Source organism: Nycticebus coucang, chromosome 11 (genome assembly GCF_027406575.1).
Source record: "Nycticebus coucang isolate mNycCou1 chromosome 11, mNycCou1.pri, whole genome shotgun sequence".
Lineage (NCBI taxonomy): Eukaryota > Metazoa > Chordata > Mammalia > Primates > Lorisidae > Nycticebus > Nycticebus coucang.
In genome coordinates, this window is record NC_069790.1 from 90,638,949 (window position 1) to 90,783,127 (window position 144,179).

The 144,179-nt window shown below is 34.7% G+C and overlaps 1 non-coding gene and 2 pseudogenes across 2 annotated transcripts; all 3 read right to left on the reverse strand.

Annotated features, from left to right (window-relative positions):
- Nucleotides 1-45,486: 45,486 nt before the first annotated feature.
- Nucleotides 45,487-45,593, reverse strand: LOC128560496 (U6 spliceosomal RNA). Its single transcript, XR_008372994.1, has one exon. It is a non-coding gene; the product is annotated as a U6 spliceosomal RNA (small nuclear RNA).
- A 10,728-nt stretch (nt 45,594-56,321) lies between these two features.
- On the reverse strand, nt 56,322-90,564 carry LOC128598354 (ubiquitin domain-containing protein UBFD1-like; annotated as a pseudogene).
- A 26,160-nt stretch (nt 90,565-116,724) lies between these two features.
- Nucleotides 116,725-119,937, reverse strand: LOC128598355 (60 kDa heat shock protein, mitochondrial-like; annotated as a pseudogene). Its single transcript, XR_008383617.1, has 2 exons — nt 119,899-119,937; nt 116,725-118,406 (listed from the first exon to the last, which is right to left on the reverse strand). The product of XR_008383617.1 is annotated as a 60 kDa heat shock protein, mitochondrial-like (transcript).
- Nucleotides 119,938-144,179: the final 24,242 nt, after the last annotated feature.

The following is a 144,179-nucleotide window of genomic DNA, read 5'->3' on the forward strand; positions in this document are numbered from 1 at the left end:
ATTATAGCAGTAACATCTGTCAAGTTAAAAAAAAATGTTGAAAATTTTATGGTAGGTAATAAAACAAACTACCAATATACTAACTATTGTTAGATGTTAATCAATTACTACGTTCCTATATATCCCAAATGAGATTTGAGAAAAATAATTATAAATAAATGTTAAGAACTCTAATTTAGTGTTTTATTTCTTCCTCTCATAGCAGATGAATTTAAAGCAGTAAAATGTGTGAACTATTTGAGAAATGATTGTAAGTTTTATGTGTCAAAATGCAATAAACCAAGAAGTAAACCAAAATCATAAAATAAAGCCAAATAAGAAACAGAACAAAAATCCCGCTAATCCCCCTAATCCCCCACATCTTTAGCACAAAAAGAATGCAGCCTGGGAAAACATCTCACAGATAAAAGGAAAAACAGTTGGGTCTTTCCTATCTCTTGGAGAAGGCAGGGGACAGGGGGTGGATGAGTGTCAAAATCAATACTTTTTGGTTATTTCAAATAAGAAGATAAATTTGTTCCCATTTACTCCATGATGGCTTAAGCAGAAGTCAAGGAACTCTCTCTAACCTCATTTTGTTATGTACTCTTCTGTGGTCTCTTATTAAGTCTAGTAAGTTTTCACTTGATCCTACTAGTTTTGTATGGGGGCAAGACATGATTGCAAGAGGGACTTTACCTAACAATTGCAATCAGTGTAACCTGGCTTATTGTACCCTCAATGAATCCCCAACAATAAAAAATATGTATATATATTAATTGAGTTAATTATTTTTAAAAAATACCTCATTATCAAGACTAAAACTTCTAAACTAACGTTGGATGATAATTGTGACTTTTTTGTTTTTTATTGAAATTTATTGTAGTACAGTGATTCTTAACCTATTTTAGTCATTGATCTTCCTATAAAGGTGATTAACCTTATGAACACTTTGCTTGAAATATATCCATATGCAACTAAAAACCTGTGCTTCAGTATTTCATTATTAAATATGTTGATATTGGCAGGGAGGGTGAATCACTCCTGTAATCCTAGGACTCTGGGAGGCCGAGATAGGTGGATTGCCTGAGTTCATGGGTTCGAGACCAACCTGAGCAAGAGCAAGGTCTCGTCTCTAAAAATAGCTGGGCATTGTGGTGGGCGCTACTTGGGAGCCCGAGGCAAGAGAATTGCTTGAGTTGAAGAGTTTGAGGTTGCTATGAACTATGACACCACGGCTTTCTACTGAGGGTGACAAAGTGAGACTCTGTCTCAAAAAAAAAAAAGGTTGACATTGATTATTTAAGCTATATCTTTTAATTTACATTTGAGAAACATCTTTTTCTGTAACCTCAATGTGACTTCGAGTGCCATTGACTTATGTTTGAAGAAGCTTTCTCAGAGTCCATAGGAAGGGATGTTCCTTTAAAACCCCCCAAAGTGATTAGAAAGCTAATCATGTAGGAGGCAGGCCCTGAAGGCAGAGTCTGGCTGTCTCTGGAATGTCCTGGAAGGGACCTTGGAAGTGGAAAATAAGATAAGTTAATGTGCATCTCAGTTACAGGTTGCACCTGCTTAACACAGATGAACTGCTAAATAAGTTTTTGTGGTTACTCTGTATGGTTTCTTTGTACTCTTATCGTATAGACCATTTGCTGCCAACTGGTTTTATTATTAGAATGTGTACATGTTTGTAGGTGTAGAACTTAGTATTGTTAAGAGTATATAAGCTTACAAGAAATAAAGTTAAGGGCTGCATGCCTGAGCGAGCTGAAGTCCTCTGCTTCTCCATGATTCTGACTGCTGGACTTATCTCTGGGGCTCCGGCCCGAACCACTTATAGTAATATTTTTCAGATTAAGAAAAAATATTAAGTTGCATAAAATATCCCTAAGAATCTATGTAAATGCTTATTTTTTGTTGTTATATAGTCTTTATATCTCAAAAAGTTTCTAGCTCAGACAAATAAGATTACTAGTCCACAAAATGTGAGAAAAATCAATGAGTATATTTTTAAGCTGCTATATTTGTGGTGATTTGTTGTGCAACAATATAAAATTAACACACACTTTTTCAGAAGAGTGGGAAACAGATTTTGTTAAAAATTAATGAAGAAAACTTGTAGTTATAGTTACACTAACCAGAATTTTTACACTTTGTTAGTGAGTAGGGAAAATGTCAGTCCTCAGTCCTGACAGTTAAGAAAATTATGTCATGATTCCAACATGGATCCTGAAATTCCTTCTGTGCTTGTATGAAAAAGTGTCAGGGCAACCCTTTCTCGTCTGGAGTCTTCACATGGCAAAACCAGAATGCTTGCACTAAGAACTGCAGATAAAATATGGCTTCACTCTCTACTACCAACCAAATCGTGTGCTGTCAACTTGAGGTGAAGAACAGTTAGGGCGCTTATAGAAGCCCATCTTAGCTGAGAGTTGGACAAACGGTACATAAAATCTTAGTGTTGTTTCTTATACTGAAGTGGAATAAAGAGATAGGTAAATGACTTGCCTGGTTACTGAAATTTCCTTTTCTGTATTTTAAAGAACCCAGGTATAGGCAAGTCTGAGCAGAATGATGATCTCTGATTTTATTCAGGGATGACGTAATAGTCTTCTTACTTTTGTTGTATTCTCAAAATGAGAACCCTACTTGACTCAATTTTACTACTGTATGTATGACTCACCAGGATTATACAAAATGGCAATATTTGCAATTATGTACATTTTTATGTTCAAGCAGTGTCATTTTTGCCCTCAAAGAAAATTAACTTGTGCTAGAAATAAACAAAAAAACTAACTTTATGCTAGAAATAAACAAAAAACAAGACATAAATTAGAAAAAAGTAATAGTAATTTTGTTAAGTCTGATAGGATAACATAAATTATATAATAACACAGAATATTATAATATGGCCAGCACAGTCCTGTAAAGTAATATGGAAACTGGAAATTTGCCTGAATGTGATCATATAGATTATGATAGATGTAGATCTATGAAAAAATGAAAAGCTAATAAGATATATTACACAAAAGTTTAGGGGAGAGAAAAAAGAGGTCATTGTATTTGTTGGAAAGCTGAACATATTTATAATATGATGGCATCTGAATATGAGTCATGGCATTTAGAGAGCTTTGGATGTTGGCAGCCAAGTCAGACAAGTGACCACAATGCCATTATTCCCAAAATATGTGGGAAAGAGAGACATGCATTGTCCTGCTTGTCTTTATGCTGAACATATTAATTGGGACTAGAAAAGGGGATGGGATTTGAATAGAATTAAACTATGTATCAGTTACAGCTCATCCTGAGAGATGGTATCAACGACATTGAAAAGTTAAGCCCAAGGAAAGAGCATGGGGAGGCATTTATCAAGGAGAGTGTAAAAGAAAAGACAGGGAGGTTATTTAAAAAAAAGTGACTGGGAGATTGGTGTTCCTAGAGATGCCAGCACAGGCACTCCCTGGGTTGTGAATGAAATAGGTACTATAGGATGGTTCTAGTGTTGAATTTGCATGTAAGTTGGAACAGGTATATTTACCTGTAATAGCCTCCATTTGTAAGTGTGAGTTGTACATAAGTTGGATATTTGTAATTTGGGGACCGCCTGCACCATTTCTAAGTATCTAAAAGATAGGGGCATACATACATTCAGAAGAAAAAGTCTCAGTTTTCTCAAATATAATCTCAAATTCAGGTATCTTTCTTTTCAAAGTATTTTATAAAACTAAATTAAACTTAATTCTTGCTATTTTATATTCTGGGAATCATGATGTGACAAAGGGTGTCCTTAAATGACAGTATCCTCCCCCTAAATATCTCTATTATAAGTAATAAATCTTATATATGGCATGTTAATAGAAAGCAGAAATAATGAGAGGCAACAAAGAACAGAAGCACCTACCATATGATGGAATGAAGTCTTCTGTAAACTCCAGCAGTTATTTAAAATGGTATAATATCTACATGTACCACAGAATCTTCTGGCTAAATAAAGCAGTGGTATGCAGTATTCTTTGCCTTATGTTTCACAGATCACATTTTTAAAAATTAGTCTAACTTTGATTTCTATGTCCACAACTACCGGTGTGTTTATTCATTTTGTTCTTTTTGACTTGAAGTATGATTAGTATACGGTAAACTGCATTCCTCTAAAGTATAAAATTGATATGTTTGGGCACAAACACATGTATATTAATATACATTAATATAGATAGTTCCGTCCATGCACCCATGAAACTATCGCTCTAAGTAATATAATGAACATACTCAGCAATGCCAAAAATTTCCTTGTGCACTTTTATAACTCTCTTCAGCCTATCTGCTCCTTCCCCAAATAATCACTGATTTTCTTTCTGTCATTATAGATTGTTTGTATTTTGTAAAATTTTCTATAGGGAAAATTATTTAGTTCATGTTCTTTTTATCTTACCTCTTTCACTCAGCATAATTACTTTGAAAAATCATCACTCTCTTTATTTCTGAGTAGTGTTCTGTTGTGTGTATTGTGGGATACAGAGGACATGTGTTGTGTTTCTTCAGAGTTGAGACATTATAAATAAGTTTTGCTGAGCACTTGGGAAACTTTGGGAAATTAATTTACAACTGCATAAGTAGTGAGAGCTCCCAAGAGATTTACCTAACTTTGAAAGTACCTTTTAAACTTTATGAGAAAATGAGGCTTAGGACCTTGAATATATTTCTAGGTCATAAAAGACAGAGATACTGGCCTCTTTGGCCTTTGGAAAGATGCATTTTTATTCCAAATAATTGCAGTGAGAATCACAATCTTTTCCATTTCTGATGAGCAAATGCTTTCATCTTTTGGTTCAGAGGGTAGAGGAGAGCAGCTGCCTCTTCCTTTTGTATAGAAGCAGGAAAAATCCATTCAAACCAACCCTCACCAATGGAGGTCTAAACACTGGCATAAAGAGATTATTGTACCTGGCTTCCATCACAGCACTACAGGAATTAGAATGGGGCAATAGGTAGGGATACAATTGTTATTATGGAAATAAAAATAATAACTATTCTGTCTCTGATCCCTAACACCAAATATACTCATTTAGGATAAAATTAAGAAGGATGAATATTAAAAACCCCACATGTGTATACAAGAGTTAGTGTGGGTCTATTTCTAGGCAGTTCATTCTATTCTCTTGATATATTTTTCTATTTCTACTCCAATTCCACATTATTTTATTATAAATTTATAAAATATCTTAAATCAGATAATATTAGCCCTCTGTGTTTGGTATATTTTGACATTCTTTTGGTTATTTTGTTTCATGGTATTTCCATTTGAATTTGGAAATTAGTTTGTTAATTTCTCCTAGAAAGTCTGCTGGATTTTAATTTGAAATGCATCAAATATATTAGGTAATTGACATATCAGAATATTGAGACTTGTAAGCTATAAAGTGGTATATTTATTCATTTATATATTGTTTCTTTAACTTCTCTCATAGACTATTTTGTAGTTCCAAAATTTAGGGATTTTTACATCTATTATCAGACCGAGTATTCGTATTTTTGGATGCTACTTTAATTGCATTAAAACATCAATTTCTGACACATTTCATTGCCAGTATATAGGATGTAATGATTTTGTGTATTTATCTTTTATCTTGTATTATTGCTAAAGTCATTAAGTATATATTTTGTAGGACCCATTCAAATACAGGATGGATGACTATTTCTTGTATTCTGCATGTCTTTATTTAAAGTCACATTTTCATGTGGTATCATTTATCTTCTTCCTGGATAATTTGCTTTAATATTCTGTATAGTACAAGTGTGTTGAAGATAAATTTATTAAGCTAGTATATTTCTAATAATAATGCCCTTTACTTCAAAGGTATATTTACTAGACTTTGAATTCTAGGTTTAAAGATTTTTTTTTCATTCAGTACTTTAAAGGAGTTGCTTTACTGTCTTTTTGTATTATTTTCTGCCGAGAAATCTGCTGTCTTCCTAATGTTTATTCACCTGTAGGGCATGTGCTTAGGCTTTTCTGAATACTTTTAATTTTGTTTTACCACTAAATATGGCAATTTAATTAGAATTTATCTTGATTTAGTTTTCTTTATGATTCCTGAACTTGACAGGTCTTGCATTTCTTGAATCTATGATTTTATGGTTTTCATCAAATTTAGAAATAAATTTCCCATTGTTTTATGAAATACTTGTGATGCATTCTTCCCCCATCTCCTTAATGTATGTTACATGTACATAGGGCACCTTAAAATTATTCTACAGCATACTGTTGCTTGATAAATTTTGAAGTTATTCTTTCAGTTTTATTTGTTGTAGTTTCTACAGTTCACTGTATCTTCAAGTTCACTATTTTTTTTCCCTGTAATGATTGACTTGTCTTTAATTTAATTCCATGTATTGGATATCTTGTATATTGTAGTTTTTACTACAATTTATATCTAGGATTTCTGTCTGGGGTTTTATTTGTTTGTTTGGTTTTTAGACAGAATCTCTCTTTTGACCTGGGTAGAGAGCCATAGCATCATTATATTTCATAGCAGTATGAACACTTGGGTTCAAGAGGTCCTCTTATGTGGTCTCCCAAGTAGCTGGGACTACAGGCATGCAACCACCTCTTCTAGCTAGTTTTTTTCTATTTCAAATAGAGATGGAGTCTCACTCTTGCTCAGACTGGCCTCCAACTCCTGAGCTCAAGCAATGCTCCTGCCTGGGCCTCCCAGAGTGCTAGGAGTGCAGGAGTGAGCCTCCAGGCCTGGCTCTGGGTCTTTTTTTGTTTTATCTCTCATGACTTTCCTTAAATTTTTGACCTGTATTCTCTACTGTTCTCTATAATTTTCTATAATTATTCTCTATAATTCTTATGTCAATGTTCTTTTCTGTGATTCTAATATTTGTATAAGTTCTTATTTGTTCTTAATGAATTGACCTATTTTTCTTCATTTTGGGCCATATTGTCTTGCTTTTCTGACATACCTGGTGGTATTTTATTGAATGTCAGACATAGTAGATTTTCCATTTTGGAAGCTCGATATTTTCCAGATATTTTTGAATATCTTCGCATGCCTGTAACTTTCCTTGAGTTTTTTCTGGGACTCATTTAGTTTCTGGAAAGCTCAGTTACCCCTCTCCCTTCTTGCTTTTACCTTTCCTTGAATGGCACCACAGCCGTACTCAGACTGTAGCTAATTATTTCCCAGCACCGAGACAATATCCTTTGTCATTTACCTAATACCCTGTGGCTTAAGAGGCTTTACAATCTGTACGATTAGAGCAGGCGCTATTCCCAGACATGTGCATGCGCCGGTTGTAGCTTCCTCCTGAAGAACTCTGGAGTACTTCTCCGGGCTGTGCTCTTTCCTCTGCTAGCCTGTTCCATAATCCCTACTCTCTTCTTTATCCCTAGAATCTCAGTTCTCTATCCCCAGTTCAAGAAATTCTTCAAACTTGAGCCACTGACTGCCTGAATACTTTCTTAAGGCAGTAAGCTGAGGTAATGATATGACTCACTTTGTTGGTTTGCCTTCTCCCAGGGCCGGCAATGTTGCCAGATGTCTCTTCATTCCCAATGTCGAGTGTCTACTGTTGCTTAATGCACATGTGTCCTTTGTTTTCAAGATAGATGTTCTTGTTTCTCTATTTCAGTTGCAAGCGTAAGTCCATCTATTTATTTTTTTAAAGCAGGAAATAAAATAGAAGAACAATATCTTCATTAAATGTTTACAGATCCAGAACTATTTGAAAGAGCATTAGCAATTAGATCTGAGGCAGAGCTGTACTTGAACTTAAGATTTATATCCTGGACAAGCTATTTAATTTCACAGAGACTCACTTTTCTCATCACATGTACGGAGCCTGCAGAGTAGTAGCTGCTTAACACATTGCAAACCATATACTCCTTTCGTGGTTTATGTAGTGTTATCTTTGATAAGAAATTGAATGAGTGTGTTACTCTATTTTAGAAACTTAGCCCTTTAATTCTATAGTCTTATCCACTGTTCCACTTCAGAAATCATAAGAAACAGCCATTTCATCTGTCTCATGATTATCAGTATGTGACAATTTTTTTTTCAATCCACACATATTCAATATAAATTTTTATATTCTCTCTTAAAGGAAAAGATTTTCCCACTAAAAGTCTCATTCTTTACTTCACCTAAAATTAATCTTCCAAAGACACAGAAGATCTTCAACATAGGGAAGGACACAGTGTCCAGTCAACTTGTCCTGGCCATTCATGCGCCGGGGGCTTCAGTCTCTCTTTTGAGCAATTAGAGAGCATCCCTACTATTGTAAGTAGGCCTTATTTGTACCCATGAGTGAGGGCACTTTAAATCCATTGCTTACTTCTCTTGCACAGCCAGAACAATACATTATGGCATTTACACCTGCATACGTATTCACATGTGGCTCTTTGCATTCACTGTTATCCAGAATCTGAATAGATAAAACAATAGTAATTTGTTCATTCATCATGATTCCAGGTTGGACGTAAGTGAAGGGATGGTTATTAGTCAAATGCAAGGAAATGCCTGTGCCATTTCTGTACCTTTGTTGAAAGCAGCGAGGGCATCCCAGGTTCATCTGCTCAGATGGAAGTCGCCCTGACAATTCCTCCAGTCACTATGTAGGCTTCTGTGTTTCATTAACATTGATTAACCTGAAGCATAGCCAGTATTCAGCCACTGTTCGCTATCTCTGTTGCTGCCACCATGACAAAGCCCAGGCGCCTTTTGGCTGGATGATGGCAATATCTTCCCAGTATTCCTGCTGTCACATGAGCCATGCCTTTGTTTTTCTCTTAACAGAGAGCTCAGAAAGATCCTGTCCAAGGTAAGACTAACCTTGTTACTCCTCTGCTCAAGGATCAGCTATGGCTTCTAGTCTTACTCTGAGTAAATCAGAACAGTGTCTGATGAATGGTGAACACTCAGAAAATATGTGTTGAATGATTAAAGAATGCAACAAAGTATGTAATAGGGAGGTTTCCATTCTCCCAGTTTGGAGAAGTGAAAGTTTCTAGCTAGGTTCATTCAATTCCTTTCAAGCACATGTGACTAGCTATAACTTTCATATAGTCACTATTTATAGGCATCCATAATTCTCCCTGATCATAGAGAGCTAAAAATTCCAGGGACGTCAAAACAGGAATTATCTGAGATCATTCAGAACAGGCACCAGTGAACCCCAGGAGGCAAAGAGCATCACTCCTTAGGTAATCGTGGTGTACTTATCAATGTGATGTCATTGTCAGAGGAAGTCCTTTGGTGAACAACGATAGGAAGTCCAGATGATATATGGCATAAGTGTGTGTGATGCTCTTAAAAGGCAGCTGCTGGACCTGCAAGTCCTAGTTGGGTAGTAATGCTGTTCCTGGTGGCTGGCAAGAGCCTGTGCTCCCTGAATCAGCAGAGGCTGGTGAGCTGCAGATGCTTTCTCCTCTCCCCACCACATCATATAGTATTTCAAGTTCTCATCTCAGCTCTCAGGAATATGTCACTGCCTCCGCCATCTTTCCTTTCCAGCTACCCTGTGAAGTTTTTTTTTTTTTTTTGTCTCAGGAGTAGGGACATTGGCTTTTAATCATAAAAAGCTTTGCTATCTCCTTCTTCATACATGTTGTCTCCATTCTTTTCTCTCAGAGACTGGAGGCTTTTAACCAGCAAACAACAAGGGTTGACCTTTCTATTATGATGTTTCTGTTTTGTTATTCTTTCTGTGGAATTCTGGATAACATGATAAGAGAATGACTAGGGATGGAAGGAAATTAAGGTTAAAAAATAATTTCCAAAATGCTTTATTCCCTCCACACAAGTTTTACACAAGGCATTAATATCAGGGCCTGGCCTTGAATAGTGCTAAACAGTAATCCCCCTTTCATGCCAATGTTTTCTGAAATGGATGCTTTACTTTCGATCATTGAAAGACTTTGGTAAGAAATATAAACAAATCAGGATTTGCATTTTTTTCTCATAGCTTTAGAATTTACAAAACTCACAAAATTGAAGTGTGCTGTAGCAAGGTAAGGAGAGGGTAAATAAGAAAGAGGTATGGTGAGGGGTGATGAGGAGTCTTCTAATCCTGTAGAATAGCCATGGTAATAAACATCCAGAAATTTTAATACCGATGCCAAGTGCAAGTGTCTAATCAGGCTTAATCATAGCTGCTCGCGGTCACGTAAGACCTGACAGTTCAGTTCATGAACTTGCCCTAGGTAAAGTGCTACATACCTCATTGCTGAATTTCACTACAATCACCTTCAAAGTACTCCCATCTACTGACGATAGTGATATTCAGCACTTTTTCTAGGATGTGTTCATGAACTTAATTGTTAGGCCTTGTACAATAACAGTTCTGATGGCCATTCCAGAGAAAGAATCCCAGATGACTTCGAAGGGTGGACTAGGTGCTGACCTCACTGCATAGCTTTCCAATGGAGAGAACTTAGTGGCAACTAGAGATACTCAGAAATGAGGTATGTAGCAATTTTTCTAGGATGGGTTTGTGGACTTCATTGTCTGACCACTTGCACGGGAGCTAATCCTGGGCTGTGACACAGTAGTAGGATGAATATGGTCATACATACAGGACAGGACGCCAGCCTGTGGAGGGAAATGAGGCATCAGTGTCCCAGCCACTGACATTGCTGGCATTTAGTGGCAATCCAAGTATTATTGTTTTGTTTTGTTTGTTTTTTTCTCTTCTAAGAAGGGGTTGTTGAATGAGGAAGACTGTGTCTGTGTCTGTTGGGATACTTATTCCACATCAACTCTTTGATGGGATTTTAGATAGAGTATTTTATTTAGTCTTTATAATTAAAGTTAGTATGCATTTTCTTCCTGACATACCAAGAGTAACAGAGAAAAATAGGGAAAATTTAGGGAATAAGTTAATAATAAACAGACCAACTGGTTTAAGCCATGAGGTGGAGTTGCATCTGGAAGTCAGTGGCCTGAAGAACTTGCAGCTACATGAAGTCAGTGTACCAACTGGGACACTAGACACCCCATGATCTGGGTAGGATTGGGCCACAGAGATCCTGGTAGTCACTAACTACTTTATTGATTCACATAGGCTCTGTGTGTCTCTGTGTAATGAAAGCTGTTTCATTTAGAGTGTTATATTTGACACTAGGAAAAAAATAGAAGTCTTTTTAGAATAGTAATTAGGATTAAATTTCAATATAAATTACTAAGTCATCACAAGACTTTATGTTTTATAGGGTATGCCCTATTAGTCTCTTCTATTTAACCTTGGTCCCTGTAAGATGAAGACAGAGGTTCTCAATCTTGGATGCACATAAGAATCACCTACAAGAATAAAAACAAATGCATTTGGTAAAGCTATACCTCAAGTCAAATCTAGCACCTCGCCCAGGCATCTCTGTAATATTGAAAGATTTCTATGACAAATTAATGACAAATTAAAATGCAAACCCCACAAATTAGGTGACAAGGAATGTTTGTAGCGTTACCGATGTAATGTGGCCATTCCTGTCCTAGCACAGTGCTAATTGCCCAGTAAATGAAAGACTGGTCAATTAGTTATGTGATAGTAAATAAAAAGACATGATGAAGAATCTTGCACATAAGGATAACATATAACCGGACAGACTTGTGCGACACACTGCATCCTGGGTAATGAGTCTGAAGAAGGAATTTGCTATAGAGGAACCCTTAATTGTTAGCACCATGGTAAACCAGCTGCCAGGAATTTCAGCAAAAAAAAAAAAAAAAGAAAATCTATATGTTCTTGGAAACTAATAATCTGATGTGGAAACTAAATATTTGGCAATAATAAGAGAAACAAAATTTCAGAAAGAATTAATTATTTTTTAGGTCAAGAAGCTATTGCATTTGTCTGCACAGTGTGTGCCCTAACCATATCTAAGACTTAATGTTGACTCAAATGCAACTTTTAGTTAATCTGACACAAATATAATAGCAGAATACTATTTCTTGCAAAGATATAAAGTGTCACTTCTTATTAAAAAATATTGATTAATGTTTGGACATTATCTCACTAAGTTTACTAACTAATCAATCCAAGCACCTTAGGTACCTTGGGGAAGAGGTGGTGAGTATGAGGGTTCTAAAACACCCTTTCCTCGGTAGATCTCCTGAGTGCCATACTCTGGCATTTTGACTTGGTGCCTTAACAAATAGTTTTGCCCTGGTACATATTTGCAGACAATGAAATAAGTGGATGCCAATGGTTCTGATGAAGTAATGCTGAGCAGGCCAACTGCTGAGAGGAAAGAATAGCGGGCCGTGCAACATTGACTTTCACAAGAGGTCAGCACCTCCGCTGTTCACTGCATCTGCTCAGGGGTGTTTTAGGCAGGAGCTGCTGGGTATTGATGCTGAAGTTCCTATTAAAGTGGCAGAGGGGAAACCATGCCAGAAGACAAAGCTTCTTAAGAGTTAATCCCATGTCAGGGCAGAGCAGCTTTGAGAGAAAAAATGAAATGACCCCCCGATGGCCCCTGCATCATCATTGCCCTTAGAGTTTCTAAAATAATGCCTGCTGGACAAAGTACGGCAAGGCCTGGGCTCATGCATCTGTCAGCTAAGGACAGTGTTTTACGTACTTACAGGGTTAAAATAAAACCCCATAAATTAGGCGACAAGGAATGTTTGTAGCGTTACCGATGTAATGTGGCTCATGTACTAAATATTTACTGTCTGAAGCTTTACAAAGAATGTTTGCTCACGTTGTTCTACCTCATCCTCCTGTGTCTTTCACTGCAAAGAAAAGAGAAAAATTTTCTACAAGTGATCCGGTAAGCTTGAGATTCTCAAGACGAGGGAACAGCTAGAGTCACTTTTGCTACTCTAAGCAATGAGGTGGCCCTCAGGGTCTCTGTGTGAAGTCATGCTGCATTCATTTTCTAATCCTCTTTATTCAAAGGGACTGATACTGAATTGTAAATTTGTATTGTTATATACGTATAGTATATAAAACATATAGATATCATCAAAAATAGTCACACATGGAAAATAAAAAAAAATTGAGATGAAATTTGGAGGGCAAAGATAATAATGTCACACCCCCCCCAAATCTCCATGATTATTGATGTCATTTTCAGATTCTGGGAATTGAACAATTTATATAAATGTTTCAGGAGATGTTAACTGTGCCCAATAATCTATATGGTCAAGAGAGCCCTATTAGAGAGGTTTTTTTTTTATTAAAATAATTACACACAGATACACATTTTTTTCTCAGTTGGGTTTTAATTATATTCTGGGCTTTAGGTGATTAAAAGAAAATGGTCCTCACTGATATTATCATGAACTACTGAGTTTTACTTTTCCCTTTCAAACATCCTAGTTGTATGGGTCCAAAATTTGCTATCTTAGACTACATTTGTTATGTGAACTAGTAAGTAAAGATTAAGACTTCCAGGTGTGGGAAAGGGCCTGAAAAAAACAACTTAGGAAATGAAGGAGAAAAAAAAATCTAGTGTCTGGAGAATTATGCTATTGGCAGAAATAAGACATTTTCTAGAGAGAGATTTTAAATGGGTTCTATTCCTCTCTGAAACATTTGAGCAGGCGTGGAACACACTTCATCAATTTTACTATCAAATTCTTTCAGTGCTACAGAAAATTGTTCCAAATTAATTCTCACAATAAAGCTTTTAATAATGAATAAAATATAATGCTAACAGTATTATGCGAGCAGATATAATAAAAACGCTATCCAAAACCACCGTGAGTTTCAGTAAATCATCTCTATCAACATCATTTCCTGGAATGAGAAAGACCTGTGATTTCATTCTTCCCTGTGGATGTTTTGATAGAGTGTGATAGAAAAATAAGAGTGCACTAAATAAAGTCAAGGAAAAGGCATAGAACAGAGAAGAAAATACAGACACCAAATAACTGAATCAAGTTGCCTATGAGAATAAGATACATATGAGTTACAGGAAATGAGAAGACAGCAGACGGCCTGCAGTTGCATTAAAAATGGACTAGCTGGCAACCTACAAGACAGAAAGAGGCCATTTATGAGGAGTAGTGGATTTCTCACTGGGAGGAACGTTAACACACACGGGGAGTAGTTGCCCAAGTCAGCTGTCAACAGGTTGCATACTTATTTTTGTGATGAGACATTTTAGAATTCAAAACAAAAATTTTGTTTTCTTTTTGAGATAGGATCTCACTCTGTTGCCCAGGCTGGAGTGCAGTAGCACAATCGTAGCTCAATGCAACTTCGAATGTGTGGGCTCAATGAATACCCCTGTCTCAGCCTCCTGAATAGGTGGGACTATAGGCACACGCCACCATGCTTAGCTAATTCTGCCCTCAAGTGATCTTCCTGCCTCCACTTCCCCAACTGCTAGATTATAGGCCTGCACCACCATGTACAGTTTACTTTTAAATTTCAATGAAAACTACCATTCAAACAGTTTATTGATACTTTCAGTTTCCATGCAGGTGGCTGGAAAGACCAGTTTAAGAATATACAAGGTGTGCAGGAAGAACCACACTGTAGGTTTCCTCAGCACTTTCCCCTTTCCAATATCAAAAAGTGTGTTAAGGAACATCGTCCTGAACTGCTTTTTGAAAGTTTAAATCCTAGCAAACATGCAACTTCATGTATGTCCTTTTGGAAACTTGGACATTTTTAGTGGTTTCGTTGCTCATATTTTTACAAAGATGATAAATTTACCCTAAAGACAGTTTATGGAAATGATGCAAAAACTTCCTCTATTTTAACCAAAGTATTTATTTTAAAAATGTACCCTGTGCCCTAAAACTTCCTCCAAGCTAGTCTTCTGTTATTTAAACGTATGCGCAAATAATGTGTGTTCTTACGTTAAATTTTCTGACATATAGTATTTATTATTATTCTTTACTATTAATGGTTATGTGTTATTCTTATACTATTAATGGCACCATCTCAAGGAGCATGGTTTTTGCATTTCTCTGAAAACTGAGAACTGGGCCCAGTTACCTGCTCTGTCCATATTCTCCCTTGAAACATATTCTATCCAGGAACATTTTCTAGAACTTACTTTTGCACTATCATATACAAATACTAAAGGATACTTACGTACTAATAACACATACTCTATGGTCACATTTTAAAAAGTGGTTACCATTTTGTTGCAGGTAGACGCTTTATTAATTGAAGTGAATACATGATCATCATCTACAAGTTACCTAAAGCTATTTAAGCAATTCTCCTTGGTGGCCTAATTTTAGGAGGCCCTTTTACTTTGAAGAGAGGTAAAGCAGCCATTTCTTTTTTTTTTTTTTTTTTTTTTGTAGAGACAGAGTTTCACTTTATTGCCCTCGGTAGAGTGCCGTGGCGTCACACAGCTCACAGCAACCTCCAACTCCTGGGCTTAGGCAATTCTCCTGCCTCAGCCTCTCGAGTAGCTGGGACTACAGGCGCCCGGCTATTTTTTGGTTGCAGTTTGGCTGGGGCTGGGTTTGAACCCGCCACCCTCAGCATATGGGGCCGGTGCCCTGCTCACTGAGCCACAGGCGCCGCCCAAAGCAGCCATTTCTTGAGCTTGACTTCTACAACCTTATCAATAATGTGAACTTATCGAAAGTGGTAATCAAGTGGAAACACGTACTCTTCGTTGCTTGTTACGTATCCCTCCTACAGTGTACATTTTTTTTTTAATTTTTTTATTAAATCATAACTGTATACATTGATATGATCATGGGGCATCATACACTCACTTCATAAACCATTTGACACATTTTTATCACAGTGGTTAACATAGCCTTTCCGGCGTTATCTCAGTTACTGTGCCAAAACATTTACATTCTACATTTACCAAGTTTCGCAAATACCCCTGTAATATGCACCACAGGTGTGATCCCAGTGTACATTTTTAACAAAAGGAGTTTTACTTAAAATATGTTTTTAAAACTACTTTTAACTCCGGCAGGTGATGTTTTCTCAAGAGTCTAGACTGATGAGAGTAACATTTTAAGCTAACACTCCTGAGACAGTAAACAAAATAAGAACTGTCTGCTTCTTATTGATCAAAAGCTAATTATGGCAATTGGCGAGGGTTACCAGTAAGGAAAAGATGGGGTGTGGGAGAAAGAGTAAGAGCTGAGAAAGTTCTTTTTTACAATCAAATTTTTAGATTTTTGTCATGTGTGGTATAACCTTCCTCTTAGTCTTTTTGACTACTTATTACATATGTCCAGTGTTTATTTCTGACATTAAATTGGAAAACAAAGAATATAAAGCATCTCACTTTGGAAATAAAGCCGTATTCTGTTACACAAATAAAATCCATGCCATAATAACACCCCTGGGTTATGTTTAAATGATGCTGTCAGTATGTAAAGTGTAGTTAGTAGCACACATTTAATTTACTCTGTAGAGATTTTACCACCTTCTGTTACCATAATATATCTTGTGTCTCTATTTAATGATGTTTATTTGTTTGATGAACTCCTACAATACATTTGAGGCTTTGAAAACAACAGTCTTTGTCCAGAGATTTATGTACCTAGGTAAGAAAATAACAATTTAAGTATCATACTAGTTGAGTCATTTGGATATTATTTAACAAACATGTAGGAGAACTATTAAACACTAGGACTTGTGCTAGGATTTTTTTTTTCTTTTGCATATTTTTGCCTTATTTTGTCATCAAAATACCTTTCAGAAGGTAAACTTTTGTTTACTGTGTTAAATTTCTGTGAATAAATCTAAACTCAAAGAGGTTAACTTTTCTGTTCTAATACATGACATTGTCTGAATTCAATGGTAAATCTTCAAATCTGGGGCTATTTATATGATTTTGTAATAATCCACAATAAAGTGAAAATAAGTAAATGACTATAGTTGTTATAATACCCATGTCTTTATATGAAAAGTAAGTAATTGAACAAGGGGGGGAAATATTTTCTCTTAATTGTCCTTGAATAAGAGAATAAAATAATAAGGAACAATTTTGCCTCATGATCTATGGATTTTTTATAGGTAGAAACTTTTTCAGATCGGAGTGTGAGCAAGACTGAAGAGGGACAAATGAAGCTCCTGAGAAACAAGACAGTGCAGGAAATTCTGACAAGTTAATGTGGCAGACCGTCAGATGACCACAGAGAGTGTCATCCTCAGGAAGACAAGCGGCTGAGTTGTTCTAACTGGCCATGCTACTAAATGAGCAATGTTTGCAAAGCTGTAGTTTTTGCCCCCACAGAGCCAGACCAGGATGCCTTCATCTTGGGAGATCATTAGTAGCTGCATATGGCGCCTTTTACCTTGTTTTCCCCAAGCTTCCCTGGAATGGCATTGAGAACAGACATCCTCCTATGATATATCACAACAATTTACAGAAATAACTAATCGCAGATGCAGATACATGTCTATGAAAATAGAAGAAAGGAAGTATTCACCAAAGCTAAGTGATGTATAAATCACAAATAAAAAATGTCTTTAGGTACTCGGGTTCAAGGACATTCTTGTTGCTTCCAGAGGGACTGACCACAGTCTTTTAAGCAGGATCCCACCTGGACTCCATCTGCTGAGATTACGTTTGCAGCTCTGATGGATTTATTTAATTCACTGCTGGAAAGAAGCTGAAAAGCTGATGAAAACTATCATTTTCAATTTTTTAAATGGATTTTAGGTTTATGCTAATAAATTTTGAATCCATAGTTCATAAGTTTTAGGTTAAGCACATAATTCTTATTTTGTTTACTGTCTCAGGAGTGTTAGCATAAAATGTTACTCTCATCAGTCTAGACTCTTTAGAAAAATCACCTGCCAGCTGGAGTTAAAAGTAGTTTTAAAAAAATATTTTAAGTAAAAGCCCTTTTATTAAACATGTACACCGAAAGAAGGATACATAAGAAGCAGTGAGGAGTATGTTTCCACTTACTTAGTAGTCTGTATCTTCCCTTATGCACAGCATTATTTGTTACAAATATTTCCATTGATAAAGACCAGGAAAATACTTAGCAGAGGCATCACGGTGTAACCAAATATATGATTGCCATGGGCGTAGTTAATGACAGAGTAATTTTTGTTATTTCTTGGTTATAGACCTCGGCAAGTCATTTAACCTGTCTCTTGATCTTCTCATTTATAAAACAGGAATAATAATAACACCTAATTCCTCTTATTTGCTGATTGACTTAACCCTGTTTATTTCCAAAAAGAACTTCTGGGGACTTCATAATATTTACATAGAAACTTTGATTATTTACTAACTGGTACACTGTTAACATGGTAATTCACATTGAGTAGTGAGAGGATTTTAGCTTTAATTGTTAATAACCTGAATGTAAGTCAATGATATCCTATGTTCCTGTGTCAACAGAAGTGAGGGTGGGGTCGAACTTCTCCACTCTGATCTGGGGAGAGCTCTCTTCTGGAAAGCTCATTTTCTTAAGTCTTTTAACAACATTGAAGAATATTAATGAGAACATTTCTGAGTCACTGTCTAGAAATCATGAACATGAGGAGGTGAGAACATCTCATTGGGAGAAGTAGAGAATCAAGAATTTGATACATCTTTTTGATTATTTTAAGGACTCGTGTATGTAGGTAAGGGTTGGTTTGGGGGAAGTTCTGAAGGATAGGACTAAGACAAAAGGTGGACATGGAAGTGATGGACGGAAAATTTAACTTAACATAGAATACTTTCCAACAGTTAAAGTAAATCTCAAGATGAATAAAGTTATCTCTTGAAAGAATGAATTTTTTAAGCCTGTATGTTTTTATGAGAGCCTGAGGAGAACTTGATCGACTTTTACATAGTAGTAGTAATACAGAATACCTCTCAAATGTTAAAGCCCTTTTGATATTCATATTTTAAATTTTCTTATTTTTGGTGTTCATTGATATTATTATTTGGATTCATAGTTAAATGTATTAAATTTTTATTAGTATTTATCTAATTATTTCTAAGTGTCTGCATTTATTTCTAGAAAAATGCAGATGAAAATCAAATATATTCGCATCATTAGAGTGTTCTAGTTCAATTCAGTCCCCTACCTAAACTTTTGGTCCATGTAGTTCTCTAGCTTTAAAATGTTTTTTGCATTATTGATAAAAATAATTTGTCATGTTTTTTGTTTTGTCATTTCTTTGTAAGGTATTAAGGATACATTTTACCTTTGATATTATCTTAAAGAAAATCTTTAAAAGTTAAGTTTGAAGGTATCTTAAAGATTTCTATCCTAACAATTTTTCTAATAGTCTTAATTCTCTTAAATACTTTTTTGTGGCCAGTGTTTGCTTACCTTTGTTTGAATTTTGAATAATGCAGAAATCTATGCAGATTTTAAGTATAGTATCGATGTTAAGTATCGATTTTAAGTATTTTAAGTATTTTAATGTTTCAGAGATAGAAATATTTGGCGCAGTTGTGAACCTAGCTACAAAGAGCTGACAGGGATGTTCTCGCCCTTCTTCTGTTGCCTGTGATTTTGTTAACACCGTCTAAACTTTAAATGATGTTTTGTATAATCCAGAATTGACAGTTCACTCACTAATTCACTTGGATGCTCAACAAATATTTCATGAATGACTACTGAATTAACGGATTTGGTTGTAAACAAACAGAAGCAGGTCATACCTGTGGCTCAAGGAGTAGGGCGCTGGCCCCATATACTGGGGTTGGTGGGTTCAAACCCGGCCCTAGCCAAAAACTGCGAAAAAAAAAAAGCCAAATAGAAGCAGTGAGCTTTCATATTATACTGTAGCACACTTGGTGAAAACTCTTCATTTTTTTAGTAAGAGTGTTCATTAAGTCATGCTCCCTATAGAGATTGTGAAGCAGTTATTAACAATATGTAGGATGATACAATTTCTTATAAAATTCCATCTTGTTAGATTTTGTTTTGATTTAATATCCACTCCACATATTTTGTGTGTTATTTCTATCTTTGAGGAAACTACCTTCCTGAAACTCCACTGTACTGTAGGGACTGTTGTATTACGTCCTCATCCATCAACCTTCTCTTGAGGGAAGTTCTTATGGTACAATTCAATCTAGACTGGTAAATTTGTCTGGTATGCTAACAAACCCTCAGAGATACTAACTGGCACTGCCCCATGGTAATAATTCCTGCTATAGATATAAAATATAATACAAATATAAATATGATAAATGAAAACTGTAGACTAAAAAGAATAATATAAAATGAAAAACTATGTAAGGACTCAATAAACATTTACCCATAGACCTGAAAAACCACTGTGTATTCAGAATTTTATTAGACAATGTGATAAGATGAAAATAAAAGACAAATACAGTTTCCATCCTCCTGAGTTTTATAGTCCAGTGGGGGAGACTGACATTAACCACAGAATCCAAATAATCACACAAATATTAAAAATTTCAGCTCTGATATGTGTGTGTGAGTGTGCACATATGTGTATATGCACATATATATTTAAAGACTATCTTTTAGAAATAAATACTGAATTATATGAAATAAATGGAAATTATGTCAAAATAATAAGGCCAGAAAATGGTTAAGAGCATAGTAAAATATGATTGTACTTAATTGATAGTTGTTGTATTTTGGCTTAATCTATTCCAGGTGCCATAATAAAATGCCATAAATGAGGTATTGGTTTCTCACACTTTAGAGACTGGAAAGTCCAAGATTGAGGTCGTGGCAGATCTGGTGTCTATTGTGGACAGACTTCTCAGAGATGGCACTGTGGAAGGGGCAGGCCAGCTCTCTGTTGTCTCCTTTGTAAAGGCACAAATCCCAATTATGATAATTTCCTAAAGCTTGGAAATCACCTGGTGGTTAGGATTTTAGTATATGAATTTGGGGAGGGTGCAACATTCAGACCACAGTAGGTGGTTAAGTTTTTTTCATGCTGCTCTAAATACTGTTTCATGCTGTTTAAATACTCTAAACAACAGAAATTTATTTCTCACGATTCCAAAATCAAAGTGCTGGCAGAGTCAATGACCAGTGAGAGCCTTGGTTCATGTACAACTGTCCTCATCTCTACCATCTGTTCTCACAGGCAGAAAGAGCTGAAGAGCTCTCTCAGAACTCCTTTATGAGGGCACAAATCCCATCCACTAGGCCCTCATGACCTGATCTGCTCTGCAGAGGCCGGGTCTCCTAACACTGTCACCTTAAGGGTTAGTATTTCAGGATATGGACTTTGGATACAAACATTCCTACCATAACTTTGGAGCTAGGAGATGGGTATAGGAGGCTTTTTTATATTATTCTCTCTATTTGTGTACATTTCTGTTATTTGTTATAGTAAAAAGTTGAAAGTATGGAATTCTTTTTTTTGAGACAGAGTTTCACTCTGTCACCCTAGGTAGAGTGCCAGGGAGTCTTAGCTCACAGCAACCTCAAACTCTTGGGCTTGAGTGAGCCTCTGGCCTCAGCCTAATGAGTAGCTGGGTCTACCAAAGCCTTCCACAATACACAGCTAGTTTTATTATTATTATTACTAGTAGTAGAGATGAAGTGTCACTGTTCCTTAGCCTGTCACCACCTCCCGTGCTTAGGTGATCCACCTGACATGGGCTCCTAAAGTAATAGGATTGCAGGCATGAGCCATCACACCTGGCCCACAGTACGAAAAAAATTTTACCTTTGACAGGTGGTATAGAGGAGAGGTAGCTCGTTTTTTGACAGCACATAATAGAGGAATGTGACAGAGTCAAGGAAGTCAAGAATGGCTTGACATTTTTGTCAAGATTAGAGTGACACCATTAGATTAAAAGGATGGATGGGAGTACAGGGGAAAACTATACTCTCTCAGAGAGAAGCTTTAGGAAGCTGTAGAGAGCCTTCCCTACAGCCAAGAGTGTGATACCAGGTGTGAGAGGGAAAGAGAACTGATGTGGCTGGACAGCTTGGGGGTAGGCATGGGGAGCAGGAAGGTAGGTATAGCTAGAAGGTGACAAAGGCCAGGTAAGGAATGATATTTGTGTGATCTAATAGCTATATGAAGCCATTGATGGATTTTAAGTGAAAGTGACAAAGTATGTTTGCTTGTTAAAAATACCGTTCTAACTGCATGTGAAAACTGATTGTAGGGGGCCAGAATGATGCAGGTGGACTAGGTAGAGGCTGCCAGTTTCTCCAGAAAACATCCTGGTTACATTAGCACCATAAAGCTTCAGCTTCCTTTAGGTTAGACGAACAGCCTCCCCTGTTGATTTTATCACTGTTATATCTGATAATTCAATCTGCTGCTGTCCAGCTTTTCGACTGTCTTCCCAGTGCAAGTCTCCCTTGTCTCCTGTCTGGAATACATAACGGCCTTACACCTCCAGCTGCATTGACTACACAGAATCATTCTTTGCCCAGGATACTTGTGCTTTAAAAAATGTATACCTCATAAAAAGTGCTGGGCATAATCATTCCTGGCCATTATATTTTAGCCTAAGTTGCATTCTGTAGTTCATAAATGTGCCTTGTAGGATTGCTGGAAAAAGTACTGGACATTCAATTCAATCTAAAATGAATTTCAGGTAAACAATAAATGCAAATTATACGTATGCCTCAAAAAATGGAGACATAATAAAATGTGAGACAGGCAATATTTAGGATATACTACTACTAAGATTATTTTATGTTTATTATAAATTATTATAAATTCTAACTTACCTGGCCATCTTATTTTTTTAACACGCAAAATCTGGTCACCCTAAGGATTCAAGGGCAAGTGATTGTCTGCTATCCCAAACTTTGAGCCTTGGTGACCCTACCATCCATGTTGTGAGTAATAAAAAACAATTATATGAAGCGAATTTCAAATGTAGAGTTAAAATGGAATATCACATTTAATACATATGTAAGAACTATGATTTTTAGTATAAAGAAAAAAGTATAGAGATTTATACATTCAGAGCTGCCTTCAATCGACGCTATACTTGGACTGAGTCTTGTCCTCACTGTGTCCTTCGATATTTCTCTCTTTTATTTGGAGTGGGACATGGATCATACCACCAGGAAGAGATGGCCCAACAACAGCTCCCAGGTGTAAAGAGGTCTTCCTACAAAAGTCGCAACAGGTGTCAAGCACAAAGTTCCATGACAGTAATTCCTGGCTGCTCGCCTCCTACATTCCTCCTCTTGGTACTGCTCCATTTGTGCTGCTTCTGACGTGAGCTGGCAGCTTACCACGTCAGAAAGAGGGTAAAGTTCGCTTAACAATGCATATGACTTTCAGTGACTTATTTCAATAGAGATGCTATGAATATTTTTGATACATATTTATGTAATTCAAACATAAAGTTTTTCAATATAAGATTTTAAAGCACTGCTTAAGTCTATTAGAAAGGTCGCATATGAATGAATGTTAATCCTATCTGAATAATTATGAGAAAGAAGTTCTGTAATGCTTTCTTGCAAATAGTCGTTCAAATTACTCTGATTAGATTTTTTTTTTTTTTTTTGTAGAGACAGAGTCTCACTTTATTGCCCTCCGTAGAGTGCCATGACGTCACACTGCTCACAGCAACCACCAACTCCTGGGCAAGGCAATTCTTTCGCCTCAGCCTCCGAGTAGCTGAGACTACAGGTGCCCACCACAACGCCTGGCTATTTTTTTGTTGCAGTTTGGCCAGGGCCGGGTTTGAACCTGCCACCCTCAGTATATGGGGCTGGCGCCCTACCCACTGAGCCACAGGCGCCGCCCCTGATTAGATTTTTTTATAAAGATTATTTATTCTGTATTGATGATGTATAGCATTCCAAGTACCTTATAATACATAATAATAAGACTGATGAATATCTAGCTACGTTGCCATTTCACTCTATTGGAGTACTATAAATATTTAAATTTATCAGTTTAATGTTTGTATTTATTGAAGAAGTATATTTGAGATGAGAATCCAGAATTTATGTTTAATGTATAGACCCTTCATTGTTTTCACTATTGTGAAGATTGTGGTCCTGTTGTCAAGAACACCGATCTACATTTTTAATTTTTTTCAACAGATACTAAAGTGTTCTTATACCTTTAAGCACTTTGTCTTGGGGAAAAGTATCTTGGGGAAAGTATAATGACACAAGTGAAAATTAGCCTGAGAATCACAATAACATGTTGTTACGAATCTGATATACTTAAGTTTAAAAGTACCTGCCTTAATGTAGTCACACAAGATTTCTTTTAGAGCAATTGGACATAGGATATCTCTTGTGAATGTCAGCAATGGAGGAATGAAGATGGATATATCTAAATGTGAGAATGGTTGTAGTAAAATATTAGGTGCAATGAAGATTCAGCAGAATTTCTACTGAATAACTAAGTAGGCTATTAAGAAGCAAATATTCAGCAAACTGGGAATAAAACACGAACTATGAAAAAAGTTCAAGTATTGAAAACAAAACATTTTAAATCTTTAAACAAAGATCTATATGCCTAATGAGTAAATTAATTCTGTTCATTTGATTTAGATGTATGCTACTTTTCTGCAGGGGGGTGAGGTCGGGGTCATGTTGGTGGTAAGAGAGAAACTGGGGAGAAAAAAATGATCAAAAAACTAAGCTGACAACAATGAGGATCTTGTTTGATACACAGTGCAATGGGGAACAGATGGGAGGACCATTTTCTAAGTAAACTTAGCACGGCTGGGCTCCAGCCAGCTCCAGATGAAACGCTGGCAGTCATCCCTTTAGAAGAGCCAGGCTGTAGCAGAACCGGGCCGTAAGTCAATTAGCCAAAAGCTAATTCACTCAATGACCAGTTAACTGTTTCTTTTGAATATATTAGTTTTAGTTGACCAGTTTTCCTTTTGTCTTCAAAAAGTCTTTGAAAGTAGTGCTTAAAGTCTTCCTGCCTCCCATCCAGGTTTCTGTAGCTGGAGACCTAAGGGTGGAGAAAGGGACAGGTTAAAGGGTAAAGAAACATGGTTTTGTGTATAAAGAATTATTTTCACTGTAGTCTTTCTGAATATACTAAACACATTTTTACTTTTATTGGTATATATGTCACATGTCTATATTTATCTCAAAGGAAACAATTTACACCAAAGTTCATCTCTTAGATAATAGATTGTTATGAAAGTATTCTTAAAACGTACAACTGTATTATATAACTACATGAAATGTTAATTATTAATATTGCCATGGATATTTTAGAATATCACCATTTCGTCTGGTTCATTTCAATTTTATTCTTATGTCTTTCAGTTCTTTTGCTCCTTTCTCTATTCATCACCATCCTTCCTTTCTCCCCTCAGTCTCCACGTCTTACATGCTGACTTGGAGACAAATGAGAAGATACAATTTTAACATATGTGTGTTTGTGTGTGTGTGCGATAGAATTGAAATTAGAACAAACAAGCAAATTTGGTGAGTTCACGTAGTGGCTGGAATCTGTGGAATTACACAATGGTTGTAGGAAGATTTCTTCTGTTGCCTATTTAAAGGATATATAAATGTGTTTGGTGCTAAGCTTGTAATAAGAATGGAATGAATTAAATTACAGAGCTATTGGCTTACAATTAGCATTTTATAATCATTTTGGGTCATACCTATATTGGCTAAGATTACAATATAATGCTAGACTGCTGTAGGGTGTAATTACCACTATGCACAATTTGTAATCCTACCATAAATTCGCCACTTTATCCTGCATTTTAAAAGTCTTAAACATTAAGGTCTTTCATAATGTTTGTGTACATGGATGCAACCAATATTCCTATAGTGTGACAGGATAAAGTAAACAAGAAAGAATAGAAACAATATTACTAAGTCAAGGACACAATATAAAAGACTAGATGACACGTACGTACAGTTCATGTAGGTGATTTATAAATTTACGGATAGTTCTAATAACTGAAAAAATACTTACATTTTAAGAAGGAATAATGCGGACTTTGCTTTTGGATTATTTTCTTTCAGAGATTTAAGTATATATTATACATACACCAAAAGTAATGTATTTCCAAATATTTTGAATACAGTGGTTTCTTTAGAGCTTCCCACTGTATCGGGTGATCAAGCGTATGCCGTGAGCAGTAACTAGATCTGCTCCAGCCTTGTCTGGTGACCCCGTGCACTGCAGATATAGGGTTACTTTCCATGTATGCCACGATGGAGGCAAAGTGGGAAGCCCTGTGTGAACAACGCTAATAATACACCATGTTACTTTAGGTTTTAGGTGTTAGGTGGTCGCACCTCATATCCTGATAGCCCCCAGGAAAAATCATTAAAAGATCGTAAGTTAATGAACCGTTTTCCTCCTTGATTTTCTAAGGAGAATAAAAAGAGCTTACTAACAATTATCCTAATTAACTTCACAGAGAAAGAACTGTGTTCAGAGAAAATGACAGAACACCCACCAAGAACAGCCCCTCCGCTCCCATCCCATTAAGTTGGATATAGGAAGTCGAAAGGTTGAACACCATGTCCAACAACTATTACCATGAGATACTCACTTGGTGACTAAAGGAAAGTACTAGGGAGTAAATTTTTGGATAACTACACTGGAAATGAAATCTCAGAGTACTCCATAGACGGTAGCTTCTCATTTTCTTGATTGCTGGATCTGCTATTACCTGGGGGTTCACTTGAAAGCAGATGCCACAACTTGACAAAGATCACTTTACTAAAATTAAATCTGAAAGTATTTATAGATGATCAGTAGGCAAGAAAACTAATAGATTACTTTTTCAAATAAATGAAAATTGCTGTGTTTTAGAAAGCATTCAAGGAAAGGCAGTTTGGTTCACTTTAAGTTCACACAATCACTGAGATTCACTTAATAAAATATGTTTGATTAAATGTCCTGATTTATTATGAGATAACAGTGATTCATGAAGCAGTGTATAAAACTACCAACCCATATAACCAGGATTCCTTTACTACAGCAGGTGTATTTTTGAGTTTGCAGCACATGTAATATTTCCTTTAAGGAAGGACATTTGTTATTTTCTATTTCAATACTAATTTCTTAGTGAATCTTTATGACTGGGGTGACAAGTGTAAATCTTTGTTCACTTCCTTTTCAGAATTATCATAAATTAGAAAAAATAGAAAAAATTCATAATTATATTGTTATAATTGTGCTTAGTGTTTATTAATACTGGCATTATCTACATAATGTTCCAATATCTATATTGTTCCAATATCTGTATTGGAGAAGAATAATCTATTAAACAGTAGAATATGGCAAATCTGTATTAATATTCAGATAGTTTCTCTTCAATTAAATAGTATATAAATGTAATTTGCTCAAAGCAATGCATAGTAAATGTTGCTATAATAATGGTTTTTTGCTTAAGTGTTTTCTAACAACCATATGGATGTTTGAGAGTCATTACTGCTGGAAAAGTAACCATCAGGTGTCGTGAAAAGGTGGAAAATGGATTTTCCCAGTATCTTCTAGTTCTCTTAATTTATTCAAACCACTTCTTCTTTTAGATCCAAATGGAGTTTATTAACACCCATACCACTTACATGGAGAAGGCCCATGGTGCCTTCCCTGATAGCTTTCGTTCTTGGGTAACGTGGAGTACAATTTACAATTCACATACATTGGACAGTGTTCACCTCCTTCTCTTCGGTAGCTGTCACTCTGAGCACCTGTCACTTGCTGTAATTTCTCACTGGCCAGCTACCCCTATTTGACATCACCTTCCTATAAGACTGCAAAGAATCTTAGAGTTACCCTGCCTAGAAGCTAAGAAATCAGCTTGCTGTTGTTTCACGGATGTTGGCAGACAACATGAGACTCCTGTAGTCTGACGAATAACATAGTAATTACTATCTGTGCCTAGAGAATCTGCATTTCTTGTGTAAATTTCCTAATCTTTGATTCCTAGCATGATCACATGACAAATGGGATGGATTTAAGAAGAGGAATCCTAAGTTTAGGAAACTTCAATTTTTTCTAATAGGCTTTAAGAAAACGTGCATAAAATTTGCCTCACATGGTAACATCATCCCTGTTATACAGACAGTAAAGAAACCTGCCATGTGCTATAGAAACAGACCTCATTTTTATCTTATGAGGCTGTGCGCCATGCAAACATATTTAAAAATTTGATCTAGAACAAAAGGTTCTAAGTGCCTTTGCATTCATGGATAATTGTATCCCAACAAATTCTTATTTTTCACATTGAATCCCAAGGTTGTCATGTGTATCAGACTTTCATTAAGGTTTTGGTGATAAAAGATAGACAGAAAGCAATTTTAAAATCAATTATTACTTGCTGTTTTTATCAATTGTCTTTACTTCAAAGAATTTGTCACTTATTATATCCCTTAAGATAGCTCTCTCATCTCACCATATTGCAGGGAGATGTTTTTGCTAAGCAGAGCCCTAATATCACCTCCTTCTTGGGCTATTCTTAAAAATTCAAATTTCTCCCCTTAATTATGCAGTACAATTTTGCTTACTCTTTCATTTACCATCTCTTTTAAACCAAATCTAGGGACCTAGCAGACATACTGATGGGACAGTGACCTATCACACTCAAAAAAAGTCTATTAAGGCTATTTTCTAAAACAACACTAGCAATAAAAACAGAAAGTTGGGGGCGGTGCCTGTGGCTCAGTCGGTAAGGCGCCGGCCCCATATACCGAGGGTGGCGGGTTCAAACCCAGCCCCGGCCAAACCGCAACCAAAAAATAGCCGGGCGTTGTGGCGGGTGCCTGTTGTCCCAGCTGCTCGGGAGGCTGAGGCAAGAGAATCGCTTAAGCCCAGGAGTTGGAGGTTGCTGTGAGCTGTGTGAGGCCACGGCACTCTACCAAGGGCCATAAAGTGAGACTCTGTCTCTACAAAAAAAAAAAAAATAATAAAAAAAAAATAAAAAATAAAAAAAAATAAAAACAGAAAGTTGGAAGGAGGAAGGGAAGGAAGGAGGGAAAGAAGGAACGAAGGAAGGAAGGCAGGGAGAGAGGGAGCATTGCTCAGATTAGCCAAAGTCACTGTGCTCAGGGAACATTGAAATCATCCTTAGAACCTGCCTTTTTTTTTTTTTTTTTTTTTTAATGAACAATTCCTTTTCATCAACCACAGGGCAAAGGGTTCTCCTAAGCATTAACTCTATGGAAGTGTGTAGGATATCCCTCTATACCTCTTGATCCTCTTGATTGATAAACGGAAATGTATGTACAAAATGTTAGAATAAAAAGCATCTATGATGTTAAAATAAGGAATTTGAGAGATAGAGATGATCTATCTCCAAAATGATATGCATCTCATGGTTCATTTTAGTTGTTACCTGCTGTCTACATTGACACCCATTCTCTTCAATCACATGGCTTTAAGAAATACTTTGTTTTTCCTCTTGCTTTAAAAACTAATTAGACCAACATTTTTCAGGGGGAGGGGAAAGAATCTCTGGTACAAAAAGGAAAGCAAAATCTTTTCCCAAAATATTTGTAAGACATGGATATAAGCATTTTGCTATAAATAAATAAGTGAATAGAAACATACATGATGATTTTCTATGCAAATTTCATATTAGTAACATCATTGAAATATAAGATTTATAAACTCTTTCTGATTCACTATTCTCATTTCCAGAGAAAGTTTTCTTTTTAAAAAAGGCAAAGAGCAGCAAGAAGCATACAATCATGAGGAGCTGTTTGTAGTGAAGAAAGCAAAAGAATGAGGAAAAAAGGATCTGGGTCACAAATATATGCAGCAAAAATTTTAAATAGCCGAGAATGAAGTCTTTTAACTTCACAAACAGGCTATGTGAACTAAGTCAGTTAACTGATGAGTAAAAAATGTCTTTATTTATAAATGTTCCCAAGCCTGGCAAACTCTACATTCATTATTCATTAGATCTCTGGTCTTTTTTTTTTTTTTTTTTTCAGTTTTTGGCCAGGGCCAGGTTTGAACCTACCACCTCTGGTATATGGGGCCGGCACCTTACTCCTTGAGCCACAGGCACTGCCCTAGATTTGGGATCTATTTAATCTGTCATTTCTTAGCAGTCAAAAGTAAAATAGTCAGTAATGTAAACAATAAATTAGTTTAGAGAGAAATAACTGGTCATGAATTGAGATTAATTAAATTACTTAGTTTTGCATCATCTTTGCAAAACTGTGGGGAGTAACACAGTTAAACACAGCAAGAGAATAGGCTGTGATTGAAATAGATAATAAGTATGATCATCCATCACCAAAGAAAATTGTCTACAGCAATTATGACCTTAAGTTCCTCTTGCATCATGAATTGCTGCAAATTGTCTTCTCCCAGTTTCTGTGGGCAGAGAAAAGTATGTTTTTACAGTTTCTGGTATTTAAAACGAGCGAAACAAACATAAGATTTTTGTTTACCATTGCTTGTACGAATTTTAAACCATTAGCTATAAAAACCTTTCTACAAGGTACATAGAAAAACATAAAGGAAAAATTGCTAATGTCTATGCCACTTTGTACAACACTTCCAGGCTATATTTAGCCTTTTTAATGAACACTTTCTCTAAATTAATTGGCTGTACTATATTTTGCTGCTAATTCATGAGAACTCTCTACTGAGTTAGTATTTTTCTAATTTTTTTTGTCTCAGTTATAGGTGGCAATTTGGAATTTGATGTATATTTACTTATGAAATTTATGTTTTTAAGTAAAATTTTTTTTTTAGGCAAAATTCTGGAAATGGCTTGGAGAGGAAAGTTAGGTACATCTCTTGGGAAAGTTGTGTCTTAGAAGGCAGCATATAAAGTCCTGCCATCTGGATGGCCTGTCTTGAAATAAGTTATGTCCTTTCATAATGTGTGGGATAAGATTTTCTTCTTCCTATCTGCCCCGTCTTGTCTTGCCACTGTGTTTCACTCCACCTTTGTTCCTTTCTATCTACCATTCCTTCAAACTTCTTCACTTCCTTTTTTGCTTCTTTCACTGGTCTGAATCTAGCTACTCATTTCTTTCACCAAAACACGTATTTAGTAACTTTTGAACTTGGAAACTTGATTCCAGTTACCAGATATCATGTGGTAATTTCACAGATCTTGCTACAAGTATTCCAAAAACATCGCTGATGTCATCTCATTACTCTTCAAGTTCTTGATTCTTGCTCTTTTTTTCTATGCTACTTTTGATATTTGATGGTTTCATTTATTTCTGATATTAATATATCTGTATTTCCAATGTTCACTGATATCAGACCAAGTCTCTTTCTTAATGATTAGTCTAGCAGAGTTTTGAAAAGTAAAAATGGTGTAAATGGATCATGAAGGAGAGTCTGTGTATAAGAAGATACCCTCCTATCTGGAAAATAAATATATCAGTCCATCGACTAGATGGGCATTTTTCTCCTGTGCCTTATATCCATGGGTTTACACTAAAATTGTAAAAATGACCTATTTTGCTAGCCAAGTAGATGTATCAAATGAACAGATATTTTAGTTTATGCCAGCTGAAAAATTACATAATTTATAAATTTAGAAAGGTGACCTTGTTTCTTATTAATGGTTATAGCCCACAAGGTGGCATCCTGACAGGCTGGGAAGTGCAGCTTCCAGCAAAGACCCAAAGGCAGGGGTTTTGAGGGAGGAGATGGCGAAGCAGGGATTTACACTTACAGAAGTTGACTAAGTAGGGTGGTGCCTGTAGTTCAAAGGCCCCATATGCTGGAGGTGGTGGGTTAAAACTCAGCCCCGGCCAAAAACTATAAGAAGTTGACTAAGTATACACATTCAACAGGTTACAGGAGGAGCTGTGAATATTCATAAGGGATCCTAAAGCATGTGTGTAGAAAAAACACACATGTTACATACTATCCATGTTCACTTTGGGGTGGAGATTTAACATTTAAATATATGACAGCTCTGTCCTCTAAGGCAAAAGGTGACACATGAAGGCCCCCGAGTGTGCAGCCTCTGTAAAGTGGCCAGAACCAGTTCCTGGTCAGTATTGTCTGATCAGAATAAACTTATTGAAATCAGTCTCTTGTGTAAAACAAAGCTCTAGTGTTGACTTGTGGAACAGGGCAGTGGGGGGAGGCATCTGGTGGTGGATGACCTGCGCTTGTTTCAATATTGCTTATTTATCGCTAGACCAGTGCTTGTTCAGCTCCAGAGAAAACAAGACAAAACAAAAACAGAAACATTCTGCCAGCTAGACCATGGTTTATTCTTTGAGGGGAGGGGTGTGTGACTTACCCCTTACTGGTCATTCATCGTCTTGGTTCTTACTATAGTTTTTTTTGGGGGGGAGACAGAGTCCCACTCTATTGCCCAGGCTGGAGTGACATGTCATTCACGCAGCTCACAGCAACCTCAAACTCCTGGGTTCAAGGATCCTCCCACCACAGCCTTCAGAGTACCTGGGACTAGGCACACCCCCAACCCCAAAATCAAGTTAATTTTTTTTCTATTTTTAGTAGAGATGGGGTCTCGCTTTTGCTCAGGTTGCTTTCCAACTCCTGAGCTCAAGGATTCCACCTGCCTTGGCCTTCCAGGGTGCTAGGATCACAGGCATGAGCCACCACACCCAGCCATACTTAGGCATCTTAATACCACAGAGTCTGCTCTGGCAGTCTTATGATGAAGTAATGCTATCATTCATTAATGCTGGTCAGTTGTGTCTGAACTGCAAATAGGCATTGACAGGGAAAACTGCTCTCCCAACACCAGACTTTTCTCTGAGGGGAGTTATAGTCAAGGACGCAGGGCCCCCTGGCTGGTCACGCTCTTTCATATATTTGTACTTGGAGCCCAGGCACCTTCGTTCTTAGTTCTCTTTATCTGAGACCCTGGGCAAAGGTCCTCTCAAGTCTCCTTGTTGAGGGAGGAAGGAAAAACCTTAAAAACACTTGTCCAGACTGATGTGGTATCCAGTACTTTTCCATTCATAGCTCCGTCTTCCTCCAAACTCCCCCTGCTTCCCCTTAGCCCCCACTCCAATCCAAAGCCTGACAGAGCCTTTTGTTTGGTTATCCCTGAACAGTGAGACACCCACTAAGTCTGCTTTGCTCCTCCTGACCTGGACCTGTGCATTATCACATGGGGGAAAAATGGAACAGGGGAGTCAGAATTTCTTCGGATTTGGGGTTTTATACCATCACAGTAAGTAACTAAAGGCGTAAATCTTTAATCTATAGTTTGTTGCCTTAAATGGCTACTTTGATACCCAACAGCTCATCTTTGTCCCTTCCAGCCCAGCTGAATTCCTGACAACTATGCTTATAGAAACCAAAAACTTATCTATTTATCTAAAATTGGTAATTCATTTTTAAATTTAAAGCAATTTAAGTCTAGAAAAAATACCTTGTACTTTAAGACTTTTCAGGTCATTTACATTTCTTAAATTAAGTAATTTACAATAACTTAAATTTTTAGTAACATAAGAGTTCCAAATAAAGGAGATATCTTTTATTAATTAAGCTAAATTTGTAATTTCAAATGAAACTAATTAGATAAAATCCACTGTTGATTTATCATTTTTTAGATTGCTAATTCAAATACAGTTGAGCATCCCTAACCTGTCCAAAGTTTAAAATCTGTAATGTTCTGAAACTCAAAGTTTTTGAGCACCGATATAACTCTTCGAGTGGAAAATCCCATGCCACATGACAAGTCATAGTCAGAACTCAGTCAAGACCTTTATCATGCACTACATTATTAAAAATATCCACCCAATGTGGAGAAAAGGGCACACTTCTACACTGCTGGTGGGAATGCACACTAATACGTTCCTTCTGGAACGATGTTTGGAGAATACTTAGAGACCTAAAAATAGACCTGCCATTCGATCCTATAATTCCTTTACTAGGTTTATACCCAGAAGACCAAAAGTCACAATATAACAAAGACATCTGAACCAGAATGTTTATTGCAGCCCAATTCATAACTGCTAAGTCATGGAAGAAGCCCAAGTGACCATCAACCCACGAATGGACTAGCAAATTGTGCTACATGTATACCATGGAATATTATGCATCTTTAAAGAAAGATGGAGACTTTACCTCTTTCATGCTTACATGGATGGAGCTGGAACATATTCTTCTTAGCAAAGTATCTCAGGAGTGGAAGAAAAAGTATCCAATGTACTCAGCTCTACTATGAAGCTAAATTATAGCTTCCACATGAAGATTATAACCCAACTATAGCACAAGACTATGGGGAAAGGGCCAAGGAAGGGGAAGGGAGGGGGGAGGTTTTGGTGGAGGGAGGGTAATGGGTGGGGCCACATGTACAGTGCATGTTAGAATGGGTACAGGTGAAACATACTAAATGCAGAATACAAATGCCTACATACAGTAACTAAGAAAATGCCATGAAGGCTACATTGAACAGTTTGATGAGAATATTTCAGATTGTATATGAAACCAGCACATTGTACCCCTTGATTGCACTAATGTACACAGCTATGATTTAACAGTAAAAATATATAAATTAAAAAAAAATCCACCCAATTATTTCACTTTTATATGCAAAAACTCCCAAATACAAAGACTTCTAGTCCCAAGCACTTTGGATATGGGATACTCGACATGGGTTTGCATTGTCATAAGTGAAGAAAAACAAATACATATACAATGAGTTAGCTGTTTTCACTGGTTTATTTTATGTTAATAAAATCTTAAGAAACTATACGTAGTTTATAGTGTATAGTGTAATAGGCTTAAAATCTCAGCAATAAATGCTTACTCTTGGATTATGTCTTTTTAGTATTATAATTTGATGCCTGCCTCTTAAAGGGCTCCCACACTGATAAAACAAGGCCCACCCATTTTTTCATGTATTGCATTTTAAAAAATAATTAGGAGCATCCACAAGGATATAAATATACATGTTCAATATATAGGCTGCTTGAAACATTAACACATATTTGGAACTTTAAGTTTCCAATGATTTTTATGTAGTTTGTCATATTTGATAATAAATATGAGAGGTTTTCCTGATTTATCAGCTTAAAATATATTAGTTAATATGTTAATATTAATATGTTAATTTTCTCAGTCTAGCATAGTACTTCAGAATAAGAAAGAACTTCTATCCTCCAGGAGGACACAAGGGCAGGCTCTTTTAACTTTCAGGTAATCTCTGATGGATAGTCCTGGGCTTATGTCAGCCACTTGCAGGCCCTAGAAAAGAAATAGCACATAATGTTTTTTACCAATCAAGTATGTGCCTATGATCATTTTTGCACATTTAATTCTAAACAGAAAGGAAAAGTAAGTGATTTCACATTTTTTACTTATCCCAAGTCAACCTTGCTCAATATAGAATATAAATTTTCCTGAATGTGAGTTTTGCATCTTGTATTTAACATCACCATGGTTTTGTAGCTGAGATGAAAGTGGTGTTGAATAGCAATGAGACTTGTCAGTTCTGTAGGCATAAATCCAGGGTTTAAATTTAAAACCTGAATTAAGTACACTAGATATGGATGAAGATTTACTATAAAATTCCATTATCTCAGACTCGAGGAGATTGATAGATTCTTGGATATTTTTAATAAGGCCATGCCTTTTCTTGTCATTTTACACTGCCTAATATTTCCTTTTTCTTCCCTTTTCTTTAGAATAAGCATACGGCATTTAGTAGTGGAATGCCCAGCTTTATGATGCATACTACAGCATTTCATTTTTCATAATGTGATGAGTGATCAATTTTAAAGGACTTGCCATTCTTCTCTAATATAATATTTAATATAGCGAAGGTTTAGAACATCGAAGTTATTAGAAACAATGCTTTTCAGAAAAATAGAGATATCTATCATCTTGTTATCCCTATTCTCGTTTTTTGCCTGTCTTTGTTGATGCATGTGTCTTGACATTTTAACTCAGTCCCATGGGAGTATTCCACTCCGCCATTTTTTCTCTCATGACTTACAATGAGTTCAAAAGAAGTCACAAAAAACCAAGGAAGCACTCTCCTAGGGAATTTGATTATGGGATAATTTTAGGAAATGCTACGTATTTTAAAAGTTGTATCTAACACAGCATAACACGGAACGAGTGTAAATGAAGAATAGCATCCTACAGGAAGCTCAATGGGATGGCAGGAGAGAGAGAACTTTATTCTTTTCCATTTTTATTGTTTTTTTTTGTTTCAGAACAACTTATGACATGTAAAGACTATTTTTTTTTTTTTTTTTTTTTGAGACAGGGTTGCCCAGCCTCTGTTGTCCGGGCAGTGGTGTAATCATATGGTGCACTGCAGCCTCAAACTCTGATACACCTGGTTTCAACTTCCTTCCACTTCAGCCTCCCTAAGAGCTAGCACTACAGGCTGACACTGTCATACTCAGCTCGGTTTTTTTTTATCTTGTTTGTTTGTCTGTTTGCTTGTTTTTGAGACAGACTCTCACTCAGTCGCTCTTGGTAGAGTGCCATAGCATCATAGCTCACAGCAACCTTATGTTCTTGGGTTCAAGCAATCCTCTTGCCTCAGCCTCCCAGACAGCTATGACTATAGGCACCCGCCACAATGCCTGGCTATTTTTAGTGACGGGGTGTTTTTTATGGCTATTTTTGCTCATTTGTTTCCAACTCCTGAGCTCAAGAAATCCACCTGCCTCGGCTTCCAGAAGTGTGGGATTAAAGGTGTGAGCCACCACATCTGGCCTTTTTTTTATTTCCTTTTTTAATGTTTGTAGAGACAGGACACACTTTGGTCACACAGGCAAGTCTTGATTGGTTAGCCTCAAGTGATTATCCTGCCTCAAGGCCTCCCAAAGCATTGGGACTATAGGCATGAGCCACCATGCCTGGCCCTCTGTTCTTTATCTGAATTGTTTCATTATAATTTCTCTGTGCTATTGAAGTTTATCAGGCAATATTAGTGTATAACTTTCAAAGTTAGGTTTCCATATCCTGCTGGTTTTGCCCTTTATTCAGAATAATACCTTGGCAAGTTAACTCAGATTTTTTACCATATGCCAATGTGTAGATTGTGCAGAATGTTCTGAAAGTTGTGAATCTAAGAAATCCTTAAACATTAAATGAGAATTTTCAGAGTACTGGGAAAGATTGTATTTGAACTATCCTATGTCATTTATGTGTGTGTATATTTAAAAATAGGAAAGGTATTGGGGAACCTGCCCCAAAATGCTATAGGTCTCCTTCCTAGTGACTTGGTAGGGCAGAAAGACTGATGGAAATCATTAGGAAAGTTATAGTGAATTATAGACAAAGACAAAGAGAGTTTTAAGAGCAGCAGGGCTGGGGAAGTGGCACACCCTTCTTTGTGAGGCTTCCAGTTCGCCACCCTGAGTATCAGGCTAGCTCTGTCATTATTTCATACATCAGTGTTACAATCATAAACCTCATGTAGGCAAGGCAAACAATCCCCCATAATTCTTGCTGCACTTGCATTTCTATTAACTAGACTAATTCTTCAACTAACTATGTTATTTGTATGGATTTACTTGCTACTTTTTATTGTTTTAAGGTATTTATGATCTTAACACAAACAAAGCCTGGATAGGTAAATAGTTAGAAACTGATGTCAGGAAAAAAAACCTAGCTGACCCAAAGTCACAAATCACAGATGTGATTTTTTAATTCTCTGAAACTTTTGTGTCCAGACCGGAAGACTTCTCTGGCCAAACTAAGGTGATAGAAGAAAAGAGACATTTCATCTCATGATCTAGTCCAGAGCAATCTTTGCTATGTTGGACAAAGTTTAAATTTCCACATTCTTAACTTTCCCCAAAAGCACTGTCCTGGAGCCATCATCCCCACCCTGGCAGAGAATGGCCACCAGGCCCTGTGGCAGTGCTGGGAGGACATTGAACAAATCAGCTTTCAGAATACTAAAGTGATAGGGTCCTCTGCTTTGTGCTCAAAGCCAGGAAATTGCTTCCTGAATCAATATCTCCTATCACTGTTTTCCCTTTGTTCATTCTCTGCAATCCTGTTCCTAATTTAATTTCTAATCTGCTTACAACTAATAATTGAATATCGGTTTCCAGCTTATAAAAATCATTACTAGTAATGCAAGGTCATCAAGATATGTCTCTTCCCTTAATTATTCCCACACGCACTCTTCAGAAAGGAAAGTAAAGAAAAGAAAAGAAAGGAAAGGAAAAGAAAAAGGAAAGGAGTAGATTAATTGGATGTTATGGGCAGAAAAAGAGTAGTTACTAACCACCTGTTTTCCCATGTTCTCTCATCCTTCATCAAAACCAGGATAGCTTCAAGACCTGAGCGTCTTCCTCTGGATGGCTCTGAGTGGTGTATTAATTATCATTTCCTCTTAAGACAAACAACACCAAACTCAATGACTTTCTACCAAGGATTCTGTCTAGGAAATACTAACTGGCTTGGGTAGTTTTGATGTATTATCTATACACAAGGTATATGTTGAGAACATTGTTCTTAATTCCCGACTGAGCTTTTATGCTCTTCATCACCCCTTTCCTCTTAAGTATCAAAACTAGCACAATTTATCTCAAAGTCCTTAAGTTAAAGTGGTGTCTTTGATTATATTTTTCCCGAAGACCCCTTAAGTGAAGAAAGGATCTATTATTATTGTCTCAATTATTTTATATTATTTCTGAAAACTAAATTGAATAATATTCTTAATTAAAACTTTTGGGTGATGGATATTTCTTACTGTACTGATAAGTAAATTTGTATTAAATTTGAATCAGATCAATTCATTTATCCAAAGTAGCACAATTTAAGACAAACTATGGTAGAACCTCTGTAAGTTGACCTACTAAAGGACTATAACACAATGGTCAACATATCGAGGTGGTTGACATAAGGAACTTCCATTGAGTACATGTGGTGCATGTCCAGTCTATGGACATTAGGTCAACTTAAGAAGGTGGTCAGTGTAGAGAGGTGGTCCACTATGGATGTTCTACTTCACTTAATATCTTTTAAGAATTCCACAGAACTCTCAATTCCTTTTGTCTTCAAGGCAACACATCTACAATATTGTTCTAAACATTGGATTTAGATTGTGAAAGAGCCTGACTTATTGCTTGTCACACACATAGGTTGTTCCGTCAAAGTTATCTATGCCTTCCTCTTACAGGGCATGTTGTTTATCTATGTGAATTGTTTTTGATTTCAAGGTCTTAGAAAACGGTTTCTTCTAAGAAAATAAATTATGCTATTGTCAAATTATGCTACCTTTTTTTTTTTTTTTTGTAGAGACAGAGTCTCACTGTACCACCCTCTGGTAGAGTGCCGTGGTGTCACACGGCTCACAGCAATCTCTAACTCTTGGGCTTACGCGATTCTCTTGCCTCAGCCTCCCAAGCAGCTGGGACTACAGGCGCCCGCCACAACACCTGGCTATTTTTTGTTGCAGTTTGGCCGGGGCTGGGTTTGAACCTGCCACCGTCGGCATATGGGGCCGGCGCCCTACTCACTGAGCCACAGGCGCCGCCTAAATTATGCTACTTTTATATAAATGACAGGTGGACCCAGGTGAAAACCTTTTGCATTTACCTTTGTAGATGTGCACGAAAATTGCTACATTTTTATTTTCTGAGTTTTATTTCTATAGTTGAGTAAACATTTGGCCACATTTTCACTTTTTTGAGAAACAGATGAGATCAAACAAAATGTTCCTACTCTTTTTTTGTTTTTTTGGAAGTCTTACGTCATCCTGGATTTTATAGTAGGTTGTATTCTGATAGACATATTAATAATATACATACCATATTAATATATTATTTAAATTGTAATATTCATCATATTTATGTTTACTTTGAAATTGTGTCTTTATAGTCTTTTTGCTATGATTATGAAATTTTGAGAAATAAAGCAAGGTACTTTCATATATTCATGAGCTTCATTAGTGATTAATAATAAACATAGCATTTATTATGTAAAATTTGCATTCATTCCAGTAAAGGAGACTTGGGCATATAGATAGCCTAGTTTTACTGGTATTAATGACATCTTTTGTAGTCATACTGTGGATTAAGTTTGAGGCTTAAGTAGTGATGTTTTGGCAAATGTTTAAGAACTGACTGACTCTCAGGGAGGTAAAAACCGATTTATAGCATTTGCCAAGTTTCATGGTGGTATAAGTATCCCCCTCCCATCCTGAGAGCACATTCAAACCATCAGTGGTTTAAAACTTTGGTGGAAAAATTTATATAAGTTATAAAATGACCTTTGTGAGCCAGTTTTAGCGTACATTAGGCTTAAGTAAACATAACCAGATGCCCATACTGACCTATCTCACTTTATCGTTCTTGCCTTTATTATGCTGCATAGTATGGTGACATTTTACATCCAGCAATCCATTCACTGTCATTTTCTAGCATGTTCTCATTCCATGTCTCTGTGTCACATTTTGGTAATTTTTGCAATATTTAAAACTTTTTCATTATTATTATCTGTTAGGGTGATCTGTGATCTTTGTCTTTGATGTAACTATTGTAATTCTTTTGGAGTGTCATGAAAGGTGCCCATATATGATGGTGAATTTATTCAATTTATGTTGTATATGTTCTAACAGCTTCACTGACCATTTGTTTTCTTCTGTCTCTCTCTCTCCTTAGGTTTTCTATTCCCTGAAATGTAACGATATTGAAACTAGGTCTATTAATAACCCTATAAGGTTTTCTATGTGTTCAAGTGAAAGGAAGATTCGCACATCTTTCATTGTAAGTCATAACCAGAAATGATTCAGCTTAGTGAGGAAGGCCTGGCAAAAGCGAAGATAGGCTGAAAGCTAGGCCTCTTGCACCAAGCATTAAGTGAAGTTGTGAATGCAAAGGAAAGGCTCTTGAAGAAAATTAAAAGTGTTACTCCAGTCAATGCATGAATGATAAAAAATGAAACAGCATTATTGCTGACATGGGGGAGATTTTGAGAACTGAACAGAAGATCAAACCAGCCACATTTCCTTACTCAAAACCTAAATCTTCAAAGGACAGTTTGGCTCTCTCCTTAGGGATTAATGCAGGTGTTGACTTTGAAGCCAGTGCTCATTTATGATTCCAAAATCCTGGAGCCCTTAATAGTTGTGCTACATCTACCCTGCCTGTGCTTTATGGATGGGACAACAAAGCCTGGATAGCAGCATGTCTGTCTGTAGCATGGTTTACTGGATATTTTAAGTCCACTATAGAGACATACTGCTCAGGAAAAAAAAATCTTTTCAAAATATTGTTTACTGGCAAAGCATCTAATCACTCAAGAGTTCTGATGGATATATACAGGAAATTAATATAGTTTTCATGCCTGATAAAGACAGTAGTTAGAAGCCTTTAAGGAGGGACTGGGAAACAGGCATGGAGAATAAACTATCAATCTATTGCCCTGGCTTCAATTCCTAATACTAAGAACCCAGCCAGAAGCAAAAACTGGTATCACTAACATAATATCCACCCTCCGTCCCATGAATCAAAGAGCACTTTGATTTTCAAGTCTTGTTATTTAAGAAATATATTCTGTAAGTCCATAGCTGTCATAGATAGCTATTCCTCTGAAGGGTCTAGGCAAAGTCAATTGTAAACCTGTAAGGATTCATCATTCTAGATGTCATTAAGATCATTCATGATTCATAGCAGGAGGTCAAAACATTAACATTGATGGGAGTCGGGAATAAATTGATACCAACTCTTGTAGCTGAATTTGTAGGGTTTATATTTCAGTGGATGAATTAACTGCAAACGTGGTGGAATAGCAAAAAAACTATATTAGAAGTGGACCCTGAAAAAATGATGTGACTGAATTGTTGCTGTCTCATAACAAAACTTGAAAATATGAGGAGTTACTTCTTATGAATGAGCTGAGACAGTGGTTTCTTGGGATGGATTCTACTCCTGGTGAAGATGCTGTGAACATTGTTGAAATGACACGGCGGGATTTAAATATTACATAAACTTAGTTGATAAAGCAACACAAGCTTCTGAGAAGATTGACTCCAATTTTGTAGAAAATTGTACTGTGGGTAAAATGCTCTCAAACGACATCACACGGTATAGAGAAATCCTTGGTGTAGCTAGAGCATGTGATGAACTTATCTGTTTTTCATTCTTACATTTTCATAAACATATATTTTAATAAAATGTAATTATGTATGCAAATGGAAATATTGAGGAAATATTAGACTAGAAATCAAAGCATGTGAGAAGGATACTCAGCCAATAGGTTATTAGAAAGAGGCAACTGGTAAAATTATGAAAGTAGTAACATAAACTGTCAGACGGAAATTATCAAGGTAATAATAAAAAGTAGGTTAGCAACCATGAAGAATAAAGGCTTCCAATTGGTAACACTGGATGAACAACTTCATTAATCCAAAATGTGGTAAAATATGTGGTATAATAAAAACTAAAAAATTTAAACTTTATATTAAGAATATTTTATTTGTATAGCTCATGACTATTATAGTGTTTGTAGGGTAGGAAATGTAATTCTAGAACATGAATTGCTTTTATAGAATAATACTTTAAAAATGTTACAGTAGTAATATACTTCAGAATTGTTTTGAAATTTTAGAATTGCCATATGTCCTGATTAGAGAAGTGTTATAAAAAAATGTGATATACCTTCATCTTCTCATGAAAGTTGTCTTTGTATTTGAGAATGGTGAGCCAAGGTGTTCTATGTTCAATAGCATAGGAAATGTAGTTTAAATATATTCTTCGAATTTGAAGAGCTGAACAATTACATGAGATAAAAATGATATTATCAGAGTAGATGTAAATAGCATAAGATAATCCTATCTACTAATTAGAAAGTCACTAATCTATATCCAAAGTTGACAAACTATAGAATATTAAGAATAATATTTAGAGATGTGGAAGTTCTAATCAAACTAAAAAATAAACAAGGAAATTCACTGTGAAGAAAGAGAAAAAAGAATTAGACTGGGGATAGAGACAGGGAAATTGGGGTAGAAATTTACTGCTCTTCATTACAAAAATTTCTATATAATTTTACTCCTTAATAACCACTATGCACACATATTACTTTGATTTTTTTTTTTTTTTTTGGTAGAGAAAAAGCTCACTTTATCCCCTCAGTAGAGTGCTTTGGTGACACAACTCACAGCAACCTCCACCCCTGGGCTTAGGCGATTCTCTTGCCTCAGCCTCCCGAGTAGCACGTGCCCGCCACAACGCCTGGCTATTTTTTTTGTTGCAGTTTGTCCAGGGCCAGGTTTGAACCTTCCACCCTCAGTATATGGGGCCGGCACCCCACACACTGAGCCACAAGTGCCACACTACTATGATTTTATAAATAAACTAATGAGGCAGTTAGTTTCTAGAGGCTAGTACATTGCTAGGAATATGATATGTGTGGATGTGTACATATGTTGGTATATGTTTTTTTTTGTGCTGGTGTACCAACACCATATAGTGAATAACTTGTCAGCCGCATAATCTATAATCAAAACAAAACAAGTGTTACATACTTTCCACATTATAGGCCAAAAGAAAATGAAAATCACCAGGAATAATTCCTAGCATAGATTAAGAAAGTCAAATGGCAGTCACCTTCAAGCTAATTATTTAAGCAAAATATTTTTCTAGACTACAGGCAGCAAACTAACAGTCTGGTTATGTTTAAAAACATCCAGCTCCTGTGTTTAAGAATTAGTTGAATATAACTAGACAAATCTATTCAGTTAAAAGTCCTTGGGAAATACACATTTATCAGACTTTCTGAGTGCATAATCGAAAGAAAGAATTCAGTTGGGTGATTCTTTGGGGAACTGCTGCCTATTAAATAAAAGTTTGAGGCAATTTGACATCAGAACTGTGCATATGATTCTGTAGGTATGAAAATATGCTCTTAAAAAACCACCTTGAGGCACCATTGAGTGAATTCTAGATTTTGAATGGTTGAATGAATATATTCAGATCATAGGGGCAAACAAAAGAATCAGAAATAAATGTAATTATCTGTAGTATTTTTTAGGTTGAGGTTAGAAAAATAATTTCAACATCAATCAATGAGTCTCTTGTCACAATATTTTAAAGGGAAAAATCATTGATATCCTGAACTGAATTTGAGTGATGTTTAATAAGATTTTACTGTACTCAGAAAATCCTGACAAACATATTGGTATAAAGAATTTGTTTCTATGCTATTTGAATTGCTGTGGCTTTACAATGTAATTTATAGCTAGAAAATGCAATGCCTTCTGCTCTGTTCTTTTTGTTCAAGATTGCCTTGGCTATTTGGGGTTTTTGTGGCTCCATATAAATTTTAGGATTCATTTTTCTATTTCTATAAAAATGATGTTGTAATTTTGTTAAGAGATTCCATTAAAACTGTAAATTGATGGGTAGGAGGGGCATTTTTACAATATTATTTTTCTAATTTATACACATGATCTGTCTTTCCATTTATTTGTGTCTTCTTGAATTTCCCTCATCAAAGGTTTATCATTTTCAATGTACAGATCTTCTTGGTGAAATTTATTCCTAAGAGGCTCGGTGCCTGTAGCTCACAGCTAGGGCTCTGGCGATATACGCCAGAGCAGGTGGGTTTGAACCCCGCCTAGGGCCTGCCAAACAAAAATGACAACTACAACCAAAAAAAAAAAAAAAATAGCAGGGCATTGTGGCGGGCCTGTATTCCCATCTACCTGGGAGCTGAGGCAAAAGAATCGCTTAAGCCCAAGAGTTGGAGGTTGCTGTGAGCTGTGACACCACGGTACTCTACCTAGGGCGACATAGTGAGACTGTCTCAAAAATATATATATATATTCTAATAATTTTAATTTTTGAAGCTAAGATAACTAGGATTGCTTTCTTGGTTATTTTTGGATAGTTTGTTTTTAGAGTATAGGAACGCTAATGATTTTTGTGTGTTAATTTTGTAACTTGCAACTTTACTGTGTTCACTTTTTAGTCCTGATGGGTTTATGGTAGAGTCTTTAGAGTTTTCCCTACATAAGGTCATGTCATCACAAACAGGACAATTTTACTAACATAAAACACATTTTGGTTCTATCGAGCATTAAAGGAATTTGCATAAATTACCTCACAGCCACTGCTGTCACCAGTATTTATTTAGAGGGACTCCCGCCTCAATGTCACTTTCTCAGTTCACCCACACGGCTTCTGACAGGTATTGAATCCTCCTTTGCACTAATGATTTGTTCTAAAGCACTGTATTTAAGGGGTAGTATATTTTGGGTCTGTCATTATGATAATATGATTAACGCAAATTAATAAAATTTGGCATAAAGCGTATTTAAGATAATCAAAATAAGAAGTTAAATTTTAACTGAGCCATAAAAAGCTATAGCTAAAATAAAAATAGGCTATGAAAATGACTTTAACATTTCTGAATACATGATAGCTAAGATATAAACTAGGAATAGACACCCAGCCATGCTTAACTCTTCATCTAAATCATTTATAAAGCAAAATTATTTGCCAGAGTACTAGTAGCAACAGCCTAACCTCAAAGGACTTGGGAGTGCTCTACAGGCCTCTCCAGGAGCCCATTTGTACTCTTGTAATCTGTTTCAGACATGACCCTGACTGACATGACTTTGTAGTCCACCTTGCTTCGTGAACATGACGGTGGGTCGGAGACATATGCCTTCCATCAGCCTGCCTGAAGGAATGGAAAATGGACTGTACTTCTTCATGAACTGGACGCCTTTGTGGATGCACACGGCCTCTCCCACCATGTGAACACTTCTGGTCCAACTTCCCTCTTTTTTTTTTTTTTTTCAAAAATGTGGAACGCTTTATGAATTTGCGTGTCATTCTTGCACAGGGGCCATGCTAATCTTCTCTGTATCATTCCAATTTTAGTGTATGTGCTGCTGAAGCAAGCACCTTCCCTCCTTTCTTAAAAAGGTATTATAGCGTGGTTACTGAATTCATACATATTCAGATCCCAACTCCATTACTTCTACTGCTGTGCCTGTAGGAAAGTGGTTCACCTCTTGCAGACTATCTTTCCTAAGTAGAGTGTCAACAATGATTACGCACACCTCCACAGCACAATCATAGTGACTAAATGGGGTTGTACACATAAAATGTTTGGTGAGATTTGGCACAGAATCAGCACCATATAAATATGACTTATATCATTTTACTTTTTGTTCTTTTGTTCTTTTGCCAATAGTGCCTATCTATTAAACTCTGTAAGGGCAATTGCAAATAAGTGCAGGAGATCATACTGATAGTTACTGACATAAATAATTAGGTTCAAACAGATTTATGGGCTACTCTGAATGTTAAGAAAGATACTAAACCCTACCTTAGTGATAGTCTTTGTAGTTCTTACTAAAGTATACCCTTTTGAAAAATTTTTATTTTAATGTGGGTCGATATTTTACTGATACAATCATTTGACCAAAAAGAAAGAAAAAGAAATGATGGATTATAAAAATATCTTACATTCAAAATCAATGCAAGAAGTTCTGGATTCTAACTACTTCCCTCTTTCAGCCAAAACTTCTTTCTATATTTCTAAAAGGAGTGACATTTGGTCTTTTATCTATCACCAAACTAGTACAGACTTCTAACAACTGTTTAGATTGTAAAATTATTTTGGAAAACTGCATAATTAGGTCTAGATTCTATTTTTTTTTCCCTCCAAGTGATTTTTGTCCAAATGTGCTTTCAATGTTCTCTTCTGTGGCAACTAAAATGATGTCACAGTGTTCCTGAGATGCTGTCAATGTGACTTTGTAGTAAATAACATTATAATGTCAATGCATGACTCAGGAAGTGACATGATGTCAAGGAGGCACTCAGTGTGGTTGTATCATAAATTCAAAGGAAAATGCATATTTATGGAGACCTTAGGATGTCAAAAGAGAGTAATGCAGATGTTACATTATTGAGAAAAAAAAAAAACACCACTTCAGTGAAACTTGGTTAAAGATGATAAAAATTCTTCTGCGTAAAGGGAATTTCAAGTCATGTAATGTGCCTGCAGGTTATAAGATGCTTTTGTCTCTCCTGTGACAACTGTGAAGACTGCCCCATCAATGCCCAACCAGGGCCCATGGCTCAATGTCCTGCCTCAAAGGATATTGATCACCATCTCTTTTACCCTTGAATTCCTGATACTGCTAGATGATTTCTACTTTTACAAAGAAAGTGAGATATTTAGACTGCTCTAAGTCTACAGCCTGCTCCCTCTGAAGATCCTTTCTTCTACTAAGCGCTGTTTCTTAAATGAAAAGAATGCATGAGATTTTGGAACTGCTGAGGTCTGCAACTACAGAAGAAAGGGGTGTATCTAAATACAGTTAATGCCTGGATTTCTTTTATTAGAAAATAAATCATTTGGTTTAAGGATTGAATGCATCAGTGCTACTAGGCAGCATACAAACTAAATCTTTGTTGGTGTCCTCCATTCCCATCTGCATCTGTGCTAAACCTTCCCTGAAGTCGTGTCTCCAGAATTTTTTTCTTTCTCCTTACTTCTACCTCAAAGTCATTTACCTACTTTTTCCATTTATAAGTGGCCTTATGCTGTTATGATTCTGCTCTTTTCCCTCAGGTTGGTCAGGATAACAGGGTAGAGGGAGATGAGATTTTTTTTTTTTTTAACATGGAATCATTTTCTATTTATTTGTTAAACAATTATTTTTAGCCATAAGCATTGATAATACAAAAATCAGTGGGAACAAACACTGCTGCTCTCCTATTGTTCTAAATTCCTGTTTCGTTTTGGTCTCTACTCACTTTCACTTTCTACTTATGGTGCTCCTGGGAAGACCTAGGAGCTAGTTCTGCTGAGTGTTGGAACAAGGTCAGCTGGATTTGGGGAACTGGACCTGTTACCCCAAAAGGTACCCAGGGACTATTTTTCTTTATTACCGTCTTCCTGTCAAAGTTCTTTTAATTCAACAGAAAGGGGTGTTTTACCTGAACAGTTCAAGGAACTTCTATGAAATTGATGAAAATAGAACTCAAAGGTGGGAAGAATGTCCAGGTTTCTTAGAGCTGGGAGCTGAAGAGGTGCTGGGCATCTAGGCTCACCTTTCTCTACTTTCCATAAGTCATGGTCACTCTCGTCTCAATTTTCTCTCGATTCCTGTAATTTTTTTTATTCCTTTTCACCATGTTTCTCTAATTTTCTTTTGTGCAAGGTTCTACAAGGATACAGATGTCATCCTTTATTCTTCAGCACCTGAGTCTATGGTCATCTATGAGTTCCTTTTGTATTTCTTAGTGGAATTTTCTGAAGCAAAGTGGAAAAAGAATGACTGTGATTCTGTCCATCTGTCTATTATTTGGAAGGGGCTGTGAAGCCCTACGTTGCATAGGTAATTTTGTAGTCTATGTTTCATTTACACTGCAACCAATGTTTAAGTCAGAAAAGAAGTTGGGTAGGGCCGACAGCCTTAGTGATATGCCTCGTGTCTCTTATTCCCTTTTAAACTAATCCTAGTTTCTCATTTTCTTCTATATTAGAATTATTTTCTAATTATATAATAATTATTTTATAATTATTTATAATGAATTATAAGATTAACCCCTTAAAATGTGAGATGAACAAGTGTTGTTCGTGGAGAAGAAAACTGGGGGAGTTCTATGGAGATGATGTCTACAAAAAAGCCTGTGGAAAGCTAAATATCTGTGGTCACTAAGCTCCTGGTTATTCTGAAGTAAAGGTTCACTAGAAGAGTGTAAACAATAAACAGGCCACCAAAAAGTTGAATAGATACTTTCAACTTGGAAAAGGCAGAAATCAGTAAAAATAACCTTTACCCGGTACGTCTATGAATAGTATGATAATGACTTTTTGGATTAGATAGTGTTACTCCTGATTATGAAGTGATCACTTTATTTTTCCATGTCTGTGTAAGATCTTGTATGCGAGAAGGCAAGCAGAGTGTTGAGAAATCAGAGACAATCCATTTTGCTTCTCTGGCAGATCAGTTACCTCATCTTTATGAAGTGATAAGTGTACATTCATCCATCATAAAAATTGTGTATGTTACAAGGGATATGGAGATGGTGAAGAACTGTTAGCAGCAAACTGATGGAAAACAGGTAAAATCACTGAAAAAATTGGAGATACAGGTAGGCCAAAACTTTTAGAAATAGATTATTTTATATCTGCCTTCCTCTCTTCTTCCCTTCCTTCGTCATCATGTTCTAAATGCAATTTTAGCACCATTCAAAGGAAGTTTTTACAAAGAAGTTGTAGTTGAAGTATCTCCAATAAAGAGTGGGACTTAAGCAGATTGAATCCTAGAACAGAGATGTAAGGTGGAATTAAGAACAGGGTTTAAAATACAGTTGCTAATGGGCCATACATGTGCTATGAGTGAGCCATGATTTTAACAACAGTGACCACATTAGAGAAAGTGTGGTCAACGGTTTCTCTAACTGAACTGCCATTTGCACTTAGACAAGATTGCTTGATGGTACCATTCCTCACCCAGAGGAATTCCGAAAGCCTCCTCTAGATTTTTGAGAATTCTGAGTGCTCCAGAAATGCATTCCAGCAAGTTAGCTCAGCGTGTTTTTTATCCTGTGGCTGCTGTGAAACTTAGTAACTTCCTCATCAAAACACTCTCCCTGTGAGGCATTTGCATTTAGCAGATTTTACTGAGGAATTAGGAAGACTGGAGAGTAACCAGCAACATACACCAACCAGATTGTACAGCAACATACACCAACCTGATGACTGTTAAAATTCCTCTGATTTCATAATCTGTTTGGTGTCTTGCTTTACTGTAACCCTCCTCAGTCTTCTGCTCTCATCTCAGTGGCTACCCTCACCCTTCCTTCCTTTCTTTCCTTTACTTCCCCTTTAATGTCCCCTCACTTTCTTTGATTTCTTTGATCACTCACCCAGATAAATACATAAGGTATTTTCCAAAACATATATGGTCCCACTGTAAAAGGATTGCTACTGCTGACTGTAACAAACAATAAAATTTCATTGGATTATGCTGGATTTTCACCTTGGGAAAAAAACTATTCTCAAAAGTACAACTACTCTTGACATTGAGAACCCATAGCAAAAGAACTGCTATCCATTCACAGCACAGAGCCAGGTTACATAGTTAAAGCCACTTGCAGAGATTTGTAATGTGAGTAAATATTTCTTTTCTGTTATGAAGGTACTGAGATTTTGGAATTGCTTGTGAGATAGCATTTTGAAGCAAAAGCTGAGTAATGTGGTATTAAGCACTCTAAACTTGACAAATACATCTTCATAAAGACCAAATAAAAAAAATCTACAATTACAGTCTTTATATAATTACAAGTTAGCAAAATATTTTTAAAATATTTTTAAATATTTAAATTTAAATATTTTTAAATTTCATTATTATTTTATGTGTCTGGATTTTCCTTTATGGGCTAGTAGTGTTTGTATGAGTAATAAAGATCTATTAAATCAAAAATTATTTTTGTAAATAATTTTAGTCTCATTTCAGAAAAATCCATAATTACCTTGTATTAACAAATATTTTAACATAATTTATGTCTAATTCATGGAAATGCCAATGTAAGTGCAATTATGTATTTATTTACTTATTGGTTCTCAATTACACCTGGAGACCACTTCAAATTTATTTTTAATTATGTTTTTCTCAATTTGAATTTGAAGTGCTCCTATAGGACAGGCTTTATGATCCGTATTGCTGAGTTCCCTGCAATGTTGAACAAGTACCAGCTTTTGTAAGACTTTAGTTTCCCAAATCACTTTTACTCATCCATTCCCTGTTCCTTTTATATTTCTAATTTTATTTTATAATGTTTATACACAACAGATGACCTTTTTAAGATTTTGGCATTCATTTCTATGAATTGTAGCACATATAAAGATTCATGTAACTATACATAATCAGATGCAGAACTGTTCTATCCATACAGGGAAACTCCCTCAATCTACTCCTGTATAGTTACATCTCTTCTTCAGCCCTCTCACCAACCCCAATCTTTGGCAAGTATAGATTTGGTCTCCATCACTATAATTTTTGCAATTTCAATAATATATTACAAATCATACTATATGTAATCTTTTGAGATTGGCTTTGTCATTTAATGTAATACCTTTGGGATTTATCAGATTGCTGTAGGTTACTGGATCATATGATATTGACTAATTTATGAGAAAATACTAAGTCTTGTGCCAGGGTGCCTGACACACTTTGCATTCCTACTAGCAACACGTGAGAGATCCAGGTGCTCACCATCCAAATCAGGGCTTGATAGTACGGGTGTGTATGATATTTTGGACTCAGGATCTTGCTCTGTCATCCAAGCTGGGGTGCAATGATACTAAACATAGCTCACCGCAACCTCGACCTGCCAGCTGAGGTGATCCTCCTGACTTGACTCAACCTTCCCACTAGCAGAGATTACAAGCATGTGAAACTATACTTGTTTTTATTTGTTTGTTTGATTGATTGTAAAGATGAGTGTCTCACTATGTTGCCCATGTTGGTCTCTTAACTCCTGAGTTCAGACATTCTTCCCACCTCCCCCACCTAAAATTCTGGGATTATAGGCATGAGGCATCATGTTCAGCCTTTGCCCAGTATTCTTTAATTACAGCCATTCTAGCTAGTATATAAAGATACCTCATTGTGGTTTTAGTTTGTATTTATCTAATGGCCAATGATGCTATGAATCTTTTTACCTGTTTATTTGCCATCCTTATATTTTCTTTGGTAAAGGTTTTGTCAAAGACCTTTGCTCAAATTTAATTTTTTTCTATTACATTTGGAGCATTCTTTATATATTCCAAATAGGAGTTCTTTGTCAAGTATCTTCTCTGAACATGAAGCTTATGTTATCTGTGAACAGAATATTGCAAAACTCAAGTCACGTTTGAGCGCCTCACAGTTTGATTTCTGCAATTACAAGAGGTGCTCAAAGTGACTTGTATCCATCTTTTGTTATTGGTGTACCTTGAGCATTACAATTTTAATTCATATTTTTCCTTTCTTAAAATGTGTATACATTTTTTGGCACCCTCTCTCTCTCTGTATTACACCAATAGCACACAAGTCTTTATTAATGCAGGTTTAGAGTAATTACTGAATTGTATGTATTACTCATTTAAGGGTATTATTTTCTCAAAATGTTTTAACTATCTTAGTTATTTAGCTTTTCTGACTTATTTATTCATTTATTTTTGTAGAGACGGGGTCTCGCTTTTGCTCAGGCTAGTCTTGAACTCCTGAGCTCAGGCAATCCAACTGTCTTGGCCTGCCAGAGTGCTAGGATTACAGGCATGAGCCAACACGCCTGGCCAACTTATTTATTCTTGTTATTATAGTTTCTTTACTCAAATGGATTTTAGAATCAAATTGTCTTTATATTAAAAAAAATGCTAAGATTTTGATTGATATTGCATAAAATCTATAAATCAATTATGGATAAGGGACATGATTCCTATTCTAAGTCTTCCAATTTATAAACTTGGAATGCTTTTCACTTTATTAGGATTTCTTTAAAATTTTCTTTCATAGAGTTTTATGGTTTTCAGCATAGATATTCCATGAATGTTTTATTAGATTTAGCCCTAGAATTTATTTCATGTATTCATTTCATTTATACTTAGAATTTATTTCAGGTTTATTTCATGTTTAGAAATATTATAAGTGGTATTTTTATGGTAACTTCCAATTTTGCATTTCTAGAGTATTTATAGTGATTACATTTGATTGGTACTAACATGATATATATATTCCCTATTATTTTATTCTTTCATCCTACCCATTTTACTCTATGTCAAGTGAGTTTTTTATAGACAGCATATCTCGATAATATTTTGAATCCCTTCTGGAAATACCTACCTTTTAGTTAGTGTTTTTAAACCATTTACATTTATTACTATTATGTTTGAATTTGGGCATACAGTTTTATTATATTTGTTTTTGTTTGTCTTCTTAGTTTTCCATTACTGTTTCTCTTTTCCTCCTTGTTTTGGATTATTTGAACATGCTTTACTATTTCATTTTAATTTAGCTATAGTAATTTTGACTATGTATTTGCATATTCTTAGTGTTTTCTTAAGGAATTACAACATTTATACTTATTATGCTCATTTGACTGTAGAAATCTTCCCACCATGTAGGTCCCCTTTATAATTGTTTTATGTGTTACACATGCATGCATTGAAAACCACATCACACGATGTTGTAATTATTGCCTTCAACTATTTAACGTATTGTAATGTACTCAAAACAAGAAATGTTTTATTGTACTATTTATACTTTATGAATTCTATTGCTCTTTTTAATTGCTGATGTTCTATGCTTCTTTGTGGAATAATTTATCACTGTCTGAACAATTTTCTTTTCTTTTCTTTCTTTTATTAGTGATTAGTTAGAGCAGGCTACTGTCTATGGATTCTTTGTGGAATAGAGCACAAACTGAGCCTTCGAATATTTTTAATATTCAAAGAGAACAAAACATGGATAATAAGTTTATGAAAAATTACTTAAAATGTGATTGGCAGATAGTTATTGCTCAAAAGCTTTATCTCAAATGAAGATAACACTTTTAAATTGATAGAACATAAACTTGAGCTTTGAGTACTTCAAGAGAAAGGAAAAAACATCAATGATAAATATATGAAAAATCACCTAAAATGTGTTTGGCACATAGCTGTTGTTCAAAAGCTTTATCTGACCTGTAGATAACACTGTTAAATTAATTGGATATATGTTGAATCAGTTTACATTCCAAAATGTTGACAAAATTAATGATGATGGCATGAGGGAAAGAATAACAAAAGAATTATGAGTAAAAACTAAATACATCTGTAGCATAATTTTGTGAGGCATTTTTTTGTCTTTTAGAATATAAAACTTTGGATTTTTTTAGTCCATTATAATTCTAAAGTAGAAGTTGCTAAATATTTTTTAAAATTAATTTTCTCAGTATTACACTGATGCTATCTATGTGTGTCATTATTAAATGTACTAAAGGATTGGAGGCTACATTGAAGTTTGTGAAGGATTTTCTATGTATGTTATTTACATATTTCATTCAGCATAACTTTAGTATAATTTTCTAATTTCTCAATCAGAAATCATATGAAAATGGAAAAATCATTCTCCTCCCAGCTAATGTAGAAATGAAAGAATCAGGTATAGCTTTTCTGCCCTGCTGGGAAAGCTCCTCAGGTGAGTGCTGTTCCCCGATGACCTGAAGGAAAGAACTAATCAACTTTGTCTCCTAAGGGAAAAAAGCAGCTGGGGTAGAAGTTAAGAGGTAGATCATAAACGTGCCATGTTGTAAATTCCATTTTTATGTCTGATAAGATGCATGATTATGGAGTTAAGGTAAATACCGTGTAAACATCTTTTTTAGAAATTGTTTTACAGAACTAACAGTTATTCACATTTTGCCTCACAGGATGATTCTGAAAAAATACCTCAAATTTAAGAAATCAAGATACAATGGGAATATTGATTTGGTTCTTAATCATTAAAAGACCCCAAATAAAATTACTTAATACCATTAACATCTGTTTCCTCGTTCACTCAACTGATAAACAATTATTTACATATATTTTTCATTCTCTGTGACAAATACGTAGTAGTGAAATGTTTAGGTCACATAGGCAGGTGTAAAACACACACACAAAAAAAGCTATTCTAAATCTGACATATGAGAACTTGTGGTGGGAAGTGAACTTGATACTGCTTACAGAATTTTGAATCCCTGTCAGTGATAGCTTTATGAATGTATGCACTTAGACCAGAGGAAATTGCTAATGTGGTCTAATACCTTACAATAAAAATCATTGTGAAAATCTAAATTTATAAAAATTTATAAAAAAAGAGTTCTCAAGGTAGTTGTAATAATTTACCAATAAAGTATTTTCTCCTGTATTTTTCTTTGAATTTTGTGACATCTTTTTTCACATATTTGTATTGATAATATTCTAATTGATAAATCATAATTTTATGCATTTGTGGGGTACGGTGTGATGTTTTGATATATGTATACAATGTGAAATGATTAAACAAAGCTAATCAACATATACATCACTTCACTAAGCTGTCACAGTATCTTTGGAGGAGTAGACATTTTTAAATTTTAGAATATCCAATTTATTGGTTTTTCTTCCTTTTGATAGTGCTTTTTGTCTACTCTAAAGAGTGAAGACTGTGAAGAGTTACCATTAGTGAGTCCTGGCACCTTTTCATCATTCTCTTTGATGTGCAGATAACTTTTAACTCTTCACCTTAGTTTTTGTTCTTTGCAGCAATTCTGAGATGTCATAAAAAATTTGTGATCAGTATTTTATTACCTAATTTATAGAATACAGTTGGGTAAGAAGAGATTGAAAACTAATTCTGTATATTTGCCTCTTACTATTTTTATTCATAGAAAGTTGTACCCTTTTCTATATTAATAAGCTCTTCTACATTAAGTAAAAGTTTATTATTTTTACTTTTATTATACTGTGACAGCATTTATTTTCAATATTAATAAAAATAAATTTTTAATGTTGATAAAATGTTTAGTACCATTTGTCTAAAAGTTTTATTTTCATGAGTGAGACTAAACATTCTGTTGGGAAGTAACTGGAAATGCTCCACTGACTGGAGCAACCATCTTAGGAATCATCAGGAAAAAGAGCTTCAAGGCCTAATTGTGGACTGATGGGCCACACACCAGTTTCATGGTCTCCAATTTATCACGTAAGCTCCCATTTTTTCCTAAGCAAAGTGACCCTCTGTGGGGCTTCCAGTTTTCAAGACTTTTATTTTGAGTTTACCATGAATTACTTTGCTTTTATAAGTAAATAGATATTCTCGAGACATTTGAAAATTAAAGAAACTTAGCTCTCAATAGTGTAAGTTGCACAACCAGACCAGCTTGGACTCTGCGTTCTTTACATAGACAATTTCTCGTGGAACATTTCATCCATAGGACCAGCCCAGGGTACGGGAGCACAGTGGGTACAAAATGTATGCTTATTAAATGAAAGAGTGAATACATATACTTCCTTTCCAATGAAATTTTGAGATTTTCGCAATGATTTTTATTGGAAGGTATTAGACCACATTAGCAATTTCCTCTGATCTAAGTGCATAGATTCATAAATCTATCACTGATGTTTTCTTGACAGGGATTCAAAATTCTGTAAGCAGTATCGAGTTCACTCCCCACCACAAGATGTCATATATCAGATTTAGAATAGCTTTTTGTGTGTGTTTTTGCACTAATGTATACTGGTAGGAAAGTGTGTGGATGATAAACATGTACATTAGCAATATGTGTGTGTGTGTGTGTCGGGGTGGTGGTGTATGTGTACGATTGAACATTAATTTTTTTTTTTTTCCGAATTCAGATTTATTGATTTCCACTGTTTTAACTTTAAAAATGGTATGAAGCTGACTGGAAGAAAGGGAACCAGTGATTTAAAATTAAAATTGAGCTAATGGTGAAAGTACATAACCTCTGGCTTCAGTCGCCATATCACCTTAGGTGGAATATAGTTCTTTTTGCTTTTTTTGAACAAAGTTCCTGAACTCTGAAACCCAGGGACGCTTCGGGCCTCTCCTGGCAATGTCCTCCACTTTGGGTCAGTCTCCTGGGCCAGAGGTGAAAGTGCTTTCAAAAATACCGCCATTTCCCCAGCACAGTGTCTTTGATTGCATCTAGGTATTGAGGTGGAACCCAGAGCGCCCAGTAGGAAGAGCTGCCGTGGAGCCTACGAAGTGCCATTGAGTGGTAGTCTCGGGGTCCTTCCACATGTTCACAGACCACATTTTTAATGGAGCCCGGGGGCAATTTCTCAGTCCTCTCTTTAGGGCCAATCCAAAGCTGTTCTTGTTCCAGATTAAAGGTGAGTCTCACTTTTCCTCCGGACTTGTACATACCGGACAAGGGTTCCAATGACAGGCGCTCCTGGGCCCCCTTAACCGGCTGCATGCCGTCTTCGGGTTTGCCTTTATCCAACACTTTCCTGTGTTGCTTCTGCCTGCAGAGAGGCCCCTTCTTGTTCTCTTCGACCGGTGCATCCTGCTGCACCGCATCTTTGGGCGTGTTTACTGCTAAAACACTGTTTATCGTGAAGCCAACGACCATGATCTTGGGCTCCCTGGTCACTTTTATCTCTCTCAGTGTCTTGTCCTTGGGGATGAGTCCCTTTTCCCTGACACTGTGCGTGGCAGGTGGGAGATCTATAATTGAGTGAATCTTCTGTTTTATCTCTGAGCCTCTGCTGTCTTAAGGGGGAACTCCATGGCGTGCTTGGTCTTGTTCCAGATGATCTCAGGTCCACCAGCTCCCTTGCAGCGCCACTGCCGGCACCCTGGCGATTGCTGACTGAGGCCTGGGCCCCCAGTCCTCAGGGGGCTGGCCCGGGGCTGGCTGCAGATTGCCACGCACAGCGAGGGGGGAGTCCTCGGCTGCAGTCCCTGCCGGGGTCTCTGCCTCCAGGCAGTCAAGGGGCGGTATGGGCACCTTGGTCCTTGGTCGCCACCTTCTCGGCCTCCGTGTCCATGTCAGGTTCCTCCCTGCCTTCGGGGCCCCCCTATAATTATTTTCCTCAAAATATAGCCTTTTTTATTTAACACAATGATTTAGAAATCTTTTGTCAGATGAAAATGATTTTTGACATCGTTTTTTTTGTTCCCTTTTAAGTGCTTCTAAACCATTTCCAGTTACTATCATATTGCTAGATTACCTGGCCTCAATCATTTCCTTCCAATATGTAAGAATTATTTCTAGATATTAGGTTCCAATGGGAAAAAAATATGATATTTTCAGAAAGATGTCCTCTGTGACCTACACTATACAGCACTATTTCAGGATTTATAAAAACTTCGTGGAGAAGAATCAATAACTTTAACTTGATTCTAATAATAAACACTTTATTTTGATGAAAAAATGTCACTTATTGCATTTTCCAAAAGAATAACATTAGACAAGCTATTTACTCCAAGGTATATAATGGAGTCATTCTAAGCATCAAAGTCAGAAAAAAATTCATTGATCTCGAAAGTTGGCCAAAGGCACCTCCTAAAAACTATCATAAATCCCACTTGTGTTTATATTTATAGTTCATCTCAACAGAATTTTTCTACAAGATAAAATGTGACTGACATTCAATCTAGTTATCGACTTTGAGCTGGAGGCTGGAATGTCTTTTAACCTTTGTAGGTGAGCTTGTGCCTTTGACATGTGTCTGTGAAGAATCCAGTCTTTCTAGACCTTTAGCAAGAGCAGCTCTTCAAAGATTCCACTGAAGATTATCAAACATGTGAAACTTAGTAAATGTAGAATATAATTGTCTTAACACAATAACTAAGAAAATGCCAGGAAGGCTATATTTAGCAGTGTGATGAAAATGTGTCAAACTGTTTATAAAACCAATGTATGGTGCCCCATGATCACATTAATGTACACAGCTATGATTTAATATTAATTAAAAAAATAAAAAAAAAACTTTGCAGCCATTAAGAACATTTAATTTTATAGACATACCGTGTCTTTTTGGGTCATCAGTATTTACTATATTAGAAACTTTCAGTTTAATCCCGTATTTTATTATTATAAGAGGGGCTTTTCGTCACATTAACTCCACTTCTGATAATTTTTTTTAAATGACTTCATATCCCCTGCTTTAGGTTCAGACATAATTCATTACAGCATTTCTAAGCAGGGCTATCATATCAGACACAGATGGCTTATTGATTTAAAGACGAATCTCTGGAGAAAGAACTATATTCTCAAGAACAGAGTACCTGGGAATTGTGTGGTGTTTCAGGTTAATATTCCTTCCCAAGAGATAATATGAGCTGTCACTACAGTGATTATTTAAGAAATTAAGAAACGTGAATGATATACAGATTTTGAAAAAAAAATGCAGTAAGAAAAAATTAATAGCAGATACATAAAAATGACAAAAAATAATAAAACATTTTGTTGAATATATATAAGGACAAACCTAGCAATAGTATGAAAGAGTCCTGAGAGGAACTCCAGTGTGTATAGGAAGTAATTTGTGAGAGTTATATGTAGGAAATAGACAAAAAAATAAATGAAAATTATATACTAATTGGAATGACAGTTGTAGGGTTATTTTAAATAAATTACATTGACAAAAGTTGGAAAAATATTTGGAATCATACCTTCCTCCCATACAAAAGTATACTTTAAGAGAGAAAAGCATAAATGTAAACAAACAGTAAAGTAAATAAATATTTACTTAGTGATAGCTCATTAACTATTTTCTAAACAGTCATTTTTTCCTCAAAGGAAAACAAAAGATGTATTATTATAATTACATAAAATTTTAAAGCAATATTCTCAAAAGTTGGTATGTTTAGTATATAAAATTTAAACAGATCCATAGGAGGAAATCACCTGAAGACCAATAAAGAGGCAGTTAAGACAATGAAATAAAATTACAAAAAGTGAAAATATATAGTACAAGTGAATATACTAAAAATTAACCACAAATGTATTAAAAGGGTAAAATGAGCAGTAGAGTATAAGAACAATAATAATATTTTTACATATATTATATTAATATATTTTATAATGTAATAATACTAATTAAGTTATGGTGAAATGGCTGCATATTCACTTATTGCAGGTGGGAGTTTAAATTAGATCACTTACTAGTTCTTTGTAAGAAATTCAGAAATAAACATCAATAGCCTAAGTGTTCCATTCTTTTATCCTGCAATACTCTTCTAGAGCTTATCTTAAATATGCAAAGGAAGTTATCTATTGCAACATTACGATGAGAAAAATGAAGAAATATCTTAGATATTAAACTTCTGGTATTGATTAAATAACTTAAGATACTCCATATGAATTTACTTCATATTGGTCACTTTCATGTAATTCATAACAAATATATTTATGAAAAAATATTTCAAAGATATAGAAAATAATATTTATGCTATAATATGTGAGAAAAGTAGGATATTTAGGGTTGTACTGATCATTCATAAACATCTGATGAGTTAATATCCAAAATACATAAGAAAATCATACAACTCAATAGCAAAACAATTATAACTATCTTGACTAAAAAAGCTAACAAGGCAGCTAAGTAGACGTTTTTTTTAAAAGGCATATAAATGACCAATAGGGATATGCAAAAGTAGTCAATATGGAGGTAAATGTACAAGGGACTAGTCATCGGAGAAATACAAAGTAAAACCACAAAGAGATATCATCTCATGGCTTGGGAATGACTATTATCAAAAAGAAAATAGATAACAAGTGTTGTTAAGGGTGTGGAGAATTGTTGCTGGGAATTTAAATTGGTACAGTTATTATAGAAAACAGTAAGAAGGGTCCTAAAATATTAAAAATAAAACTAACATATGATTAAACAATCTTATTTCTGAGAATATATACAAAGGAAATAAAATCCATATCTCAAAGAGATTATATGCCTGTGTTTATTGTAGCATTATTTAAAATATCAAAAATATATAAATAACCTGTACCTCAAAAGTTAATTGCATAAAGAAAATGTGATATATATATGTTGATAGATTAATAGATAGAAAGATAGAAAATGAAGCATTATTCAGCCATAGAGAATAAAAAAAAATTCTGCTATTTTGAACAGCATAAATGAACCTAGAAGAAATTATGTTGAATGAAATAAGCCAAACAGAAAGATAAATTCTTTATAATATGATTTTTATGTGGTATCTAAAATGAGTTGAACTAATGGAAACAAAATAGAATCATTGCCAGGGTCTTGGGTGTGAAAAAATGGGAAGATGTTGGTTGAAGGTTATAAACTTTCAGGTGTTAACATGAACAACTTCTGGGGATTTATATGTATAGCATAGGTGGTCATGGATGCTGATTAGTTTGAATGTGATAAACATTATACAGTGCATATGTGTATTAAATAATATTGTACACATTGAATATATAAAATCTTTGTCAACTTAATACGTAAGATTAAAAACAAACAAATAAAAATCTAGTTTACATGATTGGCAGTCACAATGTGATAGGTAAGAAGTGTTGGGAGATGATTCTTCATTGTATTTCTGATGCTTTCTGCAGCTTTTTTTCTGGCCATTCTTCTTTATCTGGACACCCCTTTTCAAGGAATGTTTGTATAGCAACCACCCTGGAAAATACAAACACTGTTTCCTTCCAGGGCAGAAGACAGATTTGATTCCTCATCTTAGCAATAAAATAATGTCTTCCTAATAACAAAGATAAGGTAGTTTTTCCAACAGCTCTTTTCAAAGCACCAGGATTTTCTAAGTTTGGAGTTTGTTTTCTGTGGTAACTAAGTCATGTGTGTGGAACTTTCAACTGGACCACTCCACATGGCCTCTGTTGCTTTTGGAGAGCAAGGGCCACCAGTGTGAACAGAAAGCTCATGCTGTTTGCTGATGTAATACAATCCTCACCTCTGAGTCAGGAGTCTAAAGTCTTCTGTTGACATCAAAGTTTGCACAATAAAACATGACTTCTGTTACCTTGAAAGCAGTGTAAAATTTCAGACCTTTCAGAATTCTTGACAAAGGGGAAGGAAAAGTCAAAACAAACAAACAACAACAAAAAAAAAAACACTGTAATTTTCATCACAGATAACTAGAAATTTTTGTTGTTATTTTTTTGCCCATGTATATGGAAAGCATATGTACAATGAAGCTATTAACTGGGCCTAGAGGGCATAGAAGTAGGAACAGTTTACAGAGAAATTCAAATCTAGGTTTGGGTTTGTGATGTTTTAAAATATTAAGAAAACCATTGAGAAATTACAGATGTTGGGAATACCTGAGTATCTACATAAAGAAAGTAGCTCAATCTAAAATTATTTTGTATTCTCCTTTCTCAAGTATTCTTGAATATCACATATATCTACACTCAATTTGGGTTTTTAAATATGTGATTTTACTATGTTATATTTTTATACCTTATGCAAAATTAGAGTTTAGTTGAAAGTGTATAATCAATTTTTAAACCTTGTCAGTTTTTCCTTCATATCATTTCTCACATATTTGATTGTCACTACTGTATGATAGAATATTACTTCTCAGTTGGATGAATGAAAGCCTCAAAGTATCTCTTTGTCTTTGGTCTCAACTCTTCCTCTCTCAACTCAAGATCAATTTCTACTGTTTTGGAAGATTCATGCAAAAAAAAATCATGCTTTAAAATATGATTCTGATTATCTCTTGTTTGCACAACAACCTTTTGAATTTTTCTCATTGTCCTTTGGGTACCACCTAACTTTAACTGCATAATCAAGGTTCTTGAAGTACATTGTCCTCTTCTGTAATTTCCTTCCAGAGTTTTTACTTTATTTTAATGCATATTGTTTGTCTCTGAGTCGCTTATCCTATATATTCTGATTTATAAAGATAAGATACTTTGTCTTTTCATTTTAATTTTCTTTTTATTTATTTGGGTCTCTATTCTGTCATGTTATGGCGTCCTAGAAGTTAAACAATTCTATTAAGCTTTATCAAATGCCTATTATGGTGCCTTATATTTGTTAAGCAAACAGCAGAATTTACATGATGGATAAACAAATCTAGTTGTACACTAATCACTACATGTATACCTTAATAGATACCAAATTGGTTTAATATTTCAGTCTTGTTTTCCAGTCATGTCTCAATAAATACATAGCAAGCTGCATATATATTTTTATATAGACAGGCAGTCTCCAAGTTAAAACATCTAACTGACATATGATTTACATTTAAGAATGGAGGCTATTACAGGTAATAGGTAAATGTACCTGTTCCAACTTACATACAATTTCAACTTAAGAACAAACATACAGAGCCTATCTTATTTATAACCTGGGTACTGCCTGTACACCTATACACATATATATGTGTGTGTATATATATATATATATATATATATATATAATTTTTGTATTAAAAGATTCTGGATTTCTAATATTTTTTTAAATTAATTTTTTATTAAATCATAAACTGTATAAATTTATGGGATACAATGAGATGATTTGATATAAAAATAAACTAATTAACATCACCATCATATCACTTATATTTTGTGGTAAGACATTTATAATTTACTCTTAGTTGTTTTGAAGTGTACCCTTGCATTGTGCACATTAGGAAAGATCTCACCAAATGCCCTCCCTATTCCCTTCTCCCTCCACTTGCCCTCACCCTCTCCTCCATTCCCTCTTTCTCTCCTCCTTGCTGGACTATATTTGTGTTTTATCATTCATATGAATGTGTAAGTGTTTATATGTTGGTTTCATAACAGTATTGAGTACATTGGATACATTTTTTTCCCCTTTCTTGAGACACTTTAGTAAGAAGAATAGGTTCTAACTCCATCCAGGTAAACATAAAAGATGTAAAGTCTCCATCTTTTATGGCTGCATAATATTCCGTAATATATGTGTACCACAATTTGTTTATCCATTCTTGGGTTGATGGGCATTTGGCCTGCTTCCATGACTTGGAAATTATGAATTGGGCTGCAATAAACATTCTGATGCAAATGTCTTTGTTGTAAAATGATATTTGCTCATCTGAGTAGATACATAGTAATGGAATTGCTGGATCAAATGGTAGGTCAACTGAACAGAAACGTCTCTGAAGATAATTGGTGAATGGCCAAGAAACACATGAAAAAATGCTCATGATCCTTAATCATCAGAGAAATGAAAATCAAAACCACTTTGAGATATCAGCTAACTCCAGTAAGATTGGCCCACATCACAAAATCTCAAAACTGCTCATGTTGGCATGGATGTGGAGAGAGGGAACACTTCTACACTGTTGGTGGGATTTCAATCTAATGTTTTTAACCCAAGAGACTAATATTATTGATTAAGCATCAGTATTTTATCACTTAAATCAATGATTTTCAAAGAGTGTGCCACAGTACACTGTCATGCCATGAGAGGCTTTTAGGTGTGCTGCAAAAATTTTTAAGGATCAATAATTAAATTATTTTTGAAAGAAGTTCAAAGCACAGTAAGTATATTTTTATACTCTTTTTTTGATCAACATAATTTATATGTGCCATGGAAGTTTAACTATAGGTTCCAGTGTGGCATGAGATAAAAAAAAAAAAAAAAAAAAGGTGTTTGAAAAACACTGAACATGAAAGTGGATGAACCAGATCATGGAAGGAATGGAGAAATATGTCAAGTTTTACTCTAAAGTGAATCAAGGAGAAATACAACTATAGCATATATATGAGTTAGAATGAGTTAGCATAAGTATGATGAAAAAATTTAAGAGACCATGCATGGATTAAATATGTGAAAATATATATAATCCAAGAGGCCATCTGCACACTCTTTCTAGGGCATGTCACAATTTAATCTGCAGAGCAAAATCAATGGAACTGTCCCTGGTGTATATGACATGTTGTATTGCTTCATCATAGTTTTATATAGGCAGGTCACAAAGATTTGTTCACTGCTCCGATTCAAGCCCCAACAATCTCACACTGGCACACAAAAACATGCAAAAATAATAATAATTAATGTCAGACACCATCACACATCAACACAAACACAACTATGAGATGCTGATATACCAAGGTTATGAAATCTTACCAAGTTGTTTGTACAGTGCTGCCAATTTGTGTTAGGCGGTAAGTTTGTAAACTTAATTGTCAGACCTTGTATGCATGTATCAAAATGTTGCATGAACTATGTGATTCCTTATAATTATAATACATTAATAAAACAAGCTTAAGTAACTCATCTAAAATCATATTGCCTGTAAATGTTTAGATCAGGCTTTGAGCTGATGTCTCTGTCTCTCAATCTTTGTTTCTTTTTCCTTTAAGCCTGAACCCAGATTGCATATGGTGGTTAGTGTGATTTTTGATGTTTTTTTTACTGGAGAAGACCTCATGGAAATAGCTAAGCCTGGAACTTAACAATTTTATTTAATTAGATGCCAGTGTACATTTCAAGCTAGGACATACAGATACTCATTGAGAGAGTATAAGTTTGATGAAATGGAAAAAGAAAACAAAAAATGGGTAAATGGGTTGAAATTTTTATTATAAGATATAAATGACTTATAGATGAAAATTAAAGTGAAATAAACAATCTAAAAGAAAGTAGCCTTTTATATACCTTGATACTCTAAATCAATGCTTTGAAATGTTAGATATACAAATGTGTCTCTCTGATTCTTATCTTTTTCATAGGAATAATTTCATAAAATCAAATATCTATTTTTTTGAATTATTTATATCATCTCTAGAGTACATAATTAATTTTCCAGATTCAACTACCTACTTGCTTTCTGAATTTAATACACTTGATGCAAATATTCAATATTTTCAACTTATTTTTGATGATTCCACTAAAATAATTGAAAACAGATATACTTAAACTAATAAAATTAAATCAATTTTCAAGTTCATTTTATTATAAAATAGTTGTAACCAATCACTGTGTCCCCATGCTGTCACTGTTTAAGGAATAGTGAAGTTTTATGGTAGTATCTTTTCTGTCAAAAGATCTTTAAAATATTTTTGTGGACTGAGAATTTCTTTCTGTTGTGTATGAGGAACACATTTTCAAAAGGAAGTGTATAATTCCAATTCATCATATCAGATGAGGAAAGAAAAGTTCTTTGTGTATCCATAGTACCATTTGGCTTATCTAATGTAAGGATTGTATCTATAAATATTGCTGAGGTATCAGTCTGATTCATGTCCAAGAGCACTTTTAATGAGGACATTGGCTTTTTTTAAAGCTATTTCACGTTCATGAAATCATATTTAAGCTCAATTTGGTTGCTATGTTTTTGTGTTCTTCCCTTTGTCTGTTGTGGGCCTGTATGAAATCTTGACCTTCAAAGGAATCAGTAAGGACAACCAATACTGAATTATCAGTGATGATTTACACCAGGTGGGAACTTTCCTTTGAAACTGACTAAAAATAAAATCTTCTATATACCATTCATTTCAAAATAGGCTTTTAAAATGTTCTCTCCATGTATCAAGTTTATTTTAACACCTGTGTCTCTGCTGGCTTTTAGTACTCCTCTGATGTGGTGATACCCTATGGTATCATTTCTCTTCATTGGGAAAACAACTTGACTTCGTGCTTAGTATTCATATGTCTTTTAAAAGCAATACCAAATTGTCTTTTAAAACAATAGTAAAAGGTATTGAATATAGTAAGTGGTAGAGTGCCAAGTGCCACATGTCACTAAAAGGAGAGAGAGGGCAAACTGAGACATATGGAAGTTTTCTGTATTAACATTTAAATTATTCATTTATGAAACACATATTTATTAAACACCCTCCATTGAAGGGGCACAGTATTTGAAGATAAAAAAATGAGAAAAGATCTTTAAGGGTTTTTTAGTAGAGTTTATGTACTGTAGGATAAATAAAGCATCTGTACAAATAACAAATACACAAGACTGGATTTGATCATTTCCAGAAATTATATACAGATGACAGGTCAAAAGAGTTCAGGGAAAACACACAGATGTCATTGATTATATATTTAGGAAAAACTTTGCTCATACCCTAAGTATAAATTTACCTTCTTTTTCCATCATTTTACACTTCGGTATTTATCCAATATAAAAGAAAAACCTATGTCCCACAAAACCATACATACTACTATATATAGCAGGTATAATTAAATTATCCCAATACAAAATTAAGTCAAATTTCCAAATTTCCATTACCAATAATAAATTAATAAAATGCAAATACCAAAATAACAAATTACTAGTAAACAGAGATCATGGGAGAATCTCAAAATTATTGAATAAAAGAACCTAGGAACAAAGGATTACTTACTGCACAATTATTTGTATATAAAAATATAAATAAATATGGTGATAAAAATACTAAAGCAGGTGATAAAGAGAAGGATCACATGTACTGGGTGGATGAGCTGTTCTCTCTCTCCATTTTGCTGATGGTTACAATTGTACACACATTTGTTAAAACTTACTGTATTGCCTACTCTAAATGGATCCAGTATATTGTATGTTTCCCAATAAACTTGAGAAAAATTTTAAAAACTATTTAAGAATTAGAATAATTAAATGATTAGTGTAATCATTGCCAAAGTCTCTCAACATAGAAATATACAGGTGTCAAATAACTAATTATAGCAATGAACTGTTGACATTTTTTGGCGGCTTGGTTTTCAGTATGTTGAAAATACGGATTATTTTTATTATGTCTTGTATTTTATTTTATATTTATTTGTAACTTCTTACAGGATCAACTATGAATTCAAAAAAAGGATTCAATAAATATTATCATTCAGATGATTATTTTATAAATTTATTTATTTTTATTTTTTTTTTTTTTTTAATTTTTTATTTTATAAATTTATGATACCTTTCAATAATTTATGTAAATTCAAAGACCAATGCCATAAGAATACAGTAATGCAGTAAGCATCAATAAATAAAAGAGAGTGAAAGCTAACAATAATTTGTGCAATCAAGTTTTATTGTATATATAGTTTATGAAACATTTTGAAAATAATTAAAATATTCAGAAATTTAACACAAAATAGGAAAAGTTACATAAACATGAAAATAAAAAAATGAATTCACAAATAATAAATACATAATGGGTTAAATATTGATCACAGGGAACTCAATAGCTAAAAATTATTTTAATAAGAAATAAACAATTTAAATTTAAGTAATTAAAGGTATATATATATAATATATGTATGTAAACAAATTTAAATCAGAGAAGGTCTAGGTTTGGGAATGGTATAGCAAAGTATTCTCAATAAACTGTTAGACTTCCTGTACATGACATGAATATTCCCCTGAGCTAGCTAGAGTGCCATACTGTCATAGCTCACAGCAACCTCAAACTCCTAGCTGCAGCCTCCTGAGTAGCTGGGACTATAGTTGTGTGCCCCCACACCCTACTTGTTTTCTTTTATTGTTAGTAGAAACAGGTCACACTCTTGCTCAGGCTGGTCTTGAACTCCTGAGCTCAAGCAATCCTCCCACCTAGGCCTCCCAGAGTGCTTGGATTACAGGTGTGAGCTACTGCACTCGACCTGTCATAAGATTTTAAAAAGGAGAAAGGTCCCCCTAAAAAGAGAGAGTCCTAGCTGGTTTTAAATAGGAAATTAATATCATGGTATAAAATGGTTTACCTTATGTGGTTTCCAAGGTCAGCAAATGCCCTGAATGCTGACATTAATAGAATTTATGGTATATTTTGATGCAACCTACTAAAGGATAAAGAAATAATGTTATAAAGTTGAAATGTTTAATCTTACATTTACTTTATATTAGAAATAGTTATTATACTCAGAAGAGAAATCCAAAGGTATGTTAACCTTATCTCCTCTCATTTCTTTGTATTATATGAACTACTTATTAAATAAATAATTCATATTAATTTACACCTCCTCTTCTAGATAGTCATAATTTCCAGGAGATGGCACTATAGCCCTTTGTTTTATAGTCCAGATGGCAAATCTATAAGCCAAAGGTTATTTTATCAATGGTTTTCATAATAGAGAGTGATTTATACACTTTGCTATGTCCACATATAACTTTCAATTATTTGTTTTGAACATTGAGATTATTAGTTATTTTGACAGGTCCATGTTAAAAGTATGATGTGTTCTACCTGAGTGTTGCAATATATAATTTTAATGAATGACCTGTTTAATTTTGCAATTAAATTTAAGGAACAATTTAATCTTATAAAGAAGAACATAAAAATACTTATGAATTAAAATGTCAGGGGCTCCAATGTCTAAAAAATAATAATAAACTACAACAGTGCTGGTAAAGATCAAATTCAACATGATTTACTTCTGTGATAAAGTTGAGACTTTCTAGAATTTCATCCATTATTCCTTTTTTTTTCATCCATTATTCCTATTCCATGATTTTAGTAGATTTAGTAAACAGATACATATTTTCATATGAAAAAATTATGACTTTCACATCAATAGGGAATGAAATAAACTCTTTAAATGATTCAGTACTTATAATTTTGTTTTGCTATTTCAGCTTTTGTGTTTTTTCTTATTGAATTCTGTACGATGCAACCATATATAAGTGTTGGTTTGTCAAAGTATCGTGAAGGAAATTGAGTGCTTATTCATTAGCCTAGCTCAGAGAAGTATTTATGAAGCATAAGTCCTATACCAAACATTATTCTAGGCAATGGTCTTGTGACAATGAAAAAAATCAAAATCTTTGAACTTGAGTAGTTCAGAGTCTTATATGAGGCAAACATATGAATGTATACTACATTGGTAATTATTTTTTGTGATGTTGGAGACTGAACAATCAGGATTTTTTTTTTCTTTTTTGAGCTTTTTAAGAATTTAAAAGGTATATACAGACCCCTTTGGTGGTTTCTAGAATAGTAGTTATGGTAACCAGGTAGAATAACCATTGAAACATAGATCAAAACCCTTCTCCATAAAACGGTCCTGTTCTCCATAATATAAGACTCTTTCAGAATTCAATTCTGACAACCCCTATTGGCAATGTTATCCACTTCTCTGCAGACTTTCTAAGAACATGATTTGTAGAGTTCAGGTCCTTAAGAAAACAGATCAGGAATGCTATAAGCTATTCAAAGTAATAGGAGGCTAGGAGAAATATAAAAGGAATACCTTTGGACAAGCATTTATGAAGGTCAAAAGCCAAGCCACAAACAATGTCGGGCTGCAATTTACTCATGTGATTATATAAACTCATTACCACACCGAGAAGGCTCCAGTATAGTAACTGGGTTGCCACCTGCAAGAACAGCAAAATGCAGACTGTTCCTGAGGAGGTGGACAAAGGGAAGCCTAAACTTAAGAGAGGTGATAAAAACAAGGGCACCTTATGAATTTGGAGCCTTTGGCACCCAAGGCTACAACAAACATTTAACATAGCCCAACTCATAGCCCGATTAACATAATTTCTCATATTAAATGTTCCTTTACTTAAGATTGTATTATCAACATGAATAATATAACATCTCTAGTCTTCGACAAAAAAATTACAAGCCATGCTAAAAAGTGAGAAAATAAACATAACCCCAAAGATAAAAATCAGCAATAATAACCACAGTCAGTTATAACAAAGAAATTAAAATTATCATATAGGATATTTAACATAGAAGGACAAATTTTATATGTTATCACCCATATGTGTGAGCTAAAAATTTGGAGAATTGTACTCATGAAATTAGTGAGTAGAATGATAATTATGTAACCAGAGGATGGGAAGCGTAGTAGGGAGGGAAATAAACTGAAGATCTTTAAAGGGTACAAAAATCCAATTAAATAGAATGAGTAAGATGAAGGATTTCATAGCACAACAGGGTAATGATAGTCAACAATCATTTCTTGTATATTTAAAAATAACTAAAAGGTATAATTGGAATGTTCCTAACATTAAGAAGTGATAAAAGTTTGAGGTGGTGTATTCCCAATTATCCTGACTTAAATATTACACATTGTATGCCCATGTCAGAACTTCACATGTACTCTACAAATATAGTATATACTTACCTTATATCCATAAAAATTAAAAAATATTTTTAGAAGGGCTGATCTAGGTGGCTCACACCTACAATACTAGCACTCTCGGAGGCCGAAGCAAGTGGATTGCTGGAGTTCAAGAGTTGGAAAACATCCTGAGCTAGAGCAAAATATTGTTGCTAAAAATAGCCTGGAATTGTGGTGAGTGCCTATATTCTCAGCTACTCAGCTATTGGGGAAGCTGAGGCAAGAGGACTACTTGAGCTCATGGGTTTGAGGTTGCTATGATGCTACGGCACTCTACTGAGGATGACAAAGCAATACTCCATTTCTCTCTCTCTCTCTCTCTCTATATATATATATATATTATACAGATAGATATATAGATATATAACACACATATGGAAAAATAATTTTAAAAGCTATGATGAATATGTTAAGGACTATAATAATAAAAGCAGAAAGCATGTAAAAACTGATGGACAATATAGGTATAGATATGGATGCTCTCTAGAAAGAATTAAAGAAAATGCTACCAAAGGGGGGAAACACAGTAGCAGAAATGAAGCATATTTCAGATGTATGTGCTCATTAGGATACTCGACATAGCTGAGAGAAGAATTAGTGAATTTGAAGATATGTTAATAGAATATCCTGAAGTAGAATTCAAAGGGACTTTATTGCCAGTAGAACTCATCAACAATGTTAAAATAAGTTCTGCAGGTAAGAGAAACTGTACATGTGAGCAACTTGGATTTAGAAGAAAATAAAAGCATCAGAGGATAAATAAAGATCAATTCTTATTTATGATGTCATAAATATTTGTTTAAATCGTTAATAGTAACTGTATATACAATTATTGCAAACAGTTGTGAAATGAATGGTGGCAAAATCACAGGAATGAGAAAAGCTCATTAGAAATGCTCTGCAACAAGTTACTCTGTAATAAAGTAAAAGATACACTGCTGTGTTTGGACCAGTATAGTGTAGGTTAAAATGATATATTGTGAACTCTAGGCCATCCACTAAAAATTTATTAGAAAAAAGTCATTGAAATTTGAGAGATTTAATTAGGGAGAAAAAGAGAAGGAAAGGTAAAAGAAGAACAAATGCGACAAAAATAAACTGTTATAAATGTGGTAGATATTTCTCCAAATATATAAAAATATTTCAAATGTGAATGGTATAAATATAACAGTTTGAAAACAGAGATTGTCAGAGTTGATTCAACAAATACTCAACTATGTAGTGCCACAGGAAACCCACTTTAAATATGAACACTCAAAGAGATTAAAAGTAAAGGGTTAAGGAAAGAAATGCAATAATAATAATAATCAAAGCTGGAATCAAAGCTATGTTAATCTAAATACTGATTTCAGAACAAGGAAGATTAGCAGGAATGAAGAGGCACATTATAAAATAATAAAAGGAGTCAGTTCTCTAAGAAAACATAATAACCCTTAATGTCTATGCACCTAAAATAGAGCATTGAAATACATGAAGCAAAAGGTAATAGAACTAAAAAGAAAAATAGATGAATCATTATTATAGGAAACTTCACAACCCTCTATTAGTAATGAACAGATGTAGCAGGCAGAAAATTAGTAAAGATATAGTTTAACTCAGGGCCATCAATCAGTCTGACCTAAATAGCATTTGTTGAATACTTCATCCCACAAAGGCAGAATACACAATCTCTTCAAGCTCACATGGGATGCTTACCATGTTAAACCACGTTCCAAGCCATAAAACACAATTCAGTAAATTAGAAGATCGGAAATGGTACAAAGTATGCTGTCATATCACAATTAAATTAAATGTAAATCAATGACATAATTAAGACATCTAAAAAGTATACAAATTGAAAAGGAAGGTAAAACTATTTGTAGATGGTATGATTGTCTATGTAGAAAACTCCATCTTCAAGGAAACTAATGAAAGAAATTATAGCAAATGTTAGTATACAAAATTCAATTTTTTTATATGCCAGCAATGAAAGATTGAAATTAGGATTTTTTTTAAATGAAGAGATTTAAAATAGCCTAGTCAGCACATGCATAATCAGTTTTTATTTTCATATAATCTGACTTACAGCATCTGGTGGATTGCTAGGAAAACACGCTCCATAGTTTCTCTTGTTTTTTTCCAAAGCACGGAAAAATTTCTAGCCACTGTCCTCCCTGTTGTCATCATGAATTATTTCTCAAATTTATTTTTACTACAAAAAGGCCAGTCTCATTCTCATCTATTTCATTAAGGCAGTAAATTTTGCATCCATGTATTCTTGAGTTTGTTTTGCAGAGATAGAGCTGAGTAATACTGATCAACTTTTAAGACCACAGATTGAATATCTATCTAGACATTGTTTATAAGAAACCTTCTATAGGACTTTTAAAGCCTCTTTTATTACCTCTTTTATCAAACTGATAGGAAATTCCAGGAAACTTTGCCCACCAGATTTCAAATACCGTAGTTGTAAAGACACATGACTTAAGCTTTTTATGAGGCCTCAATAATTATGTTGACTTCTTAACTTGCCTGCAAGTGATTTCCTTGCTACCTTTAAGGTAGGATCCTGTAAGACTGAACCAGTTTTCCCAGAGAACTTTGTAAGCCTTTGCTTCACATAACACCAAACATATAAAGACTACTGATTTCTAACAGAGGCTTGAAGTAATAATTGAATAAAAACATTATATTCCATATATGGTCTTGGTTGCTAATTAGAGGTAACTCAAATAACTCCTAGTTAAATAAAACATGAGATTTTTACTGTCGTCATGAAAATAATCATATTGACATGTAAAGTAAAGAAACTGAGTAAAAGTACCTGTTTCAGATTTCTGGGGAGATATAACATCTTTAATCTAATGTTCCAAAATGGTTTTGCATGACACTGTTAAAGGATCCTGTCTTAATTTAAGATTTTCATGTTTTGTTTATTAATAATTATTGGCATTAATTTATTGTTTATTTTTATTTATTTTTTATTTCACTTTATCGCCCTCAGTAGAGTGTTGTAGTGTCACAGCTCACAGCAACCTCCAGCACTTGGGCTTAGGCAATTCTCTTGCCTCAGCCTCCTGAGTAGCTGGGACTACAGGCACCCAACACAACGCTCCGCTATTTTTTGTTGCAGTTTGGCCGAGGCTGGGTTTGAACCCACCACCCTTGGCATATGGGGCCAGCGCCCTACCCACTGATCAACAGGTTCCACCATTAATTTATTTTTTTAAATATTACATTAAATTATCATTTCTTGTCATTGCTGAGTTTGTATTACTGTCTTGATTTTTGTAACTCACTAATGATATGCTTGACCTTGAGAATCAGAAACTGATTGGAATATTAATTTAAATTTAAAAAGTCATTGCCTACTAAATAATGACCAGGGTGGGGACTACCATTACTGAACTAAAATTCAGGTAAGCCTCTCTCTTTCCATCATAAGCCTGAAAATTGATCCACTGTAAAACTGTGCCGGCATCATAATGTGGAACCCACATCTCCTGAGGATCAGCTGATGAAATGAAAGCCTTTTCCTTCTCACCTGTTCTGTGTTCATCCTGCTTTCCCACACTCAATTCTTTCCAACCTTCTTTACTCCTTCCTATAAATACATACAATTCCACCTTTTCATACCTTTGAAATACTTGCATATCTTAAGGTCTGAGCATGCCTTTTACTGTAAGAACCTTACTCCACTCATTACAGTACTCAGTAGCCTTTTCAAAGCTAATGCACCAAAGAATAAAGCAAAAATCTTTACTGAGTATTTTCACCTATTTTTATAAACATACTTGGAAGATAACCACATTTTTTATAATGTGGCTTGTTCTACCTTCTGATATTTTTACCACATCAAAGTTGATAGTATAGTTTTTGCAGTCAAGCTATGCATAGCTTTTTTAGTCTACTTTTTCTATACGTGCTCTCCTACCACTAGTTTGCATTAGCATTACCACCAGTTTCATACAACCAAGTTACATAGTGGCCCTATCACAAAAACTAGTAAGTTTATGAGTAGTTTACCCTAAATTTTTAGAGGTATAGTTATAAATAAAAACTACCCTATAAGTAATTTGATGGGTTCTTTCTCATATAAAAAGAAGTACCTGAGTAAAACTGGCCTGCCTCTTGCAATATTTTTCTAGCCAATTGTCTTCTAATTTCTTTCCACTCCATTTTATCCTTTACTAGGGCTCTAGAATTACATTTAAAAGCTATATCTGATTACACAAGCTATCAATGCTCTTTGTGTATCAGGGTAGAAGTCTTCAAGGTTTTTTAAAAATTGCTTTAAAATATAGTTTTTTAAAAACAGTGTTTCTAAAATGTATTTAAATAGTATTAGTGATGTTTCTCTTCAGGGCGGTGCCTGTGGCTCAGTGAGTAGGGCGCCAGCCCCATATGCCAAGGGTGGTGGGTTCAAACCCAGCCCCAGCCAAAATGCAACAAAAAAATAGCTGGGTGTTGTGGCGGGTGCCTGTAGTCCCAGCTGCTTGGAAGGCTGAGTCAAGAGAATCACTTAAGCCCAAGAGTTAGAGGTTGCTGTGAGCCGTGTGACGTCATGGTACTCTACCCAAGGGCAGTACAGTGACACTCTGTCTCTACAAAAAAAAAAAAAAAAAAAAAAAAAATAGTATTAGTGATGTTTCTCTTCATAAAGTGCATAAGATGTTTTATTTCATTTCATGTTTTTGTTCATCATTTCTTATATTTCACTAGAAAGTGACAGGATTTAGCCTCCATCCTGATTTTTATATTTTTATTTTTTAATAAATAGAGATAATGAGAAAATTTGCTCTACTGTTTAAATTGGAGAGAATGGGCACTTTTTTCCTCTCTTCCCTACAATAATACTGAATTTTTTGGCTTCTATTCTCAAAAATTATATCATATACAAATAAAACATATTTTTATAGCCTGATTACTGATCTATATTACTGGTGTAATCTATATCTATATCAATTGAATCTATATCTATATCTATATCAATTTGAATTAGTTATTTAGTTATTAATCCAAAAGCTACTCAAAGAGTTAAAGAGGCAGTTAGCTATAATACTCTCCAGAAATTCACTCCTAGGTATACATTTAAGAGAAATGGGAATTATGTCCACATAAAAACTAGTACCTAAATGTTCACAGCAGCATTGTATACAGCAGCAGGACAGAGGAAATAGCCCAAATTCCCACCAACCGATGAGTGAATAAATAAAATGTGAAATATTTTTACAACAGGATATAATTTTTCAGTAAAAAAATGAATTGCTGATACATGATATGACATGGATGAACCTTGAAAACATTAGGCCCAGTACAAAAGGCCATCAAAAAAGATTAAGTATTGTATGATTCTGTACATAAAAAATGTCAGTCATAAGTAAATTCATGGAGATAAAGATTATCTTAGTGTTTTTCCCAGGGCTGGAGGTGTTGGAGAAAATAGGATGTGATTGCTGTAGAGTACAGAGTTCATTTTTAAAGTAATGACAATATTTTAAAATTGTGATGCTCATTACCACAACTCTTTGAATATACTAAAACCCATTAAATTGCATGCTTCAATTGGTCAATTTTTAGGTGAAATATTTCAGTAAAACTATTACAAAAATATTTTAAATTGTCTATTTAGTAGCAATTCAACCAGATTCTCTTTTAATACTGCTGAAAACAAATACGGAGAAATGACATGATTTTCTTAAAATATGTGTTGATTAACAATTAGATGCATTCAACTTTTTTAAAATCAGAAAACATATTACACATATTTATTCCTTGGGACAAGGCATAATAGTAATATCTGGGTGGATAAAGGGAGTTTCTTTCCTACATAAAGTGAGAGAAGGGTAGGAGAACCAGCAGTGTTAGGGAAAAGTATACCTGGCCTTGATTCCCCTGCCTGCATACCCCTTTGGAAAAATGTTATATACTTCTTATGTTTCCTAATGCAAGATGATTGATCTAGAGCTGAGTCCCAGACAGTAGATATTAGTCACATATGGCCATACAAATTTAAATTAATTAAAAAAATTATTTCCTCTGCTAAACTAATCACATTTCAAGCACCCAATAACCACACTTGGCAATTAGTCAATATTTTGGACAAAATGCAGATACAGAAATTTCCATGATTGTAGGAAGTTCGGTTGGACAGTCTTGATGAAGAAGATCAAGGATGAAGTCCCTATCCTGGTATAGACACTTCCTGACCAGGGTCTAGTGCACCTTATTATTTGCTTAATTACTTCATTTTATATGAATAAGTTCTTAATGCATTCATAGTTTTATTTTAAATATATTTGCCCCTTACTAGAGCATGTTATATATTTCTGTGTTTATTTTTATGTGTTTTGTAAATTACAAATAACTCAAAATTTAAAAATTGGCATATTCCAAGAGTTCGTTATTAAATTATTTGAAAATTATAATTTCTGTTCCTATAAAATGATCTAAATAATATACAAATTTCAAACCAATCAACCAAACTCTATTTAACACACACTCCCTTGAAATATAATAATGGACCTTTTTTCCATTTCAATTGAAATAAAGTCATAACATTGGGAGGAAGGACATGGCCTTATGAATTTTGACTGAATTATATAAGCACTATATATATATATATAAATATATATATACAGCCTTTCAATCACTAGGGCTACAGTAATGTGCAGCAAGAAGCAGAGAGAGGGGGAGGAGACAAGATAGTTGACTGAAGCCAGATTTCCACAGACACTCCCATCCAGAAGGAGAGTTAAAGGACAGAAATTTAGCAAGTAACCTGGTGGATTAGAGCTGCACCAAGAGAGAAGGTTGAAGAACGCACATCAATCCCCCTGAGGCGACCTGCAACCCCAAGGATACAAACAAAAGGTACAAAATCCATCACCGAGCGGATGGGAGTCCCCTTCCCAATGAGAATGGCACAGAGTGCCCCACAAACAAATGAGCAAAATTCAAAGTTTTTCCCACTACACTCCATGGGAGAGATCCTCTAACAACTGGACCTACCTCCCCTATTAGGGTGCCATGGCATTCACCTGCCAGGCATAAAACTGATAAAACTATATATATTCTGTACTTGCAATTCTGAGCCCCAGCACTCCCCTCCACTTTCACTCTGAGGTCTGGAGGACTGTCCCCCAGGAGTCCAGATTCTTGAGTGATTTCTCGAGGGGTGTGGTCAGGCCTAGACTGCAGATGGTCAGTGCTGATTCTGTGGCATGGGAGTGAGGAGAGGATGGTCGGCTGAGAGGGAAGCACACTGGAGCGGTGGTGCCCCGAGGCACACAGCAGCAGCCATTTTTGGCAATAATAGGGCTCACTCCCGGATATTCCAAAGCCACACAGCCTGTCTCCCTGGGCAACTAGAGGAGGCCAGGCATCTTCTCAGGTGGCAACTACCTCGGAACAGATCTGGGATGGAAACACAGGCCCTGTGAGTAAAGGGTTGGCCTGAGGCAGTACCGGTTGGGTGGAGAGCGGGGACTAGAAAATGCACGCGCAGAGCCAGGAAATTCCCAAGGCGAGGCTGACCCAGAGGACGGCTTTACTGAGCCTAAGATGCACCCAGCCCTCAGGGGATCTTTGGCCTATAGACAAAGGAAGGACTGACAGTAACCAAATACAAACTTGCAGGAGCAAAGACAGGGCCTGAGGCATAGGTTCTGTGAACTCAAAACAGATTCTCTTATGCAGGGGACTTTAGCAGGGACGAAACAAATTCCCGCAAAGTTGTTCTGTTCTGCTCCGTCAGCAACATCAATCAGGGTGGGGCTGGAACTGAGTGAGTACCCTCCAGTCTCCATCAAGTGCCCGAGGTTGTCAGGTCTCACCTTCCCCTACTGGATAGAGGCAGAGCGCAGCAGCCTGGCTGAGCAGATATAGATTTCCCTGTGATTCAGGCAGGTGCAAACCCCTGGAGTATCTGTTCACTAGAGGCAACTGGGTCACAGCCCTGAGGAGCTATCAGTGACTGGGAGTGAAAGAGGTGCAAGGTGGGAAAGGAAGCATCAACTTTCCCAAACTAATCTATTTGCTGGGTTAGTCCTCCAGAATTCATGGAGCAATGGAGCAAGTCATATCTTTTAAACTCTCCCACCTGAGACAGGTGCTGACTAAGACAATTGATTTGGACCTTTTGAACTGAGCCAATCACCCGAGGACTATTCAAGTGGTGCCCTGGGTGTGTGGTTGTAGGAAGTTTTGATTTTCCTTTTCCAATTATTGCCTGTGGAGGGCGGGGTAACTTAATGGTTGGTATTTCTCCACAGCTGACACTTTAACCCAGAGTAACTGTTTCACTAGGGTTGAACAGAGACCAGCTGAAAACAAGACAGAACCATTTAGCCTCACCACACCAAAGCACTGTACGGGTCCTCGACAAAGCTCCAGGGGAAAAATCAAATGGTATAGAATAATCATGGGGCAGAAGCAGCAGAAAAACTCTCGTAACATGAATAACCATAATACATCAACCCTCCCAAGGAAACATACGGCAGATATAAGTGAAGATCTCATTCATAAACAGCAGGTCGAGATGTCAGAAATCTAATTCAGAATTTGGATTGCAAATAAGATTAATAGAATGGAGGAAATTTTGGAATTAGAAATTCGAGGAGCAATTCAAAAGTTGAAATTAAAATTAGAGGAGAAATTCAAAAGTTGTCTCAAGAATTTAACAAATTTAAAGACAAAACCACCAAAGATTTTGATGCACTGAAGCAAGAATTTGCAGCCCTCAAAGATATGAAAAATACAGTAGACTCCCTCAGTAACAGAGTGGAGCAAGCAGAAGAAAGGATTTCTGACATTGAAGACAAAGCTTTTTAATGCTCCCAAACTCTCAAAGAGGAAGAGAAATGGACAGCAAAATGGATCATTCTCTTAGAGAGCTCTGGGATAATTCAAAGAAGGCTAATATCAGCCTCATTGGAAAGAACCCAGGACCTGGACTCCCTTGCTATCAACGGTTTAAGAGTATCTTATAATGCTAACAATATATTTTAAAAAGTATAAAGTAAAACTCTCACACAAAAATAAAATGAACATATGTCAAAGATAATATTTAACTCGTTAATGTATGAAGGAACAAGTAAGATGTTTCAGTTGGTTCAAAAAATTTAAAACACACATCTACATGGGTAAGCAACAACGAATACTGAAATGAACTTACAATCAATGTAAATCTGGTCCTTCTTCACAAGAGAGTTGTTAATTGTGTTATCAATGGACAAAATTGTATTTCTATGGGGAAAATAATTGGCATTAACTACCAGTTTTCTTCCATTAAAATGTCATTTGTATTGTGATTCTCCTAATAATAAAGTCACCTGAAAAGATAAGACAGGCAGATACCCAATCATGATGTTGCCACTTTGAAAAACTTTCACAATTTTCATGAAAGTCAGCCCAGGGAATATGTCTATGATAAAATAAAAACTGGTAAACTTAAAACATGATGCCAAATCATTTAATTTAGCATAAAAAAATAAACAATAACACATATTACTTGTGTTTACATTTTTGTTTACTTGCCAATAAGATATTATAAATTTTCATGGTTTATTGAAATAATTTAAAATTATTAGCAATAGTTGTTTATAATAATTCTAATGTATTTTTAATATTAGGGGAAATTGGTACATTTTACAATAATTTTATTAATATCAAATTCTTTGTTCTTTTTTTCCCACACAAATATACATATACACATAGCTTGATGATCAGTTATGACTAGAATGAAATAATTTTTACAATTCATTCCATGCAGTTTTAGTCATCATATATTTAAGATAAAAATACCCAAATAGCTTAATACATTTTATAAAAGAACCTCCCAAATGTATAAGAAAGGGGGTGTCAATCTGAATCCACAAAGTTCATTAGATCGTCACTGACATCTTATATTATAAGATACATTAATACATTTTGCAACAATCCTCATGGAACTGGAGACAATTCTGCTAAGCGAACTATCACAAGAAAGGACAAACACAACTTGTACTCACTATTAAACTGAAACTAACCAATGAGCACAGCAGTGCAAGAGGGAAGAAAAACTCAATGGAAAGCATGTTAAATCACTATTAGGATGATGGGACACCCACTGTCCAGACTCAAATATTACAAAATTGACCCAACTAAACTAAAACATTTGTATCCACTTAATATTATGAAGTAAAGAAAAAACTGTAGTTGTGGATTCCGAAAAGAATGTGGGCGTATTTATCTCATGCAATGAAGTAAAGTATGTTGATTAAAAACATCTCTGAACACCTCTCTTCGTTGTTTTCTCACTGTAAAATTTTAAGGACTTAATGAAGAAATGTTATCTATTAGTTAGATTTTTGCACAGGCTTCAGATCTATTTCTTCCTTGGTAACTAATTATCATTAGAATTAGCTGGCTTGAAGCACAATGAGCTATCAGAAAAATACCTCCTTAAGGATGCTATTAGTATTTATTGAATCATATTTTGAATTTTCTAGAGGAAAATTTTCTTTTATATAATAATAATATCTGCTGAAGGAGTTTTACCATGAAGAAGTCCCCAAAGACTCTGAAAATAAATAAATTACTCCATACAGAGCTAGAAAAAAAAATCAAATCTAAAAATAGCTTTGATCCTTCCTTTGAGGATATTATTAATATTCAACACTTCCCTGTACTCAATTTGACCTCTTATCTGAAAAAAAAATAAAAAATCAAACAGAAATGTTTTAAGAGATACTAAATGACTAGTCTCTCAATGCTATAGAGGAAGTCTTTCACCTTTTAAGCCTAACATACTAATCAATCAACAATAAATGACCCTAAAGTATTTGAAAACAGTTTTTCTTGAATACAGACCTTGACTACTTAAAATGAGCTTTTTTCTTTTCAAAATAGCATGAACATATACCATAAGTTTGAATTTTTTCAAGATTTATATTACCAAGTATTCCTACAAATATACCTATAATTTAAATAGCTACCCCAAGAAATGATCTGAAGAAGGAAACTCATCAGTCTGTTCCAAAAATGCTTCCATTGCTTTGGAGAGCAGCTTATTGCTGCTTCTATAATTCACAACAAAACATTTAAAAATTAAATTACGAAAATTGGTATACCTCAATGCTGAAATAGTAGCTACTTAGAATGCCATAAATATTAAGATGTTTATATTATATAGAACTTCAATACAAACATTCAGGAGAGAATCATTCACAGTGAGAAAAATATTTTAAAATCTCTTTGTTGTTCTAAACATACAGAAAATAACACCTGTAATACTACAAATGTGTTTTTAAAAATTGTTGGTTTTAAAAATCAATGAATATTTTCTTTTGAATAATTTATGGTGAGAATATACTTCATTCTATTCTATTTTTCATGCCTAACGTCTTCCATGGAAAAATTAACCTGATTCAGTTAATACTGGCGTTGACCCTGGGTTCTCTTGGTATATGAAGCTTTGCGCACAGAACAGTCTTTAAACATATACTTACACACACACACACACACACACACATATACTTGTTTAGTTGCTATATATTTCTCTTTTATCTTTTCTGTAGAGACAGAGTCTCACTTTATCACCCTCGGTAGAGTGCTGTCCCATCACAGCTCACAGCAACCTCCAATTCCCGGGCTAAGATGATTCTCTTGCCTCAGTCTCCCAAGTAGCTGGGACTACAGGCGCCCACCACAATGCTCAGCTATTTTTTTTTGTTGCAGTTTGGCCAAGGCTGGGTTCGACCCTGCCACCCTCGGTATACGGGGCCGGGACCTTGCCCACTGAGCACAGGCACTGCCCAGTTGCTATATATTTCATTTCTCTTGACTAAATAACTAGAAGTGGGAGTACTGAGTTATCACAGTCTGTACATATTTAACTTTATGAGAAATCGTCAGAGTTTTTGTTCAATAGCCACACCTTCTATCACTTCAACCATCATGTTTGTGCCAGTTTCTGAATATCTTTGCCAATATTTGGTATTTCAGAATTATAAATAATAGTCATATAATGGTTCATAAATTAGTACTTGTATGTGGTTTTACTTCAATTTTCATTGGTTGACTTTATTTTTAGAGCAATTTTGGGTTTACTGAATAAAAAAATAAGCAGAAAGTACAAACAGTAGTTCCCAATATCTCCTTTTCCTGCAGTTTCCTCTATGACTAATATCTTGCATTAATATGGTACATTTCTTATAGTGAATGAACTGATACTGATACATTATTATTCACAGAATTCCCTAATTTATAATAGGAGTTATTCCTGGTGATGTTGAGCTGTATGGGTTTTAAAAAGTGCTTAATACCTTTACAATATAAAAGGGAACAGCTTTACTCCCCTAAAAATTCACTGTTCCATGCTCAACCTGTTCGATCCTCCGTCCCTTGGCATGAACCCTTGGCAACCACTGATCTTTTGAATGTTTCTGTAGCTTTGCCTTTTCCAGAATGTCATATAATTTGAATCATACAGTAAGTAGCCTTTTCAGATTGGCTTCTTTCATTAGGAATAATAACTTAAAATTTCTCCGTGTCTCTCTGTGGTTTGGTAGTTTATTTTTATTGATAAATAATATATCATTACATGATAGACTATGATGTATTTACCTGTTCTCTAATCTAAGGACTTCTCATTTTGTCTATTATGAATAAAAGTGTTGTAAATATTGGTGCGCAAGTTCTCATGTGGACACAAGCTTTTCACTCACTTAAGTAAATAGCCAGGAGAGCAATTGCTAGATTGTATGGTAAAACAATATTTGCAAGAAACCTCCAGTGTCTTCCAGAGTGGTTGTAGCATTCCGTAATCCTATCAGCAAAAATAAGAGTTCCTGTTGCTTCACATCTTTGAAACCATTAGATATTGATTGTCAGTAGGGTCCAGCCATTATACTAGGTACATAGTGATATGTTTTTGCTTTAATTTACAATTCTAATGACACATGATGTGGGACCCCTTATCATTTTCTCTACATCCATGTCATTATCTGTTTTTTTTTCTTTTAATTTTTGATAAATGCATTCTCACTGGAGTTAGATGATACCTCACTGTGATTTTGATCTGCATATCCCTGATGATTAGAGGTCTTGAACATGTTTATTAACCACTAATCCATCTTTTTTAATTCAGAGTAATAGGAGGGTACAAATGATTAGGTTACATTGTTTGTGTTTCTAAGGTACAAGTTCAAGTTGCAGTTGAGCCCTTCATCCAAGGGACGTGCTGTATGTCCTTACCTTGTGCCCATTAGGTGAAACCTTACCTAACCTCCTCCCTCCTCCCTTTCACTTTTCCCTTCTCCCCTCTCATCTCCCCACATTTGAATACACTTGTATTTTTGTCTTGTAGGGACGTGCTTTCGATTGGTTTCTTTCAAAAATCCTCTGTTTATATCTTTGCCCACTTTTTATGTTTTTTTTTTTCCTTGCTGATTTGTTTCAATTCTTTATAGATTCTGATCATCAGCCCTTTATCGGATGAATAGCATGCTAACATTTTCATTGTCTATTCACTCTATTGATTGTTTCTTTGGCTGTGCAGAAGGTTTTAATGTAATCAGGTCCCATTTGATAACTTTTGTTGTTGCTGTGATTGTCTCTGTGGTCCCTTTCATAAATTCTTTGCCTAGGCTGATGTCTATAAGTATTTTTTCAACATTTTCTTCTAGAATTCTTAGAGTTTCATGCCTTCAATTTTCCCCAATCTTTATTTATTTATTTATTTATTTATTGCTTACATTTTCAAACAACATTGCAAATTCAGTTAAATACAACTCAGAGTTTATGCTCAATACCATCTGGACAGGCGGTCATTGCAAAATCTGACATTTGCGTAGCTTATTATTAGGAACTTAACTGTCTATCACATCAATGTTCTGTCCCAGGTAGAGTTTTCTTGTTTGGCAAGATTTAGGTAGCATAATACATTGCATTGAATTAGACACAGTAAAATACTTGATAAGATAATTGCTTTCAGATCTGACAACTCTTGGCACTCTTAGTTGTTTGTAATCAAATTTACTAGAATTTGCTAGTATAAGATCTATCTCCTTTCAGGGTGGCACCTGTGGCTCAGTGAGTAGAGCGCCGGCCCCATATACCAAGGGTGGCGGGTTCAAACCCAGCCCCAGCCAAACTTCAACAAAAAAAATAGCCAGGCGTTGTGGCAGATGTCTGTAGTCCCAGGTATTTGGGAGGCTGAGGCAAGAGAATCACCTAAGCCCAGGAGTTAGAGGTTTCTGTGAACTGTGATCCCATGACACTCTACCGAGGGTGATAAAGTAAGACTCAGTCTCTCAAAAAATAAAAAAAAAAAGTCTATCTCATATTTCACAGGATATTGTGTTATCTAGATATGATTTAAAGTATTCAAGAGTATGGGCATGCATAGGCTATGTGTAAATACTATGCCATTTTATACAAGGATCTACAGAATTCCAGATTTCAGTAACTTGGAGGTCCTGGAACCAACCCTTCACAGATATTGAGTGATGATTGTACTCAACACCAATGCTGAGAAGTAGCTGACAAATTTGAAAGGGAGAAATTAGTGAAGGAAATCTTTCAGTCTGTGAATAAAGGAGTGGCTCTTAAACAGCAATAACATGAATTTAACTATAGGTAAAAAATGATAAATGAAATCATAAATAGTGTTAAAGTAAATTAAAGGGGAAACAAAGCCTGAATAATCCCTGGGCAGACAAACAAATCCAGTTAGGCCTTATAACTGACCTAAACTTTTTTTGATTTGCAAACATAAAGGAAACTTAACTTGAACTATTTCTTATTAAACACACACACACACAGAACTGAAGTTCAACCAATCAGCAACATCTAACTAATTTATAATTACATAACTAGGAACTTTCTAGTAGGCAACTTTGTAAAATAATCAATCAAATACGTTGTTTGCTTTACTTCTGTATTCATGCCATAAAACCTCACAGTGGTGTTTTTCTTTTTTTTTTATTAAGCCTTTTGTACATAGATCATAAATACATTTATGCCCATTTCAGTGTGTTGATTATTTGTAAAATTGGAGTGCTTACATCATACTAATCAGCATAGCTTTCATCTCATTTACCCAATTATAGCATTACGACATTTGTGTTCTACACATGATAGAACCAACTTGTACTTGCAATGTGCTCCATAGTTGTGGTCCCCCTACTATCCCCTACTATCCCTCCAGGAATGGGAAAAAAAGTATCCAATGTACTCAGTACTACTGTGAAACCAATTTATAGTAACTCACACTTGCATATGAAAAATGAAACACAACTTTATATTATGATGAAGGAGGGAAGGGGAGGGGAAGGGATGGGGAGGAGGTGGGAGGCACAGTGGTGTTTTTCAGGGGAGCTTCCACACCACTTCTGGTTGGGAGCAGCCTAGTGCATGAATCATGGTTTTCTCAAATGAACTCTTTAAGAATTCTATTGTGCCTGCCTTATTTTTGTAACAGTGGTAATTTCACCCATTTTCCTTTAGAGTATTAAATGTCCTACTAAATATGTTACTCAGATGAATGATGACGGGCTCGTAGTTCCTGATTAGTCCAAGCCATTTCTTCTGGGTGAATGTTCCTGCACAGTGATTATACCACAGGGCCTCTTCTTTGGATATATCTACTCGGATCAGTATAGACACATTAATCAAAAACAGCTCATTTTTAGGCAAGAGAGAGCAATCTGATTCTCTCTCAGAAAATTATATTCAGATACTTAATTTACAGATGGGAGCCTGTGCATGGAACAGGAGACAAAGTGTAGAAGCTAAAGTAATCATATTTGACCATGTGCAAGGTGATGCATAAGAAAAAAAATTTCTTTATAGAGAATCAATGGATTGAATACACATAGATAGTAGCTCCAGCCTAAAAATGGTATGAAAAGAGTAGCTATTTAATTACTTACACATCTAGTATCCCTGTAGAGCATGCTAGACAGTTTCATGCCTTTAACAAGGATTTAAACTGTTTTTGTTGTTGTGGTTGTTGTTGTTTCTTTGTTTGAATTCATGGATTTTCCACTAAGGTAGCATATTTTCTATTCATTTCCTGGAAGGATTTAGGCTTAAGAAATGTGATATACTTCTAGCAGAAGAGATTTTTACAAATATTTTACAAATGATCTGATTTACTACACATTTCACTATACTTTTACCATATGTGTATATATATATATGTCAGCCCACCTCATTATAATGTTATAATTGTATTTCACTAGTGTGTTTTATTCACACTTTAAACCCTATCCCGCATACTGTGTTGAATCCTGTTAAACCCTAAGTGCAGTGTCTTAACTTGAGAGCTTACATATATTCACTCAGTGTTCATACATGAAATTAGGGTACTCCCTTCTCTGGGTATTTACTTCACCAAGATTTCTCACTTTATTTCCTACATGCAAAGAGATATCAGGGTTTCTATCATAGTTTGGATTTTGCATGTTCCTTCGCGACTTTGCTTGCCTTGTGGGGAAATCCATTCAAAAGGAAATACAGAAAACACACCGGCAATCACTGACTCAAATTTTTGACTCTCCTAAAAATTCTTCCTCTTTAAGTTTATTCTACAAAATTCTCAGGAAGTATCCTTTAAAAAAATATAAAATTCCAAATTTTATCCAGAATTTTTAACTGTTTTTAGCAGACTTCGTATATAGGGAGTAATATTGCTATACCACAAACAGAAATGCAGCTGTTATCTTTAGAATCATACTTGTACGCTTAGTTTTACGATATATTTCTAGAACTTAAATAACTAGGTTATAGAGTATGTTCCTTTAAAATGCTTGCCTTCAAGAATATTGCATGATTTTATACTTTTGCCAACACTTTACAGAATGTCTATTTTCGTACATTTTCATTAATACAGAATATTAGCAAACTTTTATTATTTTTGACACCTCCAAGGAAGAAAACCAGTAGCTTATCAACACTTTACATCTATTTCCTGAATACAAATGACATTGTTGGGCAGGGCTTTGAATTAATTTTTAGCAAACTGATCATATAGTTATATGATTTAGATCTTTGTACTTTTTGTAGATCTCAGGCACAGAGAGTTTAGTTAGAAATATTTTCCGATCCGTGGAATACTATTAGAAATCTTGTGCATTAATGTACACAGCTATGATTTAATAATAATAAAAAACCCCAAAATCTCGTGTACTACTCCCTTCTCTTGTTTCATTGTTTATTATTTCTATTTCACTGTTTCCTTTTCTTTCTGGTTCTCTGCTGTCATTTCCTTACTTGATTCTTTAGGGACAGTGTTCTAGTGTTTGGTACATGTAGTTAGTATAGGTATTTTATTAGAACTTATGGAATATAGTTTTGATTAAATATGTATTTAAATTTATATAAATACGTAAGTGGTATTGCGCTATAACTTTATTGTGTTCCCAATTTTTTTTGACTCAATGTACTATTACAATACACCTGTGTTCCTGCATGTGCCTTTAGAATGCTGCATTTGACTGCTGGATCACGTTTTATATAAGTCCTTCCATATTTTGCTGATGAAATATTCCAGTAATAGACACCAAGGTTATGGCACTCCTTGTTACCTGTATGCTGATCCATCTCATTTATCCATTTGCTGAAAAATTATTTTCTAAAATAGTTTAAATATACTCTGGCATAATAAAATAACTCTACTAATTAATTCATATGATTTTGTTTTTCCCTCACCTATGACAATGTAAGTTTCATGAGAAAAAAAAACTTGTATTTCATTCATTTTTGTTTTCATAGCTGTAATCTCATAATTTCAGGTATATGGAAGACAATCAGTAAGTATCTGCAGAAATAAATAAATGCATTTTATGATTATAATTTCATGTAATATTTTCTGTTGTTTGTTAAAACTTGCATAGATCATGTCTAAAAGCATGAACTTAATGTTGGAAATTCACTAAAAGTTCCACATTGACAAACGATATAAAATAAATTTATGTTAACTTCAAAAGTCTGGCATAATTCATTCAAAGAAATCTGCTTTGCAAAAAGTAAAATTTACTATAGAATTTTTTAATATGTTCTCTTAATTAGCTTAACAGGGTGTTAATAACAGATAATTAAATTTTTGGTAGATTGGCTGGAGACCAAAGAAACTTTATAAGAAACTTCTAGCTGCTATTGCTGTATAATATTAGTAAGAAATAAAGATTATATATATGTTAACATGTGAAATAATTTTATTTACTGAAAATAATTTACTGTACTTACTAATCAGAAACATGTTTAGGAAAAAGTGAAAGAAGTCTTTTCATCTTATACTATTATGAAGATGAGCTCATTATCTATCTATCTGGAGCATCTGTGGATTTTCTCAAGGAGATACCATCAATAGTGCAGGCCCTGGGTAGATCTGAATGAGCATGGGCATCCAGGGTTAAACTTTGTTTTTACTGTGAGAAACGTTTCCTTTAGCAGTTGTTCCAAGACACTGCGTTTGTTTGTGTTTGTTTGTTTCAGTAAAAGTATAATGATAATGATTAGAATTTGATGTTTTGTAGAGAGCACACCTTTTTTTACGTAGGCTATCGTAATCTAAGAAAGGCCCAAAGTAAAATCATTATGGCACAGAAGGTGAGGACGTAGTTACTTAGCTCATTCCTTGTGCTGTAGAAAGGTGCATTGTGAAAAGACAATATTGTCTTAAGACAAGGTTACAATTTCAGTAGCTTTTATTAGGAAAGGTTTTGTTAATAATAAATATATTTTCATTGCATACCATGAGAATTTTTGTTTTAGAGCATATCAATTTTTAGATATATTATTCCTGAGTTTCTAAAGGCATGCATTTATTCTTTTGATATATATGTAGATTAGAGAGATTACCTTCCACAAATTGTAACTTATTTTTAAGCTATCATTTATAGACTATTATTATAAACTACCTTCTCCGATTATAAAACATTATAATAGAAACAAAGTACTATGCATAAAAAATTTATGAATATAACACATTATAATTAATAGAATAATTGATCCAAATGGAAGAATGCAGTTACTAAATAGAGTCAGGAGTAGATGATTGGTAGTACGGAAAGTTTGACTTTAAAAGTTTATGCTGTAGCGCCATGCCTGTGGCTCAAAGGAGTAGGGCGCCAGCCCCATATAGGGGAGGTAGCAGGTTTAAACCCAGCCCTTGCCAAAAAGTGCCAAAAAAAAAAAAAAAAAAAGTTTATGCTATCTTATTTAGATTTTTATCTATAAAGTCCTAGTTTAGTACAGATCTAGACATAACTTAACCAAACACATGTGTCAAATGATACTGAGGAGAGACAGCTATCATCATTGACAACTTGGCTGCAGTGTCTAGAGACTTCATTCACTACTGAAAATACGATATGTATTGATCTTCCCACTGCTCTATTTTCAGTCTAACAGAATGTAGAATTTCCACAGTGTGTATGAATTTAAGTGTATGTGGTTAATCTTCCCACTGATACACATGAGTATGTGTATTAGTGTAGTTTCAATTAAATCAGTGCTAGGATTACAGGCATGAGCCACAGTGCCTGGCCTCACTCCTAGATATTTTATTTTTAACATACATAAATATATTCACTGATAGCCTTTGTAAAAGTCTTACTTACATCAACTTTAATTCTGAGAATATCCACAGAAGCACACATAATAATTTAAAATCTTTTTTCTGCCATTAACATTAATCATAATGTTTTTCAATAATCTTTCCATGGATATTTGTTACTACAAGTATTAAAAGAAATCTTCTTTATGAAGCAGTTCTGACATAGAAATACACGTTAGAGAGGGGGTATATAATTTAGATTGCTTTACTATTAAAAAAAAAACTTGAACTGTTTCTGATTGTAGGTTTCCTTCATGTTATTCAGTAAAATAATATAATCTCTTCTGTATATATTTAACTACTAATATTCTATAACACTATAATTTATTCAAAAATATTATACCTTCTAGGAATTTTGAGATACTTTTCAATTCTTTATAGGGATTGATATTGGTTGAGTTAAATTCTATTGTGATGGTGAAACAGAATTTTAAATAAAACAATGAGATTTTTAAATTTATTATGTTAATATAAATTAGTAGTATTAATGAAGTTTTTGGCATACTTGTAGTTAGGTTTTAGTTACATGGATTGATTTAACTTGGTTTCCCAGTAATCCTATAATTGGAGTATTTTCTTCTTAGTGTATAGTCATATTAAACTTCCTTTGAGGTGAATGAGTATCATAATTTACCGAATTTAATAATTATTTCATAAAATAGTAGATTAAAGTGAGATATTTTTAAAGAATTAGGTAATTAAGGTGAAAATAAGTACATCTCAGAAGTTGTTACTACGTAAGTGGAAGATCCATATTTACATACCGTATAACCATCTACTGGCACGTTCATTTCTTGGATCACAAAGAAGAGAAAGGATCATCTTCTTGCCTTTTTTATATTCTCAGCAGGCTTGACTAGAAATATGTGCCACTTGTTATTTTGGATCATTGAGGAAAAGAAACTTTGACTTCAAAACAGTTAATAATGAGAAATGTCCTCTAATGGAAGAAGAAATGTCCTGAATATTATCAAGTTGTGATATTTTTATGCAGATCTTTTAAATTTACTAACTAAATGCTCTCTATACCCAGTGTCATGCTGAATTGTGTGGATTGTTTAGATGTCTTTCAGGGAGTTAAGTAGGAGAGCAAAATGCACTTTGATGTCTTTGGTTTAATTCATTAATATGTATTTAATTTCACTTGCACAAAACAAAGTGATAAAATACATATGTACAAATCTAATCTAATCTACCTATTATTAATATCTATCTTGCATTATCTATCACTTGTCCAACCATCTATCCATCTTCTGTTTTGTCTAACGTCTGAGAAGGCTTTACAGGCATGTCAGTCATGTTCCAATTAGCTGTGGTTGGAGACTAACTATACAGATGGCAGGGGAATGGTAAGGGATACCCTAAGGCTCAGGGAGAGGACCCCAGAGTGTGTGAATTTAGAAAAGGAGTGTAAACCTTATTAAAGAAATTGTGGATGAAGCCTTCAAGTGGAGAAGATGGAAGGGCAGCTCGAGACAGTGGAGCTTTATGGTCACCAGGTAAACTTGGACAGTCCTCTGGGATGCAGATGAACTACGCCTTGAAAAGACTTTGGAAGGGGGTCAGGTCACTGCTGCAGGCGCCAACGCCTGCCACTGCAGGAACGTGGTACTTCCGCGTGTGGCTTGAGTGGCTCCACGCTCAAGAGCTGGATAAATGTTGGCTGACTGCCTCTCCTAGGATGTTTTTATGGCTAAAAATAAATGATCACACAATTTTGTAATATCTTATGTGAAGTGCGAGTTTTAAAAGGAATGTTTGTAGAAATATATTTTGAAATTAAAATATTTAAAAGAAATGTTTTAACCATGTGAACATTTTCACAGATTTCCACCTCCCTTGTAATTTTAATTTAGTACTAACAAGTTGAATTCTATATGTATCTATACTGTACAGTGGTGAAGAGTCTGGGCTTTTAGTGTACCCCCCACCTGAATACTGTTAATTATATCCGGTATGTAATTTTTCATCCCTCCGTCCTCCCTCCCATCTTATCCCCTTGTGAGCCACCAGTGTCCATTACACCACTCTTGTGCGTCCTTACGCAGCCAACGTTTAGCTCCCACAGGTAAGTAAGAGCATGCCGCATTTATTTTTAATTAGGTACCTTACATTCAAGTCTTTAATCTACCTTGAATTAATTGAAGATATTTTTATTAAAAATATTTCATTTAAGATTTTATTTTTTTAGTAAAAAGCTCCATTTTATTTCTACTGGCACTAATTGGCTTTATTTTATGGGAGGGGAGACATTCATTTATAGAAGAAATGAGGGAACAAGGAGAGGAGAGAGAGAAGGAGAGAGGGTGAGAGAGGAGAGAGAGAGAAAGGGAGAGAGAAGGAGAGAGGAGGGGAGGGAGGGCGAGAGCGAGAATGAAGAATTTTAACATAGGGTGGAAACAAGAGGATTACAAAGAAAATGGACAAAGTGTCGGTGAAGAGAAATGTGTTAAGAAATATTTCTGCATGAATGTCTTTACTAGTTGCAACTAAAATGTTTGATTTCAATGTTCCTTTGAAAGGGAGGTTAAGGACTCCATGTTTCTTTTTATCCTTAGATAAAGCCTTGAACTTATACAAATACATTGATCCATTGCTAATTTTCAAAGGTTTCTTAGCTAGGTTATTACGGTAAACTATAACTCAGCCCATATTTTAATGTTGGAGCTAGATGACCATAATGATGTTTATGCTGTTTCTAAGAGTAGATTATTTTTCATTAGAAGATAAAAGAATGAATACATTTTAAGTTTAATTTTAAAGTCGAAGTACAAACTTAACTGACTCACTGGTCAGTATTCCTTACAGGGCAGTTTTGTGTCACTAAGACAAGAATTGGCCAATGCATTTTCAGGTTGCTTTGATTTCTCTCTCGCTCTCCTTTTTAGAAATAAATATTTTATTTAATAATTGCCATACTTATTTATACATATTAAGCTGGCAAGACTAATCTTATGCATGGGTACTGTTTATTTTTTACATAGAGTAGATTTGGAAGGGTGAAGGCTAAAGCTAATTTAATAAAGTTTTTTTGATCACTAAAAAGTAATAATTTCTCAAAAACATCTAAAGGATGAAGTCAAACTACTAGTCCTTATCATTTGATCCTGCACGTAAGGAGGCTGGCAAATTTCAGTTCACACATTCTTTCCTCTCACACATTTTCACCATTTTATGCAAAGACTTTCTCCTCTGTGGCATAATAGCTCCTACTCTTAGGTTTTACTATATCGTATTTTTTCTTTTCTGTTTTTTTTTTTTTTTTTTTTTTGTAGAGACAGAGTCTCACTGTACCGCCCTCAGGTAGAGTGCCATGACGTCACACGGCTCACAGCAACCTCTAACTCTTGGGCTTACGCGATTCTCTTGCCTCAGCCTCCCGAGCAGCTGGGACTACAGGCGCCCGCCACAACGCCCGGCTATTTTTTGGTTGCAGTTTGGCCGGGGCTGGGTTTGAACCCGCCACCCTCGGCATATGGGGCCAGCGCCCTGCTCACTGAGCCACAGGCGCCGCCCTATATCATATTTTTATTGTTTCTTCTCCTCCTTATTGTTAAACATCTGCTTCGAATTTTTTTATCTTCTTACTACATTCTAAGATTCTTATTAGCAGTGTCTTTTTCACCTTTGTATTTCCAGCAATTGGCCTAAAGTTTCATCCTCATAGTGAGACTTCCTAATAAATACTTTTGTCTGGATTGAACCGTGAGCCTCAGATAATCAGATGTTTTAGTAATCTTCCCAAGCCTTTGTCTTATCTCCTGATAAACTCATTTTATACACAAAAACTGTACCTGCAGTTAAAATAAATAGGCGACCTGCGGGGGATACAGATCTCATAGGCTAGAAATAAAAATAAGCATGCAGAAGTCTCAGAATATGATAGCTATTTATTTGCTTGCTCTAAGTCTCATCAAAAAAAAAAAAAATCAATGGCCCGCAGAAGATAGAATATTGCTATGAGCTCAACCAACTTAATCATCTTTGAAAATAAGATAATATAAAGTCTTTCAAATGTGAAGTGATTAAAAGTGGCATGTCAATTAATTTGTGCCATTTTTGCAAAACGAGTACAAGGCCAGTGCTATTTAATTATTATTGAAGCTAGAAAATATAAAGATAATGCATTTTTAAAGGAATTAACACAGAAGAGAACATGATTCTATTATCTTGGTTTGATGACTGTAAATGTGTAAAGCAAAGACAAAACAGAAATATCATTTGAGACACTTTGCCTTACAGAAATTCTACTTTTTAAAATCAAATTATCACAAGACCTCATAACTCATTTTGGACAGAACTTCTGTGGACACATGGACCTAACAACTGGGCAGCAGACTGACCTTCTATCTGTGGTAATGAAAGTAGATAAATTATAGTCAATGAAAAATTCATGTTCATTTATTAATGGTATTTTCTTCCCATTTCATTTGCTTATTTATCTATTGAATCAGTTTCCTTGGCAGGCAAAATAATATAGACCTTAAACACTTTGCTATAAAAATATATTTGTTATTTTTATTTTCATCTAATATGCTATTCATGCTTATGGATAAATTTATTAATATTTGTGGAAATTTATAATGATATGACAACAATTTTGTCCTATTGTTTTATATTTTTCAAATCACATGAAATTACTTTGTCCTTGAATTTAATTCTGGAAGATTTATTTTGTTTACTATTGCAGCATTAGTATGTTTTTGCCTTCTAATTAGAATTGGAGAAAAATAAATGTCTAAATATTTGTAGAAGGTGGGAAAACACTTAACAAATTAAGTAAATGTAATGTTGATGAGTACAATAGCCACCCTTATAAGTGGTCCTTGGCCCAGTATGATTCCTTCTTCTCTCAAAATAGTACTTCGTTTTCCACTTCCCACACTAACGGCCATTGTCTGGCAGTTTTGTGCCATTTAATCCACCTACTGAAAAAAATCAGAGTGGGCATTTTCTTGAACTGAAATGATTCTAGTTTGGCTGCAATGAAAACTTTTTGCCAAGTGCATTGACAAATAAAACAAACAAAGCAAGGGTGCCAAGGAAAACATGAAATGAAGAGATGGGATAAAAGGAAGATAGAAATAGCAAAAGCTTTGGGTTTTCCAGTTTTAGATTCCTGTCTGTCTCAGAACAAACACTAACCTGGGCACTGTGGATAACTGCTAGTCATTGTAAAAATTCTGTTTACACAATGCTTCTTACAGTAAAAGGCTTTGACAAAGATCCTATATTTTGTTAGGATTGGCTACAGTCTCCAAAACAAAGTAATATTCTATATATGTCATATAATATTTTGTATATTATGTAGGAGTTATATAATATTCCATAGGTGTTCTATAGACATGTGTTGCCTTTTACTTCACATTGAAAATTCCTTTGGTTCTTCTGAAATTTATTGTGAAATCTCGATGTGTAAGTGTGTTTTCCAACTTGAGTTAGAATATCTGGAAATAAAAATTTGTCAAAGTAGAATATACACTTTTCAGAAATCTAAAACTGGACAGTTGTTTAGGTCAGATATTAATCAGCTTGAAAAGAGCAATAATACTCTTCCTAAGGGAAAGTGCAATCACTGGCCTTACCAAGAGACAACTTAACTCACTAGGTTTTTCTTTTTTTCTCCTTTGCATGTAGTCAATGTTCAATAAATGTTGCTGAATGAATTGCAGTGCATGAACTGAAGTAAGAGATATTGATGTCATCTAGCAAGGAGAGATATATTGGTTTCACTTTTGAATAAAATGTCTGTGGTATCTGCACAGAATTCAAGACAAAGTACCCTATTAAGCTGCTTGAACTATCTAATATATTTGACCCTAATAATTTTTTTAAGAGCAATTATTTCTTATACTCCTTTAACTATATTATTTTTTTATGTTACTATAGATCTATGGAGAAGAGAAATAACCCAATGTATTATTTATTTGTGGCTATCAGTGACGACTAATTTAAAGATAACGTAATATGTAATATCTAATTGATATATATATTTATTTGTTATAATTTATAACTTCACTCTTACATATTCTTAAGGCTTAAAAGAATCTGCCAATCCAGAAACTTGAGAATGTTAATGAAAAGTCTCCTGCTAGTGATTGAGCTTCCTAAATTGTGTTCATCATGGATTTAGAGGTTTCAATTTTATTGGATCTTGTGCCAAGGACAAGAAGGGATCCTGACTGGATATGTGTTGGGTTTCTTAACTTTACAAAAAGTAAACATGTGCTGTAAGTATATCTTTTACTGTGCTTCATCTTGAAAAAGTAGAGTGGATAAGTTTCTAAAACTGTATCATAGGATTAGTCATTAATATGAGGTTTAAAGTTCAAAGGTTAAATAAACTTTCATTGTTCAAATTGTGTGAATGTTAACATTTCAATTTTGATCATTTTTTAAATGAAAGTTTTCTTGACAGTCTTACAGGTAGATTTTATAATAATGATCTCAAAAATATACCTCTTGAATTATCCATTTCTGATGTTTATAAATACTCAGGAAAATTACCTTGGAAATTCCTTTACAGATGAGACTAAATAATAATATATCATTAACATTATATCTGCATCTTTTTTTTCAAGTGTTGACCATTAAACTGAGCACGGAGCTTTTTCCATAGGATCAGAAGGACACACAGAGCACATTCTTCAAAGATCCCCATATGTTAAGACCTATGAATTGGATCAGGAAGAAGAGTGTTATCCCCCACATTTGGAGTTTCGAAGCTATGGAACGAGGTGTCTGTAAAAAAAGGGAATACATTCACATAAAAGTTGAATATAATTTACAAATTGTTCAATCATATTTTTAAAAGCTTTATTGTCATGAATCATAGTTTCTATTTTTGAATTCCTATTGAAAACAATACTAAATTTTAAGTGTAACAACTACAAAATAAAAAAAAAATTACGGTGGGAAGTTTGTACTTTGTGGCATACTGGTCTTAGTATGTTAGCGCAATAGCATCACCCCATTGAGAATACATAGAGAGACCCCTGTCTCTAAAAACACATACTCACATAAAAATACATAGCAAGAACTTTTTTCTCTAAAAACACATACACACAGACATAAATTAATGTCAGCAGTTTTTTTTTCTGTTGATATTAGGTATATATTTCCATGAGGATACCAGATTGCTATTCTTCAGTGACAATATAGAGGTAATTTCGATGCAGATGAGCAAAAAATACATTACAAATATTTTCTGAGTGGGAGACATTAAAGTTAAGCACACTTTTTGAGTCATAGTATATTTTGTCCATGAATATTTGTAAGCCTTTTATTTTATTAAACAATGTATCACATAATCTGTAATAAACACTTGCAGACCAGTTTATCCCTAAATTAGGGAGTGCAGAAACATAAAAGGGCATAGGAATTGGTTATTGCCCTTGAGGCATTGCGCCTAAAAAAATCTTAAACAAGTTAAACAAGTGCCTGAGGTTCTATATGAATTGAATGCAAATTGATGGTTAGCCCAGTGTATGTTGCACTTAATGCTGAAAGCCTGACGTGAAAATCTAGGGCTCCGCTTGTTTAATCTGAGCAGCTGAAAAGCTGTCAGTGAGACAGAGTTGGAAATGCCATATGTTCTTTACACGTTCTTTTCTGAGTTCTATTTTTCCTTTTAGAGAAAGAGGAAGAGTAGAAGCCCAATAAAGTAAATATTTTTGGTGTAGTCACCACAAAGTAATTTGGAAGTGGCTCATTAGGTAAAGCTGGGCAGGCTATGTCTTTTCCAGAAGGATTGTAGAAAACGATGTAGACAGATTTTTCCATGTTCACCACATTGCAAATCATGGACAAAAAAGTCATATGCACATTTAGCAGAAATAGGACTGAATGGATGGCATTTGGAAGAGGAGATGATATTGAATGCAGGAGATAGAACTGTATTATCTTCTGAAAAAGTGCTTAGATTCAGCTCTGTAGAAGACAGAAACAACGTGAGCTGCTCTTCCCCTCAGACTACATGGACTTGAGTATACAGAGTAGACATGCTCTAAAACTCAGTCTGGTCTTGAACTCTTTCCCCTAACGTAAAAAGGAAAAGTGCAATCAGGCACAGAGAAAAGTTGGGTGTAACAACAACAATACAGATAACTACTATTTATTTAGTAGGTTATAAACACTGGATGCCTAATCAGATGCATGGTATATGTCATCATCCCCACAACATTGGGAATTATCTTTATGGCTTCTATTTTGTAGGTGAGAAAATTGACATTCTTATATGTCTGATATTCACGTTGTGACACAAGAGCTTGCACTTGTCTGAACCTTGATGGACTAAGTTCCATGTTATGCTTAGGTAACATAACATATGTGTGTGTAACTGTGAGCCAGAACAGTAGGTAATTAGTAGATTGTTCTAAGATATAATGCTACTTGCACAGTGTGGAGACATAATGACCTGTCTGATGGGTTCTTTGCCTGAGGTGATCCCCACTAAGCTGCCACAGATGCACACCAGGAGTCTCAGGGGTAAGGGCTTGAAGCATATTCATCTGTCTTTTTATAAGCAATCATTTTGAAAAATCCAGGTGAAAAATGACTTTCAGGGATGGAAATAAATCAAAGGCAGTGTCAAGAAGTAGGTAAGTGAGAAAAAGAAAGAAAAAGTAGAAACTATACTGTTGGCCCTGGACTAAAGATTCATGAGGATTTTTCAAATTAATAACAGTAATAACATTATCAATTTGGGGTGATGATGTAAAGAAAGTAGAACTTTTATCCATGTGAATTCTTACAGTCACATTGGAAAACAAGTTGTCTGTAAATATTAAAGCTGACCATAGGTATTACCTATTAACCCAGCAATTCCTCTCCCACAGAATTCATTTATGTGTTTTTATAAAAAGAAATGCACAAGAATGTTCATGGACCTATATGAAAATAACCACAACTTGGAAATAATCAACACAGATAGGATAATTATCTTTTCAATATTGAAAAAAACCTCATGTGCTATATCCTTCCTCGTGAATGAATATTACAAATACAATGCTGAACAGGAGAAGCCATTCTCCAGTCATTTTATTAAATTAAACGTAGAATGTATAATTTCTATGCTTTCTTTATATCAAACACATCAAAGTTTAAATATGAAAGTATAGTACGGTCAAACAGGGCAGAAAATATGAATGTAAACTGACATTTTTAAGTTAGTTCAGATTCATAGTCAAGGGGTTGGCAAACTAGGGTCTGTAGGCCCAATCTGTCTGTGTTTGTGCATAAAGATTTATTGGAGGACAGTAATGTTTAGTCATGTATATACTTCCTTATCTATTTTTATTTCTATAAGTGAATTGATTAGCTGAAATACAGATGGAAGAGTCTGCAAAGCTGAAGATATTTACTGTACGGTCTTTTATAAAAAAAGTTTGCCAATTCCTGGCATACATGAAGTTGAATTATTTTTTGGAATTATAAAATTTATTGAAGTGGTTTTGTGCCTATTTTTTGTAAACTGTGATGGATCAGGAAAGTGAAAAAGAAATTAAGGTCTGAATAAGAAGGATTGTCTTTTTTTTTTTAATGCTTAGTCTGGGATAATATGATGGTAATCTAAATATTAGCCCTATGTAAAATTCCAGAGTAAGTTTTTAGGAAAAACCTTTTCTGAACAGTGAAGCCAAACAACAAATTGATGCAGATGGTAACAGCTACTAATATAGTTTATTTAATTGTCACAAGAACTATGATAAGGCTATGCTAATATTTTCACTTTACTAATGAATAATGTGATAATAATCTAAACTAAGACAGCTACCAAAGATCTGACTGACCTTGAAGCTCCATTTTGTACACAGTCTCCGATTACATGGACACACTAAAAAATTGGGTCAAAGTATTTTCATGTTCCTTTAAGTTGCATTAGTAGAATAGCATGGATATATTTCAATTTTATTATGTTTTTTAGCAAAATGTGTTGTACTTCGGAGAAAGTAATATAGTTATAAAGATCCAATGCAAATCAAAATGTTACCTAAAATGTAGGAAACAAGTATTAGCTGAAAGGCATAGATTAATGTAATTTTGTAGGTTATGCCTGGCCCTTTTCTATTTTTTGTTTATTACCTTAAGGAATATCAAAAATGAAGATGGCTGGAGACAGGTAGAGATTCTGACACACCGGCTTCCCTGATCCGCAGCTACGTACTAATGATTTCTAGGTCTCAGGCCCCCTGATTTCTGCCTGGACTACAGCACGGGAGGAAAACATGCTCTGGTAACATGGGAGACCAATGCTGCCTGTTTGAGAATATGAATTTGAACAAGAAGCACTTTGGTGTATATAAATAACATACAATTGGCTGTTTATTAGGACCTTCCAGGAGGATCTTCAATGGTGGAGCAGAAGAATGTGCAAACATTAGCAAGCCATTTAACAGAAATTAAGAACAGCGGGTGTGGGCAGGTTTGTATTCAGTATGTACTGAATATTTGCATTCCACAAATCTGTATATTGTAATCCTACTCCTAAAATAATGGTATTTGAAGGTAGGGCTTATTGGAAGTAATTAGGCCATGAGAGGGGAACTAATGTGCATGGGGTTTGTGCTTTTATATGGGGGATAAAAAGCTAACTAGATGTTTTCCTTCCACATGAGGACACAAAGTTAATGGCTGTCCGTGAATCAGGAACAGGGCCCTCACCAAGAAACTGAGGCTACTGGGGCCCTGATCTTGGACTTCAATCCTCAAAAACTATAAGAAATCAATGGTGTTTGAGCCACTCAGTTTATTGTATATTTTAGCAGCAGTCTGAGCTGAGTGAGGTACAGTGGAATTGGAATGAGTCTTTCAGGAAGAGAAAACAGAAAACACAAAAAACCTTGAACGAGAGGAGAGGATAATGTGGGTGTTTACGTGAAGAAATTCAGTTTGCCTGGACTTGAAGATCCAGAAGAATTATTATGGTGGACAATTACTAACAAGTATATGGGGGAGGATTGAATAAAGAAGGTTGCATTTTAGTTTTCAAAAATTAATAACATATTTGCAGGATGAGTGGAAATCTGCATTGCAAATAGGAGATTTTTGTTTGGCTACAAGTTCTATGGAAACAAGTGTGGGATGTACCTGGAGAAAGTTAAGCAATCAGACCTACAACTATGGCTCTAAGAAAATCCACACCTCTCTGCACTTACAGCAGTATAGCTCCAGATGCAGAGGACACAAGTCTGTGGCCGTGTCTCTTTGGCATTCTACAGGTTACACATTACCTCCCACTGTTGGTGCCACAAAGAAAGAAGATTGACCATTTAATACTCCCCAAACACAATTTCCCAGTATTTGAAGAGTCCATGTAAAGATTAGGTTCACAAAACTGTTAAGCCTTGGGCTGAAGAGGAAAACATAAAGCCAGAGACGGTATTGCTTCTTAAAATATCTGAAGAATTTTTATTTGAAAGAAAAAGTTGATTATTTTGTGTTTTCAGAAGGTAGAACTAAAAACAATGGGTAGGCACATTTTCACTCCAAATAATAAAGGACTTCTCAAGAAAAATAGTTTTCCAAATAGAGGAAGTGTCCTCATAACACACTCCCTGCCGTGCGACTCATTTAAGAGAGACTGATGGCCGTTTCTTAAAGATGCACCCAAGATGTTTCTTCACCAAGATGGAGCCTGGAGGAAAGGGCCCTTCTCTCTCAGAGAGACGGACAGTCTGCTTTTCTTGTATTTCTTTCTTTTTATTGAGCTACACTACAGGGATTGTAAAACCCTTATGTGGTTTCAAAATGACTTGCCCAGATACAAGTTTCTGATTCTCAGTCAGAACACTGTCTGCTATGTTGGAGTTGATGATTTAGCTTTTTATTCAAATGGGGGTTTTCAATTTGATTCTTTTAGGGTTAGTACTGTCCAGGATCCCTAAGCCCAATTATCAACTTTTTAATGTGATCATGAATCGCATAGAAGATATGATCACTGTTCTGTGACCTAAACAGCACTCACCATCCTGGGGGACAGGGTAACCATCACCCAAAAACCATCCCTAACATTATTGGCCATTTATATACTTTTCTTGCCTTGGTTTATAAACATTTCAAATTGAATTGCTTAAAGCATCACTTTATTTTTTAACATTTTTGATATTTTGACCATATAAAATGTTGTCTTTCCTCATTCTTTCTTGTCCTTTAAAGCTCCTTTCTCTTTTATTCTGTTCTCATGCTTAACAAGAAATTTAATGTTTACAATACAATCCGGAGCCCAGAGGTTTCTTTTTCTTTTGTTACAGAAATAAAGACACACGTGTGCGTGCGCCAACACAGGTCTCACACAAACTTCCTTCTTCTCTCAGTTCAGTTCAGGTTCTAACTTCACTTTTGCATCGAAAATATTTGATATTTTAATTATTCAAATCAATATACTAAGCCGTCAAATGTTGGAATTCAATGTCAGGTATAATTTGGAGTCTATATCATAGTGTTTGGTCATGCACCCAGTGAGTGAATTAGGCAGCAACACCTAACTGGCTGCCTTGATCTTGGGCACAGTGTCATGTGTTAAGTGACGAATGTCCTGAGAGCAACATATGATAACATTGGGAATCACATTTGGGTGCTCTCCGGCTATAATTTCTGTAGATAACAAAGTTACTGTCAAAAAATAACACTGTATACTGTATCCTGACTTTTATTTTTAGTTTTGTGCTTTTGAGTTTAGTTTTACTTCTACATTCTTGTGCCAATGGTAAATTATGTATAATTTAATATATATTGACGTGAAGAATAAATATTTTTATGCGTTGTTTAGTTTTAATCTCCCCTTTCACAAGAACAGCTAATTTCTAAACCATACTCTTTAAGAAGGCTCTTTTTAGAGAGAGCTATCTAGTGTTTATGTGTTTTGATTTAGAAGAGTAAGCTACCTGCCTGTATCTTGTTAATTCAGAATTGTGTTAGTGCAATGGATCATAAAAAGGTTTTTTTCGCTGGTGTAATGGCGAGTGGTGCTCATGGTGTGTGAGTTACCAAAAACACTGTGGACGGACTCCTGCTCTTGCAGCAACACAATTTTAACAATATGTCCAGCCGCCTAATCAACTACATTTGAAATGAAGGCCCGAGTTTATTATGCCAAACTGCTTCCATGTCTAGAAACTAGCTCAGAATGTACTTTGTTACCTGACAGTGTAAAAAATCTCAGCCAAATTATACTTCTAGAAATAATATGGCTGCATCTGTATTGAAAACATCTTGAATCTTTCATATAGGGAGCAATCATGGAACCCACAGGAGGAAGAGTTATGAGCTCTGACTGCAGTGTTTACTTATAAAGATATGTGTATTAGGACTCGATCTGAAAATTAAAATTTTTGTAATATTATACCTGATAAAAATGTTGTCATTGAGGAGGCCTGGATTCATTCCCTATCTCTGTTAAGTTACCCATCTTTTAGGTGGTATGAAATAGGAATAGGAAAAGTTACCTATTCATAACCTATCTCTGTAAAAGATTACCAAAGGTGGGGGGGGGACACAAAAGCAAAAACAAACACACACACAAACACACACACAAAAACACTGGTAAGTGTGAGTCACCAAGTTAATTTAGGTTAATATGCAAAAAAGTAATATCATGAAAAGTTATTTCCAATGTATATTTTCCTGGAAGTTATTAAAAGATGACAACACATTTGTGGCACTTCCTTAGTCAATAACTATCCCCAAGTAATTAAAAGTCCATTAAAAAATAACGCCATTAAAAATTCAAGAGGTTACTTATATATTTTTGACATAAAAATTTCATGGTTCCTGAATAAACTTTCCTCATTTGGTTTCTTCTGCAGTTATACATTTGTCGTGTTGAATCAGGGGGCTTTTTTTAGGAGGAAAACAAACCAAAGCAAAACGACAATAAGAGTATGTTACCCTCTAGGACCAAAGAAAACAAGATCAAAACAACAACAACAACAATCCAAAGCCATACACCATCACAACTTAATGTGTCCATGATGAGAATGGTATTGAAAGTCACTCCCAGTGGTAAAATAAATTTTTTCTTTTCTTTGGACTTGAATGTATAAATAGTGTTCTGTGAGGACAGTTGTTCTTGATATCCCAGATTTTACACCACACAGCTGATTATGGCTGACATAGTAAATCTCAGCCCACATTCATCTTTCTGGAAGAACTGTTTTACACATTTGGTATAAAATCGGAAAAAGCACTTCATGAAATGTTATAAAGATATCTCTCTATAAGTAAGTATATTGTATATATATAAAAGTTACCTAAAGACAGTGACAAACAATTAGTTTCTTACATCAAATTTACCCTGTGTCAGAAAGGACTAAAAAATGCATATGCAAATGATTTTCAGGCTTTCTTGGTATCAAACAGTTCAGAACAGTGATCTCAGAGAAAAGAAAACAAACGAGGTGAATCCTACAATTGCCACTGTTCATTGACTAGAGTTTCCAGGCTGTAACACAGGGGAAGGGGATAGAGTCAGCTGCCCTGAGTTGAGGAGACAGAATAGAAAAGCAGAAGGCCAAAACCAGTGGAAGTCACACAGTAGAGCAGTGAAAAGGAAAGGCCTTGAGAGAGACTGGGAGTTGGGCGTGCTCCCGAGGGCTCCAGAAAAAAGCGAATTATCTGGGGAAGACCCCTTTCGAATTGCTAGCGGGGACTATCAGTGTACATATGTAATAAATCTATGCAAGGCCAAACGATCAGAGGAAAAAGAGTGCTTGGGACAACACAGGGCCAGGAATAGTTTGTGAATTCATACTTCTAACCAACAGATCGACATCATAATTCGTGGGATATTGGGTAACGTGAACGGAAGTGGTTTATTTATTTATTTATTTATTGGGACAGGGTCTCCCTCTCTTGCCCAGAGTAGAGTCTCATGGTGGCCATGGTGCCAGCCTCAAACTCTTGGGTTCGAGCATCTTTCCTCCTCAGAGTCCCAAATGGCTGTGCTGAAGTCACATGGCATCATGTATGGCTAATTTTTCTATTTTTTATAGAGATGATGAGGGTCTAACTTTTGTGCCAGCCAGTCTCCAACTCCTGAGTTGAAGCAGTCCTTTCAGTTCATCCTTCCAGAGTGCTAGGATTATAGGTATGAACTATTTTGCCTGGCCTATGAACAGAATTTTTGGCATTAGTATTCTAACAAAATTGGTCCTATATTTCTCTCTGGTAAGAGAGAGTAGAGGAAAAGACTGGGCATGTGAAGCAGAGATATGCAAAATATCACAATAACACAAACAATGTCTTACATATAAAAAAATATATTAAACAAAAATATAATTAATTTCAATAATGTCAGATTAGGCTCTGAATAAAGAAAGATTAATATAATCAAAGACATAGCAAAAGAAACTATCAAAAACTGAACTGAAAGAAATAAATATCACTAGTGAACTATGGAAAATCCCGGGTAGCCATATATATGTAATTCAAGATCACAAGGAGAGTACAAAATGCCAGGGGGAAAGATGTCAAAAAAACAATGGCTGAAATTGTCCAAATTGGATAAACACGATCAGTTGATGGATCCAAACATTTCAATAAACTCTAAGAACAACCACAAAAAAAAGAAGAAGAAAAACAATGAAAGGTGCATCATAATAAAATTGCTTTTGCAGTAGAAAGATGTTAAAATCACCAATAAAAAATGAAAAGAGAAAATTAGAGGAAAGATAGCTAATTTCTCATTAGCAAGGACACAGCTGAAAAACAGTGGAGAATTGTCTTCAAAGGATTGAAAGGAAAAATAGTCAACTCAGTACAATATATATATCAAAAATGGAGGTGAGATGAAGACATTTTTGAACATATAAAACCTTAAATAATTCATCACTAGTGGATGTTCACTATAAAAGAAACATGAAAAGAAGTTCTTCAGAAAAAGAAAAAGTATTAAGTGGAAAGCTCAAACAATAAGTACATGAGTAAAAACAAAGTACATTTTTATTTATTCTTTTAAAAATCTTTTTGAAAGTTAATTGTGTGTTTAAAGCACACTATCAAACTATATTTGGGAGGTTATAGCATAAGCAAAGGTAAAATATATGAGAATTACATTAAGGCTGGAAGGGAAATATGAAAGTGTATTGTAGTAAGATTCTTGAACAATATAGGAATAGATGTACTACCCCGTTTCCCCGAAAATAAGACAGTATCTTATTTTAAGGTGTGATCCCAAAGATGTGCTAGGTCTTATTTTCAGGGGACGTCTTATCTTTCCTGTAAGTAGGTCTTATTTTCAGAAGATGTCTTATTTTTGGGGAAACGGGGTATCATTTGATGGCAGGTGGCAGGCCTTGGTAAGTTAAAAATAGGCAGGACAGATCCTAAGTCAACCATTAATATAGAAGAAAAAGAAGAAGGGGCTTGTTATTAATAAGCCAAGAGTGAGATTGAAATGATATCCTAAAAAATAATTAATTCGAAAGTGTCAAAGAGGAGAAAAAGAGCAAAGAATAGAATAAATGTATAGAAAACTAATAGCAACATGATAGACTTTAACACTTTAACTAAATCGATAATCATATTGATTAGAAATAATATAAATTTAACTAAAAGTCAGAGATTATGATTAAATTTAAAATACAACATTCAAATATGTAACTTATTTTTTAAGTTACAAAGTATTTTGCTTATTTTTTAAGCTATAAAGTGTTTTGTAACTTAAAAAAAACTATTTTTTAGGATCAAGACGCAAATATGTTGTAAAAATACAATGTGTTAACATATGTGGAATATGTCATAAGTAGCACTCAGGAAGAAATTTATACAGTAAACACCTGAAGTGCTGTATTGTAGAAACAGATAATGAAGAGCAAATTAAATCCCAAGAAGAAAAAGAATGAAATAATATATATAAAAGAAAAAATCAATGAGATAGCAAAGAAAATTTCAAAAGAGAAATTCAATTAAGCTGCACTCTGGTTCTCTAAAGAAAAAGTAAAAACAAACAAACAAAAAAAAAAACCTCTTTAATATTGAAATGGAAAAAGGAAATTTTTTATGTTTTACAGCTAGCATGTTCATCTAGGTTGGGAAATCTCATGAACTCTACAAGAAATCTAATAGTAATTTTAGCAAGATTGCATAATCCTGGTTAGTGAAACAAAGAATGGTATACAAGCAATGAAAAATCAGATATTGAGATTAAATTAAAAAGAGTCACAATAGCATCAACATATTCAATAATTTCTGTTATATTTTGTACATGATGTGCAACACTTGCATGATGCAATTTACTAAGTATTGCTGAGAGAGATTAAAGAATATCTAAATAAAGGAACATGCTGTGTTCATTACTTGGAAGATTAAATATTGTCAAGATGTTATTTTTCTACCCATTATCTATAGATTCAAGTGAATCCCAATAAAACTTCTTTTTTTATAAAGTAGGAATTGGCAAAGCTTATTCCAATTCAGATAGAAATTCAAATGTTCTGGAATAGTCAAAATAACTTTAAAAAATGATATGAAGTCTTATTAAGTGGTTTCCAACAAGATAGAAATATGGATAAAGGAAACAGCAGGCTGTCTGGCAGTGCACCCACCTATAAGCCGACTCAGGGGAGAACTGATTTTTTGCAAAGATGGAAAGGCAGTTCAATGAAGGGCAATTTTTAAACAAATGATTCTGTAATGATAGGGCTTATGTGTCAATAGCTGTGCTTTGCAAACATCTTCAGAGGTTGCACCATACCCATCAGATTTCTTAGCATGGAGCTCCGTGGAGCTTGTTCCTCACAGGGGAGTTTCTATTCACATTCATTTTCTTATCTCATCCAAGCTGTGCCTCCAAATTTTAACTACCTATAATGGTGACTTTAAAATATATATACCATGTTTGGAATAAAACCTAATCTCCAGACCGAGATACCTACTCCAGTGTTGTAACTAATAAATTCATGATTGAACAAATCCCAAACCCAGTGCCCCATCATGCCCCTGAAACTGCACCCCCTCCCCAGTCATTGGTTAACAACCCTAGTTAGTACCGTATCCTGAATTTCTGTCTGTTAGAACAAACAACACAGGAAAGCCCACATCATAGTATGTACTATGCCATTGGTGTAGCTCAGCATCTAGAACAGAACACGGCAAACATGTTTACTGAAATGAATATATGTGTCGATCGAATATTCCATTAGTCCCTTTGCCTTATTTTTACTAATATGAAGAAAAGTTTTCTGTCAGAGAATTCAAGAGTAATGTAAACAGAGTAACTTTGATTTGTCTCTGTATTTCATTTGCATTGCAGCTCACCTAAGACATGTTTTATTATAGAGTTGGTCTTTATAGACAATTTGGTCTTGATATCAGTTTATAATATAATGATTACTGCTGGTATAAGCTTAACCGCTATAAAGCTCTCATATTATTTATTGCTCTTGTTCATAAAAATATTTAATAAAATTGTCCCTTTAAACATTGCAAGATGATACTTGTTCACACAAAACATTAGTACTATTGATCTATGTAAGAATTTGAAAAGGGATGCTTCATTTGCAAAAAAAAAAAAAAGAAATGTTTTTGTTGTTTGGTTAAATTGACACTTTTTGTTTATTAACATCCACTTTTAATGATAAAATTATTTCTCAAATATTTCTGATTTCTTTTTTCAACTGACATGCAAACTGTATCAAGATATCTTGAAAAGACAATGCTGTTTTAAGAACTAATATCTTCCATATGTGAAAATATTTTTAATAAATATCTTCAGTAAATTAGAATTTGACTTCTACATGGAACATAATAAAATATTTAAACAGAAGAATGATGAAGAATCAGAACTTCAGATTTTGGTTTTGTCACTTTTACTTTGCAATCTAAGGTTAATGGGCATACGTCTGCCAAAAGCCTAAAATTAGATCTGGTGATTTAGATAACAGTAACTTCCAGCTGAGGGACAAGTGTCTTGAGAAGTTAACTATATGATCTTTTATGTTGAAAGTACAATTATTTTGAGAGTTTGAATGAAACAGTGAAGAGGCTGTGTTCCAAATTTAACAAGTTCACAAAGCACCCATCAGCACAAGATTGTTTTTATTCCAAAAGTTGGCTCTGGAAGTAGAGAAACTTACTGAAAAGACTCAACTCAGAGCCTGAATTATTTGCAGTTTTTAGTGGGGAAAGAAAAAATAAAGAATAAAGATTTTTGTATTTTTAATCTCATAGCATGAAGAAAATTTAGAAATGTTCTGAGATTTTTAAAAATTCATTGTTAAAAATCCCTAAATAATAGACATTTTAAGCCAAGGAAAATTTTTTTAAATAATCAAGAAAATAGGTATCTAATTTATGGACTGTGTAAAACTTTTCCCTCTTTTATTTCCTGTCATTTGTTACTGTTAATGTCATTTTTATGAGGGAGCAGAGAGAAAAGTTGGCTGGTTAACTGGTTAGGAGGGAATCATCTACATTTTAATCGTGTTCTTATCAGGCTACAGTTAACGCAAATTGTATTGGATCTATTACCTTGATTCCACTTTTGTGACACCGAGTTTTTAAACCAATACTTTCTTATGGTTTGAGATTCTCTCTTATAAAATACCTACTAGGGAGAAAGAGAAGGCCCATGTTTAATTAGCATGACTTTAGCATATTCACATGTTTTAGAGATCTTCTAATTTACATTTTATTCTGTGATATCAAAGATATTCTCATACACCAAACAAATCTTTCACAGATTTGTGGTTTCCACTAGCTTATGTTTTCTTCAGCTCCTGTGTGACTCCCTAAATATAGTTGAATGAAATTGGTAAGAAGAATTTACATAAACAATTATAGGTATTAGTGATTAGACACAGTAAGAACTTCATACCTGATTACTTCTTTTATAGTGCCAGACAACAAAAACATATTTATTCAAGTGCCCTATCTATTCATGTTTTTCTACCAAAGTATTTCCAACACAGTGGCATTTTTTTTCCTTGGTGATTGAAAATTTTTATGTTATTCTATTTCTTAGGTGCCACCCACCTGGGCTCTGCCTTTGTTTTAAAAGAACCACGGACCACTGGGGGGTACTTACCTCCACAAATATGGATACTTGTTAAAAATATGAAATATTGGGACACTTGTTACCTTCACCATCGACCTCATGGCATACTCATATAGATTTGTCATAGTTTTACTAAAAAGTTATGCAAAACATTTCTTCACTCTCTGCAAGAAAAGAAGGGTAAGAATTTCATTATTCTTCCTGCAGTGATAGTCTGTACTCATAGCAATGACGAAAGTAACCTATGTTACCCACATTAAATTGATTCTTTTTTATTTTTTTTATTTTTTTTAAGATCCCATGATTCCATTTCTTTTTTTTTTTTATTAAATCATAGCTGTGTACATTGATATGATCATGGGGCATCATTCACTAGCTTCACAGACCGTTTACCAAGTTTCACATATACCCTTGTAAGATGCACCGCTGGTGTAATCCCACCAATCCCCTTCCCTCTACCCACCTCCCCCCTCCCTTTCCCCCTTTCCCCTATTCTTAGGTTGTAAATGGGTTATAGCTTTCATGTGATTCTTATGATCTCTGTGTCTAATATTTGGGAATTACAGATGTTGAAAGATTGAGGTATTTTAAAGATCATCTTCAGATTAGGAAATTGCATCTTTCATATATTAAATGCAGGAGAACCTCTGTAAGTTGACTATCCAAAGGAAGGTCTGTAACAAACTGGTCACCATACTGAGGTGGTCAACATAAGGAACTAGGCCTGTTGTGCTGATACACACATGTGGTGCATGTTCTGTCTGTGAAAATTTCGTCCACTTAGGGAGGTGGTCAATGTAGGGAGGTGGAAAACTATGAAAGTTCTTGCTTTACACACTGTGAACAAAAAGATGACTGCTTTTTTCTCTCAAATCCAACGTGCTCTTATATACAAGAGCAACATTGTCAAAAAAAAAATCATTGCCTCCACAGTTAATAAATTTCACTAGACTAATTTTTACAGTTTAGGAAAAGTAATATAGTTTAAATAGTTTTCTATATTCTCAAAAGAAGTCAATATTTTGGTCAAATTTAGTTTTTAATATCCATTTTATCTCAGAAAAAGTTTTCATGAAATTATTTTTTTAATTAAGTGGTAACTGTGTACATTAATGCAATCATGGGGTACAATGTGCTGGTTTTACATACAATTTGAAATGTTTTCATCAAACTGGTTAACTTAGCCTTCCTGGCATTTTCTTAGTTATTGTGTTGAGACATTTATATTCTACACTTAGTAAATTTCACATGTACCCTTGTAAGATGCACTATAGGTGTGATCCCACCAATCACCCTCCCTTCACCCATCCTCCCTCCTCCCCTCCCCTTCCTCTCTGCTTTCCCCTTCTTCTTGGGCTTTAATTGGGTTATAGCTTTCACATGAAAGCTATAAATTGGTTTCATAGTAGAGCTGAGTACATTGGATACTTTTTCTTCCATTCTTGAGATACTTTGCTAAGAAGAATATGTTCCAGCTCCATCCATGTAAACATGAAACATCTTTCTTTAAGGCTGCATAATATTCCATGGTGTACATACACCACAATTTATTAATCCATTCATGGTTTGATGGGCACTTGAGCTTTTTCCATAACTTAGCAATTATGAATTGGGCTGCAATAAACATTCTGGTATCAAAATCTTTGTTACAATGTGATTTTTGGTCTTCTGGATATATACCTAATAGAGGAATTATAGGATCAAATGATAGATCCCTAAGTAAAAAGTTCCTTTATTTTAATGTAATATATTCTTTATGCTTTTCAAAGATGCTGATGGAATTCAATATGATTGCAGTTTAAACCTTAAGTTCACTGATTAAAATAAAATAATGCCAGTATAATTAGAAAGCTTTTATACTAACATATATTTCAACTTCTTCAAAAAAATAATTTTATTTAATTTCTTTTATTTATTCACCGAATCTTTGGCTCTTAATCAAATATATGTTTGTATTCTCTTCTGTTAATCCGTTTGTCTATCCTGACATCAACGCAGCACTGTGTTTTTTACTGTATCTTTTGGGTAAATCTTGAAATTAGGTGGTGCTAGATCATTACCATTCTTTCTCACAGCTATTTTGTCTATCTAGCTTCTTTGCCTTCTCTTAGAAATTTTAGAATTAGTTCATCAATTTCTATAAAAATGTCTATTGGGATTTAATTGGGGTTGCATAGATCTACTAAATTGGAGGAGAATTTACATTTACCTATTAATATTACTAGATTTTCTGACTTATGGGCACAGTAAATTTCTCCATTTAACTATTTCCATTACTCTCTTTGATGACTAATAATTTAGGATATACAGACTTTGCTTACTTCCACTTGCTCAAGTTCTTTGTCTGTTGTTTCATGTTCAATACAAACAAGGTTTTGAAAATACAGATATGAACACTTGCATGTTCTCTTCTTTGTCTTCTGCATTGCTTTTTATCTTCATTATCATCTGTTGCTTGCTTAGGCATCATTTTTTTAAGCATTGTTGTTTAAGAATTTTAATCACATCTAATGAACAATCACCTTGACATTGACAGTGTTAAGAATGAATATGCCACCTCAAAATATGTCCTTCTGGCATGTTGACTAATTTGAGTTAAAGGCCCTTCCAAAACACCAGATATACGTTCCCTCAACTTTCTATTCCTTAATAACAGGAGATGAGACTCTCACTTGGGAGATGTTCCCCCTGTAAGAAAAGGCAAACAATACTGTCATCAAAGATGGAAGCTGAACCCAAATAATTCTGTACAGACAGATTAAATGACTATCCAACCTCCCCTTATAACTTAGTTATGTTTTCACAACTACTACTCTTTGTAAAATACAGTATGAAACTCTGTCTTTGGGTCTTAGTTTTTTATGTGATCTCTATGCCTGTAAAACTTAAATAAATCTGTATGCTTTTCTTTTGTTTATCTTTTTCATATCAACTTAATTCTCAGGCCCAGTCAAAACCTTGGGACCATAGAGATAAAATTTTATTTTCTTTAGAACACTTACAGAGTATGTGTCCATGGCAAGAATCGTACAGAAAAAAAGAGACTGCTGGAATGTTATGTAGTAATTGCACAAGAATGTTTAGAAAGTCTTTTTTTCAATATATGAAAAACATTTAGGCAAGTTGATGGTTTATTTTAGAACTGAGGTAAAGAAGGCTTTCTGATACAAAAGACTGCCTTTTAGAACACATTACTCATCAGTGTTTATGAAGATGTTACTCTAACCTTATTAAGAGTCTCTACCTGTCAGGCTCCAGTTCCTCAAAATTGGCTGCATTATTGAGAACACCTGGAAAGCTTGCCCATCCCTGATGCGTTGGTCTTACTTCCAGTGCTTCTTACTCACTTGCAGACTTGGCTGAGGATCATTGATTCAGGCAAATAAGCTGGGTTGTCGTCACTTGTCAATTCAGTTTGCTAACTCTACCCTAAACAAACACCTCGATTTTTTTGTCTGAGATGAGTGAATCAGCCTAGCTGCTTCAAACATTTCAATTAACTCTGACCATCATCTGAAGGCTCACCAGTAACTCCCACCAACTATTGAGGTAGAGCACAGAGCAAGAATTCTCAATTCTGAATATACTTTGAATTGACCTGGGAAAATTTTAAGTACCATTGTGAATAAATGGCCTGGCGGTTTATTTGGGGGATCTAACCTGCAAATTTAATTTCTTCAAGAGATATGCTACTGTTCAGATGATCTATTTCTGATTAAGTTTGGTGAATTATGTTTTTCAAGGAATTTATCCATCTCATTTAAATCACCAAAATTTGAGACATGCATTTTTAAAATATATTTTCTTATAAAATTTATTTTAATTTCTTATAAGAAATTATAAGATTTCTTCAAAATCATAAATTTCTTATTATTTTCTTTAAAAATTATTATAGATCATATCAATGTACACAGCTATGATTTAATAAAAAAAGAAAAAAACAAAATAAAAATTATTATAGAATTTTTAGTAAATGTGGAGTCTTTCTTTACATTATTTCTGTTTCGTTTCATTTTGTTTGATGAATATGATTTATCTTTTTTTGTTTTTTCCAAACAATCAGCTTTTGATTGGATTCATTTTCTGTATTATTGCTTTCTGTTTTATTTTTTTTTTAAATGCATCAATTTCTCCTGTATTATTTTCTTCCTATAACTCGGCTTTGGATTGAAATTGTTAGGTTTTTAATAGTTTTGTAGGATGGGCTTGGCACCTGTAGCACAGTGATTACCACTCTGGCCACATACACCCAGGCTGGTGGGTTCAAACCAAGCCCAGAACAGCTAAACAATGAGACAACTGCAATAAAAAAATAGCCGGGCATTGTGGTGGGCACCTTAGTCCCAGCTACTTGGGAAGCTGAAGCAAGAGAATTGCTTAAACCCAAGACTTCGAGGTTGCTATGAGCTATGATGCCACAACACACTACTGAGGGCAACAAAGTGAGACTGTCTCAAAAAAAAAAAATAATTAATTAAATAAAATAAATAAAACTTTTATAGGATGGAAATGTAGATCATCAATTTGAGGCCTTTTGTCTTTTCTAATACATATGTATGCGCCATATAAATATTTAGTTCTGTGTATTTTCTTTTAAGCACTACTTTAACTGCATCTAAAGTACTTTGATAAATTATATTTAATCTTTAAGTTTAAATTAAATTATTTATAATTCTCATTTTGATGATTTTGTGCATCCAGCTTATCTAGAAGTGTGTTATTTAATTTTGAAAATTTGTGAATTTTTTTATCTATATTTCTGTTTTCTATTTCTAATTTAATTCTGCTACAGTTAGGGAATATTCTTTGTATCATTTCCTTATTTGGGGGGAGTCATTTGATGGTCTGGAACATGGCTTCTTTTTGACAAAGTCCCATAAGATACTGAGAAAATATCTATTTTGCTTATTATAGTGTACAAGGTTATCAATTGTCTATTGCCTCAATTTCTTTGGTAGTGTTCTTCATATCTTTTACATCCTTACTAATTTTATATCTATTTTTTATATTACTCTACTTGAAATATTGTAGCCACAACAAAAATTGTATTTTTTTTTAAATATCTCCTTTGAGTCCTATCAGGATTTTTTTTCATGTATTGTGAAGCTTCACATTTCTCTTTTTTCTTCTAAAATTTTTTATTATGAAATCTATTTTGCTGTATATTAACGTAGTTCCTCCTTAACTTTGTAAAAAAAAAAACCCTATGATTTATTTATTCTTAACTTTTAACCTATTATTTTCTATAAATTAAGTAGTTTCACATAAAGGTCATATCCTTGGGTCTTGATACTTTATAAAAATTGACACTGCATTTGAACTAGAAGTCCTCAAACTACAGCCTGCGGGTCACATGCAGCGGTGTGTTTGTATTTGTTCCCATTTTGTTTTTTTACTTCAAAATAAGATATGTGCAGTGTGCATAGGAATTTGTTAATTTTTTTTTTAAACCTTAGTCCGGCCCTCCAACAGTCTGAGGGACAGTGAATAGGCTTCCTGTTTAAAAAGTTTGAGGACCCCTGAAAGCAGTCACTGATAGATTAAAATCTACCATTTTGTTATTCTCAATTTGTTCTACCAGTATTTAGTTGCATTTTCCCTTTTTTTTATCTGCCTGATCTTGATTGTTTTTATGATTACAGTTAATCTCTGCAAGGATTTATCATTTCTATTTTTTTTATATTGTAGTGGTTATCAGGGTTTACCATATCAGCTAATATTGATTAGTTATATTCTCTCTTCAAATAACATCACACTGTTTCACAGGTAGTATAAGAACCAATATAATATCTTCAATCCTATCTTCTGTAGATTTTTGTAAAATATTTTAATTATGAATGCAATAAACCTACTTTGCATTTCTCTTAATTTTGCTATAGACAGGAACTGATTGTTTAGTGAAAAAATGAGAAAAAGACATCTAGTATATCTAAATTGATTTTAAGGGTTTGTGAACATCTGTATTTCTTCCAGTAGATGCATATGACTATCTCCTATAATATTTTTATGCATGAAAATTTTTCTAAGTTTTCTTTGTCTAAAACTGCAATAATAACTCCTTATTTTTGAATGATATTTTCACAGAACACAGAATTCTGAGTTGTTGAATATTTTTTAAGCACTTTAATGTTGCTATTTCACTGTCCTCTGACTTTTACATTTTTTATAGTAAATATAATTTTTATGAGGCTCTCTGTATTTTGTGAGTCTCTTTGGTTTCCTTCCAGACTTTCTCTATACTTTTGGTGTTTAGAGTTTCAATTTTATAGGTGTAGGGCTTATAATTTGGGTATTCTTCTTGGACTGGGAATCTCTCTGATATTCTTGGCTCTATAGTTTAATGAGTTTTATTATTTTTAAAAAATTCTCAGCCCTTATCTCATTTCATAGCTCTTATGGTATTTTTCACAACAAATTACAAATTGTTATGTAAGCATAATTGAATAATTACACATATTTGATATTGTCTTCCACAAATTTTATTTTTTTAATGTCAGACACATTTTTATTACACAAAAGTTGTCACATAATTGGATATTTCTCTACTTTGTGAACAATTATTCTTACTCTCCACAGAAAGGCTGCTTCTTAACTTTTCATCTGGTGATGGCAAGCGCTAAAAGTCTGATTTTAACAGAATAGTAGTTAAAATGCCTCAGTGATTTAAGTTGAAAGCAGTACACTGGTCCATGGCTCTTGCACCCTGTATCAGAAATGTACAAATGTCTTTTTATTCAAAAATACAAAATAAATTATCTGTAGGCATGGACAATGGATGACGCAGTAAACCATTATATTTGTCAACTGAAACCAGTAACTGATGGTTATAGTGATTCTCTCAAACATCAGCCAGACTTTTCTTCACTTTCTTCAACTGACTTCTCTGAAGTTATTGGTCAGGAGCACTGCCTTGAACTTCCTGTCACAGTTCCTTAATGGTAAAGCACTATTCTGGGAATCAGAACATGCCAACTCCCAAGCCACCCATTGCACCCATTCCAGGGTCCTTCTCTTCTTTAGGAAGTTCTGTGACTACAACTTCTGCTGTAGTTAACAGAGAAGCCACCCCAGCAGCATCCACTAAAGCAGTTCTTACAGCCTTTGTTGGATCAATGATTCCTTTTTCCACCATATTCACAAAATCTCCAATCATAGCATCATAACCAACTTCTGTGGAACTTTGCATTATTTTCTCCACTATTAAAGATCCTTTGACACCTGCATTCTTAGCGATGGTCATTGCAGGAATTTTGAGTGTTCTTTTAATAATTTCCATACCAATGTTTTGATCTTCATTAGCTGGAGTTAATGAGTCCAAGGCTGGAATGCACCGAAGCAGGACACAACCCCCTCCAAGAACAATGCCTTCTTCAACAGCAGCTCTTGTGGCATTGAGGGCATCTGTAACTCTGTATTTCTCTTCATTTACTTCAACATCATTTGCTCCACCAACCTTCAGCACAGCTACTCCATCCATCTGAAAGTTTTTCCAGATGTTCATTCAGTTTTTCCTTTTCATATTCACTAGATGTAATCTCCAACTGCTCAACAATTTCTTGAATACGTTTTTTCAATTTAAGCCTTGTCACCTTTTCCTTTCAAGAGCATGGTATCATCTTTGGTCACAATGACATCTCCAATTTTTCCTAAGTCGTGAGGCTGAACATCTTCACGATTTAGGGTCAACCCCTCTTCTCCGAAGGCTGCACCACTAGTAGCAATAGCCATGTCTTTAACCTGATTCTTTCTATTATCACCAAGACCTGGAGCTTTGACTGTTACAACTTGGAGATCAACTTTTAGCCTATTCAAAAGAGTGCTTAGAGCTTCTCCATCAACATCTTCAGCAATTAGGACCAAGGGCTTACGGTGAGCACTGGCAATTTCAAGAGCAGGTACGATTGACTGAACACTAGAAATTTTCTTTTCACTTACTAGAACATAGGCATCCTGGAATTCACATTTCTGAAATTTTGATGTATTAATAAAGTATGGAGAAATATAGCTTCAATCAAACGTCATGCCTTCAATAATTTCTAATTCATTATACAGTGCTTTTCCATCCTTTACTGTGATGACACCTTTTCTTCCAACCTTTTTCATTGCATCAGAAATGATGCTGCCAATTTCTTTGTCTCCATTTACAAAAACCGTAGCCACCTGAGGGATTTCTTCAGGGGTTATCATGGGTTTAGACTGCTTCTTCAGTCCAGCAATGACAGCATCAATAACTAACATCACACCTCTCCCAATTTCCACTGGATTAGCACCTTTGCTAATCTTTTCAAAGCCTTCCTTGGCAGTAGACCATGCGAACACAGTGGCAATGGTGGTACCATCCCGAGCCTCTTCATTTGTGCTATTGGCAACATCTTGAACAAGTTTAGCTCCAATATTTTTATATTTATCCTTTAAGTCAATTGACTTTGCAACAGTCACACCATCTTTTGTTACTTTGGGACTTTCTCAACTCTGTTCAATAATCACTGTTCTTCCCTTTGGACCCATTGTAACGGCTACAGCATTGGCTAAAAGGTCTATACCTTGAAGCACTAAGGCTCGGGCATCTGCACCAAATTTTACATCTTTGGCATAAGTTCAAGTGAGATGGGGAACCAGTGACCTGGACACTGGTCTTATCTGGCGAAGGCACGGCGTGGCAGGTTGTTGGCGGTGAAATTTTAAATGCAGTTGTTTTTTTTTTTAATACATTTTTAATATGTTTGTTTCTGTTTATGTTTCAGTTTAGGTAATTTCTACTGCTGTATCCTAAAGTCCATTGATTTCTCTGTTGTCTAAGTATCACAGTGAATCTTTCAAAGATGTTCCTATGGGATGTTCATGAGATATTAACCTGAGTTATTTTTCTGACATTTCAATTTTACTTTTTCTTACAGTTTCAGTTTCCCATCTGTGCTTTTCTTCTGTTCATACATATTGTACATCTCTTCTACCAAAGTCTTGAACATGTTCATGATGATTATTATAAATTGTCTATTGAGTAGTTCCACAAATTGAGCTATATCTAAATTTGAAACTGTTAGTGCTTTGTCTCTTGGCATTGGGTCATTTTTTTCTTGCTTTTCTATGTGTTGTTTATTACTTCATTGAAATTAAACATCTTTTTTTTTTTTTTTTTTTTTTGCAGTTTTTGGCCAGAGCTGGGTTTGAACCTGCCACCTCCGGCATATGGGGCCGGTGCCCCACTCCTTTGAGCCACAGACACCGCCCCATCATTTTTTGGAATGAAGAGACTACAGTAGTCTTTTTCAATTCTGGCCTTGGAAGTGGCTCCTTCTCTTAGGGCTTTACCATGGGGACATTGCATTAATGTAGTCATAAGTTGATCTAAATTTCAATGTTGCTATTCTTTAGGTTATTTTGTTGTACCACTAGCATTGTAATTTATTTAGTGTTAACTAGTGCGTGAGGTGTGGCCTGGGCAGTTGAAGTCTTTTTCTCATTCTTTCGACCCTCAGCTTTGGGTCTTTTCTCACTGTTTTCCCAGAGAAAATGTGTCTCCATGCTTTCCTTCCTCCCCCAATAGAAGACTGTTTATGCCGCAAGTGGCCACCTGTGTCAGTGTGGGAACATTCTCTGTTTTTCTGGTCCACACTCATGCAGAAATTGTCACTGAGTCCCTAGATCTTTGGAATGGGGCTTTCTCTATTTCACTTAACTGTAAAGGCTCTTTTGTGGCATAGAAAAGGGTGCAGCCATGACCCTTTCTCATTTGTACAAGGTATGTTACCTTCTTTTCTCCCAGCTACCGGGAGTCTCGCCCTTTGTCTCAGGATACAGCAGATTTGTTTCCCTTTTCATAGCAGTTTACCATTGTTTTTGTTGTTTGTTTGTTTGTTTATCCTGTGGAAGTAATAATTTAGGAGGAGTTTTAGCAAGGCTTTCTACTTTTTCTGAAGTAGTGAGCACTCCCTTTCCCCAGTCCAGCAACACTGACGGATGTTTCCTCCATTATCCACCCACCCACTTTCTTTCTCCTGAGTACTCAATGGTGTTTCTTGAAGAAGAGACTGGGATTGGGTTAATAACTACTGATACATGTACAGGTGCAAGTGTTTTTACACTGTCACACTAATCTGCATTTGACCTTCGACAATCTGTAAGAAAATACCTGAATTCTTGATTGCTGGCGTAGAAGACTGGTTTTCATCCCTTTATTTGCTCTACATGAGTTTGTGTCCATGTGCTGTCTTCCTTTGCAAGTGCCTGTGTTTCCATAGACATTAATTTACATAGCTGACCTGCAACCTCAGCTCTCAGACCGGTTCCCCCAAATCTTAGGGTTTTGTAGATTATCCATCTTTGTCTATTTTTATATTGGGAGCAATATCTCCCACTTTGTACATTTTAAGCAAAAGCCAGGAATCTGTACCTGCCTTTTAGTATTATTTTGCTTCTGTCTCTCAAACTTCACTGTGGAACCCTGATATCAGATTAACATCACCACAGTGTTCACCCCAAACTCTGAGAAACCACACTTATTCCAAATGAGAAGTATGGAAGTGGATGATCTGATAATCTTAACTCACCAACATTCAAAATTGATTCCCAAATTCTTGTCATACCCTTATCTTTAGTACTTAACTTGCCTTATCCATCATCACAAACTAAATCTATTTAAAAGTACATCGTTGGGCATTTTACAATATTCTATAGCCTACCGTCGGTCTTTTTTCCTGTAACCACGGGTGATTTGTGATATTGCCTTCAAAACCCCATCACAGAGACCCACACTGGATTAAGGCAACCAAAAGCTTATCCATTCTCTTACTCAAAAAAAAAAAAATAATAATTCACTATTCACAGTATCTGGTAATTTTTCTACTTCTGTTTTTGCATGAGCTGCCTCATACTATGTCAGGTTTATGTCATCAAAAATGAGCCTGGAGACAATGTTAACATTCAGGTCTTTTGAATGTCTGGAGGATAGAAAAATGGATGTGAAAATCATTTAAAATTCACCACCATCTTTAATTAGACTTGTTTAACCTTGCAGGCTCAACAAATGAGGGTAACTAGATCCATTGAGCTTTTTCTAGTGCTTCTGATATGATCCTTGGTATTGACTGAAGGGCTCCACACAGACTGAGAATTGATGAGGCGTGTGACGTGGGTGTACTTGTGACACCAGGGAAGCTATGACCTCTTCTGCAATAAAAATACATAAAGGTTATAAGGAAAGTTTTTCTAGCTTCTTGGAGAAATGTATTATAGATTTGCCTAGACTTTTCCATGTCTTAATAGTTATATCTTTGAAAGCAAAATTATATGACATAGGCAGAAGTTTAGTTCTCATCAGAACAAAATTCACTATCAGCTTCTGCTACTTTGCATTTGATTATCTGCTTATTTTCTCTGATTAAAAGTGATTCATATGTTGAAATTGAACACAAAGGAAATCTTAGAGCAAGGGCATGATATTTGGCAAATGTTAAAACTTCTGTTCTGTAGATGGAGATTATTCTTCCTTAAAAGCATCTGCAAACATAAAGATTTATTGCTAGTTCTGTACAAATCAGAAATGTTTAAAACATGCTCACTTAATCACAAGACGTTAAGTGTCTCTGCATTGATGCTTACAAAAGTACTGTAAAGTCACATTACCAAGGAATATTAAGGCACATTCAATATGCTCCTCTAGTTGGAATTACTTTATAATGACATAGTATTTATTTCAGGCATTTTATCAAGGTTCGAATAGTACATTAGTGATACATAACTTTCTGTGTCCTTGCAAAAATTAGAATTTAGAGTAAAATCTCATTACAGACATCAGTGTTTCAGAATTTGCCAAAATTTAGACAAGCTTTAAAATGAGATTTAAACTCATACTGCCTATAAAAAAGTGCTTGATACACAAATACACTCTATGATAATGATTAATCTACTTAGGATGACATTCTGTAAACACCCTCAATTTCTTCAGAAAGCCAGATTTATTCTAAAGTAATCTGCCTGCTTGCAGATTATTTTTATACACTAATTAAGCTCACTTTTAAAGACTTATGACATTCTTTTAATCCAGTTTTGGAGATAATTGGTAATGTAATATAATCAAGTTGTTCTTTTTTCCCTTTAGAGTATACCACATCATAGCCTTCTTGTAATGTAGATGTTTCTTACAAACTGATCACAATTAATGAGTTGCAATTATATGTTATTAAAAATAGATTTTTTAAAATGTTAAACATGGGATACTTTGTAGGAACATGTAATTTCTCTCCCCATGTTATAACCAAGTTATAAGACTACTAAGTTATAAGAATTCTTTAGTTCCTTATAGCCCTTACTGTTTTTGTGGAGTCCTTTTCAGTGGTTTTCAATCTCATTATTATATATGCTCTTCTGGGTAAAATTTCCATTATCCATTGTCTTCATTGCAATAGATTCAAGTAATGGGAAAGCAGATGTTTCCGTAGGATCATGGGTTTACCATACCTTCTGTTTTTGATTTCACATTCAGTGACATTAATATTTCTGGCCTCTTTTCTCAATCAATTAATCATGCGATTGGCAAGGACAGCAAAGGTTCTCCATATATCACCCCTTCTTATTTTTAGTAATAAAAATATAAAATTTATCCTAAGCATCAATATACCCAGCTAAAAGACTATATTTACCAGTTTTCATTGTAGCTAGCTGTGGCCATGTGACTAAGTTTTCACCGATGAGATCAAAGTGTTGCATGGCAATTTAGGGAGTCTCTTAAGAAGGAAAGGTGGATTCTCTCTTTCGCTTCTCCATCCTGCTGGCTGAATGCAGATGAGATGGTGCTTCTGAGGTAGCCTTGCAACATGAGGTGACCTGGTCAAGACAGCAGAACAGCAGATTAAACAGCACCATTCCACACATGAAACATAGACCTCCAAACTATTATGATGTAGGTTCTGTCTTGTTTAGTCTTGGTATTTTGGATGTTTCTGTGCCAAGAAGCCAAACATAAACTAACTGATGCTCTGCCTTTGAGAGAAGTTGTAGAGCATGCTTGGCTCAGCCCTTCCTCTCTCTGTCCCACATCTTTAGATTTGTCTGCCCACAGAGTGGCTGATTTCAGAACCGATTGCTCCAGGGTAGCTTGCAGATGTCAACTGGGTTGGAAACCAGGAGTAAATCTATATAATTATGTAGCAAAGGAATGGGAAGTTTGTTTGCCTGTAGATCTAAAAGCAGCTTCTGCAAGCAGCTTCGTCATTAATAAAGTTTACATTTTTATTTCCATCTGGCTGACTTTGTACATCACTGGCACAGTGATCATTGGGAATTAATAAAAATAACTGTATAACTATATACGGTAGTGTACAAATGTTTAACAACTGACTCTCAGGGAAAAATAGCCTCAATTTATAGAGTTTGTTGATTTTAGTGGTTGAAATAATCCTCTCCTGGCCAATTTCAAGCTATAAATGTACCATCCCTGAACAAATTGCAACAGAGAGGTGTAGTAGCGCACTATGCTATGCTATTTCTGCCACACAGGTGTTCTCAAGCACATGTGAATTTGTAACATGGAACCATCAGGAAATGATGAGTTTTCACTATGAACATCATTCTTATTATTTGCAAATATACATTTATATAATTTAAGTTTTAATAATAGCTGTGTTTAATAAGAGTATTTCAAAATGTCTGAATTTAATAATTACCTCATGAGTGAGTATACACAGGCTCTTATGCTTGAAACACCACTTGAATGAGCACATATATTCACACGGAAATTAGAATGATCATTATTCATGAAATTCGACATCTAAACCCTGCATTTGTAATAAATTATTTTACTTCTTTAATAAAAATTTATAATATTTTGTTTCCAGATTTCAATTACCTTAATACTAGTCAAAAGCTAGCTAATTCATGCCCTGTGTAGGCAAGTTGCATAGAATTTTCTATTATTTTTCTACATGAACAAAGTAGAATGATTTTCTTTATTCTATTTTCTACATTTTCTATTTTCTTTCTTGGGTATTACACTCCCTGTGTTCACTGATTACTCTTAATATCTTTCTAAAGTAATTTCACGTATTCACTGTATAAATACAGAGTTTCAGAGATGAAGGAAAATAAGACTGCTCACATTAGTTTGTGATTGTTAAGACATCTGTTTTATTAAGTTATAATTATTTATATTTTAATTCTTGATGAGCAGGCACTATTGTTTCAGTTATTTTTATATTTTCAACATTCCCATTTTGTTCAAATTTTTTAGAAGTTGATCACTGAAAAGTGAAATTTTTATTCCTTTAAGGAAAGAAGTGTTGCTATTCTCAGTCTTCTCAAGTTTTCTAATTTTAGTGCAGCTCACTTTCCTTATATGTAACATGTATGTGGAGAGTGACACATTAACTGAGATGACTTATATAAAGCATTAGAATAATTATTGGTACATCTCAAGATCTCTCTTGATAATTCTCCCTTGTACCTACTTTAGTGCCAAATTTGCAGTTTGGTTAGTAAAGAAATGTTAGAGTTCAGGAAAAGAGCTTACTTAAGAGAGGAATTATTAAGCAGTGACCACTTTGGAATCATATCCAAGCAGAATCAAATAAATGTCAAAAGAATGAGGGGTTTGAACGCAAGTTCATGACAGAAGAAAGTAAATGATCAGTGAACCAAGGAAAGGTTTCTTTTACATTCAAAGTCTAGACATGTGTGGAAGGATCAAGAGGCCAACTGTGCCTGGTGCCTAAGAGATGAGCAGAGACTTGAGAGTTATAAAGGGCCAAGTTAGGACATGGTCTCTGCCACTTACAGTTGCAAAGGAAAAGAAACAATTTCTCCTGAACTCTTAGGGCAGACACTAATACCTAAAACTATCAGAGAAACTTTTTAGCAACTAACATGAATATAAATGAGAAAAATCTAACTTATAGTGAATGTGGGTATTCATATATCCTCAATTATCCTAAGAATTTGGATGTTCATGTTCCAAACACATTCTTGATTCCCTGACTAACCATAAGATTTCTCAGCTAATATTTAAAGCTGTCAGAGTACACCTGACTTCATTTGTTATACATTTTCCTCTCAAGACCTTAGTATGTGAATAACATACAAATACTTAGGCTATTTTAGGTATGTGTTGTACAATATATGGTTATGTTGTAGGAGACAGCTGTGTCAGCATCATGAGAAAAACGCATTTCATATTAAGTCATTTTTGTTGAGATGAATTATCACTCTATGTATAATTGAGTTTCTAAAATGGAAAACATTATCTAGAGATTAAGTTGATGCTCAGAGAGAGGCTTATTCAATATCCTGGAAGCTGTCTTCCACTGCTAGTGTGTCACTCAAAGCTGCCAGCCTGTCCCTCACTGCTGTCATTGATACAGTTTGAGTTCAGTTTAAAACTATGACATGAAGTCTTTACTAATTTCACCAGTGGTCTGTCTGTATGTAAAAGATAGTGGTTGTGGCTGCCTTAGAGAAGAAAATAAGCATAGAAAACATCACACACACACACACACACACCTGTACATTCAAGGTTAGGTTGGTAAACTGATCTCTCCAGAGGCCTTTGTTTAATAAGGAAAAGATGAATTTCCACAGCATTGCTTGTCTTTCTCTCTCTACATAATTACTGAGTTCAATAATTGGTATAGAATCATATTTGGCTTATTAGAGTTTAGGATTTGGTTAGTTATTAAATGTTACTCTCTTTCTTACAGTTACATATCAAAATATATCTTTCAATAGAGAATATTCTTAATTTTCAATTGAAAGCAGAAAAACACAGTATAATTATCCTATAGTTAAGGAAAAAGCAGATATTATTTTGGCAAAAAAAAAAAAATCAAGGTTTGATTACATTAACATAGGTAAATGTGTTTAATGAAATTAGGGACTAAGTCCAAATAATGTTGCCACTAACTATACCTTGGGCAATTCACCTAAACTCATGTCTCTGTTTCTTCTTTGAAATAATAGAGGAAAACAAAGCAAAACAAAACACAAAACAACAAACAAAAGCAAAGAACCATTAATGTCTGGATTTTTTTCTATTACAATCCCCAGTAAATAAAGAGACGAATTATCACTTTAAAAGTGTCAGACAGGTAAAATGGTTAACACTTATAGTCCCAACCACTTGGGAGGCCATGTCAAGAGGATTTATTAAGGTCAGGAATTGGATACCAGCCTGGGCAACTTAGTGAGAACACATCTGTACAAAAAATTAGAAACTTGAATCCAGAGGTTTGAGTTTATAGGTAGGTATGATAATGCCACTGTACTCTAGCCTGGACAATGGCATGAAATACAATCTTTAAAAAAAATTATCATTATGATTAGTAAATAAACTATTTCTACCCTCTGGCTTATTCTTTATCCAGGGAATTACTGAAAGGTCTACTGTCTTGGCACAAGGAACAGAAAATATAATAAGGTGATTAGAGTCTCAAGCGTGTTTCTAGACCACCTTACATCATCTTTCAGAGCCCACCTGTTTCTTAAAGATGCTGACGTCTGTTGAAATTCTACCTAGAACATCAGAAAGGCGGAGCTTGCCTGTGAATATAGATACTTTGGGGTTCAGCTGGACGCGGCTTATTCTTAACATGTTATGTAGACGAGAACACTTGGCAAAATACAGCTGGCAGAGGGGTTGGACTGAATTGTTCAGGGAAGCTTCACACACAGGTACCTGACTTCCTCTCCAGGAATGGCAGGAAGATTGAGCTCACTGGAGAATGTTGAACAAAGCACCAAGTTGGTATACCCTCTTATTAATGTCTATAGCAGCATAGTCAGACATTTTTAGAGTCTCAGGTCTTCCCAAGCAATGATGGCATGAAATAAGAAGTAATAATGGTCTTTCTCTTAGGTTCTGGGCCTTGAGATTCACACCTGCTCTTTTCTATTGACTGATGTAGCCACTAAGTCTTTCCAGATTCGAGATTAGAAGTAGATCTCATGTTTCAATAGGAGGCAAGTTGAAACATATGTGGGCATCATTTTTTTTTTTTCACCTCTCATATTCTTTATTTGCTTTCTCATCGTATTCCTATCAGGGAGAATGTAAAAGGTCTGTCTATAATGGAAGAAGGGAGTTATTATATTGCCATCTTAATTCTTGCTTACCCTGCTCAAAGGATTTAAGTTTATGGTTGACTAATAAATCTTAAGGCAATAATAAATTATTATGCTTTTCTCTTTCTTTCAAGGCCATCTCTGATGGTCAGAATTTCTTTTTTTTTTTTTTATTAAATCATAACTGTATACATTGATATGATCATGGGGCATCATACATTCGCTTCATAGACCATTTGACACATTTTTATCACGATGGTTAACATAGCCTTTCCGGCGTTATCTCAGTTACTGTGCCAAAACATTTACATTCTACATTTATTAAGTTTCGCAAATACCTCTGTAAGATGCACCACAGGTGTGATCCCACCGATCCCCCTCCCTCTACCCACCCACCTCCCTTTCCCACTTCTCCCTATTGTTAGGTTGTAACTGGGTTATAGCTTTCATGTGAGAGCCCCAAATTAGTTTCATAGTAGGGCTGAGTACATTGGGTACTTTTTCTTCCATTCTTGAGATACTTTACTAAGAAGAACATGTTCCAGCTCCATCCATGTAAACACGAAAGAGGTAAAGTCTCCATCTTTCTTTAAGGCTGCATAGTATTCCATGGTGTACATATACCACAATTTATTAATCCATTCGTGGATCGATGGGCACTTGTGGGCATCATTTATCTTCCACATCAGGTATTTGTGGACACTTACAGATAACAGCAAAGCACCAAATGTCCATGTTCATGCTTGTTTAAAGTCTATCAAGAGGGTGCATTATGGGTGGAAAGAGTAGTGTCATCATCAGAGTATTTTCAAGGTGCTTATAAAAAATGATTTCAAATAGTGTGATTTACTGACATACAGAAAAATTTCCACAATCCTTAAACCTTTTCATTTAAAACATAGTTTTGCCACCTCAGATTATGTGATTCCCCTTTTGGCTTTATAGACACTTGTATAGATACTCATTTTAATTCTGTTGACCTCAGACCCCTACTTTATTTCTTTCCCAGGTTTTGCTGTTGACAAGTACTCAAAACCATTAATATATTAAATAATTAGGCAATTTGACATTAGTGTGTTGGACTCATACTATTTCCTCAGGTCAGTGGTTTTCAACTGTTGTTTTGCATCAGAAAGACCTGGGGGAGGGCTTATGATAGCACAATCATAATAATTTATTATCTGGGGTTCATCTTAAGAATGTGCATACCCAAAAAGTTTCTAGGTATTGCTGATGCTAGCAATCCAGGCACCGCAGACTGAGAACAATTGGGATCAGCTGTTATTTGAACTCTGCTAGTTCTCATCCAGTTACTCTCCCTGGTACTTAGCTACCCCTCTCTCCCCTCAAATAATTCCTGCATTGGCCCTGGAAGAGCTGGAACTGTGGATAAGGAATGATAAGGATTTAAATATAACAGAAATTTGGAAAGATTATTCTGAGATATTATAAGATTGGAAATATTAAATGAAAAATTAATATTCAAATAATTCAAAAATTAAATGAAAATTTATATGCTACTATGACTTTTAATTAAAAGTATTCTGGTATATTTTGAGTAATGATGAAAATGTGAATAAATTATTTAACTGGAACTTTTTTTTTTCAAACAATTCTATAATATCTTTTCTGAGGATTCCTGTATTTAGTTTGATTCTGGCACATCATTGTGCACTCGGAGGACACTTTTACTTTGTTGTTTATTAAGTTTATTTTGTGTTTAAATATCCAACATATCTTCTGAATCAAGTAGATATTTCTGAAATTTTATCTCAGAGAAAAGTAAACACACCTGTCCTTATTCTAGCAATGTACAACTTTGATGAAAGAAGCTCTAGAATAATTTTTGAAACTGGAAATTGTGAATCCTGCAACTTTGTTATTCTTCGTGAGGATTATTTAGCTGTTATGTTTATTTAGATTTCCATATGAATTTTAATACTAGATAGTCAATGCCTGCAAGGAAAGCATTTGCAAATTTAGAAAATATTAGGTTGAATCAGTAAGTTAACTTGAAGGGTATTTCCACTATACCTATGTTGAGTTTCTATCCTAAGACTGTGGGATTTCTTTCCATCTATTAAGCTTTTCCTTAATTATTTCACAATTTCTTGTAATTTTCAGAAAGTCTTAGCTCATTTTTTTGCTGCTATAACAAAATACATAGCTTACTGACACAAGTTTGTTTCTCACACTTCTGTAGCTGGAAAGTCCAAGGTAAGGCAGATTTGGAGCTTGGTGTGGGCTTCCTTTTTGCTTTCTTGTTGTGTTCTCAGTTGGTGAAAAGGTAAGCTAGCTCACTGAGGTTTGTATGTATGTATGTAGGTATTTACTTATTTGAGTCAAAGTTTTTCTCTTTCACCCAGGCCAGAGTGCAATGGCTTCATTATAGCTCCTGGACACAAATGGTCCTCCCGTTTCTGTCTTCCAAAATGCTAAATTTATAACCTTGAGCCTCTACACCCAGCTTTGGTATCTTTATTATAATGGTATTAATCCTAATTATTAGACCTCTGCCCATATGGCCTAATCATCTCCCATAGGACACATGTTTTACTACCATAACCCAGTGAGGTAGGATTTCAAAACAGATTTCACAGAAATAAAAACAGAGCATAACACAGGCAAAAATTATTGCATTTGTTTTGTTAAATTTGTTCTAAGTATGGTTTTTTTTTGTAGCTATTTAAAACACAATTATTTTCCTAATTTTATTCTCAGATTATTCATTGCAAATATAGAAATGGAATTGATTTTGTGTAAAAATGTTATATTCTGCAACCTTGATGAAATCTTTTATTAGTTCTAATAGGTTTTTAGTGAAACCTCCATGATTTTCTGCATGTTCTTTGTTTTCTTTGTTAACTATTCGCACTGACTAGACTCTGCAGTACAGTGGTGAATGGAAGTGGTAAGAACAGACATTTTTATCTCTTTATCTGAGTCTTTATCATTCAGTCTTTGGCTATTAAGTGTGATGTATGCTGCAAGTTTCCCTAGAAGGTTTTTCTCAAGTTGGGGAATCCTTTCAGTTCTCAGTTTTTTGAGTCTTTCTATCATAAAGTAATGTTGGCTTTGGTAAAATACTTTTTAAGTATCTGTTGAGATGATTATGTGATTTTGCCTTTATTCTATTGATATTGTACATTACAGTAATTGATTTTTTAATGTTAAGCCAACCTTGCATTCCTGGGAAAAATATGTGTCTATATTCTCTAACTTGAAAAAAAAATGTTGAATGGTTTTACAAGTATTTTGTTCCATGTATTTGTATGTACTTTCATACATATAAATGGAATGAAGTGTATGTATTTTTTTTTCTTGTGATATCTTGTCTAGTTTGGATATTAGGAAAAGACTGTACTCACAGTCTGAGTTGGGAAGTACTCTTTGTTCTTTTAATTTTGGGAAGAGTTTGTGAAGAACTAGTTATTAATTACTCTTTAAGTTTTGGTAGACTCCACCAGTGAAGACTTCTGGGATACAGGCTTTTCTCTGAGGGTAGATTTTTGATTACTGATCTAACCTCGTGCTTGCTACAGGTGTACACAGATTTTCTGTTTCTTCTTGAGTCAGTTTTGGTAGTTTGTGTCCATATAAAGTTGTCCATTTCATCTAAGTTATCTAATTTGTTGGATTTTATTATCTTTTAATGATTTGTTTTTGTAAAATAGGCAATGATAACCCTTATTTCCTTAAATATTTTAGTAACTTTTCTTTCTCTCTCACTTTCTCTCTCTCCCCCACTCCTTTATCTCTCATCAGTCTAGCTAAAGGCTGGTTAACTTTGCTGATTCTTTGGAGAATCAGCTTTTGATATTGGGTAGTTCTATGGTTTATTCTATTCTGCATTTCATTTATTTCAATTCTAGTCCTCATCATCTTTTCATTTCTATGTGTTTTGTGTTTATTATTCTCTTTTTGCCCAGTATCTTAAAGTGAAAAGTTAAATTATTGATTTGAGATTTTTTCTTTTTTTGATAAAAGCATTTATAGATATGAATTTTCCTGTGAACAGTACCTTTACTTCATCCTATAATTTTGATTTTTTGTTTTTATTTATTTATTGGTTTTGAAAATAAAGTTTTATTGGAACACAGCTACACTTTCATGTACATATTGTCAATGACTAATTTCATGTTAGAACAACAGAGATGAGCAGTTGTAAAGTAAAACATACGTCTCACAATGCTTAATATGTTTACTATATAGTCCTTTCCAGAAAAAGTTTACAGACCCTAATCTAGACAAATACAAACTCTCTTAGTTAGAGGATATTAATAGGAACTTGTATGGGAATGGTGATACCAAAGAGCTGGCTGAGGATTTCCCTTCAAGTAGGACAAGAATAAACTCACTGTAATTTTCTACATTTTGTCCTAACTTTTCTGAACTTTTCATCTTCCACATATAAGGGAGTCTGGAAAGATCTGTTTGCTTTTATTTATATCTTATTTCTTTGTTATTTTTCTTTTAATCTATTGACTACTTAGGATGTGTAGGATTGTTTGATTTTTGCATACTGTGATTTTCCAAAATCCTTTTTCTCATTGATTTATAATTTAATTGTATTTTGATGGTAAGCTTTTATTATTTAAATATTTTTTAAATTAATTGAGGCTTGTTTTAAGACTAAGATATGGTCCGTCCTGAAGAAAATTCCATGAGAACTTGAGAAGAATGTTTATCTGTGGGTTTTAAATGGAGTTCTATCTATAGTCCTAGTTTGTTTGCAGTGCCATTTATATCTTCTATTAACTTGTTTTTCTGACTAATTTTTCCATCTGTTTTTAAAAGGGATATATTGAAGTCTCCAACTCTTAATGCTGAATTATCCATTTCTCTCTTCAGTTTTACTTTGTGTATTTTAAATAGCTATTGCTATATGCATGTGTGTTTTGTCATTGCTGTATCTTTCTAATAGATTGGTTCTTTTTAATTATAAGGTGTTCATCTCTGAAATAGCTTTTAAATGTATGTCACATCTTGCTTTTTAAATGAAAAATATCATGTTCCTACACTATTGCTCATTTTTTTCAAATTCTAGTCTTAGTCATTTAAGATTGGGTAAAGATTGCTAGCTATAAGGAAGACACCAATTTGTAACATATGTTAACTTTGTAAGTGACCTGTCCTATCTAAATAAGATTTAAAGTATACATGGTAATCTGCAATTTTCAATTGCACACGGATTTTATGGCCACAGTGTGTATGTATGTGTGTGGTAAATGATGACACAGCATACATGAGGAGGTTAAACCATACAGATCAGTGAATAATTAATTCTATTCTATACCAGGGAGAAGGTTTGTTTTCCAAAATTATAATGATTATTGTGATTATTATTATTGTTTTGAGACAGAGTCTCTCTCTGCTGCCCTAGGCTAGAATGCTTTGGTGTCAGCTACTCTAGCCTGGAGCAGCAGAGTGAGCAGAGTGCTAGGTGCAGGCATAAAGAGCCATGCTTGGCTTTGTTTACAAGATTAGTAATGAGAAAAGTTGATAATTGATCTGGCACTCAAGGAAAAAGAGGAAATACTTTCTCTATGGAATGGAGTGAATAGGAATCTTTAGGAAAAGAGAATGTTATATACCGTGGCATGGAAGTGAAAATGTATAGTGTGTGATTGGACAACAGAAAGAATAGCTTGACTGAGGGTAAGTATTGATGTGTGGAAACAGGGAGATTTAAGAATGGGCTGGAGAAAAGTCTTTTTAGAGAATTTATTTATTTCCACAAACATTTATTACCTCTGACTCTGCACCTGGTATTGTGAATTTGACAGGGGAGTCAGCCATTGCCAACATCTAACAGAGAAGTATTGGGGACATAGATTTTAAGGATGACAGATCTCATTTTTAAAAATTAACTTATATTTTTGTATTAAAAGTGTTTTTATATTCTGTGAATATATCAGGGAGCAAACTAACAAAGAAACTGATCTTTGAAAATGGAGTCATTTCAAAAGTCAAGGCAATAACATCTAATAACACTTTATGTAATCAGTAAATAAGAGAGTTAGGAAATTTGGATTCCTACATTTCTAGCTGTGGAAATCATAAGAGTGGTAATAGTTGAAAGTTCCTGATGAGGGTCTGAGTATGAAGAGAGGTGATACTAACACTATGTTTCTCCATTTCTTTTATTTACCATTTATCACTTTCAGTTTATATTTTTTACTTAATATATTCCATATTTGTTATTTTTAAAAAAAATAAAATGGAAAATAATGAAAAGGGATAAGAGGATAGAATTATGAGAGATTATGTGCAGAGATTATGGGGAAATGACAGGAGAAGAATGTATGCTTGAGACGGTAAATCATGGGAGAAAATTTGATGATAAAGAATAAAGGTGTAAAAGAATAAAGATGACAAAACACATCAAAGGGCACGGGGTGTTTTATTTCACTCACTTCTGTACTATGTGGTGCTGACGTTCTACTAAATCCTCTTTCCCTTCTTCCAGTATCTGATTCATAGGTCATTGGCTGCCTTTCAGCAACTGAGAGCATTTTTATTTTGTGAGAAAATAAAATTCTGTTTTAGTCAATTCAAACCATTTTGACTATTTATAGTAAAACACTTATCTGCATACTAATTACTTTAAATGTAATGTATGTAATTAACATAGGAAGGTAAATTGTTTGAAAAGTATATAAAGAACCAAATGAAATCACATACAAATACCTTTCTTATTTCAAAATTTGCACTATTTTTCCTGAGCCTATATATTAAAACACAACTATTTTGATTATTATTTTTATTTTATTTTTTTTATTGAGACAGAGTCTCATTTATTAACCCTCAGTAGAGTGCTGTTGCATCACAGCTCACAACAACTTCCAAATCCTTGGGCTTAGGCCATTCTCTTGCCTCAGCCTCCTGAGTACCTGGGACTACAGGTGCCTGCCACAACGCCCGGCTATTTTTTTGTTGCAGTTTGACCAGGGCTGGGTTTGAACCCACCACCCTCAGTATATGGGGCCGGCACTTTACCCACTGAGCCACAGGCACTGCCCGATTTTGATTGTTTTTATAAAGTTGAAACAATTAACTCTATTATATGTATACATTAATACAGATACCGTTTATTGAATGCTTTCATATGGGATACTAAATTCTAATTCCCAAATTCATTAATTAGCTGTTTTGAAAGTATATACTGCATACTCTTACTGCGGCATACACAAATTAGGAACTAGCGGGCGGCGCCTGTAGCTCAGAGGAGTAAGGCGCTGGTCCCATATGCCAGAGGTGGTGGGTTCAAGCCCAGCCCTGGCCAAAAACTGCAAAAAAAAAAAAAAAAACAAATTAGGAACTAGGAATTCAGCAATGGAAATGGTCAAGTCTATGCTTTTATGAAGTTAACTTTTATTAGCAAAGACAGTTCAGAAGTAAATAAAAACATGAGTAGGGAAGTGTCTAACTGTAGCACATGTGAAGTGAATAAGCAGACATGCTCTGAGAGATCTGAAGAAACCATAGTGTGAAGACCTGGGGTAGAATCTTCATGTCAGAGACAGCATCCCCAGCAAAGTTGTTTTAAGGGAACTTAGACCACTGTGTCTAGACTAGAGTCATGAGAGGGGAGAGCAGAACATGGAGCAGAGACCTGGGAAGGGTTTGTGCCAGAAAGTCTCAGGCCCTAGTTAAGACCGTTCTTTAAGACTTTATATATTTTCATTTAACAGACAATTATTGGTGTGGGCTCAGTGTTTGTGTCCCCTCTTCCTGCTCCTTAATTTCATATGTTGAAGCCTCCCCCACCTCAATGTGAGGGTAAGTGAGTGAGTTTAGGAGTAAGTGAGTTTTGATGAGGTCACAAGTGTTGGACCTCAGTGGTTTTTATAAGCATCTCATCTCCCATGATGAGATTAGCAACCTTGTAAGAAGTGAAAGAGAAACTGGAGCTCTCTCTCAGTCAGTTGAGAACATGGCGCCAAGGCAGCTATCTGCAATCCAGGAAACAGGACCCTCGCCAGGAATTTAATTTGTCAACTCTTTGATCTTGAACGTCCCAGCCTCTAACACTGTGAGAAACAAATGTTGTTGCTTAAGCCAGCCAGTTTATGGTATTTTATAGCCTGAGATAACCAATACAAGTATTCTGTAGAGAAATTTAGGAATCTGTTTTTATTAAAGCAGCAAATAAGTATAGGATCCATGGTTTTTATACTCAAAACTTTTCCTCTTAGCCAACCACCAATATTTCCTTGTTACTCTTTGATAATATTTATTTGTTGTATTTACTTCCTGTTTAGATACTCTTAAAATGTGAAAAATTATAATTCTAAGTTTTAAATGATCAAACTGAAAGTGATATCAACAGGAAGTTTATTTTAACATCAATTATATTCCTGGAATAATATTGATTATCATAATGGATATTTCAAGCTGTGTTTAAGATTAATTTTATTTACAGAAATGTCATTGAACATAAGAGAGAAGAAAAAAGTAGCATGGCAATTTATTCCCCAGAGTTTTAACCTAAATGACACTGTTTAAAAAAATCAGCAGCTAAGCAATGTACAAAAACAATTTGATTCACAGTAATTCAATCAATTACATTTAATAGAACAAGTGCACTGAATATTTTTGTGACTAAAAAGATAAACACGTGGGTGGCGCCTGTGGCTCAGTGAGTAGGGCGCCGGCCCCATATACCGAGGGTGGCCGGTTCAAACCCAGCCCCGACCAAACTACAACAAAAAAATAGCCGGGCGTTGTAGCGGGCGCCTGTAGTCCCAGCTGCTCAGGAGGCTGAGGCAAGAGAATCATGTAAGCCCAAGAGCTGGAGGTTGCTGTGAGCCGTGTGACATCATGGCACTCTACCCAGGGTGGTAAAGTGAGACTCTGTCTCTACAAAAAAAAAAAAGATAAACACGTTTATCTTTCCTTCCTATACAAACATACTACAATTGAGAGACATAAGAAAAACCCATGGAAAATAATGGTACAAAAATATATATAAATGTGTCGATGAGTTGGAAAAGTGTTAGAAAAATTTAAGAAAGAATTTCTTGAACATCAAGGTGGTTGGCTGGTCACAGAATATTCTACAAATAAGTTAGGACAAGCATCCTTCTTAAAGATTAGCTACAGAGAAGAATGGATGGAAGTGAGGACAGAGTAACATGTAAAGGTGTGAATGTTCAAAGAAAAAATAAGAAAGGTAGAGTTGAGTTTAGAGATAAGGTATGACAAGGAAGGTATGAGCAAGGAGGTTGTCAAGATAAGGGGAAACAATTTTGTGGTTGAATGCTCTAATATGGCAAATAGCATGGAAGATGCTTTAAATATGTTTAAAAGGAATGACCTGATAAAATAATAGTTGAATAAAATTACAGCAGTGGTAGGATTAAGGACAGACAATGCTTAATGTTTTAATATAGATAAAAGATTTCAACTATTAAAATCCATCTCAGGAGATGTCACAGTATGACAATCATTAGACATGTAGAGATACTTTTCTAAGAAATCAAAACAGAAAATTATCACCTTTATTAATATTGTGTATGATGGAAATTTCTGCTGAAAGTAAGAACTAATTTAGTTTTTAGTTATACGGAGTGCTTGCATTGCAAATGTCAAAACTCATACATTCGTGCATATATGTATGTATGTGTGTCTGTGGGCATGCGTGTGTGAGCATGTGTGTTTGTGCATGTACAAACATGCATCTATTTGTGCTAAATGGAACAGAATCAGGGTTCTTCAGAATTATTACAAAAGGATATTTGAGACCACTGCTTATAAAGACCACTGAACTTTGTAATTCTGCAAATGACTTCAAAATTTCTTTAACATCTTTGCTGAAGTCTTTTAACAAATGATAATTGTTAAGTCATTATTGAGTTGCACAGAGAGAAAATTTAGTATAATTACAGATTTATACACACATTAACTAAAAGACCATATAATTTCCTTGGGGGGGGGAAACAATTGCTGTGGTGATCTCTCTTAATTTGAGTTAGTTCCTATTTATGTACTGTTACAAAGTGGATTCTTGGGACTTTCCAATATCTCCCAGCATCAAAATCTTGGAAAAACACAATGATAATAATGTAATTACTGTGTGTCAACTGCTGTGTTATTATATATCACTTACAGTCACTTTTTAATTAAAAATCTCTCTGTTCTGGTTTAGCGTGAATGAACAGGAGATCTAATTGTGGTTAAAAATACTTCACATGGGGCTTTAGAGACTAAATTTGTAACTGGATCTTTTAGTGATTTTGAAGAATGTATTTTTTAAATTTAAATTTGATGCAGCACTTTCAGATTAGCAAGAGGATGAGCCACTTGAGATTCAATCTACTTTTTCCCTAGCTATGGATACGTTTAAAATCAAAACAAAAGATGAAAGCCGGGTATTTGCACAATTCTATTAAGTGGAAGTGCTTACATTATGCCTATTCTTTCTGAAAAATAACATGAGTTTTAAGTATAAAAGAACTGAATGATAATCAATAACTAAGCTTCTGGATCTGGTGAGACAATATCAGGTAAGTGATATTTTTTGTGGGTTCCAGGTCACTTGGAGAAAGTTTGGACACTGAAACAAGCTGTTTGGAGAAATGCTGCATCTGGTATTTTCAGCTGAAAGGTTGACATGAAGTTCACCTATCTTCCATTCTTAAAAAACAAAACAAAACAAATAACCCTCTAAAATATAAAAGGACAATAAGGAACAAGACATAAACTCTCTTTCTGGGGAATCTGAGAGATCGCCAGTTCCCTAAATCCACAAATAAGTAGAAGGGCTGCCGGCAGCTGTGGAGAACAACGAAGGTCCCCGTAGTAGGGAGTAGAGAGAAGATTCCACGGTGGCTTCTCCAAAGGAGCCAACTAGGTCATTCCAGGAAGGGGATTGGCAAAGCCTGGGTGGGAACTTAAGTCTTACAACTGCAAAAGCAGGGGTTGCAGTCAGGATCGTCTGTAGATTTTTTTTTAACTCTGGGCGATTAAGTAGTAAATATAAATATAGAATCACAATAATAAGCAATGTTTGCAGGTAGCAATATATTTTCATGGCATATAAAGAGAAAAAAAATCTTTCCTTATTGAAAATCACACATTTGCCTACCTCTATTACCAAGGATAGAAGCAAAAACCAACTACATAAGTCACTCCACTGCATTATAAGCCTCAGTTTTATTCTTTTCTCAGGAAAATATGTTTCAAATAATTATCCCAAATTTGAAAAATATGCTTCCATGGAATTAAAAAAAATTGTGAACACAGTTTCCTTTTTAATTTAGGAAAACAACAGACTATATTTGAAAAGAAAATATGCAGTCTGAAATATACATATAATAAAGGAAGAAAACACTCTCAAAAAGACAGTCCTAAACTGACTAAGAGCTGTTCTGTTGTTTCTAGGTTAGGATATGGGGCCAGGGCAGCAGTCTTCAATAACTGAACTTCTAGAGCTGGTAAGACAATATCATGTAGATATAGTTTTGGCACCAGGGACCAGTTTTGTGGAAGACAATTCTCCATGGACTGGGGATAATTCAAGCGCATTACATTTATTGTGCATTTTATTTTTGTTTTTATTACTTTGTACCATAGAACCTCTGTAAGTTGACTACCCAAGAGACTGTAACAAACTGGTCAACATGCAGAGGTGGTGAAGATAAGCAACTAGCCCCACTGTCGGATGCATGTTGGCCTATGACAAGTCAACTTGAGGAGGTGGTTGGTATAGGGAGGTAGTCAACTGTGGAGGTTCTTCTGTATAAGGAAATATTCAACTTACCACAAAGCAATATCAGTGAGAGCCCTGAGCTTATTTCCCTGCAACTAGAGGGCCTGAGATACCATCACCACCTCAGCTCCATCTCGGATCATCAGGCATTAGTTTCTGATAAGAAGCGCCCAAACTAGATCCCTCACATGCACAGTTCCCAGGTATTAGGCTCCTCGGAGAATCTGAAACTGTTGCTGAGCTGACAGGAGGCAGAGCTCAGGCAGAGATGCCGGAGGTGAGGAGGGGCTGTAAATACAGATGAAGGTTCTGTGGGTGGCCCTTCACTCACCTCCTGCAGAGTGGCTGGGTTCCTAATGGCCACTGCTAAGCACCTGTCCACTGTCCCAGAATTGAGTACAACAGGGCTAGGGAGAGGGTTTGGTTATGAATGGCTGCATGAATAAAAATTTTTTTGATGGGGGAATAATTATTAAACTTGTCCTAATTATATTGATGGTCATACAATTCCAAATATGTGTTAAAATTCTTAAAAAGGAAAAAAAGAAAACTTCCGTAAAGTTGTATACACATACGAGTTATTTATCCAAATTTCCAAGTAGTCACTTATAGTTTGTTTTTCATGTTAAATCTCAATATTTTTTCAATTTATCTATCTGTTTTAGATAAGCAAGATATCTTTTTGGCCCTGTGTTGATAAACTGAATTGCAATTAAATTAAAAATATCTATACACGTTCTAGGTGGCTAAACTTATGATGTATTTGAGGAATGTTTAGCTAATAGTGTTTTTACATCACCTCAATAATTAACCTCATCTGAAATATTTATACCATCACTTTGTCCCATCACTTTGTCTCTGTAAGTCTACTCTATGCATGTCTGTGTAGAAAAATAAATATTGAAGTTTATTGCAAGGAGCATTACAGAGAAATCTGAAATATCAGCCATTTAAAGACCTTAAGTTAATAAAGCTTTATATCTTTGTTATTATCCATTTCTGTTTTGAACAATGCTGAACTCTTTTCAAACACCACTGCTTGTTCACTTTTAACAATGCTTATTTGAACACAGTTGGGCTAAAATGTTATGAGATTCACTAACCCTGCATTTATTTTCTCATTGCTTTCTTTTTGTGTGTGTGTGTGGTTTTTGGCCGGGGCTGGGTTTGAACCCGCCACCTCCGGCATATGGGACCGGCGCCCTACTCCTTGAGCCACAGGCGCCACCCTTTCTCATTGCTTTCTATCATCATTACAGAAATTACTGCATGGTCACCAACTTTTCTGAAAATCCATTAAAATTAATTTTTACCTTAAAGTTTTGTGATATCAAGGTTCCTAATTTTGGCCTATGAGAATATTCCAGTTTGTTTATCTTGTCAGGATAGGCTCTAAAATATTATGAATGTAGCCAGCTGAATTTTAATTACTTCATTCTTTTAGGAGAAATCCTTTAAGTATTTAATGCTAAAAATTTAGATATTTAAATATGAATATTTAAAAGTAACATTTATTTTAAATTTTTAGTTTTACATATACATGTGTTAATTAGGTGGCATCAGTTATTTCCCCTTTGTCATTCTGATTGAGGTTACTAGAGATTTGACTTTTTTTTTTTTTTTTGAGGTTACTAGAGATTTACTTTTTTATTTCTAGTTAGTCTAGCCAAAGTTTGGTCTATTTTGAACTAATTTAAAAATAGTTTTGCATTCTTCTATGGATTATACTCATAAAATAAAGATCCTTATGTTAGTTTCGTAGCAAGTTTATCATCTAATATACCTATTGTAGCCACAGCAGAGGACTTATGAAGAAATCCTTCCTCCAGTAATAACTGTCTCTATGTCCAATACTTTACAATGTCCTTTTTCTTTTTATATGACTGTAGAGATATATACTTGTACATAAGCATGTCAATTATAGGTAGATATATGACTGTCTTAAATGTTATGAGCCTTTAGCTCCTGACTTTAGTACCCTCAATTGAAAAATGAGAAAAGTTGACTCCCAAACAGGTATATCTAGTTATGTACACTTGCCCCTTTCAATCCAGACAAATATGTTCAGTTGTCTACTCACCATTTCCCCTTTTATAAGTGAATATTTCTAACTTAATATGTCCCAAAGCACACTCCTTTTTCCCCTTCTCCTCTCATCCATTGTCTATGTCAATAAATTGTACCATCATCCACCAAATTGCTCAAGTCTAAATCCTGTCATTTTCGTTCTTTCCTTTCTTCCGTCCACATCCCCAGCACATTCTTTCTGCTCTACTTTACAGTAATCCTGAGTCTCACCTGCCACACAACATCCTCTCCTACCACCCTACAACCAGCAACCATTACACTTTAGGATGAGACTCCTTGCAGCTCTTGTTTTCTTCCTGACCTCCTAACAGAACATTGGTCCCACTTCATTTCCTCATCATCTCGTTAACCACTGAACTCAAGCTCTTTGGGTCCTTCTGCCATTTTCTCACATAACCAATGTTATTTCTGCACCAGGGCTTTTTAACTTGCTGTTTCTCTACTTGAAATTTGCTTTCGTCTCCATTGAATAGTGTTTTTGAATATTGGCAGATTTCTTACTTCTTTATTTAATTCAGAATTTCTTTCAAATGCCACCTTCTCAAAGAAACCTGCCCAGACTCATTTCTAACACAGCACATCTATCTTTTTTGCATCACTGTGCTTGCTCTATTTTTCTCTATAGTAATTATTACTGACAGACCTTTTATGTTGGTTCAATTTTTATTTGGTGATGTTTCCCCCATAACAAGGAAGCTTTATTTATATCTTGATCTATCCATAGCACATCTGCTCAGTAAATATTTGCTACCGGGGATATAACTGAATCTAAACACTAATGGGCAGCCAGTCAGTTAAGAGACCAGATTCTCACCTCCCGACGTGATGGACTAGTGTTCTTTCTTTGCTTTGGCAGGTTTTTTTTTTTTTTATCACTCCAGTAGCCAGAATTCTTGGTGAGCTAAACTCAAATGACCATGAGTGGCTGAAAAGACTGTAACGATGTTCTTTGTAAAATGATTCTACCAGGGGTCCTCAAACTATGGCCTGTGGGCCACATGCAGCAGTGTGATTGTATTTGTTCCCGTTTTTTTTTTTTTTTTTTTTACTTCAAAGTAAGATATGTGCAGTGTGCATAGGAATTTGTTCATAGTTGTTTTTTTTTTTAAACTATAGTCCAGCCCTCCAAAGGTCTGAGGGACAGTGAACTGGCCCACTGTTTAAAAAGTTTGAGGACCCCTGAGACTTTTCACTAATTTAGTCCAGCATTTTCTATTTGTTCTAAACACACATTTGTGTTTAAGTAGAAAGATTAGTGAGATACTATACAATACTGTAAACATTAAGAACATATGCTAAATAAAAATATTTTAATTAACTGTCAAAGTATTGATGTGATCATAATATACATGAAATTATTGTCAGTAGTTTTGAATTTTAATATATAAATCCAAGAATGGAAGAATTTCAAATTCTGTGAGAAAGTCTAGATTTCATTTCATAGTAGCCAAGTGATTCTAATGAAAACATAATTGTGATTGCTCTTGAATACCATTTGTCTTTATCCAGTGACTATCTAGAAGACTTTTTGTGTGTGCATTTTTTTAGTCTGTAAGTGCTCATAAATTCTGAGCCTTCAGCATTAAGGTTTAAATTAGAAGTTACTAGATAAGAGCAATGAATAAGAGAATAAATACAAAATCTCACAATGTCACATTTGTGACTTGCTTCTATTTTTTTCTTCTCATGCTGAAAGAATCATGCTCATCTCCATAATTTGTTTTTATTATTCTATAGGTACCCACAGTGCTCAAGACTGATTTTGCATGAAAGGCTGTTGAAAAAATAAACAGGGCATTGTTCAAGGAAGGCCACAGAGTCCTCCTTACTTCAAAATGTTTTACTTACTAGTCTATCAAAACCTGGTTTATTCTTCATTTATAAAAAACATGTATTCTTAAATTATACTTTTAACACATCCCAAATGTCATTCCTTCTCACTCCATAGCTATCTGCTTGAATGTGTTTTATATAAAGATATATTCATGGCTGTGTCTCTATCCTTAAATTTTTCTCCAGTGTTTCTCTCTATAGTACTGATTTTTATTTAGCATTCCATAAGATACAACACTGAATTTTATATACATATGCATATACATAATTTACTTGCTTCCAACCTCCTGTTATTACAGGTAATCCCTATATGTATGAAATATAACTAATAAACATCCCTATGCATATGAAATATAAATGAATATTTAAGGGTGTTTAAATCTGTCAGTAAGAATACTATAAAATGGGGAACAGGTATATTCAAATTCTCAAGTGTCACAAGCATTTCCAAAATGTACATTTTACATTCTAATTTTCAATTTTTATAACTGAAAGGACATTTCATAATATTTAGTTTTCTAATTTCTGATGACCTTAAGGTTTTTTGTTAGTTTCTATATAAATTAAAATTTCTTGAACCTCTTCTGATTTCAAGCGTATTTTTATGTTTATGTAACAAAAATTTGTATAACAATTGCTATATTCCAGATATTCTCTTAAGCCCCTAATTTATATTAATTTTGTTATCCTTTCTGTTATCCTTTCATTCTAGTCCCTAATAACTTACATATAACTTACATATTATCTCAGTTATACATATCGGAAACTGAGGCCCAGAGAAGTATTCTGTTGTAAATCACACAGCTAATGAGTAGTACAGGTGAGATTCCAAACAGGCTGTTTGGTTCCAGGGTCTGTGCTTTTAAACTCCTTTTCATCTACTTCTCCATTTGGATTTCCGTATGATTCTCATTTGTATCGTTTGCCTGTTTTCTCTACTGACACTGACCTATGTCTGTGGACAAAACAGAGGACAAATGTAAAAAATATGTACCGTGCCAAGCCATGTTTGACGTATACCCCTCTGTAGCATTTGTTAGAGAAGAAGCTTTCCAATAGTGTGAAATTTAAGAAAAAAATTATAGAAATAGAGGAATAAGCCAATGGGATCACGGAAGGAAGAACATTTCAGGCAGAAGGAACAAGCAATCAAACTCACACAGCTGAAGCAGGCTTTGAGCAGGACTATCAGACTGGCTGAAACAGAATGACCAAGGGTGAGGGCTGGTGGAGGTAGGCGATGAGAGTAGCATGCAATAGGGCTGGGGGCAGATGATGCAGGACCTTGTGGCCTTGGGAGGGCTTTGACCTTATTACACATGAGATGTGAAGATAATACAAGACTTTAAGCAGAGTGGCCTGATCATAGGCCTGCTTTAAGAGAAACACTGCCAGATACAGAATAGACTACATGGAGGGGAGTTGGACTTGAGGGGGCCAGCCATGGGGACATTGCAGTTACGCAGGCAGCAGATGCTAGGGATGCTGCATTTGATTACAATGTATAATTTCTGATGCATCGTTACACTGAATTAATAAAGTTCTATCTATAATTTTTATCATGTATGTTTACAGTATTCATTGGGCCTATAGTTGCTTTTTAACTTTTTTTTTTTTAAATAAAGGTGTACTGACCTCATATGCCAATGTGCACGATCTGTTTTTTTTTTTTCTCTCTTTCTTTTAACTTAATTTTCCTATCTGCATCTACTTGTAAAAACTGATTCAAT